Below are 108,952 nucleotides of genomic sequence, written 5' to 3' on the forward strand. Positions count from 1 at the left end.
TTGCTCTAGACCAGCAGTTCTCAACCTGTGGGTCGCGACCCCTTTGGGGGTCGAACGACCCTTTCACAGGGGTCGCCTAAGACCATCGGAAAACACATATATAACTACATATTGTTTTTGTGATTAATCACTATGCTTTAATTATGTTCAATTTGTAACAATGAAATGGGGGTCACCACAACATGAGGAACTGTATTAAAAGGTCACGGCATTAGGAAGGTTGAGAACCGCTGCTCTAGTGTGCTCCTAATGACACAGCTTCAGCCCCTCTGGTTTCTGGATTTCTCAGCACCTGGTGGTCTCTGTAGCTAACACACTGACCAGCTCTCTCTTGCCCACACAAAGCACAGTGCAGCCAGCCTTGTGTCTGTCTGTTCGCGTGGAGGGAGCAACTGAGGAGGCAGCCTCTCCGTCCAGACCTGCTTTATTGACAGTCAGTGTGGCTGGATTGCGCGCTGGTGGGAGGGAGATGCTGGAAAGAGGGGCCGATGCATCTTCTAAGGAGACCGGAGGAAGGACAATGCCAAGGCCAGGGGTCAAAAAGTTGAGCCAGTGGTAAGGAGCTGGTGTGGTTGTTCATGGGGAGCCCCGATAGCAAGAGGCTTGGGAGCAGGATGGGTCAAGTTGTGAGGACTGGACGCCAGCCAGGTGCTGTGGCAGAGCCCCAGGGCAGCGGGGGACATGGGAAGGCCCCTGGTTACATAGGAGACAGCCACCTTGGAGAGAGCAGGCTGCGTGTGGGACGGGGAGACCAGAGGCGGGGGCCAGGGGAGGCTGCTGTGGGGGCCATCAGGATGGGAAGGGTGGGCTGGCCATGGGAAAGGGTTGTGTGGGCAGGAGGTGACTCTGTAGTTAACGGGGGCCATTCTCAGCTCGAGCAGCACTGAGGGAACTCCCTCGGAGTCAGGGAGGTGGGGGTGAGGGACAGGTTTCTGTAAGAGAACTGGGGCCACTGGTGATTCTGCCCCAAAGAAGAGAGCTTCCTGGAGGAGGTGTCTGGAGCAGGCTGTCGTCAGACTGGAGTGCGGTTTACAAATGTCACAGCCCCTACACACACACACACACACACACACACACACACACACACTAAAGGTGAGCAACCTGGGGAGAGGAGGAGTCATTCACAGGACGCCTTTGGCCAGGAGTATGGGCACCTCGGGGCAGGGAGCTGGAGGAAGTGCCTCAAGGCCAAGCAGGTGCAGCAGCCCATTGAGAGACCATTGTAAGCGGCCAGATGCACGGAAGTGAAGGCCAAGAGTAAAGAAGAGGGATGAAAGGCCTGTTTCTCACGCCTCCTTGAGCCACTGTTTTCTACTCTGAGAAATGGGCTGAATGGCCCCTAAGGGCCCCGTATCTCTCTGCATGCAGCCGTCTGCTCCATCCTCTCTGCCCTGGGCCCGCCCATGGGTGTGGGCAGCACTGGGCAGCTGGGCAAAGTGGCTCAGGAGAACTCGGACTGGGACATCGGCAGCTGTAATTAGCTCCCTGAGTCACCCGGGAGGCCCTGCGTTCTCACCAGCCAGACTCTCTCGGTGCCGCAGCATCCCTCTCTCTGGATCAGGCTTCCACCTGGGAGGTAGGAGGTTGTGTCTCCCCAGCCCAGGCACTGTCCACAGGCCCAGGGAGCCCCACGCCTCTGGCCCGGCACCTGTGGAATGAATGCCTGGGCCCTGTCCCTCTCCACTCAGAGCCGCCTCCCCCATCCTGAAGTCCCATCACTCCTGCCCACAGAGCCGCATCCCTGGGCCTGCTGGAAAGATAGGCGCCTCATCTTGGCCCTGGGAGCTGTGAGGTTCTCCCTCCCCAGATCCCCGGCCCTCGGAGAAAGGCTCCTGGCTCCATCAGACCCTGTGCTCTGGCACACGCCCCAGGGCCAAGAGCTCAGCCGGAGCCTGGCTTTGTTCCCCCTGCTAGAGGCTCACACTCCCTCCAACACTCGCCTGAGGCCTAGCAACAAAGGGTGGACATGGCCCAGAGGACCCCTTAGGCCCTCTCGCTGGGCTCCCCCTGGACTCCCCCGGGCTTTGAAAGGCACAGGCTGCCTGTGTGGCCACTCACCTGGTGAGGTCGGGTGGCGGTGGCTGCCCTTGCTCTGAGATCACCGCATGCCCGGGGCCCAAGGCCCCCCGGTGGGGCACTGGCTGAGGCGGCGGGAGGCTCTCATCACAGGTAGAGAGATGGCTGGAATGAGGCTTCAGAGGCAGAACTGGCTGGGCCACCTGCCCTTGGCGCCAGGCAGGCCACACCCACCAGCCACAGCTGCAGTGCCCGCCCGCCCACGTGCCATGCCTGAGTCACCTCCACGCCCACACGGCAGCCTCACCCTGACCCAGGAGAAGGTGAGGAGGCAGCAGGTGTCAAGGCCAAAGTTCTGGTCCCGACTCTTCCCATCCGGAGCCTCCGTTTCCCCATCTGAGAAATAGGAGCCATCCTGCCTCCTTCCCAAGGATGCTGTGAGGAGTGAGACGCTGCCGGCGGGAGGGCCTAATGCACAGTCAAGTGTTCTGTCCTGACCCCTCCAGGCAAGGCCACAGCTGAGGGCTGGCCTGAGTGACCTCAAGGTGGCCAGCCCCAAGGCTTGGTATCAGTCCTTCAAAGTCTGGAGCCAGGTCCCCTGTGAGACAGAAGTCCCCATGCAGTGCTCCCACCAGAAGTTATGCACCACAGACCTTGGTGTCAGACAACCTCAGCCATTTCTTACTGTGTGACCCGACAAGTCACTCTCCCCAGCCTGTTTCCTCGCCTGTGAAATGTGCATAATAAACCACCTTCCCAAGTCACTGAGTTCCTGTGGGGATTAAATGGGAGGCCACAAAAAACAAGGCCCAGAGAGAACAGAAAGAACTCCATAAATGCTAACAGCTATTCGCCATGATTGGTTTTGTCATGCTGATCTCCATTCTCCCAGCAACTGCCCCGGACACCGGCCTCCCAGGCCAGAGCATCTGGGAAGACTCCTGCCCCCCCTGCGCTCTGGCCGCAGCTGTGACGGGGGCGGAGCAAGGCTGGCTGGCCCTGCCTGTCTCCACGTCTCTCGGGAGTCACACACCTGTTCCCACAGGCGAGATGGAACTGGGATGGAGCAGGAAGTCTCTGGTGACAGGGATAGCACTGGTGACGGATGCAGCGGGGACTTCCCCTTGATCCCTCATCACCACCACCCGCCAGCCTGGGGAGGGGCAGGAGGCGGGGTCAAGCTTCTGACATGGGACAGCAGGCCCCGTGCCCAGGAAGGAGCAGGAAGCCTGGCTTGGGGCCAGCAGGCCTCCGGTGTGCGTGATGTAGGGGCTGCTTCGTTGTTTAAGTCAAAGGGGGTCTCGGGTTCCCATGCGCACAATTCAAAACCTCATCGCCGCCTGGAATTCCACATGAAAGCCCGTCTTGGACCAAGCCTAGCCCTCCCTCTATTACTCAGTTAATTGCCCCTCCTGATGGAGTCCCTCACCCCTCCTGGCCGGCTTCTGTCTGCCTGAGAACCCCGGGGGCAAGGCCGTCACCAAATGTCAGTGTTTATGCTTTGCCTGGTGTCAGCACATTTCCCAAAGGCCAGGCTGGAACTGGTTAAAAAGGCCCCGTCACCCACCCAAAAGGCATGCAGTGTGCTCAGCCAGCAGTGAGGCCAACGCACTCTGCTGGGGGCGGGAGCAGGGGCCACGTCCCAGCCAGAGTCAGAGCCATGCCCCCACGCCCACCTCAAGCACATGGAGCCAGCAGCTCCAGCCCTTGGGCTGCCTACACTCAACCCCATGTAACCCCACACATGGCGATAGCCCAGGGGGACAGGCAAGGCAGGGAAGCCAGGGGCCAGGGTGGGATTCAGAATGGAGAAGGTGGTCTCCCTCCAGGAATGTGGAGCCCTCACCCTGTTAGGTCGGAGAGAGCCCAGGATCGGATACATGCAGACATGACAAGATAATGGACTTCCCCTGGAATTTCTCACAGATCAAGGTGCCAGACACATATACAGGCTTCTTCTCCCTTAATCCACATACCCCCGCCCATCCCCTGCAGCAGAGAATCCCTCAGCTCATGTCCCCGCCCCTCACCCAACTGCAGTATAAAAAAAGTGCCCCCCTCCCTGTTGGCGTGAATCCACGTTCCCTGTCCTTGGGGTACGTGGGTCTCCCGGGGACGCAGAATAAACCTTTTCCTTTCCTTTCTTTTCTGATTCACTGGACTCTATTTCTTGCGCCGCCTCCTGAGCCACCTAACCTAACACACCCCACCTGGCAGGTTGTAAGGACAAAAGGACTCAGGCACCGAGGAGGGATGAAGTCGCTCTGATGGGGCGGTGGGAGGCGGGTTCAGGAGAGAGGGGGTGTTTGGGTTGGGTGTGGAAGGAGGGAGGACAGTCTCCACAGGGAGAGCCACAGGAGCAGGGACTCGGAGGCCAGAGACCACAGACGTTTGAGGAGTGGTTGACGAGCCTGGGCGACATTTGAACTCGGTGAGGTGTCAGAGATGCTCTGCCCAGTCCGGCTGCAGCCCACAGAGTGACCCCAGGCCACCAGGTCAGCCCTGGCCCCTGTCACAAAGGGCTGCGCTGGCCTAGCCTTACAGAGCACGGGGCATAAGACCCTGCTGGGGATGCGATCACCAACGTGGCCTGGCAGGGAACTGACCAGCCGGGCTGAGCCAGCACCTCATACCAAAGGCAGTGCCTCTGCCCATCTAGACGCCAGCTGCTGCCTGCCCAGCGGGACTCCTGACCTGTGTTAGGGGGACTGTGGAGCTGCGGTCCTGCCTCTTTCTACCGAGCCTGGACCCCCCGCAGAAGCGATTGCCCGCTCTGCCTTCACTGTGCCATGTGGGTGCCCTCGAATGCTCATTCACAGCAGCCCAGCACCTGGGAACCAGGGAGCCTTGGGGGGTGGGGGGGAGGAGTAACAAGCTGCCCCACGATCCAGCTCCTCCTTTCTGGGTGCAGCTGTGAGCCATGCTGAGCATACCCTTCATCAGTGACCTGCGCTCCCTCTCTGAGATACGGTCCCAGGAGGGACCTTTCAAACTGGCAGTGCCCGTGGAGCGAAACATCAGGGAACAGGGGGCCAGAGGCCGGGGTGGGAGGCAGGCTGCGAGAGGAAAGGGGCCGCCTCTGCGTATTCCTGACCCAGTCCACTCCTCCCCCCGAACCCAGAGACCTGGATTTCAGGCGGCCCTAGACATCTGCCAGCACACCTCGTGCAGCCTCCTCCTCTCCAGGCTGAGATCAGAGCGGAAGCCTCAGTGGGCGGGTGTATGTCTGCACCACGTCTGTCTGCTGTGGAATTTAAATGCCCACAGACAGATGCCCCTCCCCCTCCCCTCCTGTCTTACAGTCATCGGGCCCCAGGCAGGTCCACAAGATCCCCCCAAAGAGAGAGGAATGAGAGAAGAGGTTTCTGTGGGTGGGTGCAGCCAGGGAGGCTGACCCCTTGACCCACTCTAGGAAACACCCCACTTGGTGCCGTGAGGAAGGGACCAGGCAGAGCTCCACCGACAGCCTTGGGCCCACTCCCCGGTGGTCAGCAGAGGGCCCGTCTGCGTCCTGGCAGCCCCAGCTGCCCTGGGGCTGAGCAGGGCAGCCTCCCTATCGCTGATTCTGAGCTGTGGCTCATCCTGCCTCCACATGATGGAGGGGGCACGTGGGGACAGAGAGATAAAGAGACAGCGACAGGAACAAACAGAACAGAAATAGACTATAGATACAGAGAACAGCCTGAGGGTTGCCAGAGAAGAGGGAGGTTGGAAGACGGGGTGGGAAAGGTGAAGGGGTTCAGAAGTACAGATTGGTGGTTACAGAATAGTCATGAGGATGTGAAGTACAGCTTAGGCCAGTGATGGCGAACCTTTTGAGCTCGGCGTATCAGCATTTTGAAAAACCCTAACTTAACTCTGGTGCCGTGTCACACATAGAAATTTTTTGATCTTTGCAACCATAGTAAAACAAAGATGTATATTTTAGATATTTATTTTATATATTTAAATGCCATTTAACAAAGAAAAATCAACCAAAAAAAATGAGTTCGTGTGTCACTTCTGACACGTGTGTCATGGGTTCGCCATCACTGGCCTAGGGAATAGAGTCAATGGTATTGTGATAACTATGGATGGGGCCAGGTGGGTCCTGGAAATATGGGGGGATACTGTAAGTATGTGGTTATCTAACCATTATGCTACACACCTGAAACTAACAGAAAATAATATTGAATGTAAAGTGTAATTGAAAAAAAAATTAATTATAAAAGAGACAGTAACAGATTTAAAAAAAAAAACAAAAAACCACACACAAAATGGCTAGTTGCAGGTGTGTCCTCCGCAAACCGCCCAGCTTCACAGCAAAAGGTTGTGAGCCTTCATTTTACAAAAGAATACCCACAAGGCAGTTCAAAAGTTATCCAATTTGCAAAAATGTGTGGATAGTTCACATCTACACGACATGTTCCGAGGAAGGCCTACAGGTGAAGCAGGGGGGCCCAGGCCCACAACAGGAAGTGAGAAGCCCTCACGTGGCCCGCACGCACTCTCTCCTGCCCTGCCAGGCAGCCCAGCTCCGCGGTTCAGTTCCGGGCTTTGGAGTCGGACTGCCGGGCTCAGACCCAGGCAATGCTGTTTCCTGGGTGTGTAATTTTACTAACTGTCCCAGCCTGGTTGTTCTCATCTATAAAGTGGAGCTAATGATAGCTTTTCACAGGCTGTTAGGAAGCTTGAAGGCTAATGCACTTTGTGTAAACACTCAATACGTGCTAGCCACCAGTGTCCCTCCTCTATGTCCATTTGCCACGGTCAGGCCATGGCTCACCTCGCACCTTGTCAGCAGCCCTCCTGCACCTCTGACGGGCCTCATATGTGGAGACAGATATGACGCTGGAGAATCTCATTGTTTCCTCCAGATACCTCTCTCACAGGAGCGGAAGCCCCAGCCTCAGCTGATGCCAGCCCTGTTTTCATGAACTGACGTCCAACAATTCCATGCCTGGGCAGCTCATCCCACACCCCACAGACATTACTACCACCCCACCGACGGGGGCAGCTCCTCTGGATGTCTGTTTGCTGAGTTCTCTTTCGTAAAAGCAGGAGTCAGCAAACTTCCAGGCAAAGGACCAGAAGGTAAATATTTCAGGGTTTGCAGCCTATTTGGTCTCTGTTGCAACTGCTCCGTCCTGCACTAAAAGCCGCCACCGACAGCACAGAAGTGAATGGCCATGCTGTGTCCCAATAAAAGTTTGTTTACAAAAACGGCTGGCAGGCTGGATTTGGCCCACGGCCCATGGTTTGCTGCACATGGTAGTTGTATGCATGAAGGCATGCCCTCACCCATGGGTAATAATGAGATAAACACATGCACACAGAGAACACACACATACACATGTGCATGCACGCACATACACACACAAACTGCACAGAGCCGATGACTGGCATGAAGTGCACACTTGATATATGTTTATTGATTTGATGGGTGACAGGAGGGGTGGAGGTGGAAGGACGTACGACTGCAGGAGGCAGGATTAAGATCACTACAAAAGGAAGATCATTAAAAATTTCTTGCCACATGGCGTTAGGACGTGGTTCTTCACTTTCATTTGAACAGCAATAGAGCTAATAGGTTTGGAACTGGGATGTGTCAATGCAAGATGAAGTCACTCTGAAAGAAACCTGATTCTGGCCGAGCTGGGAATGGGACCGGCCTTCCCCCACCTTCTCTGAGGAAGAGTAAATGACGTGACCCCAGACCACGCGGGACGGGGGGAGATAGAAAGCACGAAGCAGAGTCGGCATTTTACACCAAGGGAAGCATTTTGCTCTAAAAGGTGTTTGTCTGGGCTTCGTTGACCTTTACTCACAGTAACACAAGATCACAGAAAACAGGGCGCCACATATGTCCAAGAGGTTCGTCACGCGTGATGTTTAACAAAGTCAGCAAAACCTTGAAAGCAAGATCCCTTCCTGTTAGGAGATCCACTTGGGGACGGGGAGGGTTGGATGGGTATCTCTTCCCACGCACCCAGCAGCGCTTCCCTCAGCTCATCCAGCGTAGCCGAGGAAGGAGCCTGGGCAGGCGCAGAGGGGCCAGGCTGCTGAGAGGGCACAGGTGTTCCCCACACACACCCCAGCGACCGTGTGCCATCCTAAGGCCCAGTGTTGAGAGCCTTAGGGGTCCCCTCACTTTCCCCCGAAAACAGCAGGATCCTTGAAGACCTCCGCATCTTCTGGCTTGAGGGACCCTGCAAAGTGCCTCAGATGGACCTCCTCGTGCTGAGCAGGCGGCCTTTCTCGAGTGCTTGCATCTCTTAAAAGGGGGACCAGGGCGAAGTTCTTCCAGTGTCTCCCTGAAACTAAAGGGTAAAACATCATTATTGCCTTGGATGCAGCAAAACAATAATAAACCAATGATTACCAATCTCCAGATAAAGGGCCCAGGCGTGCCGGTGCCTCCTGAGGCACCCGGATCAGAGCCAGTTCCTCTTGCCTCAGCTGCTCAAGGGGCCTCATCCTCTCCGGCGGCTCCTTAAACTCGCTCCCTCCGCCCCACCCTGACTTGCTTCATGAGCGTCCACTCTCCTTCCTGCCCATGTGGGAGGGAAAGCAGATCTCCACAGAGCAATCCTGGGGCCTGCCCCACGACCTGCTCCACACCAGGTCAGGTATAGGGTGATAAACACCAGCCAAAGAATCAAGGTTTGGTCGAGGCTCCACCTGGCCATGGCAGATTGGGAACAATGCCAAGGGAACCATCGTGACACTGGGCCTCGCACGGGGATCTCACATGTGACCTGTAATTCCAGGAAGTTGCAGAAGAGGACCCACCCTCATAGCCATCTTCAGCTCCACCACCTCCGAGAAATGACAGGCAGGAGAGAAAGCTGTGTGTGCACGCCTTCCACCTGCCAGAGCCCTGGTCAGCCAAGCCCTCGAGTGGCCACCCCTCCCACCCCCAGACCACGATTCAGGTCCTTCTACTGGAGTCCAACACTGGCGACATCTCAAAGGCATCAGGGATGCCGGAGGCTGGGCCTTTTGTGACTACTTCAGCTTAATACTTCAGGTCCCACTGGCTGCCACAGGCCGGTCTCTGAACCCCAGTTTGACACTAAGCACCAATCGCTGAGAGACAATCCCGTGGGGAACCCAGGGATAGAAGCAAGAGAGCATTATTGGGAGATAGGCCAGATGCTCACTGAGACACCACCTTCTGGCTGACGAGGTGGTAGGGAGACCCTGCCTCAGGGACTGCTTGGCCCAGCTCCAGCTCCAGGGCCCTCAAAGGAGGTATGGGTTTTCCAGTGCCCACTTCCCACAGTCCTGATGCCAAGACCCCCTCATGTGCTCTCCCTAGCTCAGTTACTAGCTCAGTTCCCTGCCTCTGTAACGAATAGACCAATTAACAATTAAAGACAAGCCTGGCTGGTGTAGCTCAATGGTTGAGCATCGACCTATGAACCAGGAGGTCATGGTTCAATCCCCAGTCAGGGCATATGCTTGGGTTATGGGGTCAATTCCCAGTGTGGGACATGCAGGAGGCAGCCAATCAATGATTCCCTCTCATCATTGATGTTTCTCTCTCTCTCTCCTTCTCCCTTCCTCTCTGAAATCAATAAACTATACTTTTTAAAAAATTGAAGACAAGATCATCAAGTATTATGAAGTGGCAGAGGGAGTGCTTCCAATGAGACTCATGGGGAAATTACAGGACTGCAGGAGGCCCTTGGGAAAACTGATAAAGCCCTTGAGTAGTTTTCCAAAAGTAAGTCTCTTGATAATATGATTTCCACTTCCAGTTCTGATTGTGTCTAGTTCTGAGCCAGCCATCCTGTTGTAAACAGCCATAAAACTGGACAAAATAGATGCAGCAAATGCATGCCTTATGTTTTCAGTCATGCATTGGACAGCAGAAGTGAAAAACTGCAATACTGAGAGAAATGAAATTCACAAGGCGAGCCCCGTGATTACCATGACATTTTGCTTAGGGACAAGTTCTCTGACTGTGGTACAGTGAGTTGGAGTCCAAGCAGAGCAGGGCAGGGCCTCTGAGCTGAAGCAGCTAGAATCTGTGGGGCAGGGTAAGGCAAAGAGGAAGAAGGGAACTTGGGTGTGGAGGGCCATAGTCCTTGGCTTCGAGCTGAGTTGTGATTGCACAGGGTGAGGCTGCAGTGGTCTAACAGAGAGTACCACTATGAGGTTGAAAGTGGGACAGGGACGCTAGAAGCTGAGCAGTACTAAGGGATAGTGGAGGTCCAGCCCAGCCAGAGTGGAGAGACCTCCTCAACACCCCTTCTCTACTCTGAGAATTGAGCTAAAATGCCAGAAATACCCTACTTACTCTGCATGACCTATAGAGCAGGGTCTACTCAAGACCCACCCAACAAAGCCAAAACCAAGCCCTTCCAAGCTCCTCAGTGGAAAGCTTGGATGTCCAGTCCCACAAGATTTATGGAATTGGAAAAAACCTTGAGTGTCCTCATATCTAACCCGACAAAAATTCAAGGTGATTCATGAGTAACTGAACTGCCAACTAGAACAAAAATCCAATCATAAGTCTCTACAACATATCATCTGCAGTACCCAGTATACAATTAAAGGTTACCGGATATGAAAAGAGACAGGGAGCCCTGGCCAGGTGGCTCAGTTGGTTGGAGCATCATCCTATACACCAAAAAGGTTGGGGGTTCAATTCCCCACCAGTGCACATACCTAGCTTGCAGATTCAATCCCCAGATGACACGTGTACAAGAGGCAACTGATCAATGTTTCTCTCTCACATTGAGGTTCCTCTCTCTCTCTCTCTCTCTCTCTCTCTCTCTCTCTCTCTCTCTCTCTCATCCTCAGGTAAGGATTTAAAAAGAAAGATACAGGGAAATGTGACTCACAGTTAACAATCAATAGAAACCTACCTCAAAATGGCCAAGATGTTGAATTTAGCAGACAGACCATTTAAAGCAGCTATTATAGGGTTGGCAAAAGTAGGTTTACAGTTGTTCATATGGAAAATAATGCAATAATTAATAAAGAATAATACAAGAATAAACTGTGTTTCACATACTCACAACTAACTATAAATCCACTTTTGCCTCACCCTGTATAGATATGCTCAAAGAAGCAAAGAAAAATATGGTATGAATGAGGGAACAGTTAAGGAATCTCAGGAGAGAAATTGAAACCATAAAAAAGAACCAAATAGAAATTCTAAAACCAAATAGCACAATATTTGGAATGCAATATTCATTGAACAGGCTTAACAGCAGTTTGAAGATGGCTGAGGAAAGGGTCAGTGAACGTGAAGACAGAACTGTTTATCAGATTTGAGAAACGGGGGAAAAAAGAGAAAAAATGAACAAAGCCTCAAACACCTATGGGACTATATCAAAACATACATATAATTAGAATCCCAAAAGGAGAAGATGGAGAGGATAAAGCAACATATATATAGTTCCCCACTGTGATGAAACATTGATGTACAGATCCAAGAATCTCAGCAAACCCTGAGCAAGATAAAACAAAAAAAATACCTAAACACACCTTATCAAACTTCTGAAAACCAAAAATTAAAAGAGTATTTTGAAAGCAGCCAGAGGAAGCATGACACATTACAGCAGGAGAATAACAATGCAAATAATGGATGACTTTTCATCAGAAACAATGGCGGCCAGACTAAAGAAGAGAAACATACTTAAAGTATTCTAATGTTCAAAAGAAAAAAGAAACTGTTACCCCAGAACTCTATACCCAGTGAAAATATCTTTCAAACGTAATGATGAAATTGACATTTTCAGCTAAATAAAAGCTGATATAAAACTAATCTATACAGTAAGTCCTCACTTAACATGGTGATCAATAGGTTCTGTGACTTTAAGTGAAACAACATATAATGAAAACAATTTCACCATAGGCTAATTGATATACATATATAAAAGTTAAGTTCCTATAATACTGGGTTTGGCAATAATTTCTTGGATATGACATCAAAATAACAGGCAACAAAATAAAAAGATAGATAAATTGTGCTTCGTCAAAATTTAAAACTTTCGTACATCAAAGGATTCTATTGAGAGAGTAAAAAAGAAAACTCACAGAATAGGAGAAAATATTTGAAAATCATATAGCTAATAAAGGATTAATATCCTGAATAGGTAAAAAAAATTCCTATAATTCAACAACAATAAAACACAATTTTTAAAATGAGCAAAGGGCTTGAGTAGGCATTTCTCCAAAGAATATCTATAAATGGCAAATAAGAACATGACAAGATGTTCAAATCCATTAGTAATTAGAGAAATGCAAATCAAAAGTGCAGTGAAACACTACTTCACATCCATTGGGATGGCTATAACTAAAAAAAAAAAAAAAAAAAAGACAAGAAATGTTGGTAAGGATGTGGAACCTTCACGCATTGCTGGTGGGAATATAAAAGACATAGCTGCTTTGGAAAATAGTTTGGCAGTTCCTCAAAAAGGTAAACATAGAGTTATCATATAATCCAGCAATTCCACACTCCTACCCAAAAGAATTAAAAGCAACGATTCAAACAAAAACGTATACACCAAGAAAAATCTCAGACATCTCACGTAGCAGTATTTTCACTGATACATCACCTAGGGCAAGGGAAACAAAGGAAAAAAATAAACAAATGGGACTACATCAAACTAAAAAGCTTCTGCACAACAAAAGAAACCATCAACAAACTGAAAGGGGAACCTACTGTATGAGAGAACATATTCGAAATGTTACATCTGATAAAGGGTTAATTTCCAAAATATACAAAGAACTCATACAACTCAACACCAGAAAGACAAACAATCCAATTAAAAAATGGGCAAAGGACTTGAAAGATATTTCTTCAAAGAGGACATACAGATGGCCTATAGACATATAAAAAAAATGCTCAACATCACTAATCATCAGCGAGATGCAAATTAAAATTACAATGAGGTATCAGCTCACACCTGTCAGGATGGCTGCCATCAATAAATCAACAAATGACAAGTGCTGGCAAGGATTTAGAGAAAAGGGAACCCTAGTACATTGCTGGTGGGAATGCAGACTAGGGCAGCCGCTGTGGAAAACAGAATGAAGGTTCCTCAAAAAATTAAAAATGAAACTGCTATTTGACCCAGAGATCGCACTTCTGGGAATATTAGTATACCCTAAGAATCTCAAAACATCAACCAGGAAGACTATATGCACCCCTCTGTTCATGGCAACATTATTTACAATAGCTAAGATCTGGAAACAGCCCAAGTGCCCATCAGTAGATGAGTGGATAAAAAAGCTGTGGTACAACCCAGCCGGCGTGGCTCAGTGGCTGAGCATGAACCTATGGACCAGGAGGTCACAGTTCGATTCCCAGTCAAAGCACATGCTCAGGTTGCAGGCTCGATCCCCAGTGTGGAGTTTGCAGGAGGCAACTGATCAATGATTCTCTCTCATCGTTGATGTCTCTCTCTCTCTCTCTCTCTCTCTCTCTCTCTCTCTCTCTCTCTCCCTTCCCCTCTTAAATCAATAAAAATCTATTTTTTTTAAAAGCTGTGGTACATTTACACAATGGAACACTATGCAGCTCTAAAAAAATAAAAAATAAAATAAAATAAAAAAGGAGCTCTTGCCCTTTGAGACAGCTTGGATGGACCTGGAGACTATTATGCTAAGCGAAATAAGCCAGTCAGAGAAATATCACATGATCTCACTTATATGTAGAATCTAATGAACAAAATAAAGTGACAAACAAAATATGTCCAGAGGTATGGATGCATGGAACAGAATAACAGATCTCAGTGGGGAGAGAGTGGGGACAGGAGAAGATTAACCAAAGGAAATATATATCTATATCTATCTATATATATATATATATGTGTGTGTGCATAACCCACAGGACACAGACAATAGCATGGGGAAGGCCTAAGGTGGGGCAGGTTTTGGTGGAGGGGAGCAAAAAAGGAAAAAATGGGAGACATCTATAATACTGTCAATAATAATAATAAGCCCTGGCCGGTTTGGTTCAGTGGATAGAGCATAGGCCTGTGGACTGAAGGGTCCCAGGTTCGATTCTGGTCAGGGGCATGTACCTTGGTTGCGGGCACATCCCCAGTAGGTGTACAGGAGGCAGCTGATAGATGTTTCTCTTTCATTGATGTTTCTAACTCTCTATCCCTCTCCCTTATTTTCTGTAAAAATTCAATAAAATATATTTTTAAAAATAATAATAATAATAAAATAAATAAATAAATAAATAAAAACTAAAAATGTATGCACCGCTATTCATAGCATTATTCACAATAGCCAAAAAGGTTGAAACAATCCTAATGTCCACCAACAAATAAATGGACAAATAAAATATGGTATACCATATACATACAATGGAGTATTATTCAGTCAGGCATATATGCTATAATTCCAATTATATAAGGTACCTAGAATGGGCCAATTCACTGAAACAGAAGCAGAAAAGAGGTTACCAAGGATGAGAGAGGGGTGTACATGGGAGTAATTGCTTAATGGGTACAAAGCTGCTATTTGGGATAATAAAAAAGTTCTGGAAAGATATATAGTGGTGATGGTTGCACAACATTATAGATATCATTATTAGCACCTAATTGTACACTTCTTAAAATAGTAACAATGGCAAATTTTATTATATATATATATATATATATATATATATATATATAATCTATCTCACAATTTTTAAAAAAAACTAAAAACAAAGAATTAGTGAGGGGTTGTACTTATAACTCAAAATGTGCTCAATGTAAGGTAAGTTCGCTTCCTTTTAAAGTAAGTATATTCAATTAGACCTTTAATGTCTACTGTTAAATGTCTACCATTAACTGTCAAAGGACTTTTTTCTGGTAGTGATTTTCTGCTCAAGGGCTATCCTTCCCTCCCCTGCCTGCCTGGATGTGGCCACACAAGGAGAGTGTTCGCGTGGCCCTGTTGGTTCCCATAGGCCTCACAGAGCTGAGTGCAGACCCTGGGGGTGAGGCACGGGCCAGAAGAGACAGGACAGCCCACAGCGAGGCCAGCCATCCAGGTGGCTGGATGTGGGCTGAGCTGCTGCCTCTGACGCACTGAGGACAGGTGCCTGGGCCGGGTGCCTGGGCATGGGGAGAGGTCCGCGGTGCAGGTGCACGTGAGAGCATGAAAAAGCACCCGTGACGGAGTATGAGGGTGATTGACACTTGGGGCGATCCCAGCGCCTGGCCTGTGGGGTGAGGAAGGCCTGCAAAGAGTGGGGGCAGCCAAGGCTCCACCTACCCAGCATGCCCAGCACCCCCCACACACACACTCACCTCTGCCCGAGCGCAGGGAGAAGCTCAGGGTGCGCTTGATGCCCTCGCAGTTGCCCGGGTCTTCATTGATGATGCCCACGTTGGTGTTCCAGGTGGTCCAGTTCACCTCGTCCACCCTGCAGAGCGAGGAGATGGGAGAGCAGGGAGCTGGCGGTCTGAGGGCAGTGGCCAGCTTTCCAGGTCGAGGGCTTGTGCCCACAGGCCAAACCCAAGAAGCCCAGCAATCAGGATGGGGAGACATAGCTGGTCGGGGAGGGAGGGGAGACAGACCTGCCTTTTGGGCACCACCCTGGAGATGTGTTCTCAGACCACACCATGGGCTCCAGGGACTTTAAATATTGGATTCTTGGTTCGGTCTGTAATTACCAGGTGACTCCTTCTGGACACCTCATTTTCCAAGATTTAATACCTGGGTCTCACCAGCTGAGAGCTAAGGTGGGCCCACTATGCCCACAGCTGAGCACAGGGGCAGCTCCTGGACCCATAGCTGGCTCTGGGTGAGCCCCCATGCCCACAGGTGAGCCCTGAAGCAGGCCTCTATACCCCTGTACCCACAGCTGGCTCTGGGTGAACCCCCATGCCCACAGGTGAGCCCTGAAGCTGGCCTCTATACCCCTGTACCCACAGCTGGCTCTGGGTGAACCCCCATGCCCACAGGTGAGCTCCAAGCAGGCCTCTTTAGCCCTGTACCCATAGCTGGCTCTGGGCGGGTCCCCAATATCCACAGTTGGTCTGAGCCTCCCAGGCTGTGGTTCCTGCCTGGGCTTTACCTGAAACACCACCTGTAGTCATCCTTGCCGTCAGGCGTGTACCCCACCTGCAGCAGCTTGCCTGAGCGGAAGGCCTTCCGCATACACTTAAGGAAGCTCTTCTCCGTGTCCAGGATGGTGATGGCTCTCTGCAGGAAGACACAAGGGCAGAGGGGCAGAGGCTCGTCCAGGGGCCACGCCGGCTGCCGGTGCTGCCAAGGTCAGCCTCCCCCAGGTCTCTCCCAGGCCCAGCACCTCGGAGCAGGACCTGTGCCCTCTGCACGGGCTTGTTTCTGAAGCCTGTGGTCGCCCCTCCACCGAAGGAGCTCAGCCTGCCCAGCCCCCACCCTGTCGGGCCCTGCCCCAGCCCCCACCCTGTCAGGCCTGCTAGTGAGTGGTGAGGCCATGAGTGAGGCGGAGTGGCCAAGCCCCAGACCCTGCCCTGCGGAGCCTGGGCCCGCAAGGGGCAGCATAGTAGAGGCTAAGAGCAGAGCCTCGAGTGAGAGACTGCCTGGGCTGGCTCCTGGCTGGGCTGGCTCCTGGCTGGGCTGGCTCCTGGCTGGGCTGGCTCCTGGCTGGGCTACTTACTAGTTGCCCTGGAAACAAAGCCCTAACTTCTCTGTGCCTCGATGCCTCCATCCAAAACGTGGGGGTAGTGAGCACCCACTTCAGAGCATTGTTGTGAGGATTAAACGGGAGCATGTAAGTGCCCGGCGCAGAGTCCAGGCTACTGAATAAGAATGATGCTGTTATCATTAGTGGGAAGGCAAGCGTGGACCAGGGGTCTCAAAAGTGTCGCTGTTGGGGCCTGCCCCATAGTAGCTGCTCCGCCAGACTATGATCTCTGGTGCCCACCCTCAGCCAAGTTCCCCTGAGATGGGCACCTCATGGATGGGGCTGAGCCCTCTGTCTCCTTCCCTCAGGGCCCCCCCAGCCCACAGGCTAATGACACTGGGCAGGGGAACCCCGAGGAGGAGCCAGAGGGAGGTGACTGAGGGAGAGGCTGCTGCCCGATCCGGGGACCTGGCTGAGCTTTCTGCTCCTCCTCAAACCCTGCAGGGCCCATGCGCCCAGCTGACGCCTGCCTGCTGCACACACCCCACCAACCTGCCCACCTGCAGCTTCCAGATGTTCTTGCTCTCCTGCGCGATCTTGTTGACAGTCTCCCCCATGAGGGCGATGAGCATGTTGAGCAGGAGGATGTAGGTGAGAATCACGTAGGCCAGCAGCAGGATGATGAAGACGGCCTTGAAGTCGTAGTTCTCGGTGAATTCCAGGTCGCCCATCCCGATGGTGAACTTGAACAGCTCCAGACACGTGGAGTATAAGCTGTTGTAGGAGCTGTCGGGCGGCCGGCAGCCAGGCCCCCGCCACCTGTGCGATGTGGTCTCAGCCACAGAGTCGTTCTTTCCGTCCTCAATCAGTGTCACCACCGCTGTAGGTCATGGGGAGGGAGGGGTGCAGCTGAATGGGAGCCAAGACCTCGGGCCCCCCCAACACACACACCGACTTCCCCGGGTGGGTCTGCAGCTGGAACACTGGCTATGCAGCACACCTTTGTCTGCTTTGTTTGTTTTGGTAGATGATAGATAGATAGATAGATAGATAGATAGATAGATAGATAGATGAATAATATGCAAATCGACTAGATGCGGAATGACCAGTTGGCTATGATGCACATTGACCACCAGGGCAGACGCTCAATGCAGGAGCTGCTCCCAGCCCACAGGCCCCGATTGCCCAGTGGGGAACCAGGAACCGGGAATTGGGGATGAGTGGCGGCTGATGGGGGTGACACTGGGCCCCAATAGCCTTGCCAGTCGCCCCACACATAGAGGGCGACCCAGCAACGGTGGCAGGGGGCAGAGCTGGCTTCCAGCAGCTGGGGAAGGTCAGCCCTGATCGCAGGCCAGGCCTAGGAACCCTACCTGTGCACAATTTTGTGTGCCGGGCCTCTAGAATACATATACATATTTTAGAGGGATCATCGATTGGATGCCTCTTGCATGCCCCCTACTGGGGATCCAGGCCGAAACCTGGGCATGTGCCCTGACCAGGAATCGAACCAGTTGAGCATGGTTCGGTCTCTAATTACCAGGTGACCTCTTAGTTCCTGGGTCAATGCTCAACCGCTAAGCCACACTGACCAGGCACACACCTTTGTTTAAATGTTTTAAAAAGCACTCCCTTCTTCAAAACTATCAGAAAATGGTCATAATACTATTTGGTTACAATAAGAACTTTATTACCCTGGTGAGGTAGCTCAGTTGGCTAGAGTGTCCTACCAATATGCCAAGGTTTTGGGTTCAATCCCAGGTCAGGACACATACAAGAAGCAACCAATGAATTCATAAAAAGTGGAACAAATCAATGTTTCTCTCTCCCTTCCTCTCTCTCTCTCTCTCTAAAATCAATAAAAAACTTTTTAAAAGAACTCGATCATCTGCTATGAAAACATTTGTTAAAATAAATATACAAGTCTATCTGTACAATGTAAGTACAGTCAGCTTTGTGCAGTGCACCGCCTGCTGACCCTGACATGGCAGCCCTGGACCCACACCCACTGTCTCAGTCACACCATCTGCCTGCACCTCTGAGAGGGCCAGAGCCACCCAGGCCAGAACCACAGGCTAAGCAGCCACACTCTGCACTCCTCTGTGGGAACGGGAGTCCAGAGCCCGAGAGCTTTTGTTGCAGCTGTGCCCGTGGTTACTGCATAACCACTATCTAACCCATAACCAGTATCTGACCCATAACCAGTATCTAACCTATAACCAGTATCTGACCTACAAGCAGTATCTGACCCATAACCACTATCTAACCCATAACCAGTATCTAACCCATAACCAGTATCTGACCCATAACCAGTATCTAACCTATAACCAGTATCTAACCCATAACCAGTATCTGACCCATAACCTATATCTGACCCACATGGCTTCATCCCCTCCTGAGGCTACTGAAAAGAGGGCCTTCAGATCAGGGCCGGGAGCCCACACCATTCCCTGTCAGTCCAAGCTCCTAGTTAAAGCTGCCCATGGCCCTAGCTGTTTTGGTTCAGTGCATAGAGCATCGGCCTGCAGGCTGAAGGGTCCCGGGTTCAATTCCAGTGAAGGGCATGTACCAGGGTTGCAGGCTCCTCCCTGGGCCCTGGTCAGGGTGCATGCAGGAGGCAACCAATCGATGTGTTTCTCTCACATTGATATTTCTCTCTGTCTTTCCCTCTCTCTAAAAATCAATGGAAAAATATCCTCGAGTGAGGATTTAAAAGTAAATAAATAAATAAAATAATAATAATAAAGCTGCCCGTGACTCCCAGACAAAGATTTCAACATGGGCTGCAGGACAGGGACAGTTACGTGTGAACCATGTAATAGCGGAACTCAGATGAGGATCAAAAAATTATGTGGGTGTGTCAAAAGGGCACAGGAGCCAGCTTGAAGGGGCTCCCAATGACAATTTCTCAGACAATTTGAGCATCAAACTAGATGACGATAGTAAGGAGTTATAAGCCATTTTAAAAAGTGAGAACCCATAAAAAGAAGAATCTATTCTATGAGGCTATATTTAGGTAAATAAATAAACGTATGTAAATGGGAAGTTCTCCCTTATACCAGCAAATAAATGTGGAAGGAATAATGGAGTTAGGAAACCATTATTTTGACAATCATTGGGATTAGTTGACTCGGGTGTGAATAAATCAGTGGATGCTAAAAGAATTGGATGAAAATTTGATGAGAATATTTACATAGCCTCAAAGCCCCGCCTCGAAAATAACTTATCAATCACAAGGGGAAAGATAAGAATCTGACTGGGAGAATCTGGCAGACCCACCAAAACAAAACAGTCAAGGCTAACATCACCAGGAATGGGACACGCAGACACGGTGGGGGCCCCCAATACAAGGCAGAGGAAGACACGCCTCACTTCCTTGAGAGGCTGACCAAGAATGCACCCCTGGATCTGACCATGAGGAAATGTCAGACAGACCCAAATCGGGAGCCATTGTAAAAACTGGCCTCGACCCGTCAAAAATGCTAAGGTCACATAAGACAAGGGAGATCTGAGGAAGTGCCGCAGATTGAAGGAGACTAAAGAAGCATGACAACTGAATGGAGTGCATGATCTGGGATTTTCATTCCTGTGAAAGACGTAATTAAGGCAAATTAGTGAAATCTGAACAAGGTTAGTAGATTAGCTAATAGTACTGTAGCAATGTTCATTTCCTGATTTTGATCATTATACCGTGCTTAGAGCAGAGAATGTCCTGTTGTTTAGGAAATACTATTTTGTGGTAAAGGCTGATCTTGTCTGATCATAAAAAACTTGCTCTCAATTTTTTTAAGTGGTGTGTGGGGTGTGTGTGTGTGTGTGTGTGTGTGTGTGTGGCAGGGAGAGAAAGTGATAAAAAGAGTGGCACATTTTGAGGAATCAGGATAGAGTGTAGAGTGTTATTTGCACTATTCTTTAAAAACAAACAAACTTATTTTCCTTAAAAAAAAAAAAAACTTAGCCAAAATGTAGCTATCCTACAAGCAAGTAGCACTTGCTACCTCAAAAATTACTTAAACATTTTAAGAATAACATGTCCAGGTCCTCCTGCTCATTGCGGTGTGTTCTTTGTCTATCCACTCTGCATCTGTAAACACACATCCCAGTGGGTCCCTCCCTCCCAGCCCTTGCAGAGTCCTCAAGGAGCTGAGGTGAGCAGAGTCCCTTCCCCCACCAGCCCTGACCAAGCCTGTTACCTGTGGAAAACCCGAACAAGAAAACAAGGTAGACAAACATGAAGCGACACAGGTCTCTCAGGATCATCTGCAGGAGAGAGCAGCTTGTCAGACGGAGTCCAGGCCCAGGCAGGGCCGGGGGTTAATGTTCAGCCCAAGTGGAACCCGAGCACATGCAGGAAGTGTGTTCGGTGGGTTGTAGCTCAGGGGTCATTTGGCATCATCCACAGCTCCCCCCACCTGGCCTTTGTCCTGGCGGCAAAGGGGGTCTGTCTGGTAGGCAGAGGGTCAAGTTTCAGGGAAGCTCCCAAACCGGGGTCAAGTCCAGATTGCCTGATTGGGGTGTAATTAGCTGGGGAAGGAGGTCTTCAGCCAAACCAGCATCTCCTCCGACAATACAGAGAGGACGGATGAAGTTTGTGGGACCGGATCCCCCATACCCATGAGGGAAACGGGCTCTGTGGAGAACCCCCTCGGGCCCTGGCACCCACCTTCTCAATCATGACGGCATAGATGCCCATCTGCTGGAAGCCACGGGTGTAGTAGAGCATGTTGGTCCAGCCCATGGCCAAGGAGAACACCATGGAGGCCACGTACTCCTTGCGACGGCAGAAGTACAGCACCACCGTCCCCAGCATGAACAGCGACTGCACAAAGCTGGGGGTGGAGCGACAGGAAGCGCTGTCTAGGGGCACCCAGGAGTCCTGGCAGCCCCACAGACAGGAAGACCTCAGCTGCCTGGGTCTCTCCTCGGAGGCACAAAGCACAGGCCATGGTGGGAGGTAGCCTGGCTGTCCTGCCTCCTTTAGCACGTGGTTCTCAGTGGAAGCAGTATTGCCCTGACGGGGACAAATGTTGGTTTGGGGTGGGTTGGGGAGTGAAATCGTATGCTCTTTATATATAAAGCACAGATCTAGATAGAGTGCATAAGCCACCATACAGTATATTTCTGGTATTAAAATTTTATGGGAGGGGCAATTGTAAAAAATATTATCTAAAAAGGTTGAGAAACACTGCTTTAGCCCCAACAACCTTCCTGCCCAGTCCCCAGGGAAACAGCCTCATGGATAACAGAACCTAGGAGGTTCCTACGCCCGTGAGAAAGGACAGGCCATGCTCTCCTGGGACACCACAGGTAGAGTCTGATGGTCACACCCTCAAACACAAGAGCAGAGCCAGGGAAAACGTCCCCCAGCCCCCTTAGGCTAGTGGGAGTGCCCACGTCGGAGCCCTGGACAGGGTGGACGTCTGGATGATCCTATGGCAGAAACTGCTCAGTGGTCCCTTCTTTCCTTATTCGCCCCAGGCTTCCTTGCTCATCATGGCCTCCTCCTGAGAGCTCCCCCGGCTGCACTAACACTGTAGACCACAATGACCACCTCACTCCCTCTGTGTGAGGGAACCCAGCAGAAAGCTGCCACTGTCCTGATGGAAGTCTATTAAAAACGGATGTCAATAAACAGGCCCATCAATTGAAGTTCTATCGAAAAGAGAAACCCCTGCATTTGTAGAACCTTGGCCAAATAAGAGCTGGTGCCAGCTGAAGTAGGGAAAGGGTTGCCTCGGGTAGAAAATAGAGTCCCCATATATGGATTTTGGAAGCCGGGAGGCAGTGGACAAATGGAAACTCACTTAGTGGACCAAGAAAGCCAAGTCTGAATCATAGTGAAAGCTGAGAGCCAACTCGTTTAACCAAGGAGCCTCAAAAAGCTTAGGGGCCTCTGGAGGGGGGGGGGGGGTGATAAGGTACCTAAAATAAGAAAGAGTGGAGCTTTTGTTGCCAAAGAGAGGGTTTTTGGATGCAATTTAATCAAATACCAGTGAAAGTAAAAGGATGGGAAAAATGAACAAGGGTGCATCTAACTCAGACTATAAACCACATGAGCCCGTGAAGCAGGTCTGGCATCCCCTAGCACCTGGTCCATACCTGGCACAGAGTGGACCCTCGGATTTCATTCACCCCAAAGCGTTTATTAAGTGCCCTCCATCATTCATTCGCTAGGTTGTGAGGCCCTACTATGTTCCAGGCTGAGTGCATGCGAGAGAATGAGTGAGAGCTGATTGCTGTCACCTCAGGACTGGGCCAAAAGATGTTGTCTGCTACTGAGGCATTACAGCCAAGGGGTCACTTACAAAAGTATCTCACTGTAGCTGTCCACAAACAAGGACTTCAGTGACGGCCGCCTCTGCAGGAAATATTGAATCTGCAGGTAAATAGACAGAGTAAGGTCCCAGGAAAGGTTAGCTGTGGCTCAGTGGTGAGCACCCAGACTGCTTCCCAAATGGCACCACATGGACCGTGGGAACATGTCCAAGCAGAGGTTTTCGAGGGAGGGGGAGAGCATGGGTCAGGCGAATGGGGTGGTGTTATGTGACTCGGTCAGGAGAGAGTTGCACAAATAGAGAGTGCAATGACAGCTATAGCTAGAAGTAGAGACAGGAAGGAACATCACCAAAAGTTATCAACTGTGGTGCTTGAGTGATGAGATTGGGCAATTTTTTTCTTCTTTTTAAATTTGTGCTTTTTTCCTAATTTTCTTGAAGTATGCATTACAGTAAAATTTCTTTAAGCAGATTAACCAGTGCTCTCCCTTCCCTGAAAACATTATGACTGATGCCCACGGCCCTGCTGAATGCTGGCGGCTCTAGGAGACCCTCTCCAGGACACCCACACACTCCCTACCCTCCCACCTGTTGATCCCGGGTTTTCCACGAGTGCTTTTTGCCTGTTGCAAAAAAAAAAAAAAAAAAAAGCTACTGCAGTGGCTTTTATTTTATTCTAATATAAACTATGAGAGTGAAAATAAAGGTAATTGTTTCCGTGAAGACAGAGTCTGGCGATTTGGAAAGATTCTTTAAAGGTTACTTAAAAAAAAAGGGATGTAGCTTAATTAAGGGGGGAAAATCACAATAATATCAAATTCTTTGTACATGTGACAGTGATCCTGCATTCAAAGAAAAGACTGCTCATATAATCAAAGAATGGCCAAGGAATGTGCATCTGTCAGTTTTCAGTTAAAATAAAATGGTTCCAGTATACCCGTAGATTTTTTTCATGGTTCTGAGCTTTAATGGACTGTTTTGTTTAATTAAGCAACTACCAACTGTGATCTATCTCTTAAGAGGTTCCCCCTCTACTTCTGTAATTAAATATTACATTCGGTAGCGATCCCTGACTGTCTGTATCCAAGACTGACGGCCTGCGGGGACCCACCTATGGATGCCCACCCTCCAGCCCTGAATGCCTGGAGCCCTCAGTGCCTGGTTGGCTTTTATCTTCACCTCTGCATCCTTGGGCTCTGCAAGCAGGGCCATTTCCTGTCCGATGAATTAAGCAGTGAGGGAGCACTGAGTGGTTCTCCTGGCTTTTTGTTTTGGTGACAATGGACATTCACAGTGTGGAAAAGAATGCTTACCCCTCGGAAAAAAAAGTAGACTCCCCCTGATACAGAAAGAATCTCTCCAGTGACTCGGAAATAGTCGCCAACAGTGTATCGCAGCTTAAAGGGAGGCTGCAAGGTGCAGAGAAGTTAGTGACTCCATTCACTCATTCATTCATTCAGTCATTCATTCATTCGACAAACATTTACCAGGTGCCAAGCTCTGTGATTAAAACCCAGCCCCTGCCTGAGAGGCTCAGCCTCCATCAGGAGAGACACGAATAAAAACAATACACTATTCTGGGGACGCCCATATGGACGCTACTCTGTGGAACCTGATTCCCTAAGTGGCGGCTCCAGGGGCCAAGCAGAGTGTCCTTACAGTGCCGTGCTGTCTCTCAGTCAAGTCGCAGCACAGAGTCCCACTGGGAGGAGGGTGATGGCAGAGGTGGAGGCACCCTTACAGACACAATGCCACCAGCTTCCCGCCCCTGCCGAGGACTGCGGTGAGACCTGGTCTCCCAGGACTGTCAAGGTTTCCCAAGGAAGGTGGAGACATCCCCCATGGGTGTGTCATCCTTGTGTTTCAGCCACCATTTCCTCTTAGCCTCCCATCAATGTTTCATAAGCGCTGGTTCACTAGTCTATCTTATTTTCACTCCTCTTTTCTCTTAAAACGAAGTCATTAAATGGCCTTAATAGGTAGATAGAGATCAGGTTTCACCCAACTAGGAAGCTGAGTTTCTAAATCAAATTTGCAAGCAAGGCACCCTGGAAATAAAAGCAACAAAATTAAGTGTTTGGGTATTAATTCAGAAACTCGAGGGAGTCTATGTTTCCTGCAAGAGGGAAAAAAATCTGGTCTTAAGCTGACCTGATGGATGGCCCAGGGCCTGGCACAGAAGAAGTGCTCAAAGGTATATGCCTAGGGAATGGATAATGAGCTACTTCCTGAGCCCTAATTCCTTTCTAACCTAGGACTCCCCCTGTGCAATCAGGGAGGGACCTCAGCCACACAGAACCAGAGGCTGAGGGAGCAGCAGGGAACAGGAGAGAGGGCAGGTTTCCAGGACAGCCCGGAGAGCAGGAGAGGAGTGCAGGGCCCAGCCTGGGTCTGGGGTCCTGAGGGTCATCTAGGAACGCCCATCCCCTCTCCCCACACCCCACGCCGAGGCCCGCGCCCAGGCCGCACCAAGCCGTCCACAGGCCTGTAGTAGGCGGCCGTGGTGAAGATGATCATGTACAAGCAGTAGACGAAAAAGTTGAAGTAGAAGATGCGCTTGACAAATCTGTCCCACTTGTCCTGCAGGAGTCGGTTCAGCGGCTCCACCAAGAGCATGTCATGGCGATTCTAAGGGAAGCAAAGAGAGGTGAGGCTCACTCCCCACCAGGAGCCACCTAGAGCCTTCATCAGCCGAAGGCACTCCTCACACCCACACCTCTGCACAGGGCCCACCATGACCACGCCCTCGGCCCACAGAGCCGCTGAGGGTCACAGACCCGACCCGGCCGGCCCCTCTGGGCCTCGTGCTCCTGTGTGTACAGTGACGGAGGGGGGAAACTGCACACATGGCCCTAAGTGCCCCTGACACCCAAGAACTAGCAAGCGTTGCCCGACATTCTATGCCCATTACCTTTAACAACTCACTTCTGAGCGCCTACATCCTTATTATTCCCACAATCATGGGAAGAGGCTGGCACAGGCAGAGTCTGGCACGAGGCTGCTCGGGGAGGGGCTGAGGGCAGGTATGAAGAGGCCTCTGGGTTCTCACATTCCCAGGCTTGGGTCAGGCGGGCTATCCAGGCAGAAGTGGTATTGACCGATGCATGAGACTGAAGGCAACTAGACCAGTGGTCCTCAACCTTCTGGCCCTTTAAATACAGCTCCTCGTGTTGTGATCCAACCATAAAATTATTTTCGTTGCTACTTCATAACTGTAACGTTGCTACTGTTATGAATCGTCATGTAAATATCTGATATGCAGGATGGTCTTAGGCGACCCCTGCGGAAGGGTCATTCGACCGCCAAGGGGGTCGAGACCCACAGGTTGAGAACCGCTGAACTAGACCGTCTTCGCTGCAGTGGGTGGGGCTGTGCCTGGGGCATCATCATTACACGTGTGCTTTGGGGCAAAAGTCTGGTACCCAGGAGATCTCTGTTCAAATTCAAATATCCCCGGATGGAGGAGCCAAAATCAGGTCATCCCAGCCTCCTCAGACTATTGAGCCCAACCCCCCAGCCCTAACTTGAGCTCCTCCTAAGAGATCCTTGTTCAGTGTCTTCTTGAGTGACTTTGGGAATGGGAAGCTCCTTGCTTCCTCAAGAAGCCTGTGTCACCCCAATAAATTCAATTTTAAAAATTACATCAATGAGAGAGCATTTTTTGCCCCATTCACTTGAAGTAGTCTTAATAAAAAGATTGACAATACCCAGGTCGGCAGGGCTAAGGGCAGCTGTGTGCCTATTGATGGTGGCCAAATGCATTGAAAAAGTTTTTTTGGAGGACAACTTCACAGTAGCTATTAAAATATTAAAGTGTACATACTTTTTGACTTGGCAGTTCCAACTCCAGATATCTTTCATAGAAAAAATCTCAAACCCATGCCAAGTGGCCTGTAGGCATCGTAGTAGCAAAAACTGGAAATAACTCGAACGTCCTTCTACGGACAGGTCTCCCCATCCCTGCTGTGGAATACTGTGCAGCCTGTTTTTAAATGCAGCAGACCCGAGTGGACTGATATGAAATTGTCTGCGAGACACATCAGTTAGTGAAAATATTGGTTGCTCTACATCCTGTATAGCATGACCCCATTTGTGTAAACAAGATGAAGTTGCCTGTCTGTATGGGATAAAAGGAGGATTCTTTCTGTCTGTGTGCTTCTGATTTACCTTGTTAGGGGAATATCATTGTATCATTGGTGATGAAGGAAAACATTCAGGGGGAAGGAATGGGTTGATGAGGCTGCAGGGCCTAGACCCCCAGGCAGCGGGTTTTCATTGATGAGAACACAGGGAGCCGCCCCAGGGCGGGCTGAGGGCAGGTATGTGGTGAGACCGGAAGCCTCCCTGGCCCCAGCCCCGGCCCACTCACAGGGGTCTCACTGCTGCTGTAGGCGATCACCTCCAGCACCGAGTTCTTCTCGCAGGTGTCGATGCAGGACAGGTCGTAGAGGGAGGAGTGCACGGGCCCGTAGGCCCACTCGGTGAACTTCCGCGACAGGTGCCTGCACTCCGGCTCCTGGATCTCCCTCTGGAGAATATAAGCCAAGACCTGCCATGGGAGTACAAGAGCCTGTTAGAGACCAGCCTGGTGCCCGCCACAGGCTGTGTCCCCACTGGCCACCAGCTCTGCTTCAGGAATAATCCTGCTTCCCAGCCCAGCTGGAGACCCCACCCAAGCACCTACCCCCATCCATCAGCCTCCTGCAGCCACATCTAGTGATCACACCTGGCTGATCACATCCATTTTACCCCCGACATCCAGGTCCCAGCACTCCACACTCTCCCCATGTCTTGTTGGTGATACTCAGAGTTAGAAATCAGAAATGGTGCCCTGGCTGGTGTGGCTCAGTTGGTAGGAGCGTCATCCTGTACACTGAAAGGACATGGGTTTGATTCCAGGCAGGGCAATACCTAGGCTGCAGGTTCGATACCCCGTTGGGGCATGTTTCTCTCTCACATCGATGTTTCTCTCCTCTGTCTAAAAAATCAATGATAAATGTCCCAAATGAGGATTAAAAAAAAAAGAAATGGCCACATGTGGACTTGGGTTGGTAAACACACAATACAACATACAGAGGAGATATTATAGAATTGTACACCTGAAACCTATATAACCTTGTTAGCCAATGTCACCCCAAAAAATTCAATTTAAAAACATAAATAAAAATAAAGTTCACAAGAGCCAGTAGTTTAAACAATAAAAGCATTTCTTGTGATAATTAGATTAAATGCTTATGTTTACATTTAGGTTTGCTTCTGTGAGACAGCAAATGAGTCTAAGAACGGAGAACTTTTTTTTTTTTTAAACCATTTGCAGTGAGAGAAGGCAAATCAGTAGCTGTGTAGAGTGGGGAGGGCAAAGGGACAGGAAGACTAACTGCAAAGAGCAAGAGAGAAATACTGGGCAACAGCAGTGCTCTGTGTGTTGATTGGCGTGGTGGTTACAGCTGTATACACATCAAAACTCATCAGACCGAGTACTTCATGTTGTTGTTGTGGTTAATCCTCATCCAAGTATACTTTTCTATTGATTTTTAGATAGAGTGGGAGAGAGGGGGAGAGACAGAGAGAGAGAAACATGGATGTGAGAGAGACACATCGACCGATTGCCTCCCACACACGCCCTTCAGTCCACAGGCCGAGGCTCTATCCACTGAGCCAAACCAGCTAGGGCCAGACCAAATACTTTAAATGTTTCCATTTGTTTGATGTAAATCACAGCTCAATAAAGTTGATTTAAAACCATTTAAAAAATGAATTAAATGGCCATGTGTGCAATGCTGGGTGCTGCTCAGCTCTCACATTTCCCCTGGCTTACTCTACCCCTGCTGGAAGCCGATCCACCCTGGCTGCTTGAGGCAGTCCCTGCAGGGATGTTTCAAGGGACCTTGAAATGGAGATGAGAAATGCCCTAGCCTTTGGAATGGAATGGATGGGATTAAGATCAAATAGGATAAATGCAGATGTAAGAGGACAATAGGGGAAGGAACCTGGCTAGGAGAAGAAAGGTTGTTTCCTCAGGTGAGGATTTTTATCAGTAAACCCTTTAACTGAGTGTCAGAGGGGTGGTTGGTCGCTTTGATCTTTGCTTGGAGTGACCTTCTTCAGTTACTTCCTTGTAGCTTAGTGGAACAATAGAGTAACCTTAGAATGGAGATGGGAAGCCCCCTGGCCTTTGTATAGAATGGATAGGATTGGGACCAAATACTATAAATACAGATGTTAGATGACAATAAAAAAAAGAACCTGGCTATGATGATCACCTGAACACTGCCTCCATGTCATTCATTCTTCACCGGCTCCATCCACACCTTTGGGAACCCCTGGACCCACTGGGGCTGGACCCCAGCATACCACCACCCTACCGGCTGCTGTGACAGCATCAGGACTGACACTGCACAGTGTGTGATCACAGGCATGCCCAGCGAGGCAGGCAGTCCGCTCCCACAGCACCCCCAGCTCCGTGCGAAGCCCTCCCTACCCCAATCTTCCCGCTGCTGGCGGCCAGGGCCAGTGGAGTCAGCCCCTTCTTGTTGGTGAGCTCCTCCAGCTTCAGCGTCGGGTGGAGCTTGGCCCCCAGGATCAGAATCTCGTTGTACATGCTCGTCACAAACTTGGTGTTGTCGGCCGTGTTGTCGGCCACTTCCACCAGCGCGTGCAGCACTGTGTTGCCCACCGAGTCCCGGGCACTGATGTCTGCCGGCTGCCAGGAGTTCTGCAGCAGGAACTTCACGATGCCCAGCTGGTTGGTGCATGCGGCCAGGGAGAGGGGCAGCTCGCCTGCAGCCAGCACAGGCACACAGTGGGCCTCGGGAATAGACAGCCTGGGCCCTGCAGCATCCAGCCTGCCTCTCCCTCTGTCCACCATCCACCCCCCCAGACCCCCTCAGCAATCATCACTAAGTCACGGGTCTGCCACCTGGTCTCCCTACCAAAGTAGAAGCCAGGCCGCCCTTTGGTTTTCTTAAAGAAGTCCCCATTGGCTGCAGCCTGGACGTCTGCCCCGTTCTCCACCAGGAGGGTCACCAGCGCCATGTTCCGCCTCTCGATGGCGATGTGCAGCGCTGTCTGGCCTGTGGAGGATTCGTGCTGTTGGCTTTGTGCTCATGTCGGGTAGGGGGTGCCCAGATAAGGTGCTGGGGAGGCCTGGGCAGAGAGTGGCAGATGCCCCCGCCCCCCCCTAGAGGAAGCCAGGCCAGGAGCCCCTGAGGCAGGACTAGAGAATGGGGACACCACACTGGAAGCTGGAAGAGTCACAACTGCCCAAGGATGAGGAACAGCAGCAGAGAAGGAAGCCACCAGGTCCAGAGGTCAGGAGCAGCAGGCCCACCGAGGGGAGGGCGGGACCCTGAGCGCCAGGAGGAACCAAGCCAGCAGCTGGGGGTCAGGGACCCCAGGACCAGGAGATGCCGGCTTGGTGGCTGGGACAGGGAGTAAGCTGCTCAGAGGCTTGCTGAGGCACACCGGCACCCTCCTGGCCCCAGGAGGGCTGGTGGGAGCTGAGCCGCCCCCGCCCCTCACCCTTGTAGTAGCTGTCTGTGTAGCTGGCGTTGACCAGCTCCGTCAGGCTGTCCGTCTGCCGGGCAATCTCCAGGAGCAGGGGGATGGTGCTGTTCTGCCCGTCGTGCAGGTTGAGCATGGCCTTCAGCAGACAGGTCTTCCCCGTCTCTGGGTCTGCAAGACAAAGTGAGGGTCAGAGCAGGTGGCAGCGGGGGTGCGCCCGGAACCCACGGCCTCCGGGCCCACCTTTGAACTCGCTGTCCATAAGGTGCTTCTTGCTCTTCTGCAGGAAGAGCAGCAGGCTCTCCAGCTCCTCGCAGTTATTCTGGGCGACAGCTTCGAAGATCTTCCTGCGGTCATAGAGCTTGAGCTTCCGCTCGGTGCCAGCTGGGACGGAGTCCTGGGATGACTGCCTGTGGGCCAGAACACACCCTGGTCCCCTACACTGGGCACCCCTGGGGCCTGAGGCAGGACGAAACCCCAAGGCACTCCAAAAGGAGAAGACACATGATATACTAGTAAACCCACCCCTCCATCGAGGGGACTGTCCAGGAAGCGGGTGTAACAGGGAACAGGGGGTGCACGAGCCCCCCTTCTGTCCCCACCCTGCCTGTAGGCACCATCTACAAGCATGTCAAACTCACGGCCTGTGGCCCACCGGCCGCGGCTGTGACATGCTTGATCTGAAACGTCTTTGCTGCCACCACTTCCTCCAACAGGCAGGCCCCTCGCGTCTCTGCCTGCTCGGGAGCTGGGGCTTAGAAGGCAGTCGCCTGGAGGGGCTGGACGCAGGGTGTGGCTGGCTCCAGCTAACTCAAAAATCGTCCTCACGCTGGCCTTGGAGGAGGCCGGAGGGCTAGTGGGCCCCTCGCTGGAGCTGTTTTGTACTCTGTCTAAAAGCATACCCTGTCCTTAAGCTTTCTGGCTGGAAATCCAGGTGTCTGGGCTAGTGAGCATCCCAGGCCTGAACCCCTGAGATCAGCCGGCAGCTAGGGATCCGCATATATGCCAACACCCCTTGGAGACCACTCAAGGTCCTAGACAGTGATGGCAAACCTATGACACGCGTGTCAGAGGTGACACGAGAACTCATTTTTTTCTTTGTTAAATGGCATTTAAATATATAAAATAAATATCAAAAATATAAGTCTTTGTTTTACTATGGTTGCAAAGATAAAAAAAATTTCTATATGTGACACGGCACCAGAGTTAAGTTAGGGTTTTTCAAAATGCTGACACGCCGAGCTCAAAAGGTTCGCCATGACTGTCCTAGGAGCACAGATGCTGGAATAGACGACCTCTGAAGGCTCCCAGGCTCCCCAGCTCTATGACGCTCAGCCCATTAGCTGGAGCACCACGTGGTGTCTCCAGGGCTGGGGCCTGAGCCAGCTGAGCCAGTGGGCTCCTGATGGGGAGGGAGCCGGGCTCCAGGTGCTGCTTACCTGGCACAGGTGGGGCCATCCCCAGTCTTCTGGACGACGACCACAGGACTGACTGTGATGGCCGGGCAGGAGGCTGGCTGCCCTTCCTCGTAAGAGCAGTCCATAGGAGAGGCCTCCTCCGAGTCACACTTCCCAAAGAGCCGGCTGCGGCTCTTGGCCGTGGGGAAGATGCTGGGCTTGGCCGGAGCTGGCCTGGAGTTGGGGTCTCCCTCCAGGGGTTTTGGGTGGGAGTCTTCTTGTGGCAGGTCCTCAGACTCCCCTGAGTCTGAACTCCCCCATTTCTTCATCCTTGTCAAAGAGGCAGCCTGTGGGAAACCACCAAGATCGGGTTTGTTCCCAGCTCAAGGACTGTAGGACGCTACCCCCTAACGACCCTCCTTGCAAAGGCCCCAGTGAAGCAGAGCATCCCAGAGGTCCAACGCCGCTGCCCCGGGCCCCCAGAATGGAAGCTCTCAGAGGTGCTGTACCTCCCACCCCAGAGACGCAGTAACAGCCCCAGGGCACCAGCCTCTGGGAGTGGACGGGCCCCAGCTTGGAGGCAGCAGGCTCTGAGGGACTGGATGGGTCACTCTGAATGCAGATGATACCACTGCTCTGCATCCCTCCAAGATCAGATAAGGGAAACAAGGGGAGTGGCTGTCTCTGGCTGTGCGTTCAGGCCAGGGGGCCAGCTCAACCCCAAAGAGTCGAGCAGTCTTGTCATGGAAACAGGATGGCTGGCGGACATGTTCACATTCCAGTCGGCACAGGCCCTCCTGCCCCAGGCATCCCATCCTCACCACGCCCTCCCCTGCCTTGGCTCTTCCACCTGGCTGCTGCAACCATTCAGTTTATAGAGGATTTTTTTGTGTTTGTTTTTTGTTTTGCTTTGCTTTGGTCGTTTTTTTGTGAAATTATAATAGGCCAAGCATTCTGGCCCTGAACCTTCCTACCTTGAGGGGCTGGCGGGCCTTCGGGCCTGAGCACCTGGAGCTGAGCTGGCAGTGAGGGCCAGGATGTGGGGCCGAAAATGTGTGTAGATACTGTTTTTCACGCCCTTCCTAACCTCACCTCCTGCTCTTCCCTCCACCTGGCTGGGCATCCCCACACCCTGGGACCAGGACTGCCCACATCTCCATGGCCTTTGCTCCTGCTGTGCCTCTCCTTGGGGTGCTTTCTCCTCCTTTTCTTCAGATGCCACTTCCCTTGGGGTCCTGTTTCCTCCACACCCCCTAATCCCTGCACTGGTCATGCTCCTCCCCCTCCAGAGTGGCCCGGCTTGTTGGCCATCGGTCCCTGAAGGCCCTCTTCGCACGGTCCCTTCTGCTTCCCACTTCCTAGGGTCTAGGTCTCAAGACATGCATTTTCTTTCTTTCTTTTTTTTTTTACTTGCAGTATGTTGAAGAAGAGGACGAATATGACTACAAGCCTTGAAACCACACTTATCCTGATTCAAATCCCACCTCCAGCTCTTACTGTCGAGACATGCATTTTCCAGTGAAATTTCAGGCAGTAAATCCCAGAGCACATGGCGGGGTCCTGCAATAAATCAGCTGTGATCCAATGCCCCGATCCCTGGGGGGAGTGAGGCAGTCTCATAGCTCTGTTCCCGTGAACAGGACAGACAGCTGGCGGCCCATTTCCCCTCCTGCCTGTTATTCTACTTCCCAGAGGACCAGCGTCTTTCTCTGATTCATCCATCAGGTGGAAACCTTGCAGGAGGAAGTGCTCCTGGCCACAGGAAGCCCCACTTGCAACCACTCACACACTCATTCAGCATCACTCAGCACCCACCTACTGAGTCCTGCAGAGTGCTGGCCCTGTGCTGGGGAAACCCAGAGGACTCAGACCCCATCTGAGACAGAAACCAGGTGTGGCTCGGGTGTGGGGATGGTAGGAGGGGCCAGGGTGCTGAAGAAGGCTGCAGGGAGGAGGTGGCTGATGAACTGGGCCTGGAGGGGAGTAGGGTTGGGCTAGGCCTGGGGGAGAGGGAGGGGACCCCTGGAGAAGCCAATGCAGAGAAAGCCAGTGGGACTGGAGGATCAGCAGCGAGGTCAGAACCAGATGGCTGTTGGCCTTGAATGCCAAGGCCACAGGATGTGGGTATTATTGTGTGGATGGTAGGAAGCCATGAAAAGCTCCAGAAGGCTGGCCCTGGTCACTAGTCTGTGCTTCCAGAAGATAACTTCCTGTCAAGGACTGCTCATTGTACAGGGAGCCTGTCTCCATGTAATAGGCACAGGAGGCTCTGGCCAGTGTGGCTCCATTGGTTGTGCTCAGATCATGTTTTGCTCTCACATGGATGTTTCTCTCCCTCTCCCTCTCCTTTTTTCTCTCTCTAAAAATCAATTAAAAAAAACCCCTTTATTTGTTGTTGTTACTCTTCATCTGAGGATATTTTTCCCCATTGTTTTATTTCTTTTTTTAGAGAAAGTAGGAGGGAGGGAGGAAGGGCGAGAGAGAGATTGAGAGAAACATCCATGTGAGAGAGACACATCGACTGGCTGTCTCCTGCACATGCCCAGACTGGAGCTGGGGATCAAACCTGCTACTCAGTTATGTGCCGTTGTCTGAGAATCAAACCCGAAACCCTTTGGTGTGCGGGCCAACGCTCTAACCACTGAGACAATGGCCAGGGCAACAAAAATATATTTTTTTATAAAACTAACAGGCACAGGTGACTAGAAAGAATGAAAATAACTGATGTGCTTGAGCACATGCAGTGCAAAGGTGAGCGCTGTTCTAACCCTGCACAGGCTCACTCACTTCATTCTCACAGTCAAGGAGGCACATATTGTACAGAGAAGGACAGACACTGAGGCACAGAATAGTTACATCACTTGTTCGAGGTCACACAGTAAGAAACAGACCTGCGCTGGCTCCCCGGCAGCCTGGCTCCAGAGCATCTCCAGCTCTCCACCAGCTCTCGGGAAGGTTTGGGGTTCCTTCTCAGCCAGGAAACTCAGCCCCAGACCTCACGCCAGAGCCTGGGGGCCAATCAGACACCCAGCTCTGGGGCCAGGCGGCTGGGGACAATACCTTTCCACTCCGAAGCCCCAAACCTGCGCCACCCTCTTGCTCAAACAAGTGTCCCAGGAAGTTCAAAACCCAAATGAAGTATAAATAACACCCAGGCCCTCCGCCAGGACTGGCTCTCCCAGGAATGTCTCCCCTTGAATAAGGCTGGTCACAAAACCAAGAATAAGCCTGCTGCCTGGCTAGCAGCTCTTAACAGTCCAAGAGAGCACCTACCGACGTTCTGGCAATGATCCTTCTTAACAGCTTCCCCTCTTCCTCTTCTTCCTCTGATCAACCCAAATCTAACCCGACCCAGTAAATATGAAGCAACCCACACAGTCCCTCATTCAGTCCGTCAACAAACCCTGGATCTGTTCTGCACGCCCTGCACCTGGTTCCCTGCAAAAACCAAGCTTCTCCCAGAGTAGAGAGCAGGGTAGGAACTGAGGGGCCATTTGCTCTGGGCGGGGAGGGTGGACAGGGACAGGATAGTCTGTCACTGCCAGGCCTGGGATGCATCCAGCAGGTGAGCCCCACTGGCAACCCCCCTGTCACTGTCAAACCTTCTACAGTGATGGGGGCATTCCAACAGCGACTTGGGGTGTCTGAAGGAGATGTTGTTCTGCTTTATACAAGATTCACAAACTCACCATTTGGACTAAAGGCCAGTCCCAACAGAAGCACCCTGCCCGGCAAAGACTGGAAGGACACTGCCCAGCCCCCGGGAGAAGCCTCCATGCTTCTCTCCCCAATCCAAGTGAGCCGTCCTAGGGCGTGGCTCTCCCGCTGCCCCCCGCTCCCTGCAGGCCCTGGTCATTCTTGTCTCCCCGGCTTCCTAAAGAGAGATGGAGAGCTGGGCGCTTCACAACCCATGGACGAAGAGCCAGAGGGACTCTGCCAAATCCCGAAAGAGAGAATGGCGCCGGGACAAGAACCCAGGGCCCCTGCCCGCCTTCACTCCAGAGAGAGCAACCCCTGAAACCTCCAGCCACAAACCGCTGGCCCTGGCAGCGGCCGCGGGCTCTTCGCCCAGATGACTCTGGTGCAAACACAGCCCGTGGGTAACAGCGACCTCCGCTATCACTTACCAAGCGCCTGCGATTAGCCAGGCTGAGTGCACCGCAGGTACAGCTTCCCTTACGCCTTCAAGCCACCTTTGAGGCAGACGCTGTTATTCTCCCAGTTTTCAGATGCGGTCACTGAGGCGCTGAGAGGCTAACGGAACTGCCCGTAGTCACACAGCTGGCAAATGGCAGGGGCCAGCTTCGGGCAGCTCACGATGCCATTCCACAGCTAACAGCTGCGCTGGCCACCAAATAACCAAAGGGGACTCACCAGCTAGACGCAGGCACACCCCTCTAACAGCGGGGCGCGATGAGCTCCAGGCCGCTGCTACTTGAAGGGAGAGCTGGGCGGTGTGGGGAGAGCTGCCTCCCCTGCCTCCGAGGGTCCCGGGCCCCTCCGTGGGCCGCGCTGCTCGCTCTGGCAGGGATGGGCTGTGGGCGCGCTCTAGCACTCAAGGAAAAACATTTCCAGCGATGGTAGCAGCTGCTGTTGCCGCAGCTCTGATTCCCAGAGGATCCCAAAGCCTTTCCCATCATTTTTGCCCTTTTTCAGAAACCACTTAGCCGTTGCCCCTCCTCCCACCAGGCCAGGGCTGCAGTGCACTTAGCCACACACAGCCCAGACCAGCCAGAGCTGTGTGTGACCTCAGCTCTCAGGGAAGGAGGGCGCTGCTCAGGCCTCGCAAAGCCACCACTCCACAGGCAGGGGGTCCTGAAGAAACAGCTCAACAAGGCAGGGCCCCAGCCCATCTGTAAGGCCAGGTGACAGGTGAGATCGATGGAAGCTGAGATTCAGTCATTCAAATCTCACCTCCTTCAAATAGCCTCCCGTCACCCCCGCGGACCTGGCCTGAAATGCTCACCTCCCCACTCCTGCAGAAACCTCAACTGTGCCTTCCCGTGGCCATTGGTGCCTGCGATCCCAATGACAACGATAATGGCAGTGAGCTCTCCCCGGGCCCATGCAGTGTGCGGGTTCTGGGGTAGCACTTCATCTGCACCATGTCATCCGCCCTCACAGCGTTTCATGAGAGTGAGTAGGATTCTGCCCCCATTTTGCCCCAAGGACAGTGGTAAGCGTACCGGTCTCGTCTGGAGCTTCCTAAAGCTTGCATTGAGTTCTTATTTCTCTGATGTTCCTATCTTGCTTCACAGATTTTAATGGCTCCAGACCCTCCATTTCCCCTCTCGAAGCCTTGCCCGTGCCTTGCCGAGGAGCATGCTGACCAGCTCTGAGTGGCACTGACACCAAGCGGCGGTTCTGCTAAGACTCATGAGATGGCGGTGGGGACAAGACCACAGGGCTGGGCCTCGCCGCCATCCGTGTGGTTTTCTGGGTCATGATTTGAACAGGGTGTTCTTGAGTTTATGTAATGATGTACCCATTAAAATTCCTTGTAAATAGATCATGTTTTAATAATGACTTCCAGTAGGGGGTGCTTCGCCAAGCTCGTGTGTGATGGGGACAAGAAGCAGTGCAGGTGGGTGGGCCAAGTCTTTTTTTTTAAATAACATTTTTATTGATTTTAGAGAGGCAGAAAGGGAGAGAAGAAGGAGACAGAGAGAGAGAGACAGAAGAGAGAGAGGGAAGGGAAGGGAAGGGAAGGGAAGGGAAGGGAAGGGAAGGGAAGGGAAGGGAAGGGAAGGGAAGGGAAGGGGAGAGAAGTTTCCTCCCGTTCACACTCCGGGCGGGCATCAAACCCACAACCCAGGTATGTGTCCTGAGCAGAATCGAACCCATGACCTCCCAGTGCACGGGACAACCCTCCAACAAACTGAGCCACACCAGCCAGGGCAGGGTGGGCCAAGTCTTATGTGACCTCCGTTAAAACTGCTAATATCGTGAAGGGCCAGTTCTCCCACTTCGTGTACCACCAGCGGGCACACTGACTTGCACTGAGCTCTCAACCTGGCAATAGGAGCCCTAATTCATTTTCTTCATCTACCTGGGCTCCTCACAGATTTGAAGCCAGACTTTCTGGCACAGTTAGCAACCTGCAAACTCCCATGTGCAGGAAAAGCCTGATTACCACAGCCAGGAACCGTCAGCCTGGCATCTCTAGGAGGGCAGGACCCGGGCGCTGCCAGCCCCAGCCCCAGCCCCAGCCCCAGCCCCAGGGAGAGTAATTAAGGCACCACTGGCAGATCCCTGTTACCCACCCAAGGGCAGTGACAACTCTGCTAGTCTGGTCTCGAGCTTTCTAAATCTTGTTTTAACTTCCTGACTTCTGTGTCTTGCCTCCCAGATTTGGAATGGCCTCCGGGGTCCCAGGACCAGATGACAAACTACAACCCTGAAAGCAACTTACTTTCCTTTCTGCACTTGGCCTGTGCAGGAGTGTCACCAGGTGTCACTGAGTCTGAAAGACCAGCTCCCGCGATGGGCAGGGCTCTACAGAGGGCTCGGCATGCTTCGAAAGTGGGTAGAGGCTCAGGGTTGTGCTGTGGGGCAGGCATCCGCTCAGCACCTCACTCTGCACCTGACAGCCGAGCCTGCTCTGCAGAGCTGGGACCCAGGGCAGGGACTGGAGCAAGAGCGAGGAGTCGCTGCACGGTCAAGGTTGTGGGCAGGGAATGGAAGTGGGAGAAAAGGCCGTGCCGTGCCAGACTCTGGCTGCATGAACCAGGCGGCGGCTGAAGCTCTGGGCCTGCTCCTTAATCCACACCAACGGGGAGTGCCTGCCCTGCCCGCTTTGTGGGGCTTTGCTGGGGATTAACGAGGACACGGGGTGTGAACGGGCTCTGAGCGGCAGAGCTCCAGGCAGGCAGGAGGGTTGCTCTCATCCTCATTATTTCAGCATGAGAACCACATCTGCTGGCTGCGGCGCTTATCCGGCCATTAGCTTGAGGTTGGGACTAATTGTTTTTTAATTTTAAAAAATTTGCTTAATGTTTTCTGAGTCACCCAGTGAGCATCTCCATAGCACGAATATCTCTCTTTCGGATTAGTCTGTCTGTAACTGTGGCTGCAAAGAGGTCAGTGCCATCGGCCCTCTTTCCTGCGGGCCCACTGTGCACGTTGCGAGCACATGGTAGTGAGTGGGGTAAATGAGATGGTCTCTGCCTTTAAGGAGGCCAGGACGGGTGAGAAAGGAGGGTGATGCTTACAGAGCGGGGCTCCCTGAAACAGGGACAAGCCAGGGGCCTGCAGGATGCAAGCGGCCACTGTGATGCAGCGGCAAATGTGCTGCCAGGGAGACTGCAGCAGGCGATGGCATTGAGCTGGGCCTCGGGCGGGGCAGGGTCCTGCCCTGTGAGGAGAACATTCCAAAGATGGGCCCCAGCCCAGGTTAAATGTAGGAAGAGGACAGGGCAGAGAACCCCTAACAGGGACCCTGCCCTCATGGAGCTTTTCAGTCCACTTGAGAAGAAAATGGAGAACATGAAAGCCACATAAACATGATGTGGGTATAGCAGTTCCCAGGGAAGGCGGTGTGTGGCAGAGGGCAGGGGAGCGAGCGGTACTCGGCACCCTGCAGAGGCTCCAGCCACGAGCAATAGAAATAGCAGCAGGACTGTTCTCGGACAAGCCTGGGCCACGGGAAGCTCAGCCCTCAGGGGTAGAGTGGGAAGCGGCCACACTGGACGTTGGGCTGGGCTGCCTGGGCTTGCAGGACACCATCTGCTCCCAATCTTATATTTACAGGCTCCATCCACAGCCCCCTGGCAATGCAAGTCAGAGGCCAGCTCCCCTGACCACAGGGCTGTCAGCTGTCCTTCGGCTTCTCCTGGAGGGGCCTTCTTCCCCAGGGGCTCCAAGATGACCTCACTCTGGCTGAGAGAGAAATTATACAACTTCCTGAGTGATCCGTCTCCCCAAAGCAGAGAGGTATTTGCATTCAAGCAACAACGACAAGGCTGGAGAAGAATGAGTTTTAGTATCTGAAGTTCAATCAGCACAGCCAGGCAGAGGCACCTAAGAGCATCAGACAATCACGTAATTCACAAAGTGACATTTACAAACAGACGGCATGACTGCTTCCCCAACACATAGCGGCCTGGGTGCCTCGGCGTCTGCCCGAGGCTGGGATGGCCCTGGGGAGTCTGGAAGCAGACACAGTGATGGCGGCCTACTCCTGGGAGCCACGCCATGGTCATCCCCGCCGACCACGGGAAGGTTTCAGATGCTCCGGGGTCCCTGCAAGGCTCTGTGCCGACTCCAGTGGGAGTCAGGCCCACGCCAACAGAAAGAAGAGCTGGGGCCTCGGGGATAAGGGGTCCTCTCTGGTTAACTCAGCCACCTGTCTGGGGGGGGAGCATGCCTGGGTGCCTCAGAGTCTGCCTGAAGGCTTCCAAGGTTGTGCAGAGGCAAAAACACACTGCTGCACACACTCCCGGGAAAGGGTCCTGTGGGGGCTGGTCAGTCTCATGGGAACAATGTGAGTGGTGGGGCCACACAGCACCCGCCCCCTGCCGGCCTTGCTCCCCGACTCTCCTTCCCTGTTCCCTGCCCTCGGGCCAGCTGTGTTGTGAGGATCTGGGGCCGCCCCAGCACAGCATCCTCTCCTTGGGGGGGAGTCCATGGCAAGAAGGCAGGCACAGACCCCTGCATCTTCACCTCAGCCCGCCTGCCCCACACAACCAGCTGTGGCCAGGGGAGATTGAGACTGGAAAGGGCTCATGTGGTCCAGTCCAGGGGGAAGGACTCTTCTGACAGTAATGTGACCCGCATCAGAGCTGCCTAACCCTGGAAACAACCAATCCGTAAGCTGGAGGCGGGGTGGAGGGCGGGTCTTCTCTTTGGACTGGGAGCCACAGCCACCAGGCGTGTTTGGTGTCTGAAGTCCACATTTATTTTCTCTTTGTCTACACGTGAATCACAGGTGAGCCTGCTGACCGTGATGCTGGGTTACTTGTCTCTTTTCCTTTTTTCCACCTTTACATTGGCAGCCAGCTCCCAGGTGAGTCTCGGTCAGAGGCACTGACTGGGGACCTGGTGGCTGACTCCCGGCTGCATTAGTAGAGTGTGCCCTGGAGGAAAGTCCTTGGTCAGGATGGTGGCCTGAGAACAAACATTGTTTAAAAGCTGCCCACAGAGCTGTCCAGGAAAAGGATGACTCCAGGATCACATCAGGAATGTTAATTAGATAAAATCGGCAACAGGGCTTTGGCCCAAGAGTGTGCGCACTAAGACTCCTCCTGGCGGAGGTTTCGCTGGAGCGTGACCAGCGCTGCCCCCACGGCTGCGTCCACATCCCGCCCAAAGGACACTGGGAAAGGGAAAGCCCGTTGCACCTCCTGCTTCAGCACCTCGTTCCTGGACAGCGCACTCCCACTGCTGACCACCCGCTCCACGCCCCACTCCCTGAGCTGCTGGGACGGGAGCATCGAGTGCAGGTTCTGAACGATGCCTCGGCACAGCGCCCGCGTCACGTGCCCCAGCGAGAGGGCCGCGGAGGAGATCCTGGTCACGGAGGCCAGCTGGTCTGGCAGATGCCTCTCGCCCAGCACTGTTGGCGTGATGGTGAGGCAGGTGTCTCTCTGCTCTGCAGCTGCCTGGATCATGCGTGAATACACAGTGGATTCTTCGACCTCCACGCCTGCCACGAACAGAGAAGACGTGTGAGCTCATGCACCCCTCGCTGCAGGATGAGACAGTACAGCATTCCCTGGGCAGGAGAGGTCTACTACCTGCTTCTTCTCAATGTGGCTGGCTGCTTCCTGCTCAGGGACGCACATAACCTGACTAGCCATGCTCTGCCCCAAATCTCAGCCAGCTCTATCACTGCAGACCCAGCCCAGACTTCAGGGAGAGGTCATATAAAGGTCGTTATGCGAGCCCTAACCAGCTATGAGACCTTGGCCCCAAGGGGCCATCATGCACGTACTGATCAATAAGTACCATCACAGCTCCACCGGACTTATTAGCAGAGTCACAGAATCCCAGGATCACAGGGCTGAGCATGGTCTAGCCATCCCCTGCAGAAGTGGAGAACCACCAGTCTAGACCGGTGCTTCTCACATTTGACTATGCATAGGAATCATGTAGGGATCTTATTAAAATTACAATGTCCAGATAAGGGAAGTAAACCTAGAGTAAAATCATCAGCACATTTAATTTATACAAACTCCACTATAGCCTAGCTGGTTTGGCTCAGTGGATAAAAGCATCGGCCTGCAAACTGAAGGGTCCCGGGTTCGATTCCAGTCAAGGACACATGTCTGGGTTGCAGGCTCGATCTCTAGTAGGGGACACCCAAGAGGCAGCCAATCAATGACTCTCTCTCATCATTGATGTTTCTATCTCTCTCTCCCTTTTCCTTCCTCTCTGAAATCAAAATTATTTTTTTTAAAAAAACTATATTGTCCATGTTCAGGAACTAGAGAGAGAGAGATCCTTTTAAAAAAGTCTTTTTGCATTTTCATGGTTCTTATTCTGAGGAAACAAAGAGTGTTTTGAAGGTTCGTGGATTCCATGTAACTTAACCTTTTATGAAAATTTTACAATTATGTCATTTTATTGAAAAACATATAAATGCAATCACATGTATTTAGATAAAAGACACACTTATTAACCAGAAATGGAAATATTACAGCATAAAGTACAAAAATAAAACTCTTGCTGTATTCAGAATACCTTGAATTTGCACAGTCAAAATTTGATCAGCAGGACTCTGGTTAAGCTCTGCTGAATGAGTATGTGTCTTTCCTCTAGAAATTCTACTAAAATGTCAGAAAACTCACATACTTGGTGGGTAACCTATTACAGGTGTCCAAGCATGTACATCTGTAGGGCTGAGTCCTTGGAGGGGAACTGCTAGGTCCAAAGATATGCACATGACACCCCCTCCTTACAAGCTGTATCAATTTACACTGCACAGCAACACATCAGAGCGAGTCTCTCCATGTCCTAGCCAACAGACTGTGCTGGAAACTTCTAGAAGCACAGATATAAATGTAAAGCCATCAACTAATGGGGGGAAAGGGAAAGGAGATAAAGAAAAACAGACCAATCAAGTAGAAGACAGAGAGACTAAGGAGATGTGATGACTAAATACAATGTGTATCCTGGATTGAGTCCTAGAACAGGAAAAGGGCATTCGTAGAAAAATCACTGAAACACAAATAAAATCTACAGTTTAAAAATAATAATGTGTATTTCTTTAATAAGAACTCAAAAAAAATGTTTTTATTGCTATCTTTGTCGCAATAGCACATTCTCAAAACTTCTTTTGAAGCCTCACCTGAAGATATGTTTATTGATTCTAGAAAGAGAGGAAGGGAAGGGGAGAAAAACACCCAGAAACATTGACCGGTTGTCTCCTATACACGTCCTAAACCCACAACCTGGGTATGTGCCCTGACCAGGAATGGACCCCTTGACCTCTCAGTTTATGGGACAACATTCCAACCAACTGAGCCCCACCGGCTAGGGCCGTTACAGCGTTATTCCTCACTGGCCAACACCCAGGCCCCGCGCAGGCCTTGTGGAACCTGCAGGAAGGTGTTCACAGCTGGAGGCCTGGGAGATCCGCCTTCTAGCCCGTTTCTGTGTGCCTTGGCTCACCGCCTCATCCGAATCTACTGGTGAGATTAACTGCTGTGAGTTGCCAAATGTCCACACCACAGGCTTAGAATCATAGAACATCAGAGCTGGGAAGACAGAGACGGGGGGACGTCCAAGGCCACACGGTGACCTGGAGACAGAGCGGGGAGCCGAGGTCACGCCCCTGGGTTGAACCCGCCACACAAACCTTATTGAATAAGTGTCGTATCACACTCACTGCCACTACGGGCCAGACGCTGTTCTAAGTGTTCACATTGACTCACCGAATCCTGTCCTAGGATGACCCCCATTTTCAGATAAGGGAAGTAAAGCACAGAGGAGGTAAGTAACCCTCCCAAAGGCATGCAGGAGGCGGCAGAGCTGAGATTCAAACCCAGGCCACCAGCCCCAGGGTGCTGCTCTGAACTACCACCCCAGTGTAGAACCCTATATTCCAACCTCGGGAACAAAATGCAAATTCAGGGTATTCTGAACACAGCAAGAGTTTTATTTTTGTACCTTATGCTGTAACATTTCCATTTCTGGTTAATAAATGGGTCTTTTATCTAAGTACATGTGATTGTATTTGCATATATATGTTTTTTAATAAAATGACATAATTGTAACATTTTCATAAAAGGTTAAGTTACATGGAATACATGAAGCTTCAAAACACTCGTTGTTTTCTCAAAATAAGAAGCAAGAAAAGGCAAAAAGACTTTTTTAAAGGATCTTACAGGGAAAGCGAATATTCCCAAGTCTTTCAGGGGCAAGGAGAAGTGTCACTTCTGTAGAAAGAGAAACACTGGCCCAAGTCAGTAAACAACTGAGACCCCATCCAGTTAAACCAGTGCCTAGATAAAGGGCTGGCCGGACAGTTCTCAGAACTGGTTCTGCATCTTGAAATCCTCCCCTGGTGCAGGTAAAACAAAATCCAAGTCCTATCATTTAAATGAATCCATCCTGAGGAGACCCCAGCCAAGGGGTCAGAGCTCCCCCCAACCCCGACCTCCCGGAGACCCACGGGAGTCAGCAGCACTGTCTGGTGACTGAAGGTAAAAGCCTCGCTGCTCCCTGCTGCCTGGCCTCCCCCTGTGACCGTGTTGGATGCCTGATTCTGGGAATGGCCTGATTTTGAGCTCCTACTGGTAACCAGTGAGTCTGATCAACATGATTTCCCTAGACTGGAAATTTCATTTCTACCTGAAGTGGTTGGAGAGGTTTCATGTTTCCCTGTGAGTGCAGAGCAGAGGAAAAGCCGAACCAACTCTACCCTGAAAACTGGAGACGAGAGCAGGAGGACTCCAGAGTCTCCAGGGACCCTCCTGAGACAGGGACTCAGGATTAAGTCTGTGAGGATTTTATAATATTGTAAAATACCAGATTTTTCACTCATCCGTGTTTGATCCTTTTATTTTCAACTGTCTGTAGTCATCAGAAGGAAAACCCCAACTGCAAGGGACCCAGGGGCTCACTGACAAAGAAAGTAAGAGAGCAGGGCAGGGGAGAACTGGGAGACTCTCTGACACTCCACAGTCAAGGTCAAGAGAGAGCGGGGGGGTGGCAGCTCAGGAGATGAGAGGAAAGCTAGAGGCTCAGATTCCTAAGGAAGGAAGAGAAGTTCTGGGTCTGAGACGTGAATCTAGAAGCTTCAACAGCACGTTCACTGGCGTGATGGAAGGACAAGCAGAGAGGCAGAGCTGTGTGGGCACATCTTACCGAGATCCGCCATCCACTTGACCAGCATCTGGACGAACGTGGCGAGCACATTGCCCCCATTGAGGGAGGCTGCCACCGCCAGGTAGGTTCTGTCGAAGTACGGGAAGTAGGCGACCGGAGCTGCAGGGTCTGGAGTCGGCGCTGGCTGGAACCCTGACGGCATGGAGGCTGCCAACTGAACCGAAGTGCTGATGTTGAGAACTGGGGCCCAAGAAAAGCAAAGGTTAGGTCTGTCGGGCTAACTTGGAGGTCACAGTCACAACCAGGCAGGGGAGAGTGTGCTGGTTTGAAAATCACGTCCAGCCCAGCCGGTGTGGCTCAGCGATTGAGCATCGACCTATGAACCAGGAGGTCACGGTTAGATTCCCGGTCAGGACATATGCCCGGGTTGCAGGCTTGATCCCTAATAGGGGCCGTGCAGGAGGCAGCCAACCAATGATTCTTTCTCATCGTTGCTGTTTCTATCTCTTTCTCCCCCTCCCTTCCTGTCTGAAATCAATAAAAAAATATATATTTTTTAAAGGTCCAAAATTCTTTGATACTATTTCTTTCCTTCAGGAGGTAGAGCCTAAATGCCCTCCCCCTGAGTGTGGGCTGGACTCGGTGACTTGCTTCTAGTGGGAGAATAAAGCAGAAGTGACAGTGTGTGACTATGGAGAACAGGTCGCAAAAAGCACGCAGCTTCTGCCGCGGATGGCTCGCTCTGGGAGGAGCAGGCAGTGCTGTGAGCGGTGCTGTGAGGAGGCCCACGCAGCAAGGAGCTGAGCCCCCTGCTAACAGCCACCAGAGGGAGCTGAGAAGGGGACCCTCCAGCCCGGTCAAGCCTTCAGATGAGGGTGGTCCCAGGCCACCAACAGCTTAACTGCAATGTCACGAGGAAGCCTGAGCCAGACACTCCAGCCACACCCACACTCCTGACCCTCAGGAACCATTTCACCTGTTTTAAACACAGACGTTTACAAAATAATTTCAAACACAGGTACACACACGCACACACGTGCACGCACGTGCACACACACACACACACACACAACACACGTAAAGGAACATGTGTGAGATAAGAAACGTTTGGTGTTTTTAGGCTGCAAAACGCCATGGGTGATTTGCTACACAGCAGTAGACAACTATTTAGAGAGTAAAACTTCAGCCGAAACGTGTTATTCGCTGCGAAGGTCTCGCTCATGTTCAGCCAGTTCTCCTTCCTCTCATTTCCAAGGCGTTTTTCTTAACCTCCCCACGAGCAGGGGAACGCCCAGACCCAGCACAGAGGGGCCGACTTCCTCCTCTAGCTCAAGGCCAGGCCTGCAGATGCTCCAGGAGTCTCTTCATTTCTCATAAGACCTGACCAAAAGGCCTGTTCTTCTGCATCTGCTGGGGGCCAGACTAACTGAGGCAGCAGCCCACGTTCCCCCGCACCTGGGGGGGGGGGAGGGGTCAGAAGCGAGGAGAGCAAAAACAAACCTCAGAAAGCCAGTAACACCTACTTCCTGCCACATCAAGCCTCCCACCATCACCAGAAGCCAGAAGCAACGTGCCCTCCGCCTGTCCCCTCTGGTGGCCATGTCCACAATGGGGGCCGACCAACTTAGCCCGTGTGTATGGCACAGCTGAGCACAGGCTAGCAGCCCATCTGCAGCCAGAGACTACAACCCGCTCAGTGAAGGCGGAGCCCAAACCTCACCTTCTTCCCATCGACAAGCCCCGCACTCACCACACAGCAAGCTCGCCGGCATCCACCCCTCTGTGGCGGGAACAGCCTGATATTTGAAAACCACCAGGTGGGAGGAAAGAACCTGGCCTTTACGGGCACCACCCCAATGCCTCACAACTGCCCGGGAGGAAGGCACCGACACCCTCGCCAGGGGTGATGACAGGGAACCAGGAGGAAAAGCGCCTGCCCAGGTCACCCAGAGCGGCTGGCATTCTGGACTCCAGAGCCCACTGCGTTCCCTGCCGTCCACGCTCTGAGATGGAGGGATATACGGAGAGATGGTGTACTGGGAAAAATTAAGTCACAGAATAAACTCAGCATGCTTTCCTGGGGCATTGATTTTAGTTGAAAATTGGGGAGAAAAAGGTGTTTGAACTTTTTGACCTTAAGTGATTTTTATCACAAACAAAATGGACAGAATTTCACCTTTCCTGCTCAGCTAATCTTGAATTAATAGGAATTATTACCAAAACCAGTCACTTGAAATTATTTCTTAAAAATGTAATGAAATGGTGAATAAACTACTACACAGAGGCTAGTGCCGGTCAGACTTTTTAAACTCAGAGTTGAATTGTAATAGTTCTAACTGATGGAGGGAATAAAAGATGTGATGACAAAGGGAACCTAGGTAAGATGAAGGAATTCTCTGTCCCCCTTGATAACCAGGAGGGGCTCCCAACCAGGACTAGCTCAGCCAGGCTGTCCCCAGGATCAAGGGAAACACTCATCCTGCAACCACCCTGCTCGGCAGGCAGCAAGTCCCACCCTAGCCCAGGGTAGACACCAGCTGTTCTGGTAGGGCCCAGGAGATAAGAACAGCTTTTCCCTTTTTTGTGTGTGAGAGTAGCTTTATTGATATGTAACTCACATAAATTCGCCATAAAATAGACCCCTTTAAAGCACACAATCCAGGGGATTTTAGAATACTCACAGAGTTGTACAACCATCACCACAATCTAATTTTAGAACATTTTCATCACTCCAAAAAAGAAACCCCATACCTGTCAGCAATCAGCCCTGGCAACCATTAACTCCTTCCTGTCCCTGTGGATTTGTCTATCCTGGACATTTCACAGGCATGGAATCATACGATGGGAGGCCTTCTGTGACGAGCTTTCTTTCACTTTCACGCACATGTTGTGGCATTTTAGCTGTGTGGATGGACCACATTTTTTAAATCCGTTCATCAGTTGATGGGCATTTGGGTAGTTTCTCCTTTTTGCAAAGTATGAATAGCGCTGCTAGCGACATTCATGTACACGTTTTAGACTGTTTTCCAAAGGAGCTGCACTACTTTACGATCCCAGAAGCATGTGCTTACATTTTCAAATGGTTGAAAAGAAATCAAAAGAAGATTTCATGACATATGAAAATTACATGACATTCACATCTCGGTGTCAATAACGAGTTTTTTTGGAGCACAGCCACGCCCATTCGTTTATGAACGGCTGCGGCTGCTTTCACGCCCCAACAGCAGAAACTACATGGGCCACGAAGCCTAATGTATTTGCAATCTGGCCCTTGGCAGGAAAGGTTTGCCAACCCCGGCCCTACACTGCTGCCTGCACCTCCCTGTGGCTCTCGGACACCAAACGCAGAAAGGACTCTAGGCTTTTAATCAGATGAGACGAAACTCCACCTGACAAACACAGGAAGTCAAAAACCCTCGTCTCCTCATCTATTTTCTTGGTCATGGAGTTACACAGGAACCAGCCAACTAGGGAGCCATCCCCTGCCCTGGACCTCGGGAGGAAAGGCACAGACCGGGGTCAGGGCAGAGCTGGGCCTGCTGAAGTGTAGGCTCCCTGAGCGGGGCTTCACCTGCAGGGGGAGGGTGTTTCTCACGTTCACAGAATAACGGTGGAAGGCAGCTGAGGCTTTCCGGTGTGTGTGCCTCTTGGACCCTCACCCAGAGCAGAAGTCTGAGGAGAGGGCAGAAGACTTACCTGCATCTGTCCTCTGGGCCATACAGGAATAGACGGAGGCCTGTAAGTCACCCAGGGCCACGCCTACCCGGGTGCCCTTCGGGATTTCAAACCACGCATGGGCCGTTCTGCCTGCCACGCTGGCGGGCTCGGCGATGTCGGGGAGCAGGTGCACGGGAAAACCGGAGGCCCTCAGTCTGCAAACGAGAAGTGGACAGCGCCTTGACCAGAGCCTGGTTTTCTGCTATTTGTTGTTTCCAGAAAACTCAACAAAGGAAAGCGCTACAAGTCAGAGAAGGGAGGGGAGAAGCCAGTGTTTGCACAGGGGTCTCTCTGGCTTTTTGAAAACTATGAGAAATAGGCTGGGATTTTTTTTAAAGAGTGAACATTGGCCCGGCTGGTGTGGCTCAGTGGTTGAGTGTCGACCTATGAACCAGGAGGTCACACGCCTGGGTTGCAGGCTGGATCCCCAGTCGAGGGCGACAGGAAGGTTTAGGTAAGAGCAGGCGGCATTGGCATCCGGACACTGTGTCTGAAGGGAACACAAATACCCTGCAAAGGGAATTTCAGTGCAAAGTCACGGTCGGTTAGCATGGGCCACCCCAAAGTCAAACCCTTCAGTCACCTCCTGAATACCAAATGCACTCATCACTCGGGGTTAGTGAGCGGGGCTGTCAGTGTTATGAAGCATGCTAGAAAGTCCTTTACCTGAACTACCAGGTGCTTTGTGTTTTATTACAGAGCTCAGAATGGGGGCCCTGAAGGAAGTGGACTTATAGGGCACTGGACTTCTGGACCTGAAAAGGCAAATGATTGTTTAAACAGAACTTAAAAGGCATCTCTCGCACCTACTGCTTCCATTTCTTAACCTTATTTTAAAATATATTCTAGAGTGAAAGTTGTTCTTTGAAATCTGTAGGTTGGGCTGGGTCACAGAGAACCGGGGAGACCACCCTAGGTATTGGGGACCGTGGGGAAGCAGGGCAGCCCTCCCCAGGGCTTCACTTACCACCCGGCCCACCCATGCCCAGCGCCTGGAATGCCCACTGTTCCCAAATGGGAACGCCCAGTGACTCTCCAATCTGGGGTCCCGCCCTTCGGCTGGAGCCAGCCTGCAAGGCTATACTCACATCTCCACGTTCCAGCTTTGGCTCTGGGTGTTGAAATATCCCCAGCTGGCGGCATTCTGGTCAGACATCAGGGGTCTTGGCAAGCCACACAGCATGGCAACCACATAGTCATGGATGGTGCCAGCTGCGTCGTAGGACTTCAGGAACTCGGGGCTGTTTTCATACCAAAAATAATTCAACATGGTCTATCGGCGACTTAAAAGCCTGGGCTGCACCTAGCGGTGGACAGTGAGGACCAGGCATGGCAGAGCTGAGTGGCAGCCGGAACCCCACGTGTGTGGCTCCCCCAAATGGACCTCCTGAGGTGTGGCCCTCCAAGCAAAGCTGCCTTTAGGGGAGGGGACATCAGCCATTCTCTGCAGCCCTGACCCCACCATGAACTCACCACATGACCCTTGGCAAGTCCCTTGTCCTCTTAGCCCCTTCTCTCCCCGCTGGTTAGAACAGGGCAACCAACAGAGAGCCCTCAGGGAAGCAAAGCAGCTCTAGGCCAAGTCTAGGTCACATCACTGAGGGATGGAGGGACGCTGACCAGCTGGAGGAGCAGCCCCCGGGAAATACAGCACCCGATGCAGAGAGCAGTTGTCTGTACCTATTTTTCAAAAGCCAGAAGATGGTTGCACAGCCAAACCCCGTGGCCACACTGAGATGGGACTCTGGCCGGGGCAGAGAAGCCAGGAACTCACTGCCACATCGGCCATCCTGCCAGGTGACCAGGTGGCTCACAGCTCTGGGTGTGAAGGCAGGGGCAGCCCCTCCCTCTGTCCATTCACAGCCTGGAACAAAGGAGAGTAGCAAAGTCAGAGAAGAGGGCAACTGACCAGCAGCAGCCTGTCCTTGAGACGCTCTGCCAGTGAGGTGCCAGCAGACCGTGTCACCCATGAGAACGCTCCACTCGTACACATGGTCCCATCAGGGCACCTGGGGTCAGCACCCGGCTCCCCATCGACATCTATGGGACTCTGGGCAAGTCACTCCCTCCCTCCATTTGTCCCACTTTTCCTAAGTTCCTTTTTATTCATTTTTTAAAGTTGCTCTTATAACCCCTCCCCGCCCCAGGTAAGAAAAGAAGTGTAGCACACTCTCATGTCCCCTAACCTCTGTCCTTTGAACCTGCATCATAATGAGATTATCTAGACTTGTATGCCAGGGATACAGACCATAAGCAGCAAATACACAATACCAGGTACTTTTAGTTGCTATGAAAAATATACAGCATGGTAAAGGCGTGGCTCAGTTGGTTTGATTCCCAGTGAGGGCACGTGCCCAGGTTGCTCGTTTGGCCCCCGGTTGGAGTGTGTGTGGGAGGCATCAATGTTTCTCTCTCTCCCTCTCCCTTTTGTACTCTCTAAACCAGGGGTCCTCAAACTTTTTAAATAGGGGGCCAGTTCACTGTCCCTCAGACAGTTGGAGGGCCAGACTATAGTTTAAAAAAAAACTATGAACAAATTCCTATGCATACTGCACATATCTTATTTTGAAGTAAAAAAAACAAATGTTTTCGGCGGGCCGCATGTGGCCTGCAGGCCGTAGTTTGAGGACCCCTGCTCTAAACAAATCAATAAAAGCATATTTTAAAAAAGAAAAAGAAGAAGAAGAAGAAGAAGAAGAAGAAGAAGAAGAAGAAGAAGAAGAAGAAGAAGAAGAAGAAGAAGAATATCTGGGGATGCGTGTGACAGATAGACGGAACTCTGAGGGTTCTGTCAGTCTCAGGTTGGTCTCCCTGGCCAGTGCCCAGAAGACCAGGGAGGCGCGTTACAGATGCCCGCACCTGAAGCACAGCACGCTTCTCCTGGGGGATGGGTGGCTCCTCCTCAGAGCCATCTACCCTCACAACACATTCCTACCTCAACCTAACTCTGGGTTCTTACCCAGCCCTAAAGCTGGATCTCTGCGGCTTTTCTTCAACCCCGCTATCTGCTTCCAAAATTCTCTTGGCATTTTTCTTTTTTAGACTATCACATTTATTTTCTTTGTATTATGAAACAAATACGGAGTCCTTACCAAGTACCCGGTATTATTCAAAGCACTTTAAAAATATCAATTCATTTAATAGACATAATAGCCTTATAACATAGATGTGATAATTAGCCTCACTTTAAACATAAGAAAAATGAAGAGCAGAGAAGTTAAAAATCATTTGCCAATGTTCACCTAAGTGGTAGACCCGTAGCCTGTTTCAGTACAGAATCTGGCCTGACCGACACTCTTCCCTGTTTGTTCTTTCTTTTCTTTCTTTTCTTTTGTAAAGAATTGATATTTTAATTTTTCTTAATTACACACACGCCAAGTGAATGCATTCTCAATATAAAATGTTCAAACATTACAGATCAAGCAAAAGGCCGGCTGGATGACTCCCCCAGAGTCCAGCCCCCTTCCTGTCACTGTCAGCACTTGCCGGGTAACTGCCCAAAGTTTACGCTCACACATATTTTGGTTGGTTTGGTTGGTCTGAGTTGGATTTGGGGTTTTATTTTGTTTTTGTCTTTTTTTAAAAAAAAATAGTACTCTGCTGCATTTATTTTTCCAGGGGTTGTGTTTATCACCCAACAACATGCTCTGGAGTTCTTCTCATGTCCGTACACCTGAAAGGGCCTTATTCTTTGTAAACTACTGCACGTCACCCTCCAGCGTGGGCATCCGAACATTATTTAACCGCTCCCCTGTGATGAAGTGCTACAGTGTTCACTACCATAAACAGGGATGCAGTGGGCGGCCATGATTATGCCTCCCCACGCACACATGTGTGTTAAAGTACTTTTCCTGAATAGATTCCCAAGTAGGAGCGCTGTGGATTGATAGCAGCTGTCTTATTTATTCTTCCTTTTAGTAGAAGCTATCTTGTTTTTAATAGGCCCCGCCACACTGTCCGTCAAAACAGCTCTGCTAATTGACACTCCCAACAGCGGTATTTAAAAGAACCAATTTTCCACCCCTTTGCCAACTCTTGGCATTTTGATATCTTGTGACCCAGTGGGTGGAAAATGATTTCTCACGGTTGTTTTCATCGAAGCCTCCCCTAATTACTAATGACACTGTCCTTTCTGTTATTTGTTCTTTATATGGACCCATATGCGTCCTCTGTCTACTATGCACCAGCAAATCTTTCCTCCCCGTCTGCTGCCTGGCTCTTGGCTTGGTTTTATGGTCCCCACTTCTCTCCTGCTGTTTCTGCGCCTGAAAATGGAGTCTGGAAACAGGCGTAACCACAGGCCTCTCAGAAGACGCTGGTCACTCCCTCCCACTCCTCCAGCTGCCTCAACTGTACCCTCGTGGAGGCACTTAGAAGCTCTCTGCGCCGGTTACTGGTCCCCATCTACGTTGACTGCCTCGAGTGTGCCCTGGAAGGTGAGGGCTTCATCCATTCCTTTCTGTGGCTCCCGCGGGGCCCAGCACAGAGCCTTATACTCCGTATATTGTAGGTACTAAACCCAAACTGAATTCCAGCCACCGTTAAAAGCGGGACAGCCTGATCCCAAATTGATTTCACCCAGCTCTGCTGAGCAGGTACCATCACCGCCCAACAGTGGCTTTCCTCCTTCCCAGAAACAGAAAACAAGACAAAAAGGCATGCGGCTGGCTCCATGAAATATTCAACAGCCTCTCCAACGAGAGCGATGGCTTGTGCGGCTGTGAGAGACCAGGAGACGGGCAGAAAGGCAGGCGTGGGACCAGACCACAATCATCAGATCTCTGCTGTCCTCTTCGGAAAGGGTTTTAGTATTAAAAGGGCATTTATTCTCGTTAATGCAAAATTAAGGAGTTTAAAAAGCTTTTACAACCTAGACTCCCTCTGAGAGGTCAGTTCTAACACCCTAACCGGCCTCTGCTCCTGCTACCGACGGGAGCCAAGCAGCGCCTGTGGTCCCAGCTGTCCCCACAACAGGCAGCTAAGAGGGAGGAAGGATGGAGGGAGCCTGCACTGGCTCATCCGGGCACCCAGCCCATCCAAGGATGCAGCCCTAGATGCCAGTCACGCTGCTGAGAAGCAAGTCACACTCACTTGGCCCCGGGGAATCAGAATCGCTGACTCTGGGGTGAATCCAACGTTCAAATGCCCTTAACTACAGCCCCCCAAAGTGGCCATCCATCCTCTGCTTAGGACACCTGCAGTAAAATGTTGGCATTTTTAAAGCTGGGTGATGGGTGTATTGGTCCCTAATACTATTCTCCTTACCTTTACATCAATATAGAATTTTTTATAATTGCCAAAATATTTTCAATGCTTGCCATAACCGGGAGCACACAACTTCCTATGGAGTCTAATCCCTCCTGGGACATGCTGTTGGGAAGTTCTCCCCTCATTAAGCTGTCGTGCCCCCTGTAGCTCAGGTCCTCCCAGAGGCCTTTAAAAGTTCAGCGTCTGTACTCAGACATTCCTGGGTTCAAAAGCTGGAGTCGACACAGAACCTAGACACAGAACCTACACAGAACCTAGAGACAGAAGAACTTCGCTGGAGAAAACATGGCAAAAGATCCTGGACAAAAACTGGAGATCCAGACCAGAACCTAGAGACAGAACCTAGCGAGAGAACCTGGCTGAAGAACCTAGAGACAGAACCTGGCTACAGAATCTGGATAGAACATGGCAAGAGAACCTGATTAGAACCTGGTGACAAAACCTGGCTGGAGAACCTAGCGAGGGAACATGGCTACAGAACCTGGCTGGAGAGCCTAACCAGAACTTCGCTGGAGATCCTGACCAGAACTTGGCTAGAGATCCTGGCTAGGCTGCTGATCAATGAACGCTGTCTCCGTGTCATTCCTTCTTCGCCAACTCCGTCCACACCTTTGGGGACCCCTGGACCTGCTGGGGTTGGACCCCAGCACATATAAGCATAACCAATGGACATAAGACACTGGGGGGTAGGGGAGGCCAGGGGATTGTCAAGGGCGGGGGAAAAAAAGGAGACATATGTAATACTCTTTGTAATACTTTAAGCAGTAAAAAAAAATTAATTAATTAATTAATTAATTAATTAATTTTAAAAAGCTGGAGTCCCCACTTGCTTCCATATGACCCCAAGCATATATATATATATATATATATATATATATAATTTTTTAAAATATACTTCTATTGATTTCAGAGAGCAAGGGAGAGGGAGAAAGAGACAGAAACATCCACGATGAGAGAGAATCATGGATCGGCTGCCTCCTGCACACCCCCAGTGGGGATCGAGCCTGCAACCCGGGCATGTGCCCTTGACTGGAATCCAACCTGGGACCCTTTCAGTCCGCAGGCAGACACTCTATCCAGTGAGCCAAACCAGCCAGGGCCCCAAGCATATTATTTTAATCTCTCAGAATCTCAACTTTTCACCTCCACAGCGGGGGCAGTAATGTAGCTTATGTCACAGGGTGTTGGGAAAGTTCGATGAGATCATGCAGGTAGCATCCTTTGCCTAGCACTTGGCATGTAAATTGCTCAATGCTACTTCGCTGGCTTAATTCTCCTCCTGGAGGCCAAACAGAACAAGTCACCCACCCTGGCACTAGGGCAGACCTCCTGATATACGATGATTGACTAAGTAATGCCTCGCTAGCAACTGAACCCATGGAAAGGACACACCCTGGAATTTCAAAACCACAAACATCTGTGATTATATTAATAGTAATTTTTTTAAAACAGAAGAGTTTCCTCTGTGTCTTGGCATCTCCTACAGCGATACGACCTCCTGGCTGCCAGCAGTGACGCTCTGAGACACTGACATACAGAGAAAGCTACGGAAAACCCACGGCGCAGAATCCTACAGGGAATCCGAGAGAACTCGCTCTCCTGTTCCTGACTGATGGGCTGATGATGTCGAATGAATGGATAGTTCAGATTCATTAACACATCTGTACAAGTCAGGACGTACACAAAACACGGGGCACTGCACAAAACAGCGTGTGCCACTGCATCCCCACCGCTGACCCTCCAGGCAGCCCTTGGCAGCGCTTTCTCGTTCCACGGTGACTCTTCAGAGCGTGTGGTCACCCCCGGAGCCCCGCATACCTTGGCCTGTTTTCCAAAACAGGACTCCATGCATCTGTCCTGACACTCCGATGCCACCGACCTTGCGGAGCTGCTGCCGGGGAAGAGCAGCAAGGCACTCGTTTAGGGCTTGGATGATTCTACTCACATCCTGCTCCCGCGCCTGGAAACAGAACAGACACATAGGGCCAGGGCCTGCAGGGATTTCCTCGGCGGTGGCTGCCCAGATGATTCCACTGGGGTCCCGTGCTGACCGGCCGCGGGGAAGAGATGCGAGACTGAGGGTTCGGGGAAGAGATGCGAGACTGAGGGTTCTCCCCACTTCCCCCTGACTTGGAGCAGGAATGTGGTGGGCAAGGTTGCACTTCCTCCCTTTACGATGAGGCACAGCTGCAGACGAAGCTGGGCAAATGGCCCAGGCCCTGGTCGCCCCTTCACGGTGGGTGCAGTGAGCTGAGGAGAGCACTGCCCCTGCCCTACAAGAGCTTACAATCTAGCAGGAAGGGCAGGAAAGCACAAGACAGACCAGGCTGTCAGGAGGAATGAAGTAAGGGTCTCTCCCAACGCACAGAGTGCTGGAGTACGAGAAGGATGAAACACAGCAGCGAGGAACATTTCCTAAGTGCCCTGAGGGCCAGGCCCTGGACTTGGAAACAAAAACCCACCTAGAGAAGGCAGGCATGAGGAAGGCCAGGGAAGACCTGGTACAAAACCAGGGGAATAGGCTATGCAAGGGGGTGGTGGGTGGTGAGGCTGGAAAAGAGAGGCTGGGACCCAATCAGTGGGCTTCAAGCCCAGGGTAAGGGGCTCTTCCAATGGGTCCAGGCTGCCTGTCACTACTTGAGCCAATTCAGCAGACACAGGATTGAATCATACATGAGCATTCATTCCAGTACTGCCGGTAGTATGGGAGAGCAGCAGGTCATCCAGGAAAATCTGCCCTGCACCCCACCATAAGCCAGCTGCTTACATGGAGTAGGATAAAGATTACATGGGGAAGTAGAGCTTACAGGCATGGGGAGGTAAGCTACGCAGGCTGGGGTGGGACTCCGCTGTTTGGGCAACACGGTTGTTCATCTTTCCATGAGATTAGGCAGTTTTTTTCTTTTTATATATTTTTATTGATTTCAGAAAGGAATGGAGAGGGAGAGAGGGAGATAGACTTATCAATGATGAGAAAGAATCATAGATTGGCTGCCTCCTATATGCTGCCCCACCATGGATCGAGTCCACAACTCAGGCATGTGCTCTGACTGGGAATCAAACCGTGATCTCCTGGTTCATAGGTTGATGCTCAACCTCTGAGCCATACCAGCCTGGGCAACAGGCAGTTCCTGAACGAGAATGGACCGAATCCCAAGGTTGACTCCCAGGTCCAAGGTGGACTCCCAGGTCCCGGGGCATATAACTCCAAGCCAGGCTAAAATGTTCTTTCTTTAACCAGAATAAGGCAACCACGGTTAACAGAGCATGATTAATCAATGTTATCCAATAATTCAATTAAAAAACACCATTGCACCTGTTATTTTGTACTTTTTAAAATATGTGTACTAGAAAATTGAAAATTACAGGTGTCAGGAGGAGAAGGAGGGGAGGAATGGGAGATATCTGCAATACTATCAACAATAAAAAATTTTTAAAAGATAAAATTTAATTTAAAAAAAGAAAATTACAGGTGTCGCTCACATTTGTGGCTCAAATTTCTATTGGGCAGCCCTGGTTTAAAGAGTTCACACATGGCAATCAGGTGGAGAATCAACCCAGGACAGAGGAGCTGCTGTTTAAAATGGGCCCAGGGCAGGTGAGCTGTGTGGGTGGGGACCGTGGAGGAGGGAAACGGGCCAGATGGCAGTGAAAACAAGGAGACAGTGTTCAGCGGGCAGCTGGTTGCAGCTGTAGGGTGCGATGGGGAACAGACAATGGGTATGCCCACGTGTGACAGGATAGGCACGCTCCCCATTCCTTGGCTCAGATTATCAACTGGTCTGCATCCAGATCAAAGCCTAGAACTTCAGAGTTGAAAAACTAACCTGGAAACTCAGTCAACCCTCCTCCTTTACGCCTCTTTTTACAAGTGAGGAAAGTGAGGCCCAGAGAGAAAAAATTAATAATGCAGAAAGGGTCACAGAGCTTCTCTCAAAAACCGTAGCTGCAGACACCGAAAAGCCTGACCTTCCACGCAGCTGCCAAGCTTGACCATGGTGTACACAACACTTCTAAAGACTAAGAAGTATGGTCATGAGGGAAGAACAGAACCATCAGCTATTCTATCCATCAGTGGTTCTCACCCCAGTGATTTCCGTCCCCTGGGGGACACATGGCCATATGGGAATGTTTTGGGGGTATCACAACTGGGGAGGAAAATTCTGCTAGCGTGTCGAGGCCAGGGATGCTGCTCAACATCCTACAAGGCACAGGACAGAGCCCCCAACAACGAAGAATCAGCCAGCTCAAAAAAATCCACAGTGCCAAGGTTGAGGAGTCCTGCCACAGATGAAATTATAGGAATGCTGTTTGTCCCAGAGCACAGCACACATGTGGGGTTTGCCAGGGGGGGCTATCACTGGCCTCCCCTAAACCCCTCATTAGGCAGGTGTGGTGCACTGGGTGTGTCTGGAAACACAGAGGTGCCTGCAATGCTGGGGGCAGTGGGGAAAGTAATGCTCAAGAAATGGCCTATTTCAGATTAGGGCACTGCCTACACCCGCTCCCTGTGATCCCGGCTCTGCAGCTCACTCCCACAGAGCCAGAGTCCTGAGGTGAAATAATCGTTCTAAAACGCCCTGATGCCCCAGCCAACCTGACTTTGAAAGCCTCTATGAAAATGCAAAGTGTTCCTGAAATCTTAATCCTCTGAAATGCTTCTGAGCAAAACGGACTCTGAACCCTAATGAACTGAGTCCAGATATGTGGCAAGAGTTGGGAAGACAGCCCCTGGGAGTGGTGTTTGGCTCGGAAATGGAGGCTTGTGGCTAGATGGGGCCAGAGGCCATCTACTTCAAGTTGGAGAAGAACAAGCTGAGATCCAGAAAAAAGGTTACTCAAAGTTCCCTGGTATTAATTTCTGTTGTCAATTAACTAAACATAGAGCCACCTTTTTCAGGGAATTAATGGAATCCAGCTCTGAGGATTGACCTTTTCTGAACCCACATCTCACAACAGAGCCCACTGTGGTGAAATCCTCCAATTCTCTCTTGCAGCTTTGACAAGACTGGTTGTAGTGCATTATTACATTTCACAAGGTAAACGTTGTAGGGTACCATCATCAATCTGAACTTTCTAATGACGGGTCTTTCAATATCTTTCTGTCGGTCTGTCTTTCTTCCAAAGTCTTTCTATCTGTCCTTCTATCTGTTTTTCCTCCAAAGCGTCTCACTCAGCCTTTGGGGCCTTGGGATGGGGTAGGGGTGGGGGGTGGAGGGGGGGGTGACTTTTGTGGGCCAGGTGTTTGAGTTGTTCAGTCCACATTTTGCTCCGTTAGGCCTGATTCTGCATCTGATTTCCGGCGGAAAACCCAAACTCTGCCCTGGGGAACAAACTGAATCCTGAACTTGAGGACACAGGCAGGTACGCGGAGAATTACCCAAGGAGAGGAATTCCCCGCGGGTCAGGTACAGAAAGTGGAGGGCAGAGCGCACGGGGTAAGCATTGAGGACAAGCCCTAGAGGAGGCCAGAGAGTGGGGCGATCGGTGCCGACTGGGGGTGGGAGGGGGGTGTGCAACAGGCAGGTGGGGGGCAGGCAGGCTGGGGCAGTCAGGGAGACTTCTCCGAGGACGGGGGTGTTGGGGCGGCCACCTAGAGGAGGAAGAGGGTGGTCAGGGGGCCCTGGAGGCGGCGCAGCTCCGGGACACAGCCTCACCTGGGGCCCGGCCGCCGCGCTCTGGGCCGCCGCCTCGGCCCGCGCGGCCCGGACACAGCTGGCCAGGACCACGAACCCCGATGGGTCGTCGGGCGCCCCCTCCACCACGGCCGCCTTCACAGACGTGGTGCCCAGGTCGATGCCGAGCACGACCGACGACGGTGCAGCCATGGCCGTGGGACCAGCGTAGGTTTTGTCCGCTGGGCGGGGCTCCCTCCTGCACCCTAAACCCAGGACCGAGGCGCGGGGGCGGGGCCTCGCCGGCCAAGCTGTCAGCCACACGCCAACTGAAGGCTGATCGTCTTCCCATTGGCCGAGGAAGGGGGAGCCGCGCGGCGGGCCCGGCGATAGGCGGAGAGACGGCGGAAGGCGGGACCTGGAGGGCACCGCCCTGTCGGGCTGCGATCCAGGACCGTGGCGGCAACTACCCCCGCCGGACAGCCTCTGCCTCGCTCTCAAAACGACTGCAGAGTCCGCGGACAGGCGCTCGGGGCTCGGAGAGCCTCTGCGTCCCTAAAAGTGTCTGAAGACTCCCTCACACCGAGCCTCCATCCCTGCCAAGGTGCCTCCGCTCAGCCCCAGCCCGGCTTCAGACTCGTCAAAACTACCGCTCCCAGAGTGCATCGCGGGAACCTAGCGACTCCGCGAGTCAGGTGACTGGGGTCAGGTGACTTCGGGCCCGTCCTCCAGCAGACCTGGCCGGACCGGGGAAGCGGGTACTGCCCGAAGCATCTCCTACGTCTCGTGGGTCGGTCCCAGAGCCTCCGAGGATCTCAGGTGAGAGCCGGCGCGGCCCCGACAGCCTCCTCCCCCTTCCCCAAGTGGAGCCCCTGGGGCCCTGGGGCTGGTGCGGCAAGCCGGTCGGCAGCCCGCCGCAATCCAGCCCTGCTCAGCGGCGCCGGGGTTCCATCCCTGGCACTTGTCCCGTCCTGGCGACACCGGACATTCCCCAGGTGCGAGGGCCCGGGTGGAGGTGGGCGGAGGTAGGGCTTACCGTGCTGTCAAGGTGATGGGGGTGGTCCGAGCCCCTTCCCCGCCTCCCGCTTAGTTGCCGCCTGAATCTGATCGCGGAGTTTACCGGTTGCTTTGGAGAAGGGGACCCTTCCGAAACTCCGGTGGAAGTAAGGGCTGAGCTCTGGGCTGGGCTCCAGGGCTGTGGGCAGGAGCCGGCCCCGCCCTCCGGGGGCTTTCAGGCTGAAGAAAGGAAGAACAGCTGGGCTTTGCCTTTTTTGACAGTTTGGAGGAAAATAACAACCCTTAGGCTCGTATCCCAAAATAGGGAATGAAGTCAATTTCCTTAAGGTTTGTAGGTTCACAAAGTCAAATATCTGACCACAGTTTTAATAATTTTGGGAGAAAAGAACTCTAAACCAGTAAAACTGCATTCTTTGTGTTAAGTTGCAAGAAGCAGTCGAAGAGGAGAAAATTCAGTATTTGCCTACTTCCTCAGAGTGGGTCCTTACACAACCCACGTAGTCTCTCTGAGCCCGTTTCGCTATTATATTAAAGATAAGCCCTCCCTGGAGTCCTGTTCTCCAAGCTGGTGAGGCAAAGCCCATGAGGCCACAGGCGTGAAGTGAAAGTGTTTGATGAACAGTTCCTGCCATGGTTCCAGGGGGCATATGGTCCAGGCGGCCTATGGCACTGCTGTGGCCACTACCCCGCGGGACACATTGTTGCTGAGCTGATTCAACTTTAACCCGAACTTCTCTTGCTCTGTGTTTTTCTCACTAGCTCTTTGAAATTGAGGAACATGATAAGGAGTTGGCTGATTGTTTTTATCCTTTTCCCCCTGACGCTCATAGAGAAATGTGGTAAGTTTAGAAATGGGTCATCAACTTTGTAAAGAGGGAGATAGCGTAAGGAGCCTGACCTGTTTGTAGCCAAGGATTTAGGACTGTCCAGACTGTGTGGGCTTGCCAGACCCTTGGACAAGCAGCCACAGGGTGGTGGAGCAGACCCAGGTCTGGGGTCCAGGAGTTTTACAAGGAGTCAGATGATTCCATAAATAGTTGGCCTTCTGGCGCTCTCCCTTCAGGGAGCACACCCGGGCCATTCCCTCCCTCCTCTCTCCCCCCGCTAAGCACATATCCCCTAACTTCTAAGGACCCCATGAGACCTGCAATCAGGGGAGAAATGGCCCTTGTTTCAGTTTCCTAAATATGTTTTTATTGCCAGCAATACATTCTTGTGTGCTTTTCTAAATAATAAATAACTAATCGGCCTTCTGTGCTAGGGTCCCTTTTACCTTATCTGTATTACCAAAATCAAACTGTGGGTCCCCAACAATCTGGGATAATACCTGTAAAGAAAGGCTTGTGTTCCTGCCCTGTGGACCTCACGGAGGGAGGTATGGGCTCTGGGAGATGCTACAGACGCGTGATGTGGCCACCTTGTTGAGCCTGGATCTGCCAGGCCACAAAGTCCTAAAGAGTCTGCCCAGCATCCCCTCGTAAGATGAGAAAACCGTTCCCTGCAAGAGGGACTGAGGAACAGGGCCAGGGGGGCCTCGCAGAACACTGGCTCGTTGTCCAAAAAACACACCAGGGTCTGTACATCCTTACAGGGCGTGACTTTTAGTGCAGGGCTCTTAGAGGCCTGTATCATTCTAGTAATTCTCCCACTGCCCAAAACACGGCTGAGATTCCTTCCACAGAAGGAATTTGTGCTGAGCACTTCTAGGACCCCAGACCCATTATTCTGGCCACTGTCAAAAATCAGACAGATCTTAAAGTCCCTGACCAAAGATTTCAAATCAACCTTGTTCAAACAGTACAAATCCTATGCAAGCTTGTCAAGAGCCCGGCGCAGTGGCCGTCTACCATCACAGTTATCCGGCCTCTTAAATCTCTGAGAACATAAGTACCTGACCAGCTCTTTCAGGTTTGTTAAAAAATCAGCCGTGTTACTTTACAGTCACACACTGTGCATAAGCAGTTTCCGCGTGCAGCTGGTGTTTCTTGGTACAGATGCCAGAGCCCCACTCCAGACCTGCTGGGTCACATTCTCTGGGACTAAGGCCCTGGTATGCATATACACACGGGCATTGGTAGGCTTTACATGAAGCTCCATTCGTAATGCTAATGCATTGCTCTAGAGAAGAACAGCAAACCCACCTCAATTATACAGAGGGGAAATTTAGGCCCAGAGAGGGTAAAGGTCCTCCCCAAAGTCACAGAGCTAGACAGTAACTAAGATGGGACCTGAGTAGGGTCCCTACTCCATTTTACCATTCTGCCTCCTTTCCTGAGTGTCATAAACAGTGGAAACCACCATAAAATCAATAACTGGAATTGGCTTTCTGACCTCAGTCTGACGGGCCTGTTTCTCCTTGCTTTAGGGAGTGATCGTCAGGGCCCTTAAGTTGGCTCAGTGGTTGAGCGTTGACCCATGAACCAGGAGGCCCCTTTTCGATTCCCAGTCAGGACACATGCCTGGCTTGTAGGCTGGATCCCTGGTAGGGGGCATGCAGGAGAGCCGATAGATGCTTCTCTTTCATCATTGATGTTTCTATCTCTTTCTCCCTCTCCCTTCCTCTCTCTGAAATCAATAAAAACATATATGTATGTGTATATATATATATATATATATATATATAGAGAGAGAGAGAGAGAGAGAGAGAGAGAGAGAGAGAGAGAGGGAGAGAGAGATGAAAACAGACTCCTTAGAGGTAACGTGGGGTGGCCTCATTAAGATTCATTTGGTAATTCCAATGTTGTATCCAGAGACTCCTGCCCCAGGGCAAACTTTAAAGTGTGCTTTCCCAGGATATGATGCCAGTTTTCTAACTGCCTCCCACTTTAAAAAAAAAAAAAATGCCCTGCCTTGTTTACATGGTGTTAAGAATAGTCAGCAGCAATTGTTCAGCACTCAGTGTGGAAAGTCGCAGACATCGCTTTCTCTTTACAAAGCCCTGTGAGGTGAGTAGTACTATTCTCCCCATGTTACCGGGGAGGAAACAGGCTTACGTACACCCAGGGTCACACAGCTAGGGGGCGACAGAGCCAGAATGGATCAGTCTGACCTCAGAGCCCAGTCTCTCGGCTGCTGAGCACTGAGAGGGGAGTAAACATCCCTTGATCTGGTTCTTTGAGAGTCTACAGACTCCGCTTTTGAAATAGAAAGGCGGTGGAAGAGCAGAGGCCTTGGGGATCTCCCACTCACCCTGATCACAGTCCCGGCAGAGCCCTGGGGACCCAGCGGTTTTGGTGGCTGCCTGGCATCACTTTCAGTGTCCCTGTCCTGGGAACCATCTTGTCACAGTCTTGCTCATCCGGTACAGTCCTCAGCTCTAGATGGAAAGTAACAGCAAGGACCTACCCCAGCTGTGCAAGCCCAGAACAAAGCCACGGGTTGTCTATGGGCGCAGTGAGTGAAAAAGCAGAGGTGGAGTTGTCAAAGCTGCCTCCAGGCCCCAAGGCTACACGTAAGGGAGGGACTTTCCTACTCTGTGCAGCTTGGCCTCTGCAAGGGCAGGGGGGCGGGGGGAGGGGGGGGAGTGCCACTCAGAGCGACCCTGGTGGAGTCAGCTGCACCTGGAGACTTGCAGACGCGGGACAAAGTCTGCGTCTGCATTCACACGTGCAGGGTCAGCTAGGGTCTGAGAGGTCCCGGGTAGCAGAGCCAGGCCCAGGGGTGTAAGTTCCAGGCTGGCCCTTCCCTTGGAGGAGATGGGGTTACTCCTTCTGGGTGTCCAGGCAGAGGAAGAGAAACTGCCAGGTAGGGGTATTGAGAAGGGGGATCAGACAGTGGAGAACCTCTAAATGCCCTTCCCACCTGGGCGCCTAAACTCAGTTCTTTGCCTTCTGCCTTTCATGGTCTGGGGAGAGGGAGACCTGGGCCCTGCCTGCGGCCATACCCCAACAAGGACCGTCTTCATCAAGTTGAGCATTTGCTTTCCCATTGTGGGCCCCCTTCCACTTCCATTCTAGATTCATGCCCATACCTTATGCTGTGCGTCATCCTGAAGGCCTGGAGGTGAGGGAGGGGAGGTGGACAGGTGCCTGGATCGGTGAGCATACCTGGGATGGGGGGCGGGAGGTGCTGCCCTAAGAACACAGGAAGAGGTCAGAGAGAGGCTGACTCACTCATGTTCTGTAGCCAAGTTGCTCTGGGGTGTTTCGCCTCCCACACCTGCTTCTCCCCTCACCCCGGACGCCTGTTTGTCTACCTCATCCTAAGCTAACACCTCAAAGCCCAGAGGAAATCAGTCTCCCCTCGCAGTCCCCAGCAGAGTCGGCCTCAGGAAGGGGGATCAGTGAATGGGTTGAGCTGGGTTCAGGTTCATATGGGAACCCAACAGGGTTTTTTGAAAAACAGGTTAGCTGGGCCCGTGTGTCTGAGTATAAGTATTTCTCTCCTGGACCTCGACCAGCACTGCTAGAGAGCAGACACGAGTCCTGAGAAGGGTTGATGCGGGATTGAGAAAAAGAAAGAGACAGACACAGAGACAGTAGGGAAAGCTGGGACCGAGTGGGACAGCTGGCCCTCTGGTGCAGCACATGTATTTTATACAATATGATTCCAGGAAGTTTTACTAGAGTTTAAGACAAAGGAAATTATGTGAAATCATGGTTAAAGATCAACCTGTAATTCTTCATTCTTGTGGCTTCATTGTAATTGTCACTCCTGGCTGAGCCCGGATAACTGCGTCCGTTCCTTGCGCCTGGCTGAACTTAGATAATGAAACCCACCCCCTGGCACCTGAGCCCTGTTTCCAGCACGTGGCTCTCCTGATGCCACTGGACTCAGCTGACAATAATCAAAGAAATGCTCAAGGAGAGGCCGGACCCATTCTGCGGGGCCACTGAAGCTCCACAAACAGCGGAGACTCCTGTGCCTTCCATCTGAAGAGGTGGTTCAAGTCCGCGTTTTCCAGTCCCGGGTTGTGGCGTGAACGCCTTTAGTTTGTAAAACTGTCTCCGATAACTCGGCTGCACACCCTCAGAGCCCGTGATGCTGGGGAGGAGGGAGCGGCAGCGTCTCCCGCTCAGGCCTGTGTCTCCCTCCAATGGCAGCGGGAGGTGAGAGAGCACAGTGGTTTCCAGTCGCATCACTGAGTCCCTCAGACGTCCGTGTCTTCTCCTAGAAGATAGGGGTCATCATGGGACATCGCTCCTGAGTTCAGATGGCAGGGGCCCTGCTCCGTCTCTCCTTGTGGGCCTGCGTCTCTGACCTCATGACTAATGCCACTGATTCGGGTCCTTCCAGAGTCGACGGTCAGCCTTGCTGTTCCTCCCACGGTGAAGCTGGAAAATGGGAGCTCCGCCGATGTCCGCATCGCCCTTCAGTAAGTGCCCAGGCCCAGAGCTGCCCTCGGCCCCCCTCGTCGCCCCACCGGCTCCGGCCCTTCGTATTTCAAGTGTGATGCTCGTGCCTCCTCACTTTCAGAGCAGCCAGAGGCAGAGAGGCACCCACCCTGGGCTGCAGACCGAGGTCCCAGAGTCTCTCTTCCCCCGCTCACAGAACCCTTGTTTCCGGGGGCAGGAGCAGGAAGGAGGCTTCTCCCCAGTCATGGAGCCTTTTCCCCAGCCGAGAAGAGTCCTTGAATGGCCAGCAGTTGATGCCAGACTTCAGAGTGGCCCTTGCCCAGGCTCTAAGTATTTGAGGAGAGCCCTGAGGTCAGGGGTCAGGAGCTGAGCACTCGTTAGATCACTTCCTAAAGCAGAAGGGACTCCATCTGTGGATCCCGTTTGTGAGACCCTCACACTTACCCTCCACTGAGAGTCTGTCTTGCTGATCAGGCATGAGGGTGCCGACCCAGTTCAGACTGTGCTGAGAGCCTCCCTCTTCTGCACCCGTCACTGCTCCCCCTGCACCTGCCTCCCGGCCACATGGATCCTGTAGAGGAAGGTCTGGAGCCCTGTCCTTTCTCTCGCCCCCTCTCCCCTTCCTCATCCCTCCCGGGAAGTCTGTTCTCAAACCACAGCTTTGGTACCAAGGCTCCCAACAGACCTACATTCTGTCTATAGCCCGGCCGCTTGCACCCAGACACCTGGTGAATCTGACATGTCATCCCCTCACCACAGCTCTCCCCTCTCCAGAACCCTGGAGTGGCTTTCCACTGCCTTCTAAACTAACGCCAGGCCTCTCAGTGCGGACCTGAGCCCCCCTGGGCTGCCCAGACATGCCTCATGGCTTTCTGGGGACACAGTGCTCCCTGCTCAGACCTGAGCCTCTCCGAAGCCTTTCCCACCAGAGCAGGTGTCATCGGCCAGCCGGCCTCTGGACACCTTATTTGGCATTCACAGCCAGTTTCACACCTTCTTGTGGTCTCAGTCAGCCCCAGTAGGACATCTTTTCCTCTGATAAAGATAGAAAGCTCCTGCCTGGCCGGTATGGCTCGGTGGTTGAGCGTTGGCCTATGAACCAGGTAGTCACGGTTCGATGCCTGGTTTGTGGGCTCCATCCCTCGTAAGGGATGTGCAGGAGGTGGCCTGTCAATGATTCTCATCATTGATGTTTGTATCTCTCCCTCTCCCTTCCTCTCTGAAATCAATAAAAATATATATTTTTAAAAAGGATAGAAAACTCCTAAGGAGCAGGGAGCCCATCTTCTCTCCCCTCAGATTGAGCACATAGCACTTCCTCACCCTAACTGCTTGAGAAATGACAGGCCCTGTGGGAAGTCCAAAGGTGAGTTGAGATCACACAGAGTCCCACTCTGCAGTAGTAATCAGACTCTTGTCCCCCACAGGCATCCCCTAAATGCAACCTTGGTGATCACTTTTGAAATCACATTTCATTCAAAAAATATCACTATCCTTGAGCTGCCAGATGAAGTAAGTAATGAACCTTAACTGGTGGGTAGAGAACTGCTGGGTAACAAAACACATTTTAATTGAGTGCTTCTGGAAGTGGGCCACCTGGTTTATAGGCTGTGGGCTGCCCCCGTCCCATCCCTCTAGAAATCTCTGATTTTGGCTCTGTTGGTCTCCTTGAGAGGGCGTCTTATGCTGTGTAGACGGAATTAGGAAGGCGATGGTAAGAAATGTAAGGCAGAAAATGGTTCTGTGAATGTAGAAGACATTCTTAAGATAGTTTTCTAGGACTTTGCTACTCAAAGGGTGTTCAGGGCCTAGCAGCATTGTCCCTGCTGGAAACTTTCTAGAAATGCAGACCCCCAGGCCCCGCGCCAGATCCACTGATGCAAAATCTGCACACGAGCATGATCCCTGGATGATTTGAGTCCACATTAAGGTTTGCCAAGCACTGTTCTGAGATCCCACTGGTTGAGTGTTATTTCCAAAACCCAGTGCCAGAGTCTGTCTGGTATTACAGCGATAACTATTCATAGCCCTTATGCCTTTGTCTGTTAGTATACACCCTGCTTCTGCCTTACTAAGGATTTGAGCCAATTACTGATAAATTAGATAAAAAACATCAATAGGGGAGGCAGTATAAAGTAAACGAGGGTTTTAACAAGAAACGGACAAGATGAATACAGGGATGAAATTGAGGACCATGAGGCATGCCGCGAGGCCCTGTGTGGTTGTAGAAATGGGCTGCAAACTGGCCCTGAGCCCCTTGGCAAGCAGACCGTGTGGAAGCATGGGCTTCCTGTGAGAAGGGAATCTCAGCTCATCCCATAGTGAGCATCACACATCATTAGACGCAGCTTCTCCCGCCCCAGGGTATCGGGCCTGCTGCGGGCTAAGAAAAGCCAGTGGTTCTAACAGCAGGTCCTGGCGTTTGGCTCTCTGAGGTGTGGCTTGATCCACAGATCGCTGGCTGGTGAGAGGAAGGGAGCCGTCCCACCTTCCCTCAGAGATGAGCCAGGGGTAGGCCCAAGGGCAGAACCATGTTCTGCTCAGAGAGTCTAGCATAACACATCGGTGTATGGGGGTTCCAGTTGGCTGGTTGGTCGTGTTTCTCCCTTTTGTTAGTAAGCTCCCGGAAGGCGGGGACCCTGTGTGATCTGTCCCCACATCTCCTAGTGCATGGTCTGCAGCGGGACACTCAGGTCCCAACAAATACATGGCACTGGATCGAATTCAGTTTTCCTATAGGTTGTGGTGCCTCCCGGAGCGACAGAGTCCTCTTTTCAAGTGACATCTCGAAATGTGGGACAAATTACTGTTTTTCTGCACGAAAATCATTCCAGCCAAACCGGGTAAGCTGGGGTTTAAGTGGTGAGAAGAAAGGCAGTGCCGGCCCGTGGGGGTTTCTCTCGGGAGCCCCATTTCAGCTCATCCTGGTCTCCAAATCCTTTCCAGCCCAAGGATACGCTTCTTGGTGATCCGCAGCAACGTCGTCAGTGTCATAAACCAGGTGGTTGGCTGGATCTACTTTGCCGCCTGGTCCATCTCCTTCTACCCGCAGGTGATCATGAACTGGAGGCGGAAAAGGTAATCTGCTGAGCTGTACGCTCAGGGTCGTTTGGTGCCCGTATGACGGGCATTCCCACGAGGCAGCAGGTAGCACAGGTTCAGCCCTTCCCCCCTCTGCTTATCTCCTTTCCTGCCCTTTCTAGAAAGCTGTTGAGGTGAGAGCTCTAAGAGCCTGTGGTGGCACTTGTACTGCTGGGCAGTTGGTCTCTTGCCCAGTTTAGCTCCTCCCTGTGAAAGCAACACAATGGGGCTTCTCAGTGAAGCGGAGAACGGGCTGAGTGGGGGCGATGTCCACCCAAATATTCTCTTATCTCGGTCCATCCAGCCCTGGAGGAATGAAAGTCAAGCTGTGCTACAGTACCAGAGGTAGATCCTTCGGCCTTGGAGATTAACCTTCCCACCTCGATTATAAAAACAAAGAGGGAGGCGAGGCCAGGATATGGGTGTAGGAAGACCCTGAACTCACCTCCTCCCACAGACATACTCGGAATATACAAATATACGTTACGTTACGTATAGAGCAGTTCCTGCTAAAAAAAACTGACGGCCTAGCCTTAGCCAGTTTGACTCGGTGGACAAAGCATTGGCCTGTGGACTGAAGGGTCCGGGGTTCAATTCCGGTCAAGGGCACATGCTTGGTTTCAAGCGCAGTCCCCAGTAGGGGGTGTGCAGGAGGCAGCCCATCAATGATTTTCTCTCATCATTGATGTTTCTATCTCTCCCTCTCCCTTCCTCTCTGAAATCAATAAAAATATGTTAAAAAAAAAAAAGAGAGAGAGACCTGAGGTCCTATTGAACAGCTTCTGCACAACAAAGGCTAGAGGGACCACATACCGAAGGGTAGGAGAGATGGAGACATGGTAACGAAGGGCATCCCATCTCCCACACGGAGGCCTGTAGCAGAGAGGGATGTTACAAGGGCCCTGTGTGAGGACTCACCCACCCTGGGGCACAGCAAAACTCGTTTTAAAGGCACCTAGACTATATGTGGAGGAAATACATTTAAATTGCATTTCTATACACGAAAATGTTTCAGAAAGAGAAATTAAGAAAATCCTATTTACAGCTGCATCTAAGAAATTAAAATACCTAGGAATAAATTTAACCAAGGAGGTGAAAGACCTGTATTCTGAAAACAGACATCAAGAAAGAAATTGACGAAGATACAAATACTAGAAAGATATACGATGCTCACAGATTGGGAGAATTAATATTGTTTAAATGTTCACACTTACCCAAAGCAATCGCAGATTCGATGCAATCCCCATCAAATTACCAAAGGCATTTTTCACAGAACTACAACAAAGAATCCTAAAATTGGTATAAAACCACAAAGACCCGAAATAGCCAAAGCAATCTTGAAAAAAAAGAGGTATCACATTCCCTGATATCAAACTATACCACAAGACTGTAGTAATCAAAACAGCATGGTCCTGGCACAAAAACAGACACAGAGATCAATGGAATAGAATAGAGAGCCCAGAAATAAACCCACATATACACAGTCAATCTATAACAAGGGAGTTAAGAATATACAATGGGGTAAAGACAGTCTCTTCAATAAATGACGTTGGGGAAACTGGACAGCTGCCTGCAAAAGAATGAAACTGGACACTATCTTACACCATTTTGATTAAAGACTTGAATGTAAGACCTGAAATCATAAAGCTAGAAGAAAACATGGGCATTAAGCTCTTTGATATCAGTCTTAACATTTTTTTTGGATATGTCTTCTCAGACTAGGGCAACAAACGCAAAAATAAACAAATGGAATTCCATCAAACTAAAAAGCTTTTTGCATAGCAAAGGAAGCCAACAAAACAAAAAGGCAACCTACTGAATGGGAGACGATATTTGCAAGTCATATATCTGAAAAGAGGTTAATAGCCAAAATGTACAAAGAACTTGTATAAGTAAGTATCAAAATAAGTAAGCTACTCGATTAAAAAGTGGGTGAACAGAGCTTTTTTCAAAAGAAGGCATTCAGATGGCCAACAGGCACATGAAAAGATGCGCAACATCACTACCAGGGAAATGCAGTTCAAAACCCCAAGATAGTACCTCACACCTGTGAGAATGGCTATCATTCAAAAGTCAAAAAATAAGCGTTGTAAAGGATGTGGAGAAGAGGGAACCCTCATACACTGGTGGCAGTTTAAAATGATGAAGCCACTGTGGGAAACAGTATGGAGGGTCCTCAGAACATTAAACATAGGACCACCATGTGATCCAGCAATTCTGGGTATTTATCCAAAGATGACAGAAACACTAATTTGAAAAAATATATGCACCCCTGGGTTCAGTGCAGCATTATTTGCAATATGGAAGCAACCTGAATGTCCATTGATAGACAAATGGGTAAAGAAGATGTGGTACATATATACAATGGAACATCACTCGGCCATAATAAAGAATGAAATCGTGCCATTTTCAACAGCGTGATGGACCTAGAAGGTGTATGCCAAGTGAAATAGAAAAAATAAATATTGGATGATTTTATTTATAATATGAAATCTAAAAACAAAACAGACTCATTGGTATAGGTAACAAACTGGTGGTTACCAGAGCGGGGTGGTGGGGAGACACTGGGGAGTAGGTGCCATAGGTGAACGGGATGAAGAGGTACAAACTTCCAGGTGTGAAAGGAATAACTCGTGAGGATGTGAGGTATAGCACAGGGAATATAGTCAATAATATTGTAATAACTTTGTATAGTGACAGGTGGTAACTAGACCTATTGTGGGGATCATTTTGTAATGTATGTAAATAACAAATCACTATGGTGTGTTTCTGAAATGAAAAGGATATTGTGTGACAGTTATACACTCCTGGGAGGAAAGAAGGACAAAGTGGGCCTGTGATTGCGTCTTCATGCAGCAAGGACACAAGCTTTCCCACAATCACCTCGCCATGTGGGCCTCCTGCAGAGCTGCTGAGCGGGGAGCCAGGGAGGGGAGGCACCTCCTTTCTGCAGGAGGCCCCAAGCTTCCCTCGGGGGCCAGGACTTGAGGCAGGAGGAACCTGGTTCCCAAGAGGGTGTCATTGAGTGGCATCGACGGTGGCATGAAGGAGGGCCCAAGGCCAGTGCTCCGCCGGGCCCTCCTTCCCGCGTGCTGGGAGCTCTTTCCCCTCCCAGCCCCCCCACCCCACCCCTGCCTTCACCGGCCAGCTCACCTGCCCGTCTCCATCTCCCCTCCCGCAGTGTTGTTGGTCTGAGCTTCGACTTCGTTACCCTGAACCTGACGGGCTTCGTGGCCTACAGCGTGTTCAACGTTGGCCTCTTCTGGATGCCACACATCAAGGTATGGCCCTGCCCGCCCACCACAGCCCAGCCCAAGCCGTTCCTGGCCTGGCTGCCCCCCACTCAGCTTCGTCACCCCCTCAACAGGAGCAGTTTTTCCTCAAATACCCGAATGGAGTGAACCCTGTGGCGATTAACGACATCTTCTTCAGCCTGCACGCCGTGGCCCTCACCCTGGTGGTCCTGGTGCAGTGCCTCCTGTACGAGGTGAGAGAGGGAATGGCACCTGCTCCCTGTGGCTGCCAGGCAGCACCCACCACCACTTGCTGCCCACACCTGCTGTTTCACTCTAAAGACACACAGGCCCTCAGAAAGGACACGTGTTTGATCGCTCAGCATCTGATTGATTATTGGGCCAAGATAATAGGCCAGGCACAGGGACCACACCACGAGCCCAAGTTCTTGCCCCCTCCCCCAGGTCTGGAGTGAGGGACAGAGAGGCATGATGATGACCCAGCAGGCGGAGAGCTGAGGGGACGGGAGAGCATGGCCCAGCCAGCAAGGAGGGGGAAGGAGGGCATCAGGAATTGGTGTTTAGTGTAGTCCGTGGGGCGAGTAACGTTCTTGTGGCCATGGGGAAGAGGGCCAGGGCGGGGCACCCCCAACTGGGGCACTGACTGTGAAGGCCAAGGGGCAGTGAGAGCCACCATGAGCCGGTGGAGGTAGCTGGGGTTCAGTGTGAGGAGGAGGCTCACGAGGGCCCCGAGAGGTCCTGGGGGGTCTGGACTCAGCCGCGTTGGGCCATGTGTCTGGTCGCTGACGTGGTGTTTTCTTTCACTTCCCCGTGGGCGCACCACTTCCCTCACAAAGTTCCCTTCACACACGCAAGGCCAGCCACGCTGCTTGGGCCCCGCCTTCACGAACCTTCCAGGTTTTCTTACTCTTTGCTGTGGAGCTTGGGCGAAGGGGAAGGGGAAGGGTGGGGACGGATTCCAGAGTGGTCAGGCTCCCTCTGCATCATGGAATGAACAGTCCTGGGCTGGGATGGTGTTGGGTTCCATCCCCAACATCCTTCGCTCCTGGGGAGCTCTGGGAGGCACCCAGTTCTGCATTGTGGAAACAAGAAGCAGTTGGGCTCTGGAAAGTCTAAGAAGGACTGAACTAGAGACCCCGATAGTGACAAGGGCATTGCCCCCACCCACGCCCACCTCCCACCCCTTTCCCCCTCTCATCCCAGCGCGGCGACCAGCGGGTGTCCTGGCCCGCCATCGGCTTCCTGGTGCTCTCGTGGCTCTTTGCGCTCATCATCATGATTTTGGCCGCAGTCGGGGTAATCACGTGGCTGCAGTTTCTCTTCTGCTTCTCCTACATCAAGCTCGCGGTGACCCTGGTCAAGTACTTTCCGCAGGTACTTCTGGGGCCCTCCTTCCCTTCCATGTGGCCACCAGGGTAAGGGGCTGAGATACAGGCCCCCGGCCCTGTCCTGGCTGGGGCGAGGACCAGGCATGGAAGCCGCAGTGGAAGCCATGGGCCCAGCAGGACGGGACCGGGTGAAAGCTGGCCACACCGCCGCCTGCTCTTCCCTGGCGCCAAAATCTCATGAAGACTGCAGCGGAGACTGAGCTCACACTCAGCTGAGAGTCAGGGGTGGTGCAGGTCTCTCCATCCCAACTTTCCTAGCGGCTTCACTTCTGCCCCATTACCACAGCCAACAGCCCTGAAAGATCAGGTGGGAGGAGGGAATCCACACTGTGACCTCCACTCCCATCCAGGCCTTCCTTGCGGGCCCTCAGCAGCCTCCTCCGAGCACTCAGGCCTCTGCAGACCCAGGGACTCAGAGTCAAGCGTGCCTGCCCCGTTGCTGGAGTGGCCGGGGACAGCATCGCTGATGACATAAGTGCCACCTGCAGACGCCACTTACAAGTGGAGGCCACGTTCTCACCTTGTTCTCTGTGGAGAAGCCCCTTTTCAGCTTCCCCAGCACAGGGAACCTCCTGCCTGTGGGCTCAGGAAGGAGAACGTTTTGGCCAGAGTCAAGGCCAGTCTCCTGGGGGGCCTGAAACAGCCAGTCCCTAAGGATAAACAAGACTCAGTTCTGTGGACAGAAGAGGAGGGGGAATTCCAGGCTGGGGGCAGCTTACACAGCCCGCAGGCCGGGAAGCGTGGAGGCAGCAAGGACACCTGGCAGGCCGAGCAGTGTTGAGCTAAAGGAAGGTGGGGCCAGGCACCAGGGGCTTGGGAAGAAGGCTTTGGGGTGGGGGCAGGTCTTGGGGGAAGTGGGGCCTGGGTCCCTGACTGTGGGAAAGCTTGGGGCTGGGAAACCTGGGAGGCAGGAGTCCCAACTTGGAGACGTTTGAAACTGTCCAAGACTGGAGAGGTGGCAGCAAGTATGGAGAGGGTGTGAGAGGACAGAAAAGGGGGCCTGGCTGATGGCTGACTGGGAGAAGACCCCTCGCGAGGCCTAGCAGAGGAACCCGGAGGGTGCTGGCGTTGGAGGGAGGAGGTGCGGCACTGGCAGCAGCAGGAGGGGGTGTCCGGTAGATCCGCCCACTAGACCTGGGAAGCCTGAGCCAGAGACCCCGGCGCCCAAGCAGGGCTGAGGCGGGAGGTAAGCCCACTCTACAGCTGGAGAAACCAAGGCTAGGAGAACGCCCCAGGCACCGGGCACCAGTGGTGGAGCTGGTGTTCCGGACCAGGCGGTTCTCCCAGCCTGGGTCGCAAGCGCAGCATGGAGTCCAGGCTGAGGGGGGAGTCTTCATGGGAGATGAGGAGGAAATCCGAGTGACTGGAAAACCACGAGAGGGCTTTGTCCTGGAACAGGGAGGGGGAAGAAGATGGAGAAGCAGCATGCCAGCCTCCCTCCATCGGGGCTGTGCGGTGCAGGGGGGGAGGCAGAGGGCCCTGCTCACTGTGCGTGCGGATGAGACCCCAGGACCACCCAAGCTGTTCTCCGCCACGCCTTGTCAGAGCCCAAAGGTCACTGTGTTCTTTGGGGCCAAGGCCGGAGCACACGAGTGGGAGGAATTAGAGCCGCTCTTGTTTGGAGTGGCCGTCAGGAGGCTCATGAGGCAGCCACCCAGCCCCCTCACCGCCCTCCGTGTCTTTGTCTGGCTGCCCAGGCCTACATGAACTTTGTCTACAAAAGCACCGAGGGCTGGAGCATTGGCAACGTGCTTCTGGACTTCACTGGGGGCTGCTTCAGCCTCCTCCAGATGTTCCTCCAGTCCTACAACAATGGTGAGTCTATCAGCGGTGGGCCGGGCGAGCCCCACCCCCCAAGCCTGCCCCATGGCTTGGGAATCCAAGCAGTCCCAGCCCCGAGGTCCCCCCAGGGGCATCTGCAAGGGCAGGGTTGGTGGTTTCCTGGACAGGTGAGGACCCCCACCCTCCACAGCCCCGGGAGCTGCCAGCCTAAAACCAGATTCTGTCCCCTCTGGCTAACAGACCACTGGACACTGGTCTTTGGAGACCCAACCAAGTTTGGACTCGGCATCTTCTCCATCTTCTTCGACATTGTCTTCTTCATCCAGCACTTCTGCTTGTACAGAAGGAAACCCGGGTATGAGCAGGTGAACTAGCACCTAGGGCACCAGTGTCAGTGGCCCGGGCCCTGTGCCCAATCAGGAGGCTGGAGAGCAGCCTGGAGTGCAGGGCTGGCTCGGTGTGCAACATCGGAGAAGCGTTCTCTTCCTCAGGGCCCAACACCTTACACGTGAACCAGCCTGCCTTCGTCCAGGACTTTCCAGGGCCGGGGAGAAACCTCCCTCTGAGACAGACGCCTGACTCTGCTGCGAGATTAAAAGGCTGGCTGCTGGCGGCCCCTTGGGTCTTACTGGCAGTCACCTGGCCCCCCCTGCGACTTGATGCTGCCATTTCTATTTTCTTTAAGGCTTCAGGCAGCACCCACAGGTTCTGAGAGCCATGCCAAGCAGGACTGGACGCGGAGCTGGGAGCAGGCCTTGCCTCAAGCAACCAGTGTTTCTGGGAGCAGCTTGAAGGACTGAACTTGCAGCTTTGGTGCCACTGCTGTTCCCAGAGACCAAGCAGCCAGGTGCTGTGGCCAGTGGACTGAGGGGTGCTGTGCTGGTGGCAGAGGGGCTGGGACTTTGGGGTTAGGCCTTGGGTCCCTTCTCTGAGTCTGAACACCCCCCTTCCTGACACTTATTCTACATAACCCAGCTTCCACGACTGCAGGCACAGGGGGCCTGGGCCAGCGCCTGGTAAAGAAACAGTATTTCTGGGTCTTGAGGTGCCAGCACCCTGTGGTTCTGAACTGGGCTCACTCCCAACACCCTGTGGCTCTTTATCACACTAACACCCCTTTTGGCTTTTTGGGAGGGATGTTTTGGAAGTGAGTGGCTGTCTGCCTACCTCCACTTTCCAGTCAGGCCCCGCGTGAAACCCTCAGCTGCTCCTTCCCCCGTGTCTGGATACAGGACACACACACACTCTCACTCACTTACTCACTCTGTGCCTTAGAGGCCTGTTGGGCCCGCCAAATGGTGAGCTCCCCTCACTTCCCCCAGACCTGAGACTCGCCAATCTTGGGCTGTTCAGTAGCCTCGGAGAAGGACTTGAGACCACCTCACATAAGACCCATGGGCCAACCCTGATCCCAAATCCCCTTCCCTCCAAACCCAACCAGTTGACACCAGATGGCAGCCTCTGGAAACATGCCTTGTACGTGCCTTGAGATTGTCTATCCACTCTCCAACTTTTTACTACAAGTTCAATGAGGGGCCTGTATCCTGGATTAAAACCTGTTTCCTTTTGTGCGCCGAGCATTTGCCAGATGTGTTGGCTTCAGAACCAAGTCCTTGGGGCTTAGGGAGATGGCCTCCCAAGGTGACCGCGTGCCGACCTGGCACTTCATCAGGGGACCCCGCTTGGGTAGTGCCGGATGCCTGCCTGCTCAGGGCCAGGTAGGTCCCACGGGTCCCACGCCTGCGTTCCCAGGGGCACGCTGCTCAAGCTGTGGTGGTGAGCAGGGGTGGGGTGAGGTCTTAAAGGGCACACCACCACTGGGAGTGGAGGGATGTCTGATCGTTCCAGATTCTTCATCAGTCTAGGTGTAAAAATACCAAGTAATTTAGGCTCTTATTTCCCCAAAGCAGAGATTGCAGCCTGACCAAGTATGCACACCTGTTTTATTTGGGCCACCCAGTATGTTAACCATGTGCCACACTTTAAAAGTGGGAGATTTCAAAAATCTGATTTGTCAGTGGGTCCATGAGTTGGCAACAATTCCCAGAGCTGGTGATGCAGCCCATGGTGGGCCAGCCAGAGGCCTGGAGGGCTCCAGTCACCCCATTTTGTCAGGTGGCAGCCTCTGGAAACGTTTGGGGTTGCATCCCTGGCTGTGATCAACTGAGTGTTCTTAAGAGCCATAGGGGGAGGGTATTTTTCCCATGAACCCCTTGGTCACCATGAGGCTCCTGGGTGGGGACTGAGACCCGATTCACAAGGGAAGTTGGGTGAAGGTGGATGTGGCCAGGCCAAGCCCATGTCCCGTGGGCCTAGGAACAGTGGGGCTTCTTCCCCGAGCAGCCAGGGCCAGGTCCACCGACCTTACAAACAAAGCTGTCCCCGTAATCCACCCCCAAGTACCCCAGCCCTGCCTGCACCTTAGCACAGACCCCAGTGAATCCCAGCTCTGTTTATTGGGCACAAGGTGTGTGTGTCGGGGGGAGGGAGGGGGGGTCATACTGCCCCATTTCCACAGTAACCAAAATAAGGTTTTCTAATTTGCTGAGTCATTCCCAGATTGAATTAGTAAGCTAAATTCAAAGTAGAACTGGCATCTCCAAATAGTAAGATAAAAACCCTTTGTATCAAAGTGATTAAAAAAGTACAAAAGTTAAACAGGCATAGAGGAGATTGGCAATCTTGAAAAATGCCCTCAAAAGTCGGCCTCAAACCTCGTCTAAATCTGGTAAGCTGGTGAACCCTGGAAGGCTAGCGCCCCCCAGAGGAGTGGGGAGTGATGGGTGCACTGAGCCCGCTGGCTTCCATGCTGGCAGACTTCCGCCTCTGAAGTGTCGAATCCCCTCTGAGCAGCGGGAATGCGTGGGACACAGGCACTTTGGCGCTGAGACAGAGGGCAGGGCTGGCCCACCAGGCGTTGTTCTGTTTTGCGGCCGCTCTCAGGAAGTGGGGGCCCTGCTCCCCTGGGCATTGCTGAGACCAGGCAGCAGGGTCTGGGGGCTGAGCTTGTGGTCACTACAGACTGACTACAACTCGGCTCCAGGCCATTGTTTCCAGTCCTCGGTGTCCAAGGGAGGGCTGGTCCCAGAGCCTCAGGCCACTGGTGAGGGGAAGGCAGGCCAGTCAGGCCTCTGGGACCAGCTCTTGCCTTCGGAGTGGGGGGCCAGCACTCAGCAGGAGCCAGGACAAGGGGCAGACTGTGGAAGTAGTGTCACTGTACAAGGAGGCGGCAGGCACGCATCGGGACCTCGGCGGGCTGCTAGGACAGCATGGACTGCTGCACAGCCTTCTGCAGCGACTGCCGCGTCACCAGCAGGCGCACCACCTCCTCCGAGCGCTTGGTGAGCCGCTTCCGGGCCTGGTCGTGTGTGACCATGGTCATGTCCCAGCCGTTCACCTGACCCAGGGAGAAAATACAGCCACCTGAGCTCCCCACCCTCTGGGATCTGGAAGTAGGATGGGCTCTGGGGATCCTGGCTTACCCAAGCAGGCCCCAGGCGGGTGACCCCTGGATAGGGGATGCCAAGCACCAGTTGCCACACACAGAAGAGAGCCAGCTTCCTCTGGGGCAAGGCCAGCGTGGGCTCCAACATGGCTGGGGTGAGTCTCCCAGGAGGCAGGGGCAGCCTCAGCCCCACTCCCACATGCTTCAGCCCCTCCAACCCAAGCCTTGTTTTCCTCCGTTGGCACTTCTGTTACCTGCATGATCTTGTCTCCAATCTGTAGCCCAGCAATTTCAGCAGGGCCTCCTTCCGACACCCGTGTGACATAGATGCCCTGGAAACAGCCCACGTCAAGCCCTGGGTTCACTGGACTGGCCCCTTATCCAAAGAGCAAAGTCCAGTAGGCATACGCCCAGCTGTCCATCTGTCTATCCTTGCACTGAGTCTCCCTCCAGCCCCCACCCCCAGGAACAGGCTGTGCCAAGACAGCCAAGGGGACAGCTGGCTGCCCAGGGATGCTCCAGCCCCTGCTGCTCCTGGACTCTGTCTAAACGGGTCTTCCTAGGGCTGGGCAGCCCACTCCTCACCCCCACCCCTATTTATTCCCACCAGATCACATCTGAGACCTTCTTAGAGGGGACTGCTGGCGAGAGATTAGGTCTGCTCCTTCCCAAAAGGCTCAGGAAGCAGAGACCCACCATCTCAGGCCTCCGCTGCACAGAGAGGCCCCAGGACTCTGGTCCTCACCTTATCCGTCTTGTCTTCTGAGAAAGGATTCTGGGAGGGATCCTGGTCAATTCCACCTCCAATGCTGAAGCCCAGGATTAAATTCTCACCTTGACGCAGCTTATGAATTTCAACTCTTTGCTGGCAAAGAAAAGAATGAGTTGGGGGTGAGTAGAGAACAAATCTGGTCTATATCTCCTGCACCCACCCTAGGCTGCTGGAACAGCTCAGCCATGCCAGGAGGGTGGGGACCAGGGCCCTCTGCAGAAATCCAGCTGGTCACCAGCCTGGGAGGCTGGCAGGTTGAGACTCGACTCAGCCACATCAACTCTCCCACATAACACTCTGTCCCAACCTCTCTCCCCTTCCTCTGTCTCAGGCATCAGCCTTAGTCAGCAGGTGCTCTAAGCCCCAGTTGCTATGGTTGCTATGGATGGGGGGCTATATCCCAGGGGAGGGATCACTCAGGGCAGAAGGGGTCAGGCCCTAAAAAGACTGCAGGCAGATTGCCGAGGCAGCCCAAGTAAGGGCAAGACAGAGGATGCTCAGGAGAAGTGGAGATCAAACTCACACAGAAAGCAGAGGAGGGGCTGTCCTGGCCAAGGGAAGAGGAGCAGAGGCTTGAAGGTGCCATACATAAAGGTCCGTGAAACCAGGGTGTACAGCGCAGGACCGGAACTGGCAGGTGAGAAGAGGCTGAGAGGCTGGGGCCAGACAGGAAGGCCCTGGAGACTGGGCCCCAGGGAGGGGTCTTTTCCCTCAGCCCCAGGCCCTGCTCTTGTGCAGTGGAGGAGGCGGAGGAGAGTCCTAGGGGTCTCCTACCATATCTGGGGCTGTGGTCCCCAACTGTGCCAGGCTCCTTTCACAGCCCTCAACAGACATGCTCCAGTCACCAAATACTGGAATCAGATCAGATCACCCCACTCCACAAGGTGACTTGATCTGGACCTGAGGGAGTGACCAGGTTGCTGCGACCTGATCTTCATTCTGGGCCCACTGGAGCACCCGAGAGTTGGGAAGTAGGGCCGGTTGTGATCGGGTTAGATGCTAGAATGACCACTTGGGTAGTAGGGAATGGATTCCTCTTAGAGGTGGGATGTAGAGGCCAGGGGACATGAACTACTTGTAAAGTGACATCAGCAGGCGTGAGGGCTGTTCATAGCACAGAGGAGTCAAGAGGAGCCTCTGGCCACCTGGCCTGGCGGAATATAACCATCTCATGTTGAGTTTGAGTGCCAGGAGCCATTCAGGCAGGTATCCAGAAGGCAGATGGGCCTGTGGAGCCAGAGTTCCCAGGGGCCAAAATGGTTTCAATATTCTCAAGATGTTAACTACACCCGGCCAGTGTGGCTCAGTGATTGAGCATCGACCTATCAACCAGGAGGTCAGGGTTCCATTCCCAGTCAGGGCACATGCCCGGGTTGTGGGCTCGATCCCCAGGGTGGGGTGTCGGGAGGCAGCCGATCAAGGATTCTTTCTCATCATTGATGTTTCTATCTCGCTCTCCCTTTCCTTCCTCTCTGAAATCAAAAATATATTATAAAAAAAAAAAAGATAACTACAGGGAAGATGACAAGGGCGAGGGAGGAAGCCTCTCCCACCCATCCCTAGTCAAACCCCACCCGCCATGTTCAGACATGTGTTAGAAGAATTGGGAGGTCACGGTCCTACAGCTTGGAGGAAGGCCCAGGGACCAGCCATGACATGTTAGAGGGGGGAGCAAGAGCATAACCCCTGAGGCCCACCAGGCCTAGATCCTCATGCCCTAGGTCCTCCAGGCCTGCTCCAATACATACCTTTGACCCACCTTCAAGGTAAAAAAGTACAGAAAAAAAAATAAGTGCAGGCCCTTGGGCTGGGAGACAGGCCCTGTCACTGAGTTGGGTGAAATCAGGCCAGTTACTGTCACCCCTTTTTTTCCAGGTAAGGAGCAAACCTGGCCCCTCCTCCTCTCTGGGCAGCGAGGGATCTGGAAGTCAGGCTGGTGTAGCAGGCTGAAGGTTAGGGCGGCCCTAGGCAAGCCCAGCAATGTTTCCTCCTGGCCCAGGCCTGGGCTGCTGCTCACCTTATCAGTGACTTCACACCACACCACCTGACTCCCAGCACACCCATCTGAGATCATGACCCCAGCGCGGGGACTTCCACCTGACCCAATGCCTGCCCAACAGGCATTTCTTCTCAGAGATCCGGGTCCGTCCTGAGGGCCTCTTTTTGGGGCTGGCCATGACCAGACCTCTCTGGGACTCACGTCCCCACCTCCTGGCTTGCAGGTCCCATCCAGCTGTGGCACTGACATCTAGGTCTAATGTCCCAGCCTCCTTCCCTTCCTTGGATGATTCTAATTGCACCTGAACACCCAAGACAAGCCAGGGGGAGGGGAGAAGTGGGGGGCCTGGGGCCTGAGCTGACCCCAAAGGGTCTCTCATGCCCCGAGTGCCAGGCAAGGGACCTGGACTTTGCCCCGAGAGCTGGGGATCCAGAGAACGTTCCGAGCGGGACCGAGCCAGTTGTATGAGCCTTCACTCTGGACTGGGCGGTGGCGAGTCCGAGGAAGCAAGGCTTGGACGTGAGGAGGGGTAAGGGGCGGCGGCGCCCCTGGCGTGGAGGAAGCACTTCCTCATTCCAGAGGCTGCGACTCACGGATGTCCGGGCCGGCGCCCGCCCCCCGCGGCTACCCAGCTGAGATCACAGGTCCGGGAAGGCCCTGGGTGCTTGTCCCCGCAACCCGGCCTTTCTCCTCCGTCCTCCGCCGGGCCGGCTGAAAGGAGTCCGACGCGGCGGCGGCCGGGGACTGGCCAGGTCCAGGATCTGAGGCTCCTGGGTCCCAGCCTTCCCTGTTATGGCTGTGGAGCCCGCGGTCGAAACCAGGACCGAACCTCTGGCCGCGGGTTTGCAGGAACCCGGGGTTCGCCGCTTTGCCAACCTGTATGGGGTGTCAGTTTACCGCTCTGCAAAGTGGGAGCAAGCCAAGGGGAGGAGGAGCCCCCGCGAGAGCACTCACCACCACGGCCGTGACCGGCTGGCCCGGGATGTAGGACATCTCGACCCCAATCTGGCAGCCAAGTCCCGCTCAGCGAAGCCCGAGGTGAAAATCCCGGCGACCGCGCCCTCTGGTTAACAAAGGCCGCCCGGCTCGGCCCGCCCCCTCATGAATAGTTAACAAGCCTCCAGCCAATCACCCGTCGGGTCGCTGTTCCGCTTTCGGAAGTCCCAGGGGGTGAGTAGTAAAGCGGGATGGAGGCGGAACCTGCCTGGGCGCCCCGCGGCGCATGCGCGAGAGGGCGGGCGCGAGGTCTGGACGCGTGCGCAGCCCGGGACCTCCCAGCAGGCTCTGGGGCAAGATGGCGCCGCGGGGGCCTGCACCGCCGACTGTCTGAGGGGACGCCGAGGGACGGCGACCCTGTTCCAGGTAAGCGGGCGAGCCTGGGCGGGGGGTGCAGACGTGCTGCCGCTCCCCGACCCCCGGCTGGCCTCCTCAGGCCGCGGGAAGGTGAAGCCCCCGGGGGGAGGAGCGGCGTGAACCCCGCTCGCCACGCTCCCGGCGCCACTTGCCCCCCGGTTTCCTCCGCAGCTCCGCGGGAAAGCAGAGGCCGAGCGCCAGGGGCGCGATGGCCGCGGTGGTGGCCAAGCGGGAAGGGCCGCCGTTCATCAGCGAGGCCGCCGTGCGAGGCAACGCCGCGGTCCTGGATTACTGCCGCACCTCGGTGTCGGCGCTGTCGGGGGCCACGGCCGGCATCCTCGGCCTCACCGGCCTCTACGGCTTCATCTTCTACCTGCTCGCCTCCGTCCTGCTCTCCCTGCTGCTCATCCTCAAGGCGGGCAGGAGGTGGAACAAGTACTTTAAGTCCCGGAGGCCCCTCTTCACGGGCGGCCTGGTCGGAGGCCTCTTCACCTACGTGCTGTTCTGGACGTTCCTCTACGGCATGGTGCACGTCTACTGACGCGGGCCGGCGCCCCGGCCCTCGGAGAGAAGCGGACGGTGGCCGCGTGTAGACCGACTTCGTCTTTAAGTGTGTGGATTCACTGCTTGTTCTGTAACGTTGTGACTTAGGCCGGAGGACGGAGAGCCTGTGATAGCCCCCCGATTAAATGAAGCGTGAGCCGCCCGACGGAGTGCTTCCTGCCCGAGCGCATCCTCCCCGCCCGCGCCCACCCCCCACCCCCAGCCCCCAGTCTGTCGCGGGTGCCAAAGCCCCGGGTGTTGATGCCCCTGGAGAGCCGGGAGTGGGGCTTGGCCGTCGGTAACGGGGGGACTTACTGTTCACACCTGTAGAACCAGTACCGGTGGGTGTGTAGTGTGTGCCCGGCATACCAGGCGTGATGCCGCGTGGGTTTGATTCTAGCAATGTCCTCATGGAGTAGATGTGACCCTTGTCGCCATTGGTGCACCTAAGGCTCCAGAGGCGGCACAGCTCCGAAGGACAGAGGCTGGATTCACATGGAGGTCTCTTCTCCACCCCAATATATTTTTCTTGATTCCAGAGAGGAAGGGAGAGAGAGAGAAACATCATTGATGAGAGAGAATCACTGATTGGCAGCTTCCTACATGCTCCCTACTGGGGATCAGCCACAACCTGGGCATGTGCCCTCCCGGTTCATAGGTCCACTCTCGAACCCTGAGCCGCCCCGGCTGGGCCTCGGGTAGGTCTCCTAATTGCTCTTGCTGTATTGGCTGAGTGTACCTTTTCCAGCCCCGCTTTCCCTTCCACTACCCACTGCTTTCAGCTGTGAGTGGTGTCCTGTCAGTTCCGTTTCACCTCGTTACAGCCAGCTGTCATTTCCACTTAAAAAAATTAATTCAAGCTGTCTTCTAAAATATGTCTCATGAAGGTTAGACAGATTGGATGTTTGTAAACTAATCTGTGGGCTTGTCTAGAGGGTCAGTGCCTCTGTATGCTAATCGGTGATTCCTTCTTGTCAGGAGGAATCTTATAATAAAATTCATATTTTAATTGAGGGATAAGTATTGCGTTAAAGTTATAGTAGTGAACATGTTGCTCATGGAATTTACAGTCGTAACTGGGAAGACCAGCATTACCTAATTTCACAAATGTCTGAATGATGGTAAGTGCTCCGAAGAGACCACATAGGCACTCCAAACTGAACCCAGGTGGGGAGTGGGGGTCAAGAAAGTCTTCTTTGAGGAAATCACATTAGCGAACCGAAGGCTGAATAACAGCCAAATGTGGAGAAGGGTATTCGGAGGAAAGCACGTGTGTGAGGGCCATTGGGCAGGAAGGGGTTTGGCCTGTGTCTGAAGCTGAGCTAGAGCTGGACCAGAAAGAACATGGTGGAGAGTGGCTTTGATTGTAAGAGCAACCGAGGGAAGTCTTTAGGAGTTTTAGCCCAGAGTTATGTGATCAGATTTGGATTCTTTAATCAATTTTAGATCAGAAGGGAAATAGCTTGAACCCAAGTGCCCTTTTGCAGACAGCATTGGGCCATGGCCAGTCATGGAAATGGGTCTGGGCCTCAGGCTGCCTGAATCCCCAGGCTACGTGCTTGCACTGGAAGCCAAGAAGCTGAGGCCACAGCTTCGCCTCCCTCTCCCCCAGTGGCTTCCTCTGAACCCCCTCCGTCCACCACTGAAGATATTTGCTTTAATGGTTTGCATCCCCAATCCTCTCGGGGCCTTCTCTGAGTGGGAAGGGGGAATTCATTCCTGATGTGGGCTAAGGAGGAAGAAGCAGTGGGTCCTACTTGGGGGAGTAGGATGGAGGGGAGGTAAATGAGCTGATTTACCTAACCATTCCTCTGTTGTTAGGCAGTGAGATTGTTTGGAATGTTCACTATTATAAAAATACTGCAATGAGTGTCTACATATCTTTATTGTTTTGAGAATAGGCTAGAGCAGAAGATTAAAACAATTTCAAATGCTTTCCAGAGCATTACCAGCTTACGCGTTGAATGAGAAGTGCCAGTTTTATCGGGGCCTTGTTAGTCTTCATGTTTGCTCATTTAAAGAGTTTCCTTCCTTTCATTTTAATTTCTTTGCAAGATAATAAGGAACATAATATATTGTCCACTAATGCTTTCTGTGTCTGCTTCTTTTGGGCTCACTTTCTCCTTACATTTTAATCTAAAACATGGGTGACCATGGAGACGTGAAGGGGGAAAAATCACGACACATCTAAAGTTAACCTTTGTGTTGTTTTATAACCAAATTAAAATGTCAGAGAATACATACACTGGGCCGACCCAGAAAATGTGCCAGCTCCCTCCCCCTCCCTTTGGTTCTGGTACCGGCCTGAGGGGAAACCCACAGCTGGAAGAAAGGTGTGCCTTAGGGGGAGAGCATTCTTGTGTCCACTGGAGAGTGTGCTCTGAGGAAAGGTGCATCACTTGGGTGCAGGGGGTGGGTTGGAACCAAGTGGAGCCCTTTTCCAGATACACCAGATGCCATTCCAAGTGGAATGACTTAGCGACTCTGTAGTCCCTAAGCAGAGCGCTGTAGTCCTTAACCTGGTGCTTAGACTCCTGGAGGAAGTCACATTCCCCCTCACAGCTGGTCCCCCAGTTGGCAGTCAGCCACTAAGAAAGAACTGATGGGGTAGCAGGGGAAAAGGCAGCTGTGATTGGTCAGTCCTGATGGTCCCTGCTTCGGGAGTGGAGTGCACTGAGCCCTTTCCTGGGTGGTCCCTGTGATGTCATATTGATGGCACCCAATTTACAGATTTTTGAGCTGTAGCATGGCACTCCCGAGGGTGGAATAAAAACACAGAAGCAGCAAGGGGATGTGGGCAGTGTGCAGCTGTCCAGTGCTGTGATGGGGTCACTGGCTTTTCTGAGCATGGTGTCCCTGACAGGTAGTCGGGAGGCCACCTAGACAGCTTTTCTGGACTTGAAGAAATAATTAGGTTGAGCAGGTCCTCTATGGCAGTGAAGTTTATTGGGGCAGCACTTAAAGTAAGTTGAAAAGAAAGACTCACAGCTCCAATCAGTCTTATCCCGTTCCTTACCTGGAACGCTTCCTCCGTCACCTACTCAGACTGCTACTAACCATTCAGATGTGAGCTTATGAGTCGCCTTTTTGGGGAAACTCTGGCTACTCCACCGAAAACTCAGTTCAGTCTGTGGTGTGTGTGACTACCGGTTATTAAGGTTTAGCTCCAGGACTAGAAACACTCCAGCAGGGACTCCATGTTGCCTGCCACTGTGTCGCTAGCATTTAATCCAACACTTGACACAGTAGGTATTCAATAAATATTTACTGACGGAATAGTGTAGGAGGACATTTTCATTCCAATATAAAATAAACAGTACAACTGTTGCTATGTTTTATGGCTCCTGCCAAGCAATTCCAAAAATAGGTTAAGAGAAACCAGATCAACCCTGAGCAGCCATGCCCCTGCCCTTGTTACTTCCTGCTAAACATAAAAGAGGCTAGATTACCCAATCCAAGAGTTGGCTTTAGTGATGAAGTGAAACATCATAATGGATCGCCCCGATTTTTCACTTTTTTAAAAAAAATATATATATATATAATATATTATATTATATTATATATATATATAAATTTTTTTTACAGAGAGGAAGGGCGAGGGATAGTTAGAAACATCGATCAGCTGCCTCCTGCACACCCCCTACTGGGGGATGCGCCTGCAACCAAGGTACATGCCCTTGACTGGAATCGAACCTGGGACCCTTTAGTCCGCAGGCCGATGCTCTATCCACTGAGCCAAACCGGTTAGGGCAATCTTTCACTTTGTATTCAGAGAGCAGGTGGGCTATGGACTGGTTACCAGGCAGCCCACGGGGAGGGAGCTGCTTGCTCCAAAAGGGTTCCTGTTGCAGGGACCACAGCCTTCTGCCTGGTGGTGGAGCCTCACCAGAAACCTTCCAGCCCCTTCTGACTCTCTCCAGAGACCCGAGGGAGCACTTCCAGAGAGGAGCTCCCCAGTGTCCTGGCAGCTGTGCAACGGGCACTGCAGGCCTTTGCGGCCATAGTTGAAGCAGAGTTCTAGTCCTCTCCCCCTGGGTTTACACGGGGGCTCCCAGACACGGGGAGGGAGAAGCAAGCTCTCTGGCTCCCAGCCCATTCCATCGTGTCCCTTTCTGACAGGAGACGTGGTCTGATGCTGCAGGCATGAGGAAAAGTTCACATCCTGAGTAACAAGTGGATTCTCAGTTTGAAAACGAGGGAGCCTCTTGGAATTGGTAACACAGGTGGCCTCAAGAACAGGTGGGAGGGAAGCAAGTGTTGCCTAGTGAAAATATTTTGATTTAAATGAATTGAGTGTAATGCTCCTTTCCCTGGGGCAGGAAGGGGGGTCCTGTAGTTTCAAGGGAGAATGTGTGTACTAGTAAGTTTGGCCTGGAAATTGGCACCACTCACGAAGCTGGCTATTTCCTCCCTCAGAACCAGGCTTTGCAGAGCTCCCCACCCTTGCAGGGCTTCTGAGTGTAAGGAGCACGCGAATCCCCTGGGAGCCCCATTGCAACACAGGCCCTGATTTAGGAAGGGAAGGGCTAACAAGCTCCCGGGTGATGCCAAGGCTGCTGGTCCAGGGACCACACGTTGAGGAGAGAAGCTCTACAGACAGGGAGGGAGCAGCAGGGTGGGGTGGGGAAGGAGGGTGAGGGGTGAGGGCCTCCCTACCAACTGCTCCCACCTGCTGAGTGAGCACCCTGTCCTTACCCCTTCAGACCCAGCCAGCCTTTGAGGAGAGAGGAAGGGGAGCTGGGCAAGGACACCCAACCCACAGAACAGCAAGAGCCAAACCACAGTGTCTCCCATGAGATGCTATGCCCAGAGCCTCCCAGGGTGGGCAGGTCAGACTGGAGTGACGCCTCCCTGCCTCCCCTCTGTGAAAGTCAGCTAGAGGCTGGAGGAAGGCCAGAATGGCTGAGCCTGGCTGTGAGTCTGTTGTCTCTAGAGGGAATTACACAGTTGCTCTGCTCCCTGAGGGCCAGGTCAGGGTCTCATTTAAGCATCTCTTGGATAGGGCCCAGCCCACAGCAAAAAAAGTTTACTGCATGTATAAATAAATGAGTGAATGAATGTCCATCTAGGTTCTCAGAAAACATGAAAACACCTAGTATCATTTACACCCTGGCCTGCCCCTCCCCCACACACAACAAAAAGCTTGTAAGATCCAAAAAGTGCAGGAGGGATGGTGGCTCCTGGAAGCCCCAATCCATGCAGACACAGAGGCTCCTCACTCTTCCCGTTCAGAGCTTCAGCCAGTTCTGCCCGACGTCTTCGCTAAATCTGCTCTCAGCCGCCTCTGGCTACGCTTCCACTGTCTGCAGGTTCTGCAGCTGCTCCACGGTCACCTTTCCATTCCCCGGGTGGCCAGACCTGCGTGTGGGTGGTGAGGGGCACACAGAGGGTAGTTGGGAACCCTGTGGGGACAAGGACAGCTTCGCACAGGCAGCACTGCAGGCAGAGCATCCGCAGAGGGGCAGTGCCGGGGTCCCTGCTGCAGTCCAGGCTCTCAGATGCTCAGGCCGAGGCCTCTGGAGCTGCCCCAGCAATGACAGCAGCCACCCCATGACCAGCATGGTGGCCATTCTTCCCTCTCACAGGCTAAGGAGCTCAGGCAAGCACCCAAGAAGTGACAGTCAGCTCAGGGAGCATGTGGGGGCTGCTGGGTGCCCAGCCACCCCACCAGATCCGCAGCCTCCACTGCCTCCTGGCTCCAGCTGCTGCAGCCCTACAACCTCTCTTCACTCCTCTCCATCCTCTGCCCTTTCTCTCTGTCCTTTCCCTGCCCAGGCCCAGCTTCTGGTTGGAGGCTGCCAGCTCCTGAGTTGGCCAAGAATGAAAGCTGGGGTGGGAGGAAAGTCCACCCAGGCCAGTGAACTCCTCCTGGGATGTGGTTTACAAGAGGAGAGTCACAGAATCCTAGCCTGACTGAACACGGGGGCTCCTCTGTGCAGCCCCCACTGGGAAAAAAATTGGGGGAGGGAGGCAGGCCCAGAAAAGGCCAGGCCCCTGCTCAAAGGCACAAAGCAAGGCAGAGGGGCCGGGCGGACCTGAAGGCCACCTCCTGCACCAGGTTGAGGTTTCATCTGCAGAACCAACCGTGCTGCCCAGGGAAGGACCACCTGTCAGCACAGCCACCACCCTTCCGAGCCTAGGGCAGCTGCAGCATTTCCACTGAGAGGCACTTAGGGAAGGCATCTGACTGGGTGAGCGGGTGGGGGGCTTGGTAAAGCAGAATAACCTGATGGAAAAGAACTGATTCTAGACACACTGCCTGGATTCAAACCCCAGCTCTGCCATTTATTAGCTGTATGGCTTAACTTACTTAACCTTTCTGTGCCTCTGTTTCCTCATTAGTGGAATAGAGAATGTCAGTGCCCAGCTCATTAAAGTTGCTGATGTGAGTTTACATATACAAATTGCTCAGAGCCGTGCTGGGCAGAGAGTGAACCTGAGTAAATGACAGCACTGTTGTCTTAACGCCGGGATAGCACAGCAAGCAGACTGCCTTGTGGTTGCTTAGGGGGGCTGGGGAGCTAATGAGGGTCATGGAGGGGCTAAAGCACCACCAGCACCTCTCCCCCCAGAGTCCAGCTTGGTTGGGTGCTCCTGGGTCCTGCCTTATGCACAGGTCACCACAGGGCAGGGACCACAGCAGCCTGCTCCAGGAGGTGCCAGCATGCTCTGCCATTCTGGCCACCTTCGTCCTGTGCCCAGCAGCCCAGGCCCCTCTTCTTCCTTCAGCCTCTGTGACCCTGTTCTGCTGCTAGGACTCTGCCCACAGGGCAAGGATGTCTAGGCACCTGGGCAGGACTTGCCGTTAACCTGGCCTCCCCAAGGACTGGTGGGGCAGGCCCTGCAGACGGTGCCCCTCTTCCTCCAGCAGCTCAGTTGGGGTGGCAGGAGCCGTCAGGGCTCAGCCTGTGAACCAGGCTGGGGTTCAAGCCAGGTGAATGATACGAGCTGGCCACCTGCTGTCGCAGGTTGTGATGGGACTGAGGGAGCACCACTTTGAAATTCCCCATCCTAATCCCAGCTCCTCCAGGGAGCCCGCCCAAGGGCTGGGCCAGAGCCCCTGCCCCTTCCTTCCCGCCCACAGACACACAGCCAACAAGCCCACAGCCAGGAGAGCCTGGAAATAGGCTCCTGTAGTAAAAAAAAAAAAAAAAAAAAAAAAAAAGGAAATCCATTTTTTTCTTCCCTTACCACTCCAGCCTCCCTCAACCCCAGCCCAGGACCACCAAGTCCAAGAATACTAAATTGTAACTGCAACAAGTCACTGTATATAAACCAATTCTCTCATTTTGCAGAGAGAGAAACTGAGGCCCAAGGAGGCCTGGAAACCAGGTCTGCCCACCAGGTATGTGGTGGCTTTTCCCTCTGCCAGCTGCTCTGAGGAGGAGTCTGGTTCTGTAGAGCATGTACTCAGAACAGTCCATCTTCCCTCCCTTCCGGGGCGGCTCCCCATGTTCACCCCTGCCTCCACCCACCAGGCACAGCCTCCACCCACCAGGCACAGCCTCCACCCACCAGGCACAGCCTCCACCCAGGGTAAAGGTCCTAAGACAGAGGGAGAGGCTGGCTGCACACGGTTCCCGCGGGACCACTGGGGAGGAAGCATAACTGACCGTACTTCCTCGAATTTCTTGTTGCGGTAAAAGTGGCTCTTTTTGATGAAGTAGATGAGTATCAGGTCGCAGAAGAAAGACCCCTGCAAAAGAGTTGGGGGTCCCTGACTCAGACCCTAGACTTCTGGAGAGCCGACAGGCACCTGACCACTGTATCCTGTTTGATCCTGTAACAATCCCAGAAGCGTGCATCGTCCCATTTCATAGATGGGGACACTGAGATCAGAAAGAGGTGCCTTTTGCCCTAGCTGGTTTGGATCAATGGATAGAGCATCGGCCTCAGACTGAAGGGTCCCAGGTTCGATTCCAGCCAAGGGTACATGCCTGGGTTGCGGGCTGTATACCCAGTGAGGGGCGTGCAGGAGGCAACCGATCCATGATTCTCTCTCATCATTGATGTTTCTCTCTCTCTCTCCCTCTCCCTTCCTCTCTAAAATCAATAGAATATATATATATATATATATATATATTTTTTTTTTAAAGGAACCTTTTAAGGTCACAAAGCTGGTCCACAGTAGAGCCCAGGTGAGCCTGAAGTCCATCTAATCATGTTTAACAAACATTTGCTGAGCATTCACACGTGCCAGGCACTGCCCTGGGGTGCAGGGAGGACTAAGGCAGGGAGACCCTCTGAGGACTCTCCCTCTCTGGTGCAGCTTATGGCCCACGGCGATGGGTCTTATGATGGGGAGAGGAGGAGCGAGGAGAGCGAAGGCAGGACTTGGCTCAGTCTGGGTTGAGTCTTGAGGGCTAAATAGGAATTAATACAAAAACTCAGGAAGGGCATTGCAGCAGCAGAAACAAGCTCGTCATGCCTGGGAAATCCCACAAGGCTGTGGGGAAGAGGAAAGACACTTCGGGAGCGCTGGGTGGGGCCAGCCTGTGACGCTTCCTGAAATGTCTTCAAGGCACTGGTTCTCATCCTCTCGGCAGCACTGAGGGCGCTGAATAGGGCAGAACACAGAACTGCGGCATTTTGAAAGATCCCTCTGGGAATCAGTGTGAGAGATGGGTGGTAGGGATCTGAATAACAAGGATGCCGCAACGATGGCCAAGGAAAGATGAGGCAACCGGTGCTAACCCAGCTGGGACCTGGGGACACCTGAGCACATGCACTTCAGGCAAAAGTGTGTGGTGCAACACCTGTCTCTTCCACCAGAGGGCGAATCCACCTCAACACAGCCGGTTTCCAGAATGAGGAAGGGTGGAGGGTGGGCAGAGTTGATGGATGGGCCACAGGTGAACCTAGTCCTCTGACCCTGGGCTCTGCACACCTTTTTTTTTTTCTCTCCCCAGATGCTAGAAATGCTTTTTTATCAATCTCTTGTTCCACAGAGTCACGGTGGAGAAACCCTATATATATAGGTGGACCCTACCTCTTTTTAGAATTTAAAAGTTCAGGGGCTAATCCAGCTGTTGTATATTTACCCCATGGACTACGATGCAGCTCTAAGAAAGAAGGAACTCTTACCCTCTTCGACAGCATGGATGGACCTGGAGAGCATTATGCTAAGCAAAGTAAGCCAGTCAGAGAAAGATAAATACCATATGGTCTCACTTATTTGTGGAATCTAATGAACAAAATACACTGATGAACAAAATAGAACCACAGGCATGCATACATGAAGCAGACTGACAGTTGTCAGAGGGAAGGGTAGTGGGAGACCAGATGAAAGAAGGTGAAGAGATTAGCCAAAGAACACATATGCATAACCCCTGGACACAGACAGCAGTAAGGTGAAGGCCAGAGGGAGGGGTGGTGGGGGCTGGCTGGAGATGGGCAGATGGCAGGGAGAACAGGGACATCTGTAACTGTCATTAATAAAAAATAAATAAAATTCAGGGGCTAATCCTGTATCCCAGAGAACCCCCAGCTCCGGAGAAATAGGCAGATGCCTCTGGCTCTAGAAAGAGAAATTCAGGCAGTTCTCTGCCCCCTGGGGCCACTGGAGGGGCGTGAAGTCCCAAAAAGCCCTCTTTACTGGCACCTGCGCTGACCTGTCAGTTCTTTGTTTCTGGGGCATATGGACAACTCCCCCTCCCCCCACCAGTGTGCAGAGGGTAAAGGGGAAGGAGGGGAGAGGTACTCACAACACCCATGAGTGCCACCCCTGAGCCCACGTTGATGATTGTGGGGATGATGTTGAACTTCCCTGCCTGAAGCACAGAGAGAGACAAGGCAGGGTGAGGGAGCAGGTGGATAGCAGGGTCCCTCCCAACATGCCTGCCCCGCCCTGGCCCTGCCCAGCCTCCCAAGGGGAGACGCAGCTCACGCACCCTGCCATTCACCAGGACATCAAAGCGGATCCCGTAGGCTTTGATCAGGGTGCGGAACTCCACCCCGGCTTCATCGCGGTAATATTTGGCAAACCTGGGGAGACACAGCCCAGGGGAGACCTCAGCCTTCCTGGGCTCTCCCTGTTTGGCAGCAGACTCAGCTGCTTTTGAGATTTATAAGCATCCCAGGACCTTGCTCACAGCAGCCCCGGGAGAGGTTGCAGACCCTCTTGCTGACATGCCTAAGATTCATCCAGATCTTTGAGTCCTGGTCAGACGTCCCCAAGAGGCAGGGCCTTTCCCATGCACACTGGGCCAACCTGGGGCCACCGGAGAGGATAGAGCTCAGCCAGCTGAGAAGTCAGGCCTCAGCTTCGCCGGGAGCCCAGGGCGATGACCCACCCTCTCTCCCCTCCCAGAGGCCATCCCTCTCTCCCCAGCTGTCTCTCCCTGTACCTCCTCTGACATCCCCAGGAAGGGGTGTCACAGCGCTGGCACCCAGGGAAGGACACGAAACATGGCCAGAGTAATAGGCAGCAGGCCCAGTCTGTTACCTGAAGTTATACCCGGAGGAGACAGAGTTTCCAGGAAACCTGCGGTCCAGGCGGCTAAAGTAATAGCGAGGGTTGCATTCAGAAGGAGCTTTGTCAAGATCACAGTCCCACTCGATCTGGATCCCTATCACACCGCCCTGGAGGGGAAAGAGGAATCGTGTCTGGGAGATGGACAGCTGGACAAGACTGGGGACGCCTTGAGGCCAGGGGTCGACCTGGCTGGAGCGTCCTGGGAGGTGGAAGGCCGAGGAGGGGCTGGGGGAAGTGTTGCCGACAGCCCCCAGCCCCCGCCGCCTCCGGCCTCCTGCTTCGGAGAAGACGAGAACTCCCCGGTGAGCACCGACTACACTATGGGCAGGCACCTTACACAGCCAGGACGCGCCCGTGGGGCTCCTTTTGGTTCAGTTTCCGCTGCTGCCCAGCGACTAAGAGCCAGACGGCAGGTGCTGAGTGTGCCCTCACTGAGTGCCAGGTCCGAGCGCAGGCACAGCCGGCTGTCAGCGAATTCTGAAAACAGGAAGTCCCTGGGGCAGGTGACTTTGCAGGGCCACCCCCACCCCATGGGCCCCCACACACACCCCTCCCCGTTCAGACCCCTGAGGCCCCAGGGAAGGCTCCCTGAGGGCATGCCACCCACCTGCAGGGCTATCTCCTGGAAGTCGCTCCCTGTCCAGCTGACCACAGACCCCAGTCGGAAGATGGGGCAGTAGGGGTCCTTGGGGCCAAACCGACAGGACCTCAGGTAAGCTCTGTCTTTGGTGTCCAGCACATTGGTCCTGAGGGGCGGCCATGAACAGATGGTGAAATGAAGGTAGACTTGCTGTTTCCAGGCTTAGTCCCTGACTTTAGCCCTCGGCCGGAGCCCCAACCACATCCACGCTAACATCCCACCGCATTCAAGAACAGACCCCCACCCCACAGCAGGGAGGGGCGCCCAGCATCCCCCTGCGGTCCATTCACACACACATATACACAGGGGCCTATGCACAGCCACCAGGAGGGCCAGCCATGGCCCCAGCCCTGGGTCCCCATAGCAGAGCCCCACATACTTGGAGAAGTTGAATTTAGGGAAACGAATGAAGTTCTTTATGTAAATGGTGAAGTCTTCAGCCTTGCCCAGGAGAGGCTTCCTGAAAACCCAGCCAGGACAGCCTGTTTGGAAGCCCGCCCTCCACACCCCCCCACCCCCACCACCCTCCACCCCCACCCCTCACCCCCATCACCCTCCACCCCCACCCCTCACCCCCCCACCCCCGCCCCCAGGCCTGTGGTGGGCCAAGGCCTGCTGCTCCCAGGGTCCCCTGGAGCCTCTGCCAAGGACAGTTAACTCGTTCATGGTGGGGTGGAGTTCAGGCCTTTGGGGGTGTCCTTGGGATGAGGGTCCGGGAGTGGGCCTGTCTCTACCATCAGACTTGGACCCGCTGCCCAGGACTGGGAAACCCCTTGGGGTCCCAAACCACAGCCACGTACTCTGGCCTGGACCTTGTTTCCACTGGGCACCAGGCAAAGATCTCGCAGGTGCCCCTTTGCATGTTCTCTGCCCGCAGGCAGCGGCCAGTCCTCACTCCTGCAGGGGGACAGTAGTAGTGCCAGGAGCCTCCAGGCCCCAGCCCCTCCACCCCCTAGTCCTGGCCATCCACGCCTCACCATTTCCAGTCACGACAGGCTCCCCAGGAGGACAGTCACTGTCCTCGGAGCACACAGCGTCAGGAATGCTTTCATTCTGCCAGGAGAGAAGGGGCGCCTGTGTAAGGGCTCCCCTGCAGGTTCCCAGCTCAGCCGGTCCCACCACAGGGGTGGGACAAAGCTCCTCCCCTGCCTGGGGCCACACACCCTTTGAGAACCTGTTTCTCCCTGAAAGAGTACAGGTACATGCACCGGTGTACCTCCCGCCCCCGCCCCCCCCTCCCCCCAAGGGCCCTGGAGGGGACAGAACTCCTGCTTCTGGAGATGGGAAAAGCCCAACCCCTCCCTCCCCCCACCCCCACCCCGTGCTGGGGTCTTCCACCGCCTCCCAGCTCTGGCACCAAAGCAAACCTCAGCACAGGTTTCCTGGCGCTGGTTGGGGGTCACAACCAGGTTGGTGATGACGAAGAAGACGTTCTCCCCCTGAGAAACCAGAGAGGAGTTAAGGAACCTCCTTCTGCTCTCTTGGAACCCTCCTTCCCAGGGCTGCCTGGCAGGGCGCGGGGCCTCGGCATGGGTATTGAGGACAGTGGAGCCATAAAATCAGTGGGTCCCATCTGCCCACTGTCCTAAGTCCTTTAATAGGTTCCTCCCAGACCCACACCCACAAATCGCCCCTGCCCCACAAATCCCTATTTTGACCTCAGCCCCTGGCGTCCAAGCACAGATCCGGGAGGAGAGGAGCAGTAATGGGGCAGCTCCGCCCTGGCCCAGGGAGACTGTGATCAAGCTAGGACGCTGATCTAAGGGATTCACACCAACTCGGAAATTCCCTGAGCCCCATTGGTCTCAATAGGCTCAGGGTCTGCTGGGAGCAGAGCAGTTCCATGAGGCACAGAAAAGGAAGGAGGGCAGGAGTTGGACTTGGGGGGAGGATCTGTGTAGGATCTCTATGTACAAACCCTGGCAGCTGTTCTGAGCCACGGGAGACAATGAATGGAGATCCCTGGGTCCCAGCCCGGCCAGCCGGGGTGCAGACCTGGGGCGGGATGACGTAGTCAGCAACATCCCAGAGCCGCTCCCCCAGCTCCGAGGTGTTGGTGAAGATCACGCCCTTGACTTTGGTGATGATGCTGCTCTGCAGGGAGGTGTCGGTGTCTTGGTAACTCTTCTTCACTAGGAACACCCAACTGCGCAAGGGCCAACAAGGTGGGCATCAGCCCAGGGTGGGAGGGGCGGGGGCGGGCTTAGGCTCCACCCTGCCCACCAGCTCCTGGACTGGGTCACAACTCCCACTGCTGCCTGGAGCCCCATCCTGCAAGCAGCAGAGGTGACAACCCCAGGTAATAGTGCGCTGCTCTCAGTGGGGCTCGGATGAAACCTGCTCACCCTGGAACTGGCTATAGGACCTCCAGCAAGCCACTGAGCTCGGGGTAACAGGATAACAGCGCCTCCCTCCAGGTGTGAGGAGGGTTAAAGGTCATGGTGCATAACCTGAACCAATCATGGGGGGACCTCAGTCAAACCCAAAAGGGGCAGTCCATAAAATTCGAGAGCATGAAAAACTAGGTAAGTTGGACTTTACCAAAATTAAGAACTTTTATGCATCAAAATGCACTATCAAGAAAGTGAAAAGATAATTCACAAGATGGGAGAAACATTTGCGAATTATATAACTAGTAAGGACCTAGGACCCAGAATATATAAAGAAGTCTTAAAATTCAACACACCAGAAGACAACCCACTTTAAAAATGTGCCAAGGATATGAATAGACATTTCTCCAAAAAGATATACAAATAGCCAATAAGCACATGAAAAGATGCTTAACATCATTAGTCATTAGGGAAATGCAAATACAAACCACAATGAGATATCACTTCACACCCAATAAAATGGCTATAATAAAAAAATGGAAAATAGCAAATGGTGCGAATGTGGAGAAACTGGTACTGGTGCTGGGAATGTAAAATGGTGTCGCTGCTGTGGAAACGGTTTGGCAGGTGCTCAGAAAGGTTACCTATGACCCAGCAATGCTACTCCTAAGTGTAAACCCAAGAGAATGGAAAACATGTTTACACAAAAATGAGCACATGAATATTCTTAGCACCATTATTCACAGTAGTCAAAAAGTAGAAACAGTCCAAATGCCAATCAACCAATGGGCAGATGAACAAAATGTGGTATATCCATACAATGGAATGCCATTCAGTCATAAAAGGATTGAAGTACTGACACATGCTTTAACATGGATGAACCTTGAACACGTTATGCCAAATAAGTCAGACAAGGAAAAGCCACATAGTGTATGATTTGATATCTAAGAATTGGCCAGAATGGGCAAATATATAGAGGCAAAAAGTAGATTTGTGGTTGCCAAGGGATTAGGGGTAGGGGAGAATGATGACTGTTAATAGATGCAGGTTTCTTTGCAGGGGGGAAGGGGGGGCGGGGATGATAGAAATGTGCTGGAATTAGGTAGTAGTGATGGTTGTACAACATTGTGAATATACTAAAAACCACTCAATTGTATAATTTAAAATTATTAAAATGGTGGCTTATATGCTATGTATATTTTACCTGAATTTAAAAATGATTTATAAATTCTGTATTCTTAAAAAATTGGCAGTGTCATGAAACACAGAGAAAGACTCAGGAACAATTCCAGATAGAAGGAGCCCAAGGGGACATGACAGTGCAAGGCGTGAGCGCACATTATTGGGACAATTTACAAAAGGCCAATAGCTTAAACAGTATCATTTCTATGCTAATTTCCTCCTTGTACTTGGTTAAATAAGATAATTCCTTATTTTTAAGAAATATACAATGAAGTATATAAGAGCAAAGAGGGACTGTGTTTGCCATCTACTCAAACAGAAAATAATTCCTATATATATGGAGACAACACAAATGTATAAAATAACATTTGGAGAATCTAGTTGAAGGGCATTTAAAAAGTATTTTTACTACTTGTAACTTTTCTAAAATTATGTCAAAATACAAAAAAATATTAAGAACTGAGATGGGGCATGTAAATTGCTTAGCACAGAAGAGTGCCTGGCACAGAGGAAGAGCTCACTGAATACAACTCATCAGTTTATTGCTGGTGTTACTGTTAATACTAGAGGCTGTGCAGGTTCATTGAACCCTGGGAAAGTTGGGGAAACTGAGCCAGGAGAGGTCATGCAGTAGTGTGTGGGATGCCCTGCACCTGCCAGGGTGCCAGTAAGGGTTCTCTGCATAGCTGGGGTCATCTTCATCTCTGGGGGCAGAGCTGGCGTGTCCTGGGCCGTAGACTGGCCTGTCGCTAAGGAACTCACAGGGCTGTGACCCTTGAGCCAACCAGCCGTTTGGGAAGGGACACACTGGGCTCCACCTGGACAGAAACATCCAGCAAATACTCAGGGAACATTCATTCACTCATTCATTTCACACCCATTGCCCGAGTGGTTAGGACTCCGTGGCCGGCAAACTGCGGCTCATGAGCCACATGTGGCTCTTTGGCCCCTTGAGTGTGGCTCTTCCTAAGCCTTAGGAGGACCCTAATTAAGTTAATAACAATGTACCTACCTATATAGTTTAAGTTTAAAAAATTTGGCTCTCAAAAGAAATTTCAATCGTTGTACTGTTGATATTTGGCTCTGTTGACGAGTTTGCCGACCACTGGGTTAGGTGATGCCAGGCCCCTTCCTCATGATCAGTGGTTCTCAACCTAGGCTGCACATTAGAATCACCTGGGAATCTTTTTAAAATCCTGATTTCTGGGCCTCATCCTCCGGAAGTGCTGTTTCTTTGTTATGGGGTGGGGCCACAACATTAGTAGCAAAGAAACAGCATTTCCGGAGGATGAGGCCCAGAAATCGGGATTTTAAAAAGATTCCCAGGTGATTCTAATGTGCAGCCAAGGCTGAGAACCACTGCTCATGATGTTCCAGCCTGATGGGGAGTCAGACACAGACATTAAGCAAAGGAGCCTCCAAACAAGCATGTAATTACATTGTGGGGAATTGTGTGACGTGGGAGGAAAGCAGAGGGAGTTGTGGGAGGTCCCAGGTCGGAAGGAGGAGCAGGCACTGCCCAAGTGGAGGAGGCACCCCTGGCTGAGCAACAGCGAGTTCAAAGGCCCTCAGGCGGGAGCCATGAGGGCGAAGCTGGGGAAATGCCAGGTGGATCAGGGCCTCCTCCCGAGTCAGGAAATGGGAGGGACAAACCGCATTTACTGGAGGAGTAGGAGAGGCGCACCTGCATCCCAGTCCTCCACGGTCATGCCCTCCCTCCACCCGCCCCCTCCCTACTCAGGGGCGAGGGTTCTGGGCAGTGCCCGGCGGAGCCGCCCCAAGGAGCTGCCCCTCTGCTGCTGGCACCAGCTTCTGCCAGGTGGGAGGGAGATGTGGGGGGCCCACTGGGCAGGTCCCCCAGCTGGATGCCGGAGAGGCCAGCCACGGTGGGGTGAGTTGACCAGAGGGACATGCCAGCCTCATGAGCGGCCCCCGCCGGAGGCTCGGCTCTGAGCTCAGTGATTATAAATAACCTCCCTGTGTGGGAGGCTCCGGGGCGACAGCTGCAGCCCAGCCCCCTGCACCCTGGCCCCTTCCCACCGCCCAGCGCCGGGGGCTCCAGGCCCGGAGGAGGGAGCTGCCCCGGAAAGCCTCCCAGATCCCCTGCCGCATCTCACCTCCGGACCCGGGGTCCCGGGAGGAGGGGCTCCCTCCTTACGCCCACCCTGACCCCCGCCCCCACCCCAGGAGACACTCTGTGACCCAGGCCGATGCCGACCCCGGGGAGGCCCCGCCCCGCCCCCCGCGGGCCCGCACTCACACCACCAGGTAGGTCAGGATGGAGACCTGCAGCAGCCGGTAGAGCAGGCCCACCTTCTTGTTCTTGGCGATGACATACTTCTCGGTCTTGTAGTCGAACAGCGACTGGTAGAGCCCCTTGCAGCTCGCCTGCCCCATGGCGCCGGCTCACCTGGGCCTGGGGACCGCGCCGCCACGCGCGTGTCTCATGGGAGCCGCCCGCGCCCGCGCCTCCGCCTCCGCCGGCCCCTCGCCCTGGGCGCCCGCTCCCCGCTGCGGCGCCGGAGCTGCGGGAGCGCAGGCCGCGGGTGACGCGTGGGCTGGGAGCGCTCGGAGCGGGCGGGGGCGGCGCCGGCGGGACTGCGACCTTGCCGCCACCGCCTCCCCTGGCCTGACGCGGCGACACCAGCGGCTGGACCGTCCGGAGGCGTCGGGAGGAGTGAGGAGTCGCGGGGCGAGACGGGGGGGGGGGGGGGGGGCGGGGGGGGGCTCTTCCGAAGCAAACCTCCCTCCCCCCCCTCCGCTCCGCAAGGAGTCCCGCGGCTCCTCCCGGGGCTGGATGGGGAAACGGAGGCCTGGAGGAGGGGCCTGCTGCACAGGCAGCGGATGTGAAGGGGGAGAAAGAGCACGTGCAGGTGAACACAACAGGTGTTCCTTGCTCCCGGGGAGAGCCCGGCCCACCGCGGGCTGGGAGAGAAGGAAGATTTGACGGACGCGCCTGCTGGTACCCAGTGGGCGCTCCTGCGGCCGCTGTGGCAGGTTGTAACCCCCTCCCAGGGCGGCCGTCGCCGGGCAGGTCGCAGTGCCCGCAGCCTGCATCTCTGCACCCACCTGGGGCAGGTGGGCTGGGGTGGAGGCACCGGCAACCAAGGCCCGGGAGCATCAGGTACATCTGCAGAGAGGGCCTCAGAGAGCGCCTGTGCCAGCCGTTTGAAACGTCCCCAAAGCACGAGCTAGACCTAGCCTAGGCCGCCAGGACTGCACCCTCATGGCCCTGATTAACAGGGAGTGGGGCAGGGATGAGGGAGGCCACCGCAGAGAGGGGGGCCCTGGGGAGCTCTCCCTTTGCGTGAGGAGCTGTGCCTGCTCATTTAATGCCTCCTGCCACCCAACCGGAACCCTGCCCCTCTCCCTGGCTCCCCCCCCCCCCCACACACACACGTGCGCGCACTGAGAGCTTCCTCTCCCTAGCCCGCCATGGGCTCTGGGAGTCGGAAGAAACCCTGAAGCCCACCAGGTATGGTCCTCTCTGGAAGGCAGAAGGCCTCCACTATCATTGTAGATGGGAATCGTTTGGGAGGAAAATGCAGATTCCTGGGCCCTAATGTCTTTATTTGCTAAATAGGGCCTAGAAATCTGTATTTTGCTCTCAACTGACATTTTGGAAGCACAGATCCTTGTACCTTTTCATCTATTTCAACTCAAATGCCATTTCCCCCCCCAGTCACTTTCTATCTCATTATCGCTCCCTCAGAGCACGTCACTCTTGGATATGATCTCCTTTACTTGTTGACTGCCCACCCGCCACTAAGCTCACATAGAGCTCCGGGAGGGCGGCCACCTCCCCTCCGGACACCTCTGCTTCCGCGCCCACTGCTGTGCCTGCCATATAATAGTTTAGGACGCATTTGTTGAGTGAACAAGCTCAGGCCCGACTCTTAAACAAGGGCAGGACTGGGAGCTGCCATGCCATCCCTGTCATGATGAGGATTTTAGAAGCTGAGGTCATCCTGGAGGAGAGGCTCGGGAACTGTCACCAGGCTCCCCTCCTTGCTCTCCTGCAGCCTCTTCCTCAGCCTCCCTCACATGGTTCTCCCGCACTGAGGAGTCGCAGCCTCAATGGAGTGACATGTATGAAGACGCCCCCAAGCTGAGCCCATGGCGGACGGTGGCCTTTCGGGATCTTGCGGTCCGGCCTGGGGAAGAGCTCAGGCTGGGGCCCCGCATTGCACGGGCAGCATGTACGATGGTGCCACATTGGGTGTCTGCTCCCCAAGGGAGTCCCAGGCTTGGCCGTCTATTCTGCTGGGGGATCCCCCAGAGACCAGGCCTTCATTTTGCAGATGGAGTAACTGAGGCCCCGGGCCACAGGGGAGAGCATATGACTAGCCCCAGTCCAGGGCACTCTCCCCTGTTCTTGCTGTGGCTTAAACCTTTACTGAGCACCTACTGTGTGCTGCTGGAGATGCTGAAAGGCCAGGCTCCCTGCCCTGTGGCTTGTTAACTGCCCCTCTGGCCTTTGAGAAGGGGCTCCGCTCTCATTTGCCCTCAAATGTAGGCAGCCCCTCCTGAACCACCCCAGGCTTTAGAGACCCATGAGGGGTGGCCAGAGGGAAAGCTGTTCTCAGGCTGGGCTAGATCCTCCTGGGCTCCCTCACAGCACAGCTTCTTAGACACCAGGTCCAGATCCATTGGTGCATCATGATGTCAATTTACTGAGTTACAACCAACATATGGGGGGGTGGGAGGGGGATGAGAGAGAGAAACATCAGGGTGCATTTAAGAAAGTGAGGGTGGTCATGGTTTTGTGAAACTTGTTTGATGTATGAGTGTGAACAGTGACATCATTATGTGGAATATATTTCTGTGGGTCATGGTCAAAGCAACATGAATAATACTTCTCACAAGTTGCAGACCCCCATATCTGCAATCTACTTCCACACGGCTGGGGCCAGCTCATCACCCCACAAGGTCAGGTCCAACATCCACTGTACCCACAGGAGGAGGGGCCTTTGCTTTTACGTTTGCATTATTTAAAGTCCAAGGAAGAGATGTTCCTAAAACCAAATGAGGTGATTCCCCGTGAGAGAAAACTGCCAGCTGCTTTTGAGTGGTTTCTCCAGTTTCTACCTAACCCCATCTCAGCAGTCCCAGAGCCCGAGGCACCATCCAAGGGACCTTCCCCACCATTACCATGGCGAGCACTCATCAGTACTTACCACTTGCCAAGCACTGACTCATTCATTCATCACAGCCCTATGTCACTGGTACAATTATCACCCTGACTTTCCCCTAAGATGTTAGGTGTGTCTGTGACCACACCACTGGTGAGCACCTGGCTCCCCAGCTAAGCAATCCTCTCCGTGCTCACTATGAGCACACTGCCTTAGGATCTTCTTTTAAAATGTTTTTATTGGTTGTAGAGAGAGTGGGAGAGAAACATCAATGTGAGAGAGAAATATCTATCTGCTGCACCCTGCGGGCCAAGGATCAAGCTCATAACCCAGGCATGTGCCTGACCAGGAATCAAACCGGTAACTTTTCGATTCATGGGATGATGCTCAAGCGACTGGGCCACTCCAGCCGGGCACAGTGCCTCGGTTTCCACGTCACCTAGCTGACTCACTCTGTGAACCCCGCCGGAGATGTAGCTGTCCCGTCCATTTCACTGGGTGGAAGGAGGCTGAGGTCATCTGAGAAGCTGGACTAGTAGGTTATAAGCCATCAGTTGGACATCCTCCAAGGGCTCCCATACTGCGAGAGGGTACAGGCCGGGCTGAGGGACTCCACACCCCCTCAGTGCATGAATTTCATGCACCAGGCCTCTAGTTATGAAATAAACTTAGAAAGGGTGTTCCTCTCTTATCTGACTTGCTCCTAAGATTTTCCAACATTCTAAGTCTGTTCTGTGTGGTTTGGATACACTTCGAGGGCCAACTAGGTGTGCTCTGGGTCCTGGGACAGTCCTAGTAAGAACCATGGTGGATCCTCCAGGGTCTCTACCCCTCCGCCCCCTCTAAGAAACATGCTGCAGGTCTACTTGGGGGAAACAGACCCTGCTGCCTCTGACTCCAGCCTTCCCCCCATACCATTCTGTTCCTTTTATTAATTTTATAGATTTCAAAGGAGGAAATATAGTGCAATGGGGTGAGCCTTTGGAGGCAGGAGAATCATAAGATCACTCCTTCAATCCCCACTCTCTAGGGCAGTGGTTCTCAACCTTCCTAATGCCACGGCCCTTTAATACAGGTCCTCATGTTGTGGTGACCCCCAACCATAAAATTATTTTCGTTGCTACTTCATAACTGTAATGTTCCTACTGTTATGAATCGTAATGTAAGTATCTGATATGCAGGATGTATTTAGGCGACCCCTGTGAAAGGGTTGTTCAACCCCCAAAAGGGTCACAGCCCACAGGTTGAGAACCACTGCTCTAGGGCATGAGAGGAAGTTTCCAAGAGGGAACCTGTTGGTTGTAGGATAGTGGCCAATGGCATCGTTGTGTTTCCATCAGCAGCTTGGAGGTGGCACTTGGTCACCCTGCATCCTCCAAAGACACAGGAGTTCCTCCTTCAGCCCGTGAGGACTTCCCCTGGTACTAAAGCCTTCCCCTTAGCCTGAGAGCTAAAACTCAAAAAGTTTCTCCAATAACTAAAGGAAGCAAAATGGACACAGAAACCCCATAAATCCCAGCAAATACTGTGGTTCTTGGGATAGAGGTTAAGATGTTACTGACACAGTGACTGTGCCTCTATTTCCACCTTAAAGGAGGGTTCATGCAAGGCCTGGAGGGAGGATCTGAGTCTGTTCCCGGCCACACAAGGAGACCATCACAGGCCTTCGAGGACCAGGCACAGAGCCGCACTCCTTCGCAGTCCTAACTATCCTGGTGGCCCGGAGGGACAAGAGGGGGAAAGGCGAGGCGTGGAAAGGGCTTCACAAATTACCCTTTACTTTTCCTTCTGCTCTGGCAGTCCTGCCACAATAAACACATTCCATTAATAGACATTACTGGTCCACTTAAGAAGTAGCAGATGCATTATTAATGTCGTTTCGATACCGTCAACAGGAAAAAGAAAAGCTCCTCTCTGGGACGCATTCCCAAGCCCATCAAAGCACCCGTGACCCATCTTAATTGATGGGCTGTTACTCATTCCTTAGTTCTCGCTCCACCAGGGGAAAAACTACTGAGGTTGCAAACACTTGAAGAGTAAAGACTGCTTCTCCACTGGCCTCTGAAAAGGATAAAGATTCAAACTCAGGCCAATCACACCCACAGAGTAGCAACCATGGACACCTCAGCGCAAGCTCACCTTGTTCTTCCTCCTGCTTCTTGTAGTTTCCTACGCAGACCTCGTGAAATTCCTCCCACCCATCCCCTCCTCTCCACTCTCAAGTTCACAGGACTGTGGTGGTAATGAAACAAGAATGAGCAGGAAATCTTCAACACTGCAAGTGGTGTAGCCATAATTCCTGTACACAGTTCTGTAGATGCTCATTTTCCATTGCGATTTCTGTCCCCACCTGCCCTTCAGCCACATGCCCCAGGACATACACGTGGCTCAGAGCCTGGCTCACCAGCTTTATCACATCCTTCCCTTCCCAGCCTCCGTGCCTTTGCACTGGCTGGTCTCCCCTCAGCCCTTCATGGCTTCGAGGCTCAGCTTACAGGGGTCTATCTCCATGAAAGCCTCCTGGGTCTCTTTTTCTAAATCTCCAAAGGACACGATCTGTGTGATTTACAGTTACGGTTGGGTATGTTCTGACCGGTTGTTTAGGGCCATGAGGGCAGGAAAGGGCTTTACCACTCTGCCAAAGGACCCTGAAGCAGGCAGTCGGGGAAGCCTGTAGAATAAGAGGAGGGAGGGAGGAAAAGAGGACGGAGATAGGAAGGGGAAGGAGGAGAGGAAGGAAGGGAGGATGGATTGATTTCCGATCACCCTACCTCTGCCACTAGCCTGAGTATTTAAAGTGTCTGGGGTAGGGTGACTGAGCCTTTATTTTTGCGAGTATCCTATATAATAAAAGCCTAATATGCAAATTGACTAAAGGGGGGAGACCAGTAGATAGGGAGGCGGGACCTGCAAGCGGGTGGCACCAGGCCAGCCAAGGCGGGTGGCAGCAGGCAGAGGGAGGGGCAGCAATGTGGGGGGGAGGGGGGCAGCATGGGGAGTGGGGCCAGCCGCTCACCAGCCAGTGCTGTCCCCTGATAGGCCCACCAGTCACCTCCCACAGAGGGAGGCCAGACTGTGGCTTAGACCTGCTCCCCTGCTACACCGTCAGTCGGACATTCCCCGGGGGCTCCTGGACTGTGAGAGGGCGCAGACCAGGCTGAGGGACCCCCCCGCTCCAGTACATGAAAATTTGTGCATTGGGCCTCTAGTATTCATATAAGATTTTAAGAGGGAGAAACTAAGATGGCGGCATAGATAAACACCGGGAAATAGTCGCCTCCCACAACAATTGAAAATTAGCCCAAAGGACGGAGCAAACATCGTCCAAAACAACAGGAAGGCTGGCTGAGTGTAATTTCTACAACTAGAAGAAAAGCACACTGAGAGCCAGAGGAGCTGCGGAGGCTGAGTGCAGAGGTACGCGGCGGCTCGCGCGCGCGCGCGGAAAGGGGGTGGCACCTGAGGACGCGGCTGTCTTTTTGAATCACAAGCTCCCGACTGCTCTGATCTCCGGTTCCGGGAAGTCTCTGGGGACCCAGGTCTCATACGGGGAGAGGCTGCTCTCTCAGGCGGCAGCGGGCGAACTTGGGGGCAGATTTCCCTCGGAGGTGCTTGCAGCCATTGCCGGGACACTGAGACGCGCGACTCCGGGCGCGGAGAATCAGCCATTGCTTCTTTCTCTGGCCCTTTGACTCCCTGAGACCCCGCCCCACCCGGGCTGCGGCAGAGGCTTTTGCATGTGAATGCCCCAGAACTTTGCAACCTGATAATTACCTAACTGCAGCCGGGCCAGCCAGACCCGGAACTTCCAAGAGAAGGCCCAAGGCCCCGCAGCGGCCTGCATTGCTTCACAGCTGAGCCTCTTCGTAGTTCCTGCTGTGTGGCCTCAGGCAGGGGCTGAATTAGCACCTCCTTAGATCCAGGAGCCACTGTACCCAGTGGTCAGAGGGGGACCATTCTCCCACTTCAGACACAGCTGCTTCCCACAGCCAATTGGCCTGGAGGTCAATTCCTCCCAGTGATCCTACAACAAGGGAGGCACCAAGAGTGCACCAAGAGTGTCCACCCCAGGTAACTGGGGAGGCTGAGCCACTGGGCCCTACAGGACACCTGGCGCGCAGGCCACTCTATCAACACAGGGAAGTAGCCAAAATGCGGAGACAAAGAAACAGGTCACAATTGGCAGAAACGGAGGAGGCCAGACGACTGGATATAGAGTTCAAGGCCACGTTTATAAGGTTTGTCAAGAATTTTATGGAAACCGCCGATAAATTTAATGAATCCCTCAAGGAGTATGGTGAGACCATGGAGGTCATGAAAAAGGACCAATTAGAAATTATGCATACACTGACTGAAATAAAGAATACTTTACAGAGATCCAACAGCAGACAAGAGGATCCCAAGAATCAAGTCAAAGATTTGAAATGCAAAGAAACAAAAAATACCCAACCGAAAAAGAAAAAAGAAAAGAGATTCAAAAAATATTAAGATAGTGTAAGGAACCTCTGGGACAACTTCAAGCGTACCAACATCAGAATTATAGGGGTACCAGAAGGAGAGAGAGGGCAAGATATGGAAAACCTTTTTGAAGAAATAATGACAGAAAACTTCCCCCACCTGGTGAAAGAAATGGACTTACAAGTCCAGGAAGCGCAGAGAACCCCAAACAAAAGGAATCCAAAGAGGACCACACCAAGACACATCATAATTAAAATGCCAAGAGCAAAAGATAAAGAGAGAATCTTAAAAGCAGCAAGAGAAAGACAGTCAGTTACCTACAAGGGAGTACCCATCCGACTGTCAGCTGATTTCTCAACAGAAACCATGCAGGCCAGAAGAGAGTGGCAAGAAATATTCAAAGAGATGAATAGCAAGAACCTGCAACCAAGATTACTTTATCCAGCAAAGCTATCATTCAGAATGGAAGGTCAGATAAAGAGCTTCACGGATAAGAATAAGCTAAAGGAGTTCATCACCACCAAACCAGCATTATATGAAATGCTGAAAGGTATTCTTTAAGAAGAGGAAGAAGAAAAAGGAACTCTTACCATTTGCCACAGCATCGATGGAACTGGAGAGCGGATAAATACCACAAGATCTCACTTATTTGTGGAATATAATGAACAACATAAACTGATGAACAAGGACTGATCCAGAGACGGAGAGGCTTTGATTGGACTGTCGGGCCTTGGAGGGAAGGTAGGGGCGGGTGGGGGCAAGGGGGAAAGATCAACCAAAGGACTTATATGCAAGCATATAGGCCCAACCAATGGACACGGACAACGGGGGGGTGAGGGGGTGAGCGGGGAGAGGGGGGGTAGAGGGTACACATATGTAATATCTTAATCAATAAAAAATATTAAAAAAAAAAAAGAAATATATATTTAAAAAAAAAATATTTTAAGAGATAATTCTACCAGAGAATGAAGTTAAATTTGTCACCTGAAGCAGCTTCTTAGTCACCAAGACTTCAAGCATAATCTCATAGCTGGCACCTCACAGGGCGGCTCGTGCATCAGTCACCCCATGTGCTTGCCAGAAGAGTAGGTGCCCGGGCCCAGGCCAGGCTTGAGCATCAGCGTCCTTAGTGTGTGAGGCCAGGGAACCTGAAGAGCTCAGCTCCGCTCTGACTCTCCTGCCCAGCGAAGCCTGAGA

General features: G+C 52.8%; 6 protein-coding genes across 8 annotated transcripts; 2 read left to right on the forward strand and 4 right to left on the reverse strand.

The window, feature by feature from the left end:
- Positions 1 to 8,142: 8,142 nt before the first annotated feature.
- Positions 8,143 to 32,071, reverse strand: TRPV1 (transient receptor potential cation channel subfamily V member 1; the record flags this gene model as incomplete). Its single annotated transcript, XM_081108877.1, has 15 exons — positions 8,143 to 8,315; positions 15,264 to 15,379; positions 16,034 to 16,161; positions 17,128 to 17,447; positions 20,761 to 20,827; positions 21,231 to 21,396; positions 22,873 to 22,943; positions 24,156 to 24,251; positions 25,312 to 25,470; positions 27,212 to 27,391; positions 29,324 to 29,622; positions 29,775 to 29,915; positions 30,364 to 30,516; positions 30,589 to 30,755; positions 31,785 to 32,071. The coding sequence occupies 15 exons, from the start codon at positions 32,069 to 32,071 to the stop codon at positions 8,143 to 8,145; spliced, it is 2,523 nt and encodes an 840-aa protein (XP_080965003.1).
- A 7,634-nt stretch (positions 32,072 to 39,705) lies between these two features.
- SHPK (sedoheptulokinase) lies at positions 39,706 to 59,858 on the reverse strand. The gene is made up of 7 exons (XM_081110625.1): positions 59,654 to 59,858; positions 55,815 to 55,956; positions 50,409 to 50,592; positions 49,817 to 49,969; positions 48,708 to 48,883; positions 45,051 to 45,251; positions 39,706 to 41,385 (listed from the first exon to the last, which is right to left on the reverse strand). The coding sequence occupies exons 1-7, from the start codon at positions 59,822 to 59,824 to the stop codon at positions 40,973 to 40,975; spliced, it is 1,440 nt and encodes a 479-aa protein (XP_080966751.1). The 5' UTR covers positions 59,825 to 59,858; the 3' UTR covers positions 39,706 to 40,972.
- A 1,533-nt stretch (positions 59,859 to 61,391) lies between these two features.
- CTNS (cystinosin, lysosomal cystine transporter) lies at positions 61,392 to 77,003 on the forward strand. The gene is made up of 11 exons (XM_081110629.1): positions 61,392 to 61,467; positions 65,864 to 65,942; positions 67,350 to 67,434; positions 68,662 to 68,765; positions 68,869 to 69,000; positions 72,185 to 72,284; positions 72,371 to 72,490; positions 73,461 to 73,631; positions 75,343 to 75,460; positions 75,668 to 75,782; positions 76,113 to 77,003. Exons 1-11 carry the CDS (start codon positions 61,407 to 61,409, stop codon positions 76,225 to 76,227), a joined length of 1,200 nt encoding a protein of 399 aa, XP_080966755.1. The 5' UTR covers positions 61,392 to 61,406; the 3' UTR covers positions 76,228 to 77,003.
- Positions 77,004 to 77,353: 350 nt separating this feature from the next.
- Positions 77,354 to 83,395, reverse strand: TAX1BP3 (Tax1 binding protein 3). 3 transcript variants are annotated; one of them, XM_081110631.1, is made up of 4 exons: positions 82,598 to 83,395; positions 79,618 to 79,737; positions 79,127 to 79,204; positions 77,354 to 78,824 (listed from the first exon to the last, which is right to left on the reverse strand). In XM_081110631.1, the coding sequence occupies exons 1-4, from the start codon at positions 82,634 to 82,636 to the stop codon at positions 78,687 to 78,689; spliced, it is 375 nt and encodes a 124-aa protein (XP_080966757.1). In that variant the 5' UTR covers positions 82,637 to 83,395; the 3' UTR covers positions 77,354 to 78,686. The 3 variants fall into 3 exon arrangements, with proteins under 3 accessions (XP_080966757.1, XP_080966756.1, XP_080966758.1); XM_081110630.1 differs by lacking the exon at positions 82,598 to 83,395 and adding an exon at positions 80,168 to 81,931; XM_081110632.1 differs by lacking the exon at positions 79,127 to 79,204 and having other exon boundaries at positions 77,361 to 78,824; positions 82,598 to 82,694.
- On the forward strand, positions 82,270 to 85,627 carry EMC6 (ER membrane protein complex subunit 6). Its single transcript, XM_081110633.1, has 2 exons — positions 82,270 to 83,005; positions 83,168 to 85,627. Exon 2 carries the CDS (start codon positions 83,205 to 83,207, stop codon positions 83,535 to 83,537), a length of 333 nt encoding a protein of 110 aa, XP_080966759.1. The 5' UTR covers positions 82,270 to 83,005; positions 83,168 to 83,204; the 3' UTR covers positions 83,538 to 85,627.
- Positions 85,628 to 87,679: 2,052 nt separating this feature from the next.
- On the reverse strand, positions 87,680 to 100,611 carry P2RX5 (purinergic receptor P2X 5). Its single transcript, XM_081110634.1, has 12 exons — positions 100,426 to 100,611; positions 96,649 to 96,799; positions 96,021 to 96,092; positions 95,631 to 95,706; positions 95,454 to 95,550; positions 95,033 to 95,113; positions 94,621 to 94,759; positions 93,984 to 94,120; positions 93,430 to 93,523; positions 93,244 to 93,309; positions 91,153 to 91,235; positions 87,680 to 88,941 (listed from the first exon to the last, which is right to left on the reverse strand). The coding sequence occupies exons 1-12, from the start codon at positions 100,560 to 100,562 to the stop codon at positions 88,869 to 88,871; spliced, it is 1,206 nt and encodes a 401-aa protein (XP_080966760.1). The 5' UTR covers positions 100,563 to 100,611; the 3' UTR covers positions 87,680 to 88,868.
- Positions 100,612 to 108,952: the final 8,341 nt, after the last annotated feature.

This window comes from Myotis nattereri, assembly GCF_964212035.1.
Source record: "Myotis nattereri genome assembly, chromosome: 16".
Lineage (NCBI taxonomy): Eukaryota > Metazoa > Chordata > Mammalia > Chiroptera > Vespertilionidae > Myotis > Myotis nattereri.

Bases quoted from the DNA above. Each gene is read 5' to 3' on its own strand.
- SHPK (XM_081110625.1), bottom strand. From the start codon at position 59,824: ATGGCTGCACCGTCGTCGGTCGTGCTCGGCATCGACCTGGGCACCACG. The intron at 55,957-59,653 runs GTGAGGCTGTGT...TTCTGTTTCCAG, and splicing joins GCGCGGCGGCCGGGCCCCAG to GCGCGGGAGCAGGATGTGAG. The intron at 50,593-55,814 runs GTATGCGGGGCT...CCTTTGTTCCAG, and splicing joins GTTTTGGAAAACAGGCCAAG to GCTGTGAATGGACAGAGGGA.
- CTNS (XM_081110629.1), top strand. From the start codon at position 61,407: ATGATAAGGAGTTGGCTGATTGTTTTTATCCTTTTCCCCCTGACGCTC. The intron at 72,491-73,460 runs GTGAGAGAGGGA...CTCTCATCCCAG, and splicing joins TGCAGTGCCTCCTGTACGAG to CGCGGCGACCAGCGGGTGTC. The intron at 75,783-76,112 runs GTATGAGCAGGT...ATTTTCTTTAAG, and splicing joins TTGTACAGAAGGAAACCCGG to GCTTCAGGCAGCACCCACAG.
- P2RX5 (XM_081110634.1), bottom strand. From the start codon at position 100,562: ATGGGGCAGGCGAGCTGCAAGGGGCTCTACCAGTCGCTGTTCGACTAC. The intron at 95,551-95,630 runs GTGAGGCGTGGA...GTCCCCCTGCAG, and splicing joins GCCTGTCGTGACTGGAAATG to GAGTGAGGACTGGCCGCTGC. The intron at 91,236-93,243 runs GTGAGTACCTCT...ACTCTTTTGCAG, and splicing joins GGGTGGCACTCATGGGTGTT to GGGTCTTTCTTCTGCGACCT.
- EMC6 (XM_081110633.1), top strand. From the start codon at position 83,205: ATGGCCGCGGTGGTGGCCAAGCGGGAAGGGCCGCCGTTCATCAGCGAG.
- TAX1BP3 (XM_081110630.1), bottom strand. From the start codon at position 80,230: ATGGCACCTTCAAGCCTCTGCTCCTCTTCCCTTGGCCAGGACAGCCCC. The intron at 79,205-79,617 runs GTGAGGACCAGA...GGCTGTTTCCAG, and splicing joins CAGAAGACAAGACGGATAAG to GGCATCTATGTCACACGGGT. The intron at 78,825-79,126 runs GTAACAGAAGTG...TCCCTGGGTCAG, and splicing joins TTGGAGACAAGATCATGCAG to GTGAACGGCTGGGACATGAC.